The 144,179-nt window shown below is 40.9% G+C and overlaps 1 protein-coding gene across 2 annotated transcripts; it reads left to right on the top strand.

Annotated features, from left to right (window-relative positions):
- The first annotated feature begins 69,650 nt into the window (after positions 1-69,650).
- ITPRID2 (ITPR interacting domain containing 2) lies at positions 69,651-143,668 on the top strand. 2 transcript variants are annotated; one of them, XM_063318106.1, is made up of 18 exons: positions 69,651-70,945; positions 71,718-71,763; positions 90,177-90,226; positions 91,175-91,231; positions 94,151-94,190; positions 95,428-95,526; positions 97,907-98,115; positions 99,381-100,075; positions 113,728-113,800; positions 121,741-121,832; positions 125,663-126,841; positions 128,557-128,634; positions 129,307-129,434; positions 131,452-131,602; positions 132,812-132,877; positions 134,875-135,273; positions 140,883-141,006; positions 142,532-143,668. In XM_063318106.1, the coding sequence occupies exons 1-17, from the start codon at positions 70,753-70,755 to the stop codon at positions 140,991-140,993; spliced, it is 3,666 nt and encodes a 1,221-aa protein (XP_063174176.1). In that variant the 5' UTR covers positions 69,651-70,752; the 3' UTR covers positions 140,994-141,006; positions 142,532-143,668. The 2 variants fall into 2 exon arrangements, with proteins under 2 accessions (XP_063174176.1, XP_063174177.1); XM_063318107.1 differs by having other exon boundaries at positions 69,652-70,945; positions 95,434-95,526.
- Positions 143,669-144,179: the final 511 nt, after the last annotated feature.

Below are 144,179 nucleotides of genomic sequence, written 5' to 3'. Positions count from 1 at the left end.
GTGGTGGCGGCAGCAGCCAGCTGAGACTGCTGAAGGCCCCAGGCCTCTACTTCAGCCCTAGCACCGCTGGCTCTGCCACTGCCAAGGAATGCTGCTGTGCAGAGTGACCAAAAAAGCAGAGATTGTGGGGAGATAGGCAAGTGAGGAGAGTTGAAGAGGAGGCAGTCCCTTACCATACCAAGGCTCAGGGCTGGGAGGGACTAGGCTGGGAATGGCTTGGATTGGAGTAAGTCCTCGCCTAGCAGCTGGGTGGGATTCGGTTAATAGCGGCAACTGGTAGTGCTGGAATTGCCATCGCTAAGTGATGCAGTCATGTGACATCACGCTTTATGACCACATCGCTTGGTGACAGAAATTCCAATCCCAATTAACATAGTTAACCAAGGATTACCTGTAATCCGCTCTTATTTCTCCCCTTAGCAGTACTAAACTAGGGGAGTAGTTTAGTGATTAAGATTTTTCTTTAGCAGAGAGAAGTTTGCTGGTTTGAAATTTGCAGAAATATTCTTTGTTTTTAATTAGGACCTTTCTGGAATCAGTAGTGTTCCTCCTTTTTTTTTTTTTAAGTAAGTCCAGAATTTCACCTTTTTTTAAATTTTCAGGCAGAGGAGATAGGAAGCTTTTGGCTCCAGCTCCCAGATAGTGGATAGGTTTTTTGGGGTTATTTGGGAGCAGGAAATGAAAGCCTTCTAACGCAGGAAAAATGGTGCTTAGAAAAACAATGAAGTGGTAAAACTCTGGGTGAATTTAAAAAAAAAAGGGGGGGGGAGGGAATTACTGTACCTGCTCAGAAAGATCCTCTTTAAAAAAAACCAAACAAAATAGTGCCTGCCAGATTTCAAACCAACAATCTTTTCTCTGCTAAGAGAAGATATTGATTGTTACATGATTTTCTTAATTAACTGCTGGTGTGAGGAGGTTCAGCACCTATTTAGAGTCTATGCTGAAAAGTTTTTTTTTCTTAACTGCTGTATCTGCATTTTGATGCTTTAACTGTCTAAATATAATTGTGTATGTGGATCAAAGTATAAGTGTCCAGGAATACTTGCCCATTGGATGTAAAGCAATTGGCCAGTGCTTTCCTGGAATAGAGAAGTCGGCAGGCCCAGCTGCAGAGAACTTGTCCGATGAGAAAGACCTGGTAGCTTGGTGTCCAGACTACAGTTAAATACCTTGAAAGCTGTTGCCACGGATCTCAATCTGGACTGGATTTCTTTAGAACTTAGAGTTTAGAGTCAAGCCAGCGTGAGCACAGGACAGGAGTGCAGATGTGCTTTAATGGATAAAGAGACATTCTATTACCCCCACCCCCACCCCAGTTGTTTGAAATAACTTATACACACAGTGACAATGCTGAAATCAGAACTCTGGATGGATTGGGGGGGGCTTTTCTTCTTCTACATCCTTCTGTCCCTCTTTCATACACACATACACCCCTATGTGAAAGTTCAGGGGGAAAAAAACAGAGAAAAAGATATTCTGAGGCTTCTTCCCTCTGAAAATATTGGAAAAAAGGGAAGAAAAGATCATGAATGTTTTTTTTCAGATCAGACGTACTATGGTTAAAATGCAAAACAAATTGATTTATGATTTGAAACACACCAGATCAAGCTGGAGATTAACCAATGAAAGGGTAGAAAAGCTTGTTATAATATAGGAAAATCTATTTTCAGAAGTCCACAACAACAATCAAGTTAGGAATTAGAAGGAGAAACTGTTGATACTGGCAGTACTTCAAATTTAAAAATGAGGCTGATTAGGGATCATTTCTAATGACAATATGTATGTTCTGAGCTTTGATTTTTCCTGCCCCCTTTTCCTCAGCATTTCCCTTGAAAATTAGTGTTTTCTATTTCTGTTTAATACAATAGAGAATAAAATCTAGAATATATAGCTTTTAAAAATTTTACTAGTAAATGTCTTCTTTTTTGACGGTCTGCTTCTTTCAAACAGGCAAAAATGGAAAAAAAATGCATTCCTTACAGTTCAAGAAACTACAGCTCCATCAATCACTACATTTTTAATATTGCCTGTATAAATTATACTCTTAGTTTTATACATCAAATGTACTTTCATAAGCAAACTAAGTTATAAATAATACATTTAATGTAGCAACAGAGTGAATATCTATATAAAGACTGTTAGAAATTGAAGTGTTACATATTAGTTCGTCCCCCACCCACCCCCAAATTTTTAGTTTTTCTTCCACAAAAAAGGGAAAAAACACGCTCATGACTTCAAAATTTCCAGGCACTTTACATCTCTTACCCCCTCCTACATATTTCTGTACCGGTGTGTGACCAAAAAGGGGCAAAGAAACAGAGCGGCTGAGCTGACACCGTAGGCATCTGTCTAGAACCATAGGCTAGGAGGGCCAATATCAGATGAATCCTTTTTTCCAGGTTCATATTTTGTAAATTTGTGAAGTCTAGGTTAAGGGAAGATGCCCCAAAACTCATTGGGTACAAGAGAAGTAAAATAGCCTCTATCCTATGATTTCCCTAGGCTTCGAATGTAGGCACTGAACCCAAACACTAACAGCCAGGTTCTACCAGTGAGCAAATTACTAGATGCATAAGGGAATCCTACTCCCACCATCCTCCTCAGTTACAATGCATGGTAATCCATATGCCAAATTATTTTTTATTCACCTTATAACCATCTTTATGAATGGTCATGGTGCTATGATGAGATGGACAATCTCATCCAGTCCAGGAAACCTATTTCCGAACACTGGTCTAGAAGAAAGCTTGTGCCTTGAATCTGAATGAAGTCTCCCAATGCCCAGATGTTTCCATAGCTTCTTTTTACTTCTGCACTGTCAATGTACCAGGCTTGAAGCCCATATAAAAACTAGTAATGTCATCTGTTTTCTTTCAATTGAATAGCTAGCAGAGACCTCAAACAATCAAGAGATCCATTTATAATTCCCCTTTACCAGAGGATACTTGTAAAGTAATCCTACTGAGAGCAGAAAATGAGCCATATTTGGAGAGTATGATCAGTGGAGAAGTTCCCATGAGATAAAATAGGCACGTGCAATCTTTCCAACACCTGTTAGAAAAAAAGCTATTTATATTGCATTGAGGAAGTGAAAAGAACTTAATGGAAGAAATGTGGTGGTAGGCTTCTCTCTGTCTAGCTTTGAAATAGTAATTTGACATTTCACTTGTGAATAGTTTTGTAGCAAAAATATGGCTGGATTCCTCCTCCCCAACTTATATTTTGGTTCTACCCTCAGCTGTTCACCGTCTCAGCCTTTTAGCACATTTAAAATTCAAAATATGTTCTTTCTGATGATATCCCAGCCAATTAGGGATCACGTGGTCAGTATGAGGATACTATGGGACACACCTAGGGAATAACATTACTAAGGGAACATTAAAGCTCATTTTGCCATTATTGTTAATGATAGAAGGAACTTGTTGATATAACTTGTTGATACATACATTTACTAATGCAGAACATTCTGCATCTTTCTACATGATGCTTACAGAACCTAGACTATAAAACCTGTTTGTTTCTAGTGCCTGAATTTAACTATGCAGAGTTAAATATTCTACTACAGATGAAAAATGTTCTTGGTACTGTAGCTTTTGCATGCTGAAGGCATATGTAGTGTAATGGTTTAGGTGTTGCATCTAGATTGGGGAGAATGGGTTCAAGTCTATCCTCAGTCATGAAAACTCACTGGGTAACTTTGAGTTAGTCACCATTTCTCAGCTCAACCTTTGTCACAAAGTTATTCTACTGAGGGTAGTAAAATGAGCACAGTCCGCATGTATGTTTCCTTGCCCTTCAAGAGAAAACTTGGATAGAAATGCAATTAATCCCAAATAATACCTAAATAAATGTATTAGTTGCCATCAACCATTGAAATGGTAGCATTAATTAAATTAAATTGAATTTGTAAGGTGTTTATATGTAGGTCAACATTCCTTTCAAAGCTGGTAGCAAAACTAAAAAAGATGTATTTTTGTGTTTATGAGGAAACCCAGAATGCAACAATTTCCATTAATTATTTTTTATAAAATTTATATCCTGCTTTTCTTCATTAAAAGCAATCCCAGAGTGGGGTACAACTAAAATCTTTAGTTAATTAAGCATATAGATTTTAAAACTGATTAAATGGTTAGTTGTAAATTTAATTACCCAATTGTTAGAAATGTCTTTTGCAACACAGAGGTATGTGATAAATGAATAAAATTACAGTACAGTAAAATAATTTATCAGAACAATAACAATTTCCAAGAATTATACAGCTGTGGCCTCCAGCTTCCGCTCTACCAGTTAAATTGAATCTCACATATTAATCAACCAAAACTTCAATTGTTCAATCTAACTATGAAAGCTTGTCACCCTAGTTCAGCCTTTCCCAAACTGACCATGCTGATTGGGGGATTATGACAATTAAAATCCAACTCCTCTGAAGAGACCCTAGTTGGAAACATGTGCCCTTACTGTAATCCTTACATCCAACCTATCAAATTAGCCTAAAACTTTAGTTGATTAATATACCAATTAAACAAATTACAGCTTATCCCCCTAGTTCTTATACACTAGGATCATCAATCCTGACAATTTAATTGCCAAGTCTGATCATTACCCTATTAACTTGATAAACCCCATTTCCAACCCCAGGCAGAGCTGTTCTGGGAATATTACATGTCATATCCCCCTTGAGGCCCACCTTCTTCTATTGAAATAACCATAGCTGTGCTTCTTGGCAATTCTGCCTCATATTTTCCCTCAGGAAAATCTCCAGGCATCCCTGCATGAGCTATATAGAAAATGGCATCCCCCTCCCAACACCCCTGCTCTTTGAAATGGATCCCACTGAAAATCTGTGCATTTTTTTCTGAGAGTTTTTTTTACATACAAAAACAAAGAAAAAGAAAAAGAACACACAAAATTATAAAAGAAGGGGGAAAGGCTAAAAAAGAAACAAAAACTACAAAATGTGTGTTTACAGACAGACATATATCTGTAAATTCAAGCCATGATTCTTTACAATCATCCATAGCTGATCTATATTTTAAACAGATCTCTGCATTTTTTAAAGACATTTCTATGTAGTTTATTTTTACGTTCAAGGCCCATGCTGAATAATATTAATTAAAAAAAAAGATGCCAGTGGATAGCCGTTCAATCTCACAAATGAATGGGAGGAAAAGGTGGTGTGCAAAGAATATCCTGCTCCAAGATCTCTAGCAGTTTTGCCACACCAGACTGGTGAGATGTCAACAGCCATTATTACATAAGCAATGTCACAGAATGATCTCAGCTTGGTTCTCCTGCCAAACATGTTTGAATCTATAAACTGATCTTTGTTTTTTACCCACTGAAAGAGTATTGAAACAAAGCATAAGGGTGGGTGACGCCGTCTCTAATGTGGCAAACATATTTAGGGTTAGGCCTGCATCTTATTTCCTGTCCTGATTTTAAAGGCTTTTAATCTGTATTTTTATACTTCTGAGGCATGACCTTTGTCCAGCCTGGCACAGCTATAATTTCTTTTTCCCTCACAAGCTTGCCACAGTTCAGGTCTGTGCATTTCTGATCTCATCATGTTGTTTCTAGGATTGGTTTTCTGAACATGCAATCTGCAGTTTCTGAGGTGAAATGTAATATTTTCCCTGCTCCTACATTATAATTAGAATTATCATAGTTCAGAGGGAGATGGGTAAGCTAGCACCTTAGCGCTGTGATAGCAAACAGATAACAAAAGAACAATTTCTCCCTCAGAAAACCGAAGCCATTAGTGGACAGCTAGGACCACTGAAGACCATAGGGTTTTCATTGGCACATTTTGGGGAGTAGATTGCCAGGCCTTGCTCCCTAGTTTGCTCTTTGTCTGGCAGTTCTGCTGAAACCTGTCTGCCATAGGTAATTGTTTTGGTAGGAGAACTACTGGTGGCAGAGCTTCCAGCATCATAGCAACACGCAAACCACCACAGTATGGCAAACTGACAGACTGATGGTGCTGTCATGCCATGGTCTTCTCAATTGCCACATATGCCTGTGAAAGTTGGACGTTAAAAAAGGAAGATAGAAGAAGAATTGATGCATTCAAAATGTAGTGTTGGAGAAGATTATTGAAAATAATCTGTCCATGTTCTTCTGGCATGGACTGCCAGAAGAACAAACAAATCAGTTTTAGAAGAAATACAACCAGAATGTTCCCTAGAGGCGAAGATAACTAGGCTTAGACTCTCATACTTTGGGTGCATCGTCAGGAAAGATCAATCGCTTGAAAAGGACATCATGTTTGGTAAAGTCGAGGGCCAGCAGAAAAGAGGAAGACCTTCAATGCGCTGGATTGATACAATCACCACAACATTGGATGCAAACATTGGAACAGTCAGGCATATGGCGCAACATACCAAACAGCATTTCGTTCTGTTATACATAGGGTCAACCATGAGTCGTAAACGACTCAACAGCAACTCACAACAACAACAACAGGACCACTGAATGGAGCAGAGCTTAACACAGCGAAAGATGCACCCAGAAAAAAAATATTATCTTACATAGCATTAATGAGCACATTAGAGAAATATAGGTTATTGATCTTACACACTTAGCCCACCCAAGCATAAATATTTACACACTTAGACAAAGTAGATTCAAAAGTAAGTAAAAAGAAGTCTTACTGATTATTTGGTCCAGTTACATCCATCTCAGAAGAAAAGTTGATGATTCTCGTTCTTCTTTCTGTTCCCTAAACTAAATTAAACCTTCAGCCCTCATTGCTGCTGAAGGCTACATGGAGAAAGGGGCAAAAACCTGACTCTAGGCCCAAGCATGTGGCCCAGAGATGGAAAGCACACACAGCCGCATGGTGCTTCATTCCCAGATGGTGAAGAAGGGGGAAGAGGAAGTGAGGAATGTGGGAGGGGCAACAAACAGCTTCCTCCAGAAGCACATGGAGAATTTGCATCCTAAAACGAACTCATCCACATGCTAATGAGGCATGCTGATTTGCTGATACCTCCAACAAAAACTACCTAGCTCTTCTCCTCTTTCCGACTTGCAGCTGACACAGAGAGCACCCACCCATGATGCTTTACCCAGATTATCAGATACAGTTTAGGGCTTTAGAAGGTGGTAATAGTACAACACAATCCCTTAACAGAAAACCAGGAACCTCTTTTCCTGTTTTGGGCCATATTTCCACAATAACACCCATACTATGGTATAATGATAGTTGGGAATGACCTTGGGAGACAGGAGGAAGAGCTGCAGACTAGACAACCATCATGTAAGAGGATCTCAGCCCACAGAAGGAGAAGGGGCATGGGAAGCACCTCAGAAGGGACCCTCCATAGATTTATGGAAAGGCTATTGCAGTTTTGTTTTTAGAGCGATCCAGTGCTACTGCTACTTGTTCTGTGGAAGGCTTTACTCTTAGGGGTCATAGATACATAGACCCCCTCCCTTATTCCTCCTATTTTATATTTAAAATGCTCCCATTTCAGCTTCAAAACTCAGTATTTGCTATTTAATTGATTGTAAGTCAATTTAACATCACCTTAAGTCCAGCAAGGGCACCTTCACGCAGTACTTTGATACAATTCTTGGACTAGTGCCATACCTGTATGTTCCTGTACTGACATTGTTTCTGGGTAGATGAGCTGACTGAGCGATGGTACAGCACATGACAATTCCAGTTTGACTGTGTGGATGTACAGAAGAAGACCAGTGCCCACAGAATCTGTGTTTTATATGACATCTTCCCATAGGCATAAAACATCAGATTTTCAAATCTGAGAATTTGTATGGAAGGCTAAACATGAAATATCTCCAGTAGTACTTTCTGCCCTCAGCTCAATTTTTTAAGTGATTGACATTTAAACTAAACATAATTTCATAACTGAGTTGAGGTTGTCTCTCATAAAACTTGGAGGAAAAAATAAAACTCGAGGTAATACAAGCTTTAATTCACTTTGCTGGTTATTTACATGTTCTGCAAATATTGAGGGTTTCCGTCTTTCCCAGCATGATCAAGCTTTCAGCTCCCCATGCTGAGAAAAAGAACAGGTGAGAAGGATCATGCTAGGGAAGGGGATTGGCAATTATGCTAGTGAAAAGGGCAGCAAAATGGTGAAAATTCCAGCAGAAGGAAACAAAGGACATGCATGATGGAGATCCTTGATTAGATGGAGATCCTTGATTAGATGCTCTAAAATTACTGGGCTGTGAACTGACTATGTGAGCATTAGGTTATCACCAATTTTTAGGACCACCCATTCTTACAAACTCATCCGTTTGCTAACATCAAGCCTTCCTTTCTGCTCTTTCTCTTTCTTTCATTTCTCACTCTTTTCACTTTCCTTTTCCTTTCTCTCTCTTCTTTTCTTTTCCTCTATCTGCATCCCTCCCCACCTTTTGCTTCTCTCCAGCACCAAGGCCTTGCTTCCTTGACCGCTGCCAACACTGCACAACACTGATCCAGATGCACCACTTTAGAGGGGATTGAGGGCTGCAAAAATGGCTCGTGGAGTGACATATGGCTGAGGATCACTAACTGTCTTAGCTGGATATATACCTGAAAATGGCCAGAGCAGCAGATAAATGCTACACAATAATAGATTTCCACATACAAGGATACCACCCATCTCAAGTTGAGCCCAGTTTGCAGCAAATAGTTTAGAATCTTCTTTGTACTCTGCTTCTGTACCTTGGGAGGAAAGAAGAAAAGAGACACCAGGTCTTGTCTCAATCTGTTAATTAACTTTCACATATTCCACGTTTTTCTCAGTCAAGCACACATTGAATAGGAGTTCTTCATAAAAACGGGTTGGGCCAACTTGTTTAAGCCATTAATACAAGGCTCCAGATAAAACGGAGCTTGTCAAAACAATTTGTACAATAAAACACAAACAAGCAGGACAGTTTACCTCAGTTTTTACCAAGGCACGTACTAGAAACAGAAACGCAGGAAAGAATCTGGTCTCTGTTTTCCAAAATTGCTGTGCTTTTAAAACCATGTTAACAACTCCATAAATATCTCTTGAGAAGCATGAGTCAGGTAGAGAGGAAAGCATCCTGTGGTTTGGGAAGACATCTGGCTTAGTCAGGGGATGCCCCATGCAAGTGTCTACCTTAATTAGGAAGTAAGGGGAAACAGTCTGCCTCAGAAGACTGGAAAGAACACATGAATGAATCCCCACTAGTCTGCCCCACCTAGTGTGTGGGCTTATTTACTTGAGACAGAAATGAAGAGTTCAGGCAAGAGCAGGGCACATAGAAGGAGGTCCAAAATTAGGAAGTAGAGATCTGAAATGAATTGAAAAGAGGAAATCCGATGACATGCTTTAATAAGATGGTCAGATCCATGGAAGACTAGACTGAACACTAAAAGCAGGACCTTCAGCGTGTGCAGTGTTATGGATCGGTGCTAGAACTGGAACTCTAAAAAGCACTCACCATTTTCAAGGAATAAAACTGTTCCTTTAAGAAACTGCTAAGCTTTCAAGATGGGTGGTGTGGCCATAATGACAGCTGTTCTCTGATGGATATAATTTTCTTTTGCAGAATCTGATTTCTGACTGACTTTCTTAGAAGGACATCCCCAGAAGGTCCCAGCTGAATCATGAGGGACCTGCCAGATGCTAATGCCCAGGGAGAAGCAGCATGTTAGAGGAGCTACCTGTCAGCTATTAGCAAACGTTAATGCATTGTCCTGATTTAGGAGATCTGTTTGTTGATGTTTTTTTAAATTATCAAATCTGTAGTTCAGAAACCATTCTGAAATCTGTAAGGAGGGGAAAAATAAAACTGTTAAAAGGTCAGTTCCTTCTGTGCAAAATTAAAAGCTGGTTTCCATGTATTTCTTCTATCAAATGACATAAATAAATAAATACAGGGCGTTTCTGTAGTGCTTGACAGATATATACATTCTTCAAGGAAAGCTTGCCATTCACTGCTGTAGAAAATGAAGAATTAACTTTTATATACTTATTCTACAGTGATAAGTTGCAAGTTTTCCTGAAGGAATTTATAAGTTGCAAGTTTTCCGTGAAGGAATTTATGTGACAAACACTCAAGCACCACAGAAATGTTGTAATATCTGAGAGAATAGGATATGTAAAAGTTATCAAGTCCAGAGCCATTTCTGTACTGCTTGAGAGTTTGTCACATAACAAATATCAGGAAAATTTACAGCTCTTCTATAAGGTAGATAATTTTGCTGATGTTGGGGTGTAGAAGCAGAAATTAAGTGACACTAAAGTCAAGATTTGGCCCCAAGGGCCTACGATTATCCTGTCCATCTCCTATAGTCTGTGGGTCAGGTTAATCTGAAACGTGCTGATAAGATTAGAAAATATGTGTATACATAGTAAATATGATGATGGTCATAACCATGAATTCCGGTGGTTGGAAGAGAAATACAGTATAGTTCAATGGTAAAGCACATACATGAAAAGGAAAATGTCCCAGTTTCAACCTTGAACTTCTCAAATGAAAAATATCTTAATTAATCTCTACGGCAAGAGGGTGCAATGTTTCTGTGACCAAGAGCTACGCTTTACAGGGTTGGTGGTGCTCAGACAAAGAAGTGGGAAGGGCCAGGGCAAGCATTACATTTGGCTTAAGTTCAATTAAATTCAAATTAATTTTATTCCTTTATTTATTCCTCACATTTATATAGCCGCCCATCTCACAGACGTGACTCTGGGAGGCATACAATAAAAAACAAACCCATAAAAACCAAATATTAAAAATATTCCATAACAAGAACATCAGTATTATTAAAAAAGACTAGGAGAGAGCATCTTCAGTGTAACAGACAAAGTAGCCATCTCAACAGATCTCCATTTCTCTGAGATCCCCAAGCCTGTTGACATAACCACATTTTGAGGGACTTCTGGAAGGCTACCAAGGATGCGGCCAGTCTCACCTCAGGGGGAATGATGTTCCAGAGGGCAGGTGCCACTGCAGAAAAGGCTTGTCTCCTGGGTTCCACCAGATGTAACTCTTTTATTTATTTATTTATTTTATAAATTTATTCACCGCCCATCTCGCCCCTACGGGGGGACTCTGGGCAGCTTACAATAAAACAGAATTAAGATATAAAACCATTACATCACAAAATACAGTAAAAATACAAATATAATAAAATTTACATGGCGAAAAGATCTTAATCAGTCCTTGAGTGTAATAGGCCCCTCAGAATCACTTACGGCGCTAGCCATCCCCAGGTGTAATTATTCGCCCTCCCATTCCAAGCCTGCAGACAAAACCAGGTCTTTAATCTTTTGCGAAAGTCCAGGAGCGAGGGGGCTTGTCTCACCTCTGGGGGAAGGATGTTCCAAAGGGCAGGATCTATAGCAGAGAAGGCACACTTCCGAGACCTCGCTAGATGGAATTTTTTTATAGATGGGGTCCGTAACATGCCCTCCCTGCATGACTGGATGGGACGGGTCAACGTAATAGGGATGAGACAGTCCCTCAGATATCCTGGTCCCATGCCATCTGGGCTTTAAAAGTGATGACCAACACCTTGAATTGGACCCGGAAGCAAACTGGGACCCAGTGCAGCTCATGCAACAAAGGTGTTACGTGTGCAAATCTTGGGACACCCAAGATTGTCACCACGGCCGCATTCTGGACTAGCTGTAGCTTCCAGATATTCTTCAAGGGCATTACAGTAGTCTATATGGGAGATGACCAGGGCATGAGCGACTGTTCAGAGGGCCTCTCAGTCCAGGAAAGGGCGTAACTGGCGTACAACACGAAGTTGCACAAAGGCCCTCCTGGCCACAACTACCACCTGCTCTTCGAGCAGGAGTCATGAGTCCAAGAGGACCCCCAAGTTATGCACTGGGTCTGTCTGGGGCAGTGCAATCCCATGCAGCACTAAAGATGACAAGTACCTGGCATGCAAGGTGCCGTTAATCCACAGCCACTCCATTTTCCTAGGGTTCAGTCGAAGCCTGTTGTTCCCCATCCAGGCCCCCACAGCCCCCAGACACTCGGAAAGGGTGGTCACGGCCTCACTTACTTCACCTGGGATGGAGATATACAATTGAGTATCATCAGCATACTGATGATACCTCATCCCATGGTGATGGATGATCTCGCCCAGCAGTTTCATGTAGATGTTAAAAAGGAGAGGGGAGAGTACTGATCCCTGCCCCACAAAGAAGGGGCCGTGGGGCTGATCTCTCCTCTCCTATCAACACCGATTGGGACTGGCCCTGGAGGAAGGAGGTGAACCAGCACAAGACTACGCCACCCACCCACAACTCCCTGAGCCGACCCAAATGGATACCATGGTCAATGATATCGAAAGCCGCTGAGAAGTCAAGAAGAGCCAGGATAGATGCACTCCCTCCATCCCGCTCCTGCCAGAGATCATCCATAAGTGCGACCAATGCCGTTTCCATCCCATAACTGGGCCTTAAACCTGACTGAAAGGGTCTAGATAATCCGTTTCATCCAGGATCCACTGGAGCTGCAGCGCCACCACTTTCTCAACCACTTTCCCCAAAAAGGGGAGGTGGGAGACTGGGCGAAAATTGTCCAGTACGCTGGGATCCAGCAATGCTTTCTTGAGGAGGGGGCACACCAGCACCTCTTTGAAGGCTGCTGGAAATACCCCCTCTCTCAAGGATGCATTTACCATTGCCTAGACCCAACCACATGTCCCCTCCCGAGCTGCCTTCACCAGCCAGGAGGGGCATGGATCTAATTGGCAAGTGGTGGCATTTACAGTCTGGAGGATCCTGTCCACTTCCTCAGGCTCAACAGGATCAAACTGCTCCCAGATTACAGAGTAAGAACGTTCCCCGGGCATCTCCACAGATACTGCCTCATGCTCAGAGTCCAACTTGGAGTGAATCTGAGCGATTTTATCCTGCAGATGCCTAGAAAACTCCTCAGCTCAGCCCTGAAGATGGATCTCTAAGTCCCCTTTCCCCAAAAGGGATCAGGTAATCTTAACCAGGGCCGCCAGGCAGCATTCTGCGGATGCAATAAGAGCAGAGAAATACTGACATTTCACCACTCTTACCACCACAAGGTAGGCCTTAATAGCAGCTCTAGCTTGTGTTCGGTCAGATTCAGTCTTTGTCTTCCTCCAGCAGTGCTCTAGGCGTCTCTTAATCCTCTTCAGAACCCTCAGCTCCTCTGTAAACCACGGGGGGTGTCGGGTTCAATGGGATAAGAGAGGCCGCATAGGTGCGATCCTGTCCAAGGCCCCAGCCACTTCCCCATTCCAGGCAGCAGCCAGGGCCTCCGCTGGACCATGCAGCAGATCCCTGGGTATAACCCCCAGCTCCCTCTGAAACCCTGCTGGGTCCATTAGTTGCCGGGGGCAGACCAATCAAATAGGTCCTGCCTCCTTGCGAAGAGGGGTGGCATAGGAGAATCTCAGGCTCATCAGGGCGTGATCTGACCATGACAGTGGGGATAGCTGTAACTTTCCCCTCAGATCACGTTGCCATTGCTCCGACAAGAAAACTAAGTCCGGGGTGATGCCACTGTCCCGAGTTGGGTCTCGAATAATCTGAATCAGGTCCATGGCTGCCATGGTGGCCATGAACTCCCGAGCTGCCTCCAAGGCCCGCCCCAGGGATGGCAGGTTAAAGTCCCCCAGAACCATAAGCCTGGGGAACTTCACCGCCAACCCTGAGACGGCCTCCAGCAGCTCAGGCAGGGAGGTTGCTACACAGCAGGGAGGCTGGTACAGTAGCAACACTCCCAACTGTTCTCAGGAACCCAATTTTAAAAACAGGGTCTCTTGTGGAGCATGGCCCCTGAAGGCCACAAGAGATTCCCGGATGACAACAGCCCCCCCCCCCCATCCCCTGCCCTGAGATCTTGGCTGGTGCCATACTCGAAACCCGGCCAGGCACATCTCTGAAAGAGGAACACCTCCTTCTGGGCCCAGCCAGGTTTCAGTAATGCACGCCAGGTCAGCCCCCTCATCTGCGATCAAATCGCAAACGAGGGTGGCCTTGTTGTTAATAGACCTGGCATTACAAAGCAGCAGCTGCAGATCAGGGCCTCCATGGGTCTGCTGACCAGGGTCTGGGTTTGAGCACAGAGGGCCAGAACATGTCACTGGTAATAAACACCAGGGGCGTCTTCCCTGTAGATGGCCTGCCCTCCGGCTCCCGTCATAACATCCCTGGCCCGTCACCACCTTAATCATACTTACCATGATTACTTTCCATTTGTTGAATAATTCTTCCCTTTCTTACCATTCAGCATCACCAGTGGTAACCTAAAGCTTTGGGGACTGGCACAGAGTTCTTGGACAGCAGTCTATGAACTATTGGTAGATAGGAAGGCTGTTTGCCTCAGGCCCTGGGGAATTCAGACTCAGACATGATTGCCAGTCAGAGGACCCAATTCTAGGCTGGATGTCTGCCAGTAAAAGCAGCCTACCTCTCTCCATGTATGAGATTAATAATTACATTAACCATGCTGGGATAAAGATCTAGTTATGTGAAGTGTTTGTTGTGTTGTTTTGTTTCTACACATAACATATTGGGGAGCAAAAGTCCAACACATCTGGAAGGCATCCATCTAGGAAAGATAACTGCTTTTCAGCTGAGCTGTATGATTCAATCTTGTTCTTTCACATCATGCTATCATGCTTCGTTTATTTGTCCTTAACTTGGTGCAATGTGTGACCCCAACCACTGTGATTTGGGATGTTCGGGGCTTAATGTGTTCTATAAATTCAGCCAATTATGCCTTACTTAACAAAACATAGTTAAACAAACAAATTACATATATTATTAGGAAAGGTGAATGCTTTCCTTTACTTGGGAGTAAGCCCTATTGATTTATTTGTCAGACTTGCTTTGCAACAGATAAATATGGAATTATTGAATATAGCACCTATTTAGGCATCTGGAAAGCAAAATCATTCTTAATTTTATTGGCTGTGTTAACATATCTCACTAAGCCATGATTTACTTAAGCATTATTTATTGACTCCATCAAAGCTGTTTGGATTAAAGCTAAACACTAGGCTATAAACTATGATTTACAAAGGAAGGTATCTGGGCTGGCACAATATACTAAGCAAAAATAAAGTAAGCCGTATTAAGGTTCATTGATTCTTTACTTATGAAGATAGCATAGATTACATGCCAGATGATTCTTGGGTTTGCCTTCTTTTGAGTCACATCATTGGCCTGTCTACCTTGGTATACCAACCTGACATATCAATTTAAAGCCACTTTCCAGCAGCACAGATAAAAAGTCTTCCAAGATTTAAACCCATAGCACAAGTTATTGTGTATTATTTTGCAGCACAATCCATATATGTATAGTAAGAAGTAAATCCCACCAAATGCAGTGTACAAAAAGGTAATAAAATGTGGGGTCTGAGTGACCGTAAGGGAAATCGCTGAAGTTTTGTTATTGGAGGATAACGTGAATGTGAAAGGACAAGCTAAAACTGACTTTCTAGCCCAGAAGTTAGCACTGATTTGAACTGAGGTCTCATAAATATTATTTCTAAGGCAAAGATTTCTGATTCAGCATTGGATGAATTGTAAACGGGCAGCTAGGGTTAGGGTGAGGGTTAGGCTTAGGTTTCCTTGAAGTCAGGGCAAAAAACCAACATCACGGTCAGATTTGGAGGGCCTCTTATAGGAAGGGGAATCGCAATGTCTCCCTTTCTGACAAAATTTTGTCCCAGGGAAAGTGCATGGATAATTCATACTGCCATTTTGAATATGAGCTAGGGTTAGGGTTAGGGTTAGGGTTTGGCTTCCTTGAAGTCAGGGCAAAAAATCAATGTTACAGTGAGATTCACAGAGGCTCTTATAGGAAAGGGAGGCAATTGTCTTCCTTTCTGACTAAATTTTGGCCCTGGGTAAAATGTATGGGAAATTCCACATTGACATTTTAAATCTGAGCTACAGTTAGGGTGCGGTTATAGTTAGGCTTCCTTGAAATCCGGGCAAAAAACACTGGTTACAGTCAGATTCTCAAGGGCTTTCACAGGAAAGTGAGGTGGATTATTTTAAAATGACAAAGTGAATTTCCCATGCATTTTGCACAGGGCAAAATTAAAGTCAGAAAGGAAGACGGTCCTCTTCCCTTACCTATAAGAGCCCCTGCAAATCTGAGTGTAATGTTGTTTTTTGATCCTGAGTTCAAGGAATCCAAACCCTAGCCCTAACACTAACCCTAACCCTAGCTAAAATTTAAAATGGCAATGTGAATTTCTCATGCGTTTAACCCAGAGCCAAAATTAAGTCAGAAAGGAAGACAGTCTGCTTCCTTTACATATGAGAGCCCCTGAGAATCTGACTGTAAAGTCTTTTTGACCCCGAGTTCAAGGAAGCCAAACCCAACTATGGTCAGATTCGTAGGCACTCTTATCAGAACTGGAGGCAGATTGGGGGGGGGGAGGGGGAGGGGAGGAGGATTGTATATATAATAAAATATGTCAAAGATGCAGCAGATCCAAAATTTGAAATTGGTATCATCAAGATGCATTGCAATTAAATGAATTACTCCATGTGGATGGCAAGGTTATTTGACTGAAATGAGTTTTTTAGGTACCCAGATCAATTCATCCATGATAGCCAAAGCTATGCAATAAACTGATTGCATTCAGTAAACAAAGGCAAGGTGGTATCAGGTGGTTAATTTTGCTGTGTTAAACTCAGAGCAGATGGAACCATCCACTCCATTACCTAATCACTAGTTTTCCCATCATGAAATGAGATCTAGCCACCTTCTTGCTGAATTTGCAGACTGCATTTGCCAGAAATGAAATAACTTTAAAACTAAAGGAGGAGTTGAACCATTATGATATCGACACTGGCCACATGTTTGTTCGCTGGTGTTTGTAAGATCTCTGCTTTTCTTTTTCCAGAGGCAACGGAGCCAATCAGATTAACCACTAAGTAGAATCATTCTCTTTGTTAGACTTCAGTAGGAAAGACACCTGGTCCATGTCTGATTTCAAGGAGAGAGAGAGAGAATGCAAGCAGGACTCTTAAAGTCACCCATCTTCAGTGAGCATCTGAGCAACAGACTGAGCAGGCACACAAATTATGTATTCACTAGTCTTTCTCACTATGATGGTGAGGGGCATGTTTGTATTAAATCATTTTTTTTAGTGACTTGCATTTGCATGTGTCCATAGCAAACAGCATATGCCAATTTTATCCAAATTTCTGCCCTCTTGGGGAAAGAGATAAAGCAGCTGTGGATTTCCTCCCTGTTTCCCCCTCCTTTGCGCATCCCTAGAGTTCTGATCAAATGCAGCAATTTTGGAAATTATTGTTGGCAAGAGGCTGAACAGACTTGTCTCCTACTTGGCAAAATCTGAAGAACACGTATTTGGTTTAAATCTCATTCCTACGCCCCTGGTGATAACGGTTGGAAGTCCTGGCAAATCCAGCATGACTCATTAGCATGTGAATTAGCATGTAAATTAGTTGATCCCAAGATGCAATTCACCGTGCTTCTGAGGAAGCTGTTTGTTGCCACTCCCACTTCCTCCTTCTTCTACCCAGGGAGAAGCAAGCATGCTGCTCGGGCCTTGATGAAGGATTCTGCCCCTTTCTTTCACACAGCCCTTGGCAGCGAATAGGGCTGAGGGTTTAGGGCAAACTAAGTATTTAGAAAGAAAAGAAGAACAAAGGAACTTCATCTTTTCCACCAAGATGGATGTAACAGAACCAACAATAAAGTCAGTAAGATATTCTTTTACTTATCTTAACCTAATCTGTCTAAGTGTGTAATTCTTTATGCTTGGGAGGGCTGAATGTGTAAGATCAATAACCTGTGTTTCTCTGATGTGCTCATTAAAGTTATTTTAAGATAATATTCTTTTTCTGTGGACAGCTTCTAAGCTGTGTTAAGCTCTGCTCCATTTCAGTGGTTCTAGCAGGCCACTAAATTGGCTTCAATAACAATACAAAGATGTATGTAATGCTGTCTCATAGATCCATGTTAAGGTTCAGTTTTTAATGCATTTCTCGTTTCAGGATAGTAATGTTGAAAGTTAATAGTTCCAGAGAATGAAAGCTACAAAACCAGGTTGAATGATTGCCCAGTCCTTTTGAGGGAATATTGTGTGTGTGTGTGTGTGTGTGAGAGGGAGTATACTCATTCTCTGCCTTGACAGCTCATCATAAATCACTCAGAAAGAATGTTTTGGATTGCTAACTCAACCCTAACCTTCTGTGAAATTTAGACACACACTTGCATTTTAAAACAAACTCCTGGGCTTTGCAAGCCATTGTTACTATCAGTCTCAGTGATATGGGCTACTGTAGTTTCCTATCTGGGGTAAAGAATTACTTACTGAAAGAGTCAATTATAAGGTTATAATTATTGTTTCTTCCTCCACTTCCCTGCCCTCCCCCCAAAATAAAGATATTTTTATGCTAGGCCTTTGTTGTACTTAAGTGTTTTCCCTAAAAACCTATATATTGCTTAGAACAATACTAGGACATAACAAAATAGGAGTAGCACATTTCATTTTTATTATAATTGTTCTTGATTATGAATACACACACACACACATACAAACACAGTTTTTAAATAGTTAAAGGCTTTCCACTTCTTTGGTATTTATGGCATGACAAAACAAGAACAAAAATCTCCAGGGCCTTCTTTCAAACGTAACATTTACAAATGGATCTAGGTGTTGCAGTTAAAACATAAGCTTCCAACCACAAATGCAACTGACCTATTTCATTTTGTATCTCCTTCTGTGTGTGTTGCTCTGTGGTCTTCTGGCCCTGCTCCTGTGATTTTCACAGCCCAGGGGATACACCAAAATCAAGAAGGCAAAGCTTTTCCTGGCCTGGGAAAACTGGGGAACCTGCAGAATTTCACCTGTTAAGATTGAATGCAGTTGGCTGCTTTGAGAGGAAAGGGAACAGAGTCAGTTGTGAAAAAGTATTTCCTGTTATACTAGGGGTCATGCTTCATTTACTTAGCTGGCTGCCTCTGGGGGGGGGGGCAAGAGGATAGTAGCCATGTGTTGATGTCATCTATGTGGTTGCTAGGAGTCAAAAACAACTTGATGGCACATAATTGGTCCATCAGTTGATGTCCCATGGCAGGGAGATATAGACTACTATTTTGGCCTGCTTGGGATGGTGGGGTGGATTAGCATGCTTGTCTGTGTGGTGTGCAACAAAATAGATGAGCTCAGCCTACTAGAAGTTTAGTACTTATTTATTCATTATTTAAATGGGTTAAGAGAATTATAGCCAAAATGGCAATTTGCCCCTGAATGTCAACAACAGGATCTTGGCGGGGCTACGACAATGGAAGGCTAGTACAATCCTACATCCCATTGTCCTGGCTGCGTGCTCACACAGGGAGCTGCGCTTCATTAAAGTTTTCTTATTATGCTTTTCTTCTGTCCCAATTCTTCCCACTTTGGTTATGTCCATTTGTGGATTTTAGTCAAGTTTTATTATTTTAAGGGGATGCAATTTTACCATGGAAGCCATGAGTGGGGAAGGAGTTGCCCTAAAGGACGGCCTAGAATACCATCTTCTTTGGGGTTGGCTAAATGCACTGGAAATACAGAAAGTGACATTGCTCCTGTTCCCACTGTGGGGAGAAGTCATATGAAAGGCCTAAGGGGCCTTTATAATCATTACCAAGGAAAGCCAACTTAGGCCTCATCTGATCTGGGCTTCCCCTTAGGCCTCATCTGATCTGGGCTACACAAATCCATATATCACTAGATGGCAGCAAAAAGTTATGAGTTTCCTCTATCTTTTTGCTGCTATCTACTGGTTGTTCAGCTCTGGTAACTCTATTGTCATTATTGTGGACTTTTGACCCTGCTTGAAAAAGGTGCATGGTTCCAATTATGCAGGGGAAAAAAAAGTTTGCGTTGGCTGAGCTACTGTGGTTTCCAGGGATTTGAGAAAATTTAGCAGATTGCATGAGCCTGTGGTTGCTGATTAACCTTAGGGTGGTATGTTTGTTAGAGCTGACTCAGAAACAGCCCAAAAAGAACTTGTAACAACGCAGGTGACTCACGTTCAAAACCAAAATAGGTTTGTTGCTACAAATCCTCCTCTGCAGTTTTTTTTTCCCCTTTAAAAAACAAATATTTACTGGATCTTCCTTAACACTGAAATATTTACCAAATAACCAGCATCTGGTCACATTTGATTTCAATATTTTATATTTAATAGTTGGTATCTGACCATAATTCCATGTGATGCAGAATACTGTTTACAGTGTGGTATGTGATACACAATGGCATTACATTCTAACGAATATATTATCTGACTACTTACGAGCTTTCATATTTAATTCATTCATAGCAGAAACCAATGTGGTATAATGATCAGAATGTCAAATTAGAATTAGGAAAATCATCCTCTTATTCATAAAATATACAGTATTAGATGATCTTAGCCCAACTGGCTCCTGTGGACTAATGTATCCTGCAGGTTAATTTTTGTTATCTGGACAAAGTTTATTTAGTATATCAATTTGGATAGCCACCGATCTCACAAATGTGACTGGGTGGTGCACATAAAGTTAAAAGCACAATAAAACAAACACAAAATTGAAGCAACAACAACCAGACTGCCCAGAAATTCAGTGCTTCAACACTTTTTAAAACAAAACGCTAATTTTGCTAAGTTTCAAACACGCCACAACTAGGCTGGAAAAAAATCGACTCGGCAAAGTTAGCGTGGTGATCGAAGAGGTCCAGAACAGCTTCCAAAACGGTCCTCTTGTGCAAAGCCATTCCCTTCCCTTAATAAGTGTAGCACAGTAACAAAAGAAATTACGTTTCTCCCCCGTTCTCCCCCGTTCTCCCCCCACCCCCTTTTTCTCAAAGCCTCCCGCCTAAAGAAGAGAAGGAGCATACCTCTTGATCTGACTTTGGCCCCGCCCTCTTCCGGCTCTAGACGAGGAGGGGTGCACAGACCAATGGTCTCCAAGGAGATGCGTCTAAACCGCGGGGGGGGGCCGTTGTGTGGGTAGGAAATGCAACGTACACCCTAGTTTTGATTTGGTACAAGCTTTGGACACTCAGAGAAGTGCAGGGAAGGGAGAGAGGCAAGGCCAATCAAGAAGATGAGCGGAGCCACTGGGAACTGCGAAGAAAACCAACGCGCTCTGCATTGCACTCTATTTTCAAAGACCCACGCGGGGCTTCCAAGGCAAAGCGTCTCGCCCCTCTCGCCCCTTGGTTCGGCCTCTGACGTCTCTGGCTTTGGTTCGTGCCGTCGTTCTCGACGTAGCAGACTGCACACGACCAGAAACCACTGGAACACCCATGGAGATAGGCTTCCAGAGCCCGGCCGCCCTCTCACCCAGCCCATTCAGAGGCGTCGGCTTCTTCGAGGGAGTCTGAAAGCGGGCGTGGGAGCGATCCGCGATAACGGCTCCCATTGTTAGCGCGGTGCCGATCGCTGTAATGTTTGTTAGTTTCACGGGCGATTAGGAAAGGTGGTGCCCCAAACTGGTACGGAACGCTCCCTCGGGCGGGGGCGGAAACTTTGCAGACGCGAAAAGGCTTTGACTCAGGGCTGGCTTGCTTAGGCTTTTGAAACTTGCCAAGGAGGCAAGTATGACAACCACGTGGTGGGTCGAGGAGCTCTGCGATATCAGCTCTGGGTGGCTGGACTGCAGGAGGACTATATATGTTGCTTCCCAAGGGCCCGCCGTAGCTGCCGCTTCCTCTGCTTCATCTGTGGCAAATCTTCCCTTCCCCTCAGTTTCCCAGCTCTATCTCCTATTGCAGTGTTTCTCAACCTTGGCCACTTTAAGACGTATGGACTTCAACTCCTGGCTGGGGAATTCTGGGAGTTGAAGTTTACACGTCCTAAAATGGCCAACATTGAGAAGCATTGCCCTATAACATGGAGGCAGTTGATGGGGTGAATTTATGGGGACCTGGTTAATAAGTATCAGCACTATCTGGTACACACCATTTTAGATTTCCCAGAATGTCCTTTTACAAACAAACAAACCAAAAACGAACCTCACTTGAGTAGCCTCTTTTGGCAGCTGCCATATTTTTAAGGTAACCACCAATCTGGGGCATTTTTATTTTTATTTTATTTATTTATTTATACTTCAAATTTAGTCACTGCCCATCTTAATCAGGGAGTAATATTTTAGGAGATTTAAAACCTCCGTTAATTCAGGAGAATTTTCTCCGGCTTTTCTCTATCCTTTAAGAGCAAAGTGAGGGGAACAGAACTTACTCTCTCGGTTGTTATGGTTAATATTTATATTGCCACACCAGTGTTCATGGAATTGAACAGTGACAGAAAAAAAAGTACAGATCCTATCTGAACAAATAATTTCACCATGTACAAGGCAAACTGAGGTAAGTTCTTAATGCGGCATCTGGATTTATACCTTATGCTAAGCCATGATTTGTTTTACCAAAGTTTGTTAAGTAAGCTACGACTAGGCAGATTCACACATTGCTTTAAGCAAAAACCAGACAAGCACATTGTAGCCTAACATGATAATCTGGGAGTGAATTACTTCTGAAGATTGTGCTGCAATTCTGTGTCAAACATTGTTCATTTTGCAGGGAGGGTGGGATGAGAAGCAAGGAGGCGTATTCAAGGTATGGTTGTAGCGCAAAACTGGAAATGCAGGAGCAAGAGCATCATAAAAGAAATTCAACCAGTAGGAAACTTTTGACACAAGTTCTAAATCACCTGATTCAGAAGTAGTGGTGGGACTGATGTATTTACTGTATAAGTGGGTCTCTTGGGTGAATCTCCATCTGGAAGCATCCTGCCAGATTCATGCCCCCAGACTGCTGGTAGACAGGAAATAGAGCTATGTAAAAGCCTGTAGCTCAGTAGAAGAGCTTTTTTTTTTTTTTGCATTACAAGTGTGCTTTGCTCCACTGAGCCACTTTGTCTCACTACATGAAGGTGTTCCACCTTGCTGAAGCATCAAAGCAAGGTTGATCTGTTTCTGTCACTGCTCCATCTTACATTCAGTTGGTGTAAAGGGACATGGCCCCTCTGTTCCAATATTTGGAAGTAAGAAACCATTTACTTTGTTGAAATGCTTTCAAGGTATGCTTTGATTGAAGCTATGTTGAGATGAAACGTGCCTTTGAAGCTTCACACACCCCTCATTTGTGAGCATTTTGTTCTCACATTTTGCTAAAAAAACACAAAGAGCAGGTTAACCAAAAATCATTTCCCTGAGATGCTAGAAGGCCACTGACAGTTAGAAATAAACACAATTAGATGAGTTCAAACAACACAGTCTCATAAACAATGGTTTATAACTTGATTCTTGATTCTTGAACCACATTATATCTTAGCTGTGACATGTGAACCATGTCACTGACCTGGTATGTTAGGTTCCTGATAACGTATTTTATTTTGAGGTATTTCAATCAGATATATTTGGGTTGAGTCACTGGAAGGTCGCAGACCTCCTTTAAACCTGAACATGAGCAAAAATGAGACTAGATAGTAAGGACATAGGTAGGTCTATCACACCATCCTCAACTTCTCTTTCACCAACCTGGACTTGATCTTACAGTTCTACTGCGTGGCAGCTAACACAATGTGTTCCTCTGACCTTATACAAAATGCCAAGTCCCTTTCCTGTCAGAGCCAGTGAATAGATTGATTTGAGGTTGCATATGACCCCCTTCAGCATGCTGTTTCTCTCTCTGCCCTTCCCAATGACTTCACCATTCATTCCCACACCCACCGGAGATGTGACAACTGATATAGGGAGGCCTACAGCCTTGTTCTTTCCTTTTCATGAGTCATCTTAAGTATGAGTCAGTAAGCCTTTATGTTTTAGGGAACTTGGAAGCTTTTGAAAAGCACTGTTGGTTGGGGCCCAATGATTTTCTTCCTGCTGTGAAGGAAGGAAAGGAAGGGATGGTGCAGTTTTATTTGACATTTTTATTCTCAAGCATTCCTACCCCCCCCAACTAAATAAATAGAGGAAGTGACACTTCTTTCTTTTAATTCTCCATGCTTTTACTTCTACCTATATCAATCTTAAATCAATGGAACTGAAAGGTTGATGACTACTTTATTATTGGGAGTTAACTCATACAAAAGGATAGTGGACTTTCAGTAAACCGAGATGGAAGCCTCACACTTAGCACCATCTCTTATTTGCCCTTCTCTAGAAATACTTCATTGCCCTTGGAGAAGACATCTCCCTGACCTTGGATATAGTTCCATTTGGCTAATGAGCCCCATCTGTCTCCTCCTTCCCCACTGTGTGAGGAGATGTGTGTTCTCACCTCCTCAGGGTAGATTGTGTTAGAGGGTGTACAGCCAGCTTTGGTACAATAATGTAGGTGCCAGATGACCATTTGGACTACATCAGCTGTTTATGCATCACCAGAGAAGAGGAAAAGTGCCATTTGAAAACAGTACAAAAGAGGAGGCAGATAGAGGTAAAAGATTCTTGGGCAAAAGGGGGGAGAATATAATGGACATCAGCCTCCACTAAACGTGTTTCTGACCACCCTGCTCTATCACTGGCTTGCTGAAGTAAGAAGTGAGCCTTTCCATAGCAGTCCTGCATGAGAACATGCTGTCCTGAGAGGTATGCCCATCTCCTACACTTCTGGTTTTTTCTTGTTCAATGGGCCTTTAGTCTGGGATGAAGATTATGAGTGGCCATCTAGAGCTTTTTAATGTTTATGTTCTTGCTTTAATTGTTTCTTACTGTAATTGTACACCATACAAAGCCTGAAGACTGGGGTAGTATATAAATATTGTAAAATAAATAAAATGCTTATCTCACCATTGTGAGTTTTCATTTTCTTCTTATAATTATGTTTATTTAGGCACAACCTTTCACTGAGGCTTTAAAATTCTATCTTCTCCTTCAGTGGATAGTTAGATAAACACCTTTGCTTCATCCAACTTCATTAGCATTTTAATTATTTCCTCATCCCAGGATGTCCCCTTCTTGGCTTCTTTTTTGTCATCTGCAGAAAGAACATTCCTTCAGAATATCTTTCACATTGCTACTATTGTTGTTAGAATGAAATTATATAATGCAGCAAAAATGTCACAAAATATTACATTCTGGACATATTTATAGTAATACTAGATTTAAAATGTCAAAATGAACCAGGTACATTTGCAATATAATCTCTCCTATCTTTCAGACAAAGGCTTTAAGAAGATGAATCTGTTGGTCTTGGCCACAAAGTAACACTTTCTACCTATAGGCAGGACCTTGTAACCTCCCTTTTTCCCACAGGCATAGCCTGCCATAGTCAGAGGAGGAGAGATTTCTCAAATATTAAGCCATTTGAGATGAACACAGAGTCCATCATCAAAACTTTGAATCTCTTTCCCAAAGGCAGCAGTGCGTCTGATCTGCTTGTTCTCAGTTTCATTTCTGAAGATGTCCTAACAGTCAGGAAACGACGCTGAGACGAGGAGTAGGTCTCTAGTGTTTTATTACTGCTACATTAGACAGAAAATCCTAACGAACTGAAGAAGTGTGGGAAAACCCAGACAGATAAACCCCAAAAGTCAAGGTGGGTCTGATCTGTGTCTCTTTGAATGGCTGCTCAACTCCTCATTATTACGCATGCCTTTTCCCCCCTGGATAGGGGCCCCCTCCTGCTCACCATCAGTGCTCATGACATGAAAGTTTTTAACAGATTAATTAAAACATGTACACATACAGGTAGTCCTTGCTTACTGACCACTTATTCAGTGACCGTTCAAAGTTATGATAGCACAGAAAAAGGACATATTTACGATCGGTTCTCCAAGTTGCGGCTGTAGCAATGTCCCTATGGCCATGTGATTGCAATTCAGGCACTTGACAACCAGCTTGCATTTACAACAGTAGCAGTGTCCTGCGATCACGTGATCACCATTTGTGACCTTCACAGCCAGCTTCTGACAAGCAAAGTCAATGGGGAAATGAGCAGGAGTTTGCAAGTCATAGTCACATGATATCACGCTTCACAACTGTGGGTGATTCGCTTAACAACTGTAGCTGGAACTGAGGTCGTAAGTTGGCACGGTCACATGATGTCTCACTTTATGACCGCATCGCGTAGCCTTGTAGTTGCCAATCCCAATTGCAGTTGGCAAGTGAGGACTACCTGTATTCACTTAATCAGCATAAAAACAGCCCCCAGAAGCACCTTTTTCACATCCCCTAAGATCTCCTTTTGCAGATGGCTTTCTTTAAACATCTCACTGGTGGTGGATTATTCCAGGGCAGTCTTCCAACTCAAATGTGAGCATTCAGCTATTGCTGGTGTATACATTGACTTCCCCTTTTATTTTATTTTTTTTATTATTAATTTTTATTAAAGAGATTTTCTACATAGTAAAAACAATACAAATTTAAAGAAAAAAAGAAAAGTGAAGAAAAGTGATAAGTGAGTAAGAAATAAAAGACAGAAAAGAAGGAAAAAGAAAAGAGGAATATAAAGACATGGCTTCTGATCTTCTTTACAGCAGTTATAAATGCATTTATATTTTATCCTCTCTCTCTATAGTTATATTGTGGCTCCCTTCTTTCCATATTCTACCCTTTCTAATCATCAAACCCATAAATCACAAGTTCATTTTTTTCTGTTTTCAGCAAAAAGTCCATAAAGGGTTTCCACTTATTGACAAATGTAGTTGTTGTCTTTTCCCTAATCAAGCAAGTCAATTCTGCCATCTCTGCAAATTCTGTCATCTGCACCAACCATTCCTCCCTTGTGGATATTTAGAATCTTTCCATCTGTGTATAATAATCTTACTGCAGTTACCATATACAAAAACAATAATCCATAAGTCTTTTATAGTTGTCTGTCCATTAATCCCAGCAAGCAAAGTTCTAGTTTCAGTTAAATATTAATCTTAAAATTCTTTGTATCACTGTGTATATTTGTACCCAAAATTTTCTAGCTTTTTTACAAGTCCACCAAGCATGATAAAAAGACCCTTCATGCTTTGCACATTTCCAACATAGATTTGAAGTAACTTTATACATTCTAGAAAGTTTTTCTGGTGTCGTATACCAACAGTACATCATTTTATAAAAAATTCTCTTTTAAATTTTAACATAATGTGAATTTCAGCCACATATTTTCCTATTGATCCATCTGTAGGTTACAGGCAAAGTTTTTAGCTTGACTTCCCCTTTTATTTTTCACTCTATACCCAGTCTTTCTATATCAGTTTAGCTATAGTGATTAATGAAAAGTAATGCTTCCAATGCTATAAGTCACCAACAGATGGCAGTACTGATGCTAGCGTTTGATTTAGCCTTTGTTCTTTCATTTCAGTTGGCAGGAAGTTGCTATGAAAAAATTGTGTTGCTTTTGTTTGTGAAATGGAAGCCTGCACTGAGTACTTATCAGTGCTCTTTAAACAACATGCCATGATTGAATTTTGACTGTTCATCGAAATTCACTGTTGTATACAGGTTTTTTTATGGTGATGACTGTGTTGATATGAGTTCTGTGCATTGCTGGGCCAAAAAATGTAAAGATGCTATATTGGGAAGGGCTGATTTCTGTGATCAAGAATTAACTGGGCAACCTGTGACTGCAACCAGCATTTCATATGTGAAATGTTGATGAACTAGGGACAATCAGTGGAGTATTCAAAGGGAAATTGTTGTCAAGCTTGGCATTTCACAGGAATGTTGGGTCACATAATTAATGTCCCTCAGTATCAGAACCTTTGTGCAAAATTGGTTCCTCCTATGCAGACAGCAGAGATTAAAGCTTCAAGAGTTGAAATTTGCCAGCAATTGTTATCACACTATGAGAATAAGGGTGGGGAAATTCTTCACAGCTGTCAAAACATGAGCTGATCATTATGATCCAGAAATGAAGCATCAGTCCATAGAATATCATCACAAAGGTTCAGCTGTGAGGGGAGGGGGATTCATGATAACAGGTTTTTGAGAATACACATGGTGTTATTTACATGGATTTCATTTAACCTGGCACCTTTATCAAGTGAGAATGCTACATTGCAACATTCAAAACTTTGAAACAAGAATTAAGTAGAGTTCAGAAGCACAAGAAGGCAATTTTGCCACAGCATGCCAACTCTAGGCCTCATATCTCACCAGCCACCAGAGAGGCAATTGGGTAACTGGATCTGACCACTGTATGCCATCTACCATCCAGTCCAGACTTGGTGCCATGTGACTTCCACTTTTTCTCAAAATTGAAGGGATATTTTTGTGGGCCTCTGTTTGACTCAAATGAGGAGGTAGAAAGGACTATTAGGACCTGGTTGAAGAGCCAAAGTATGGAGTTCTTTCATGAAAGCTTTAAGAAGCTTGACCATCATTGGCTAAAGTGTGTAATGAGTGGTGATTATATCAAGAAGTAAAAACAGGTAATGAAAGAGCTCATCTCAAGGATTATTTTTCTGTTTCATTTATTAAATATCCCTATTTAAATTAAAGTTATGTAGGTGGAGGCATTACTTTTTGTTCAACCTTCATAATCTTCCAAAAATCCACAGTGGCTAGGATTATACAACATACCGCAAACCAACCAAACCACATTGTGACTTAGTGCAATGTATGTAAAACATCTATATACATTGGGTTAGAAGAAGGCTTTGTGTGTTTTGTTTTTCTTTTCCACATCTACAAGTAACTTCTGCTTCCTGGCAGGGAAGCAGAAAAAGAGGAATGAAAGATGATTAATTTAGTATCACTCCCAGGAGGAAAACCATTTTTCTTTATTAGTTTAACAGAATCACAGCTGTTGGCACAGTACTTCAAAGTTTTAACTTTGGGGTGGGGGAGAGCAGAAAGAATGTTGGCATCTGATCTGATTTACTTAATTATACTATCAGCCTTCATCAGCTATGTCTTTGTGCGCAGGTGCACATACGCATATGAAGTGATTGTTAGATGAATGTGCCCTTGCTTGGTTTTCTTTAAAGGAATATCCTGAAAGTTTTAAGTCAAAATGATGAAAAACAGATCCAATTTTATTTCCTGCATAAGAATAAAACCTGGATTTGAAGGGATCGTGTTTAAATATGGAACAACTTGAGAGCATCTATAAAGTAAATGATTCAGACAAGAACAAGCTTGCATGTAAGACAACTGGCTGGCTTATAGGGAAGGATTTGCCTCTTCTTTTTGACTGAATGAAGTAAATGTGGGCTGATTGCCCCAACTTGTTTGATCTTTTACTAGTTTTTTTCTCTGAAGGAAAACAAAAAGTTGAATGAGAATATATATGCTACATACACACACGCTCCTACAGGCACCACACATAAATAGATGCCAATTTCTATCCACGATGATGCCAAAATGAGGACGCAAGCATTGTGAAATCATGACAGAAACTCCATAATTTCATACTAGTATTATGATGTCACACCCAAGTACATAAGGGCAGAGTTTATGACCTGACACACGTCTCATCACATGCTCCTCCACAGATGCTTATGGACACTTACATTATATCGTAAAACAGCAGCGAATATTTTGTTTATTGAAAGATTCATGAGAATGTACCTGTTCCTTTTACTAGTGAAATTTTTACTGGGAGAAAATATGGGTTAGAATTGACCAAGAAACAAGAAACAGAACGGTTGTACTTGTCAGCCTTACCAGGTGGGCCAGACAGGAAACATGACCAGACGAGCTAATTGTACTTTATTATAAGGCCACATTAACAGAATCTTGCAAGTCTGAAAGTACAATTCTCCCCACCACCCCCTGTCTCTTTTAGAATTGTCCTGAGCCTCTTTCCGCACCCACTATCCAGCTGCTGCCGACTATGCTGTCTCTTATCTGACCATTCCCTAGGCAGCGTCCCTTCGCCCTGTCTCCCAAGGTCATTCCCACATACCATTACAGTATTTTAGGAACATTCTTAATCTAAATACACAAGTCACAGCTAATGCAGCACTTTAGGAAAACCAAGGGACTCTTTATGTATTACAAAATTCCAGATCATAGGTTTCCGCAGCAAACCAGGATTATGTCAAAATGATAATATGCATATGGTGAAAACATGTCACAACCTCTGCTCTTACATGGTTGCATCTCAACGTTTGCTGCAATACATAAGTTGTGTTTTGGCATCATCACATGACACATGCTTTGTCACTTGCGTTCAGACACCTCACAGATACCTATGTTCCAGACAAAGGGTGTTGGTAGGTGGACTGACCCTGATGCTATGGATCCAAAAGTATTGTGGATCTTTTCCATCCGCTCCTTAATAGATTTGTTTAATAGGAGGACACATTGAAGAAGTGGTAGGAAAACATGGAAAGATTCAGCATGAAAAATGATATTGTCTAGCTCCCACACATTCCTGCAGAATTGCACAACAGTGTCCTCATCTGGAAGGTTACTGTCACTACTAATGTCCCTTTCATTTAGGAATCAATATGTATCACATGTAATATGTGACTACTGTAATATTGTCTACATGAAGCTGTCCTTAAAAGTCACCTGGAAGTTTCAACTGGTCCACAATTTGGTGGTACAAGCAGTAATGGGCATGCCTCGGTATGGCCATGTAACACCTCTGCTTCACAAGCTGTACTGGTTGCCAATTTGCTTCCAGGTGCGATTCAAGATGCTGGTTGCTACCTATAAAGCCCTGCATGGCACAGGCCCTGGTTACTTGAGGGACCGCCTATCTCTCATAACGTAATGGAATGTGAGAATGACCTTGGAAGACCGGGGAAGAGTTGCTGCCTAGGGAACAATCAGATAAAAGGGGGAGGAGCCTGCAACTGAGTAATGGGAAGAGAAAGAAACTTAGAAAGGATTAGCCCTAACTCAGCAGGCAGTAAAAAGAGGCAGTGGGAGATTTGTATTTTCGGACTTGCAAGATTCTGTTAACATAGCCTTACAATAAAGTAGAATTAGTTCATCTTGCCATGTTTCCTGTCTGGTCTACTTGGGAGGCTGACATCAATCTTGCAAGGACCTCAGAAGCGTGTCTTCTCTGTAGTAGCATCCGAGATCTGGACTGTCCCACTCTGGTGTTGTTTAGAAGAGCCATGAAGACCTGGCTCTTCACCCAGGCCTTTGGGCGAGGGAGAGGGAGACCCCTCACTTTATCACACTTGCCATTTTTTATCTTTATTTTTTATGTGTTATTGATTTTATTGTAATTTCTTGTATTGTTGTGAGCTGCCCAGAGTCACTGAGAATCAGGCAGTGTACAAGTTGTTGTTGTTGTTGTTGTTGTTGTTGCTGTTGTTAGTTTCTTACATGCCTGCAGGTCACTGTGACCTGTCACCATTTTCATTTCACTGTATACACATGAATAGGAGGAGTTGCAAAGAGGAGAGAGCTCATGTGTCTTGACAAACATTAGATAAAATGCCCTCTTTGTGAATGCAGCTTCTCTTATTATTGTATTAGAAGTTTTAGCAGTTGTTGCCCAAGAAACAGCAACTGTGTTTTTTAGTTTAAAATCTTTGGCTAGGGGGAATATAGCAACTGGGTATAATCATATCCAGATCTGAGAGATAATTTAGCTCTGGAAGGTAAGAAAGTATGCCACATCCACCTTTTCCATAGTGTACTATTTCGAGTAGGACTTGGTTCACAAACTATCCACAGACCTCTGCACAAATGCTCTTTAAGTGGCTGAAGTAAAATGCATAGACATACAATAACTTCCTTGTCCTTTTTGTAATTGGAGTTCTAAACTGCAGTTCTTTTAAACAAAAAAATAAAGCAAAAGAATGTGAAGAATGTATTTCAAGGCCATTGAGCAAAGCCCAACTGCTGTATGATCATTAAGCTCTGGTACAATATTCTGAATGTGTAGCTCTGGATCTGACTAACAACAGACTGGAAAATGTCACACTGCTTTTTGAGCAGGGGTCTTTTCTACCAATGCAACAATTGTGTCTTGACCGAGTTTTGCAATAGTGTATAACCTATATGTCTTTTATTTTATATTTTATATATTTATTTATTTATTTATTTATTATTATATTTTATATTTATTTTATTTTTATAGAGTTATTTATATAGTAATTTATGTGTTTTAATTTTGATTGTAAACTGCCCAGAGTCCCCTTTTTGGGGGAGATGGGCGGTGATGGAAGTTTGATCTCCATTTTAATGATAATGCAAATCAAAACAAAACAAAACATGGAAAGATTTTGCAGGTTTGAAAATATGAATCACCATAAGAAAGAAAAGCTATGTTCTTTTCCCCCTTTGGCTACTGTGTCAGCCCTACCACACAGAAATATTTCCTACTTCTTTAGTGGAGAAACAAGGTGACAAAGGAGACAGAAAAAATTCGATGGTGCCCTCCAATCACATTTTCCTGCTGTGCTCAACAGCTTACATTTTTGGGAATCTCCCACTGCAAGGCAAAATGCCAGGTACAGTTTAGAAGAAGACAGGTGCAGGACCAGTGGCCTATCAAAGTAAATGGTCTTGACTTTGGAACAATATTGGCTCAGCTCCAGTGATGCCAATGTCTCACAAACCCCTGATTTATTGTTTCCTCCTCCCCCACTGACAAGCTGAAATTGTCTATCTAACTGCCTCATATGACCAGGGAGACATGACTCTACCTCATCGGTCTTTCACAACTGGTGCCCTCGTGTCGATGCTCTGACCTCTGTACTGACATTTCCCCACCCAGTGTAGCTCATGGAGAAATAACTTTCTTCCACTGCCCTTCCTAAATTAATTTTTGGGAGAGGACCTTTGAGGATCACAAGGGGCAGGACAGTGACATGACAACTTCCCGAAAGGGCAAGACAGAAATTCTATCCCCACTTTTTGGTTTTTTTTGTGGGGAGGAGGTTGGGGATTTCTTTTTGCTGAATGAAGACTATTGAAGACTAACCTATCTACTGAGTTCCATTGGCTTTTGAAACAAGAAGCTGAATTTGGGCAATTTGCTGACAAATTTCCATGGCATGACTTGATGGGGTTTGGGGGCTCCATGGAGCGTACAGCCATGAGTCACCTACCCAGCTCCTGGACTACTTCCTGAACCAGGGTTTCTCAACCTTGGCAACTTAAAGATGTGTGGACTTCAACTCCCAGAATTCCCCAGCTGAGGTTGAGAAACACTGCTCTGAACTGTTGCCATCTTACTTAGGGGACATATCTTTACCAGAAAGGTTGGTTGTATGGTCTTACACCAGAGAAGCCAGCTGTTCAGAAGGAATGGATGAGTATTAAATAATGCATTCCACCCAGCCTGCCGTGATCAAAGAATGGGAGAGGGAAAGCCTTGGGAGATGGTGGTTTGCCTGAGAAATTGGAAACTTCTTTTCATCTGTGAACTCTTGGAGGGCTGAATGTATTATTCCAGAGGAAACCTTGGACCACACCGCCTGCTTTTTTAAGGTGGGGGAAGTGAGATGTGATCATTGCTTCTTACCATGGACTTTCAGGCCACAAAAGCCTGTCTTTCTGTCTCTCGTACTATTGTAGTAGTATTAAGGAAGGAAATCCTCGGTACTTAACTGTTCAGGCAGACTTTGTTCTATATAGGACCCACCCAGCAAAAACTTTTGGAGGCTGGAGAAACCAAGTAGGCCTATTTTAAATTTCTCCACACTTGCTAACTTGTCAGTTGGCTTCAAAGGACCAGTAAAGCTTTTCCTTACTATCTATCCATCTACCTACCTACCTACCTACCTACCTAGCAGCCCACCCTCCTTGAACTAGCAGATACCTCAACGATCTACTGAAGTAAGTAGAAAACAGGGCTGAGAATCCTCGCTTATAAAGTAGGGAATCCCATGGCTTTTAAGGAGCTTATTTCTAAGTAGATGTTGTGCTGTAAATGTAATTTATTTCGGTTCGGTAAAATATTCTACTGAAAACAGCCTATTATTGTCAACTTCCCCATAACTTTGGCAACAATACACAATGTAATGAATGTTAAGGGTGTCATGTACAACTAAACATTTGTTCCAGGAAGTTTTCCATTTTCAACCTCTTTCTCAGCTGTCCTTTCTCTCCCCTTCTCCCTAAATTTGCAAGTAAAACAAAGTACAGCATCATTGGGCTTTGTCCTGAACAAAGTTTGTTTATGAGGCTTTAATTTCATAGTTACTATTTTGGTACTTGGAAATAGGTTCCAGTTGTAGTTTCTATTTATATTATTTAACCCATTTACTCCCATCCATCCATATGCACAGGAAGAGAGACCTGTCCTAGGCATATTTTTAACTGTAATCTACAATAATGTAGAAATTATAATCAAAATCATAAAAAAGGGTTGCCTGAAAGGAAGATGGCAAAATAACAAGGCATTGCCAGCTGCTCTAGACAGAATCACATGGAAATCATTTTGAGCCATGGCAAGGCGCACAGTTACTCCTAACTCTATGGCAGGTTGTAGCCTAAAGCAGTGCTTCTTAAAGTGTGGTCCTAGGATCCCTGGGGGCTCCCCAAGACCCTCTCAGGGGTCCTCAAAATCAAAATTATTTGCCAGCCTATATTGAAAAATAATACAATATTAAAATCCCATCAAACAATTGTGAGAAGAGGTAGCTGCAACTAATGCATCAACTTTATTTTTTAATATGGTAAATATTGATAAATATAACACATACAGACAAAAGCTCTTTGGGGGTCCTCCATAATTTTTAAAAGTGGGAAGGGGTCCTGAGAGGAAAAAAAATTAAGAAACACTGGTCTAGAGTAACTACACAAGAGTCTTAATGTAGCTATATCTTGTGTACTTGTGGAAGGCATTTTAGGAGACTATTTTTCCTTGCAGAGAATCATCACAAACTCATGTTTCTTTTTAGTTTATTAAAATTGAAGAATAACTAGCTGAAACCTCTTCAAGGCAAACCTTACTTGAAACTTGCAATTGGGATTTGGAGCAAAAGGATTAATCCATTTTTATTAAAACTTCTATGGGATTCTCTTTTAATGCCAACTTTTAGGTTTGCTTAAAATCTGACGTTTTGAAAAATAATATTCTACCCTATTCCCTTTGTGATTTGAATTCAGCAGGAGCCCTTGTTACTGGATGTGCTCAGCCTAAGCAGAGTGCTAAAACAATACTGAATTATTAAGTAATAGAGCTCACCAAAAGTCTGATACTCATTCTATAATTGTCTCATGCAAAGTTTGGGCTTAGCCCAGTTATTAATGAATGCTAACAGATACTCATTGTATCTGAAGTACAAGTGAGACATATTAGGAAATATGTGAATAGACAGAAGCCTCACTTCTCTCTAAACTGCATCTTGAAGAGAAGAAAGCACCCGAGAAAGTTCCCTTTGTCTTTTAAACACAGAGACTCATTTCAGGCCAGGTGAAAAACCAGACCCAAGAATAATGAAATCCCTTCCTTCATCTATCTCTTGCTGTTTTCCCTAGTGGTCACAGAAGTCTCCCAGGTGCAAAGAGGTGATGCAAGCTGCCATCATTCCCATATCATGATGTTGCAATTAAAATAGTGAATTACAAAGGTAATCATTAAACCGTATTGGTAGATAAGCCAATGGTTTATCGTAATGATAGGCAAGATTGAAACATTTACCTATAAGGTAAAGCTTCAGTCATAGCCACATTTTTCTCGCATTTGATAACAAGGGTATGTTTAATTTGCCAGATAAGGACCAGGTTCATTTTGGAGAAGTATGTGGAAACCTATCTAAGCAGAGGTGAAGTTAGCTGTGGGTTGGATGAAAGCTAAGAGGGAAACATGACCATCTTGTCCTTTCCTTCTCTTTCCCAGTAGCTGCTCTGAGTGACAGTGATTTCTTATGAACATATTGGCTGGAGAGGGCTTTAGAAATTAGGTGGAGATTCACAGAGGATTCAGACTACTGTAGGAATCAACCAACTTGGGCACTTCCTTGCTTGGACACACAATGCAAAGAGAGCTATTTGCTGATCATGAGGAGTATCAAGAGGAGAGGTATCCACAGAAGGGGTAAAAAAACTCAAGATGGGGGCCTCAACCACACAACTGAAGCCTTGTCTCTTTTTTACATGTGTCATGTGTATGATGCATGTAAAGAAGGCAGGGTTTCAAGCACAGTCACAGGCACTATCTTAACCCCCTCTAAATGACCTTGATTACAAGCATTAAAATTAACAATGAGACTGATCTTTCAAGGTGGTCCCCCCAGACTTCTTCTTGGTAGGTGTGAGGGCTACTTATTTGCATGCCCCTCATTCCCTTTTACAGTTCTTGACCAATGCCTTCTATCAAGGCCTGTCAAGAAAATGTGAGAAGTTCAATATTAAGTGGCTTTATTGAAATGTTGGGTGAACACTCAATCACCCATCTTTCCATCACTCATACTTTGATTCTCACCCATATGGTCCTCTTTTTTGTGTACATTTATTGCATGTAGTATATGTGCATTCAGGACTCTGAGTGAATTATTAAAATACAATAGGTCTATATATAAAGAACCTCCCAAAATCTTGTGGAATGAGACTCTGACATGATTTATAAACATTTAACATTGCAGTAATGTCTTTTTTAAAAATAAATTAACTATTTGGCATCCACCTCTGGTGGAAGTAATGTTCTTCATAGAGAAGTATGGAAAATATGCAGTCCAATTTCCTTCCTTCCTTCCTTCAGCCTAATGAGAACAACATTTTTTAAAAAATGAGAAAGCCTACATTGTTAAATACCAAACTGGAGTGTGTTTTCTCATTACTGCTGTTTCAGGCAAGCTAGACCATCTAGTGATGCTTTCCAGAGTCTTTTCTGTTTGGGTTACAGCATTTTCTTATCATAATTTCCATGGTTTGGCAAGCTTTTAAACAAACATAGTTTCTAAAAATCCTGCTCATTTCAGTGTTTCATTTCTTTAATACCCTTGTTTGTCATTAATAGATTTCAAATATATCACACTGATTGTTGTATCATAAACACAGTCCTGATCAAGAGAAAGGGGAGACAGGAAAAGGAAGTTTTTCAAGCCATTGAAGAAGTATCTGAGCTGCATATTTGTAGCACTCGTGCCAGTATTAGCATCCATGTTACTGAAGGAGAGAAGGCATCGGCATGTAAAACTGACACAGTCCAAAGTTTTCCATCTTTGCCTTTTGGTAAGTAAGCTCATGACGTCATCTTCTTCATCCAGATGTGTTACTCAGGTTAATAAATCTGAGGAACGGGTGGGTTTTTTAAAAAGAATTTCTATTATATATTTTGAAAAATGATGGATGCTAAAATGACCCTTTTTAATGTAAACACTCCCCAAACCTTAGCATGCATCTGGGAAACTGAGAGCTGAAAAGAGCACATGAATAAAAAGAATAATTTAATCCTTCAATTTGTTCATGGAGTAAACCACAATGTGAAGAACACTTTGTATGGAGCCTGTAGCACAAAAACAACGAGGGAGAATCCCACATCCTTCTCCTGCACCATGGACGATTTTATGTCTGCTGTTCCTTCAAGCTTCTTGGTCATATTTGGCAATGCTACCGTGCTCTTTCTCAGGTAACAGGGTGAACACCAAGTGGATATTGCACTGAGCCACCTGAAATTAGGAAACATTTGTGTACAGAAACTCTGGCCAAGAGGCCAGATACTGTTCCCTTCTTTGTCCACAGAGCCCCCTAAAACGAGTAGAGCAAAAGTGGGGGATCTTTTTTTGCATTTTAGGGAATTGGGGATCAAATGGGAGCAGTAAGTCTTTTGGATGCTTAAGGGGCTCATTTCACTCCTTGGAACATCTAAATCTCCCTCGTCAAATGGGCCTTGACCGTACTTTGGAGTATGACCTTCAATGTCACACAAAGCTTGCTGTGGTTCTTGTGCTGGTGGAAGTTATGGACTCCTAGTGTACAAGAAGGCAAAGTCTTGTGCCTGGTGTGAGAACCCTTCCTGGAAGGATTCCCCCCCACCCCGTTTTTTTTTTTGCCTAAACCTGAACTTATACCTGTGATATGATCTTATATCCATATTGCCTTCTGCATCATCCTTCAGGACATGTGGAGTTAACTGAGCATTCACACACACACACACACATATATGCAAGTTTCTGAACTGGGGGACAACACTGTCAGATTTCAGACAAATAAAAGTCATTCATTGCAATTTGCCTTGTCAACTTATAGGATCACAGCACAATGGCATTTTTAACCTACCCCCAGATGTAATAAGATCTCAGTGAGCTTAACCTGCCCCCAGACATTTTCCTATGTGAAAGCCTGTCCCTCCCTCCACCAGCAGGGCTCAACTATAGTCTATCCTCCACCAATTCTGGTTTCTAAATCCCAAGAAAATGGATAAGATGTTAAATTGTCCCTCTGGTGGGAGGAGATGGGCGTGACAAATTTGATAAATAAATAAATAAATTGAGAAATCTGTTTTTTAAGGAAAATAATTGGCCTATTGTTAATAGAGAAGGTATTTGTAATCTGTCTCACATGTTATCTGTATCTGCATAACCAAGCTATCTTGCCCTCCCTTCCACCTCCCACCACATCCTAATTTGAATCCTACGTAAGTTTAGTCATTCCATGGATCTGATGAAGTGAGCTATAGCTCACCCCCCCCAAAATCCTTTTCAAGAACATTTGTTAGTCTGAAAAGGTGCTACCAGACTCCTGCTTTTAGTCCTATGTGAGGAGTTCCTTTAAAAGTGTGAGAAGTCAGGGAGGCTAAAGAGTGCAGGAGAGATCAGAGTCTGGTGAAAAGCAGACCATCCTCACAGATTCCTTGGCCACTGCATAGTAGCTAAGGTGAACTTAAGAACCCCACATCAACTTAGAAGGATTTCACTGAAAGTCATCTTTCAAACTGAAAGAGATTTGGAAAGGATGGCATTTTAGGAGAAAGGTTTTGACACAGCACCAGTGTAAAATTCATACGATGTTCAGTAAATGTCCTAAGAAGTCACCACTTTTCTATTCTGCAACTAGGTTCAGAGGAAGTCCTGTTAGGATTTCTAAATCTGACATTTGGATTCATTACCACCTGTTCATCCTATCTGTCATGATATGGGGATGCCTGAAAAGAGCTACAGTTGGGGATTGGATGGTGAAGTAAATGGATATGCTCATGAAAACCAGTAAGGAAGGGCAGTGCAAGAGGTACTCATTAAGACCTGCACCATGCTTGTTCACAGTGGCCAAGAGACCCTTTTGGTCTGGGAAGAAAGGCCATTTCCCCGATAGGTACAATTCTATGAAAAAAATAGGGTGGGTAGAAGATAAAAATCAGCTTCAGGTTGAAAATACTTCTTTACTTTGTTGTTTATTCATTTAGTCGCTTCCAACTCTTTGTGACTTCATGGACCAGCCCACCCCAGAGCTTCCTGTCGGTTGTCAACACCCCCAGCTCCCCCAGGGACAAGTCCGTCACCTCTAGAATATCATCCATCCACCTTGCCCTTGGTCGGCCCCTCTTCCTTTTGCCCTCCACTCTCCCTAGCATCAGCATCTTCTCCAGGGTGTCCTGTCTTCTCATTATGAGGCCAAAGTATTTCAGTTTTGCCTTTAATATCATTCCCTCAAGTGAGCAGTCTGGCTTTATTTCATGGAGGATGGACTGGTTTGATCTTCTTGCAGTCCAAGGCACTCTCAGAATTTTCCTCCAACACCACAGTTCAAAAGCATCTATCTTCCTTCTCTCAGCCTTCCTTATGGTCCAGCTCTCGCAGCCATATGTTACTACAGGGAACACCATTGCTTTAACTATGCGGACCTTTGTTGTCAGTGTGATGTCTCTGCTCTTAACTATTTTATCAAGAGTTGTCATTGCTCTTCTCCCAAGGATTAAGCGTCTTCTGATTTCCTGACTGCAGTCAGCATCTGCAGTAATCTTCGCACCTAGAAATACAAAGTCTTTCACTGCTTCTACACTTTCCCCCTCTATTTGCCAGTTATCAAACAAGCTGGTTGCCATAATCTTGGTTTTTTTGAGGTTTAGCTGCAAGCCAGCGTTTGCACTTTCTTCTTTCACCTTCATCATAAGGCTCCTCAGTTCCTCTTCGCTTTCAGCCATCAAAGTGGTATCATCTGCATATCTGAGATTGTTAATGTTTCTTCCAGCGATTTTAACTCCAGCCTTGGATTCCTCAAGCCCAGCATGTCGCATGATGTGTTCTGCATACAAGTTGAATAGGTAGGGTGAGAGGATACAGCCCTGCCGTACTCCTTTCCCAATCTTAAACCAGTCAGTTGTTCCGTGGTCTGTTCTTACTGTTGCTACTTGGTCGTTATACAGATTCTTCAGGAGGCAGACAAGATGACTTGGTTTCCCCATACCACTAAGAACTTGCCACAATTTTTATGGTCCACACAGTCAAAGGCTTTGGAATAGTCAATAAAACAGAAATAGATATTTTTCTGAAACTCCCTGGCTTTTTCCATTATCCAGCGGATATTGGCAATTTGGTCCCTAGTTCCTCTGCCTTTCTAAACCCAGCTTGTACATCTGGCAATTCTCGCTCCATGAATTGCTGAAGTCTACCTTGCAGGATCTTGAGCATTACCTTACTGGCATGTGAAATGAGTGCCACTGTTCGATAGTTTGAACATTCTTTAGTGTTTCCCTTTTTTGGTATGGGGATATAAGTTGATTTTTTCCAGTCTGATGGCCATTCTTGTGTTTTCCAAATTTGCTGGCATATAGCATGCATTACCTTGACAGCATCATCTTGCAAGATATTGAACAGTTCAGCTGGGATGCCATCGTCTCCTGCTGCCTTGTTATTAGCAATGCTTCTCAAGGCCCATTCAACCTCACTCTTCAGGATGTCTGGCTCTAGCTCACTGACCACACCGTCAAAGCTATCCCCGATATTGTTATCCTTCCTATACAGGTCTTCTGTATATTCTTGCCACCTTTTCTTGATCTCTTCTTCTTCTGTTAGGTCCTTGCCATCTTTGTTTTTGATCATACCCATTTTTGCCTGGAATTTACCTCCGATGGTTCTAATTTTCTGGAAGAGGTCTCTTGTCCTTCCTATTCTATTGTCTTCTTCCACTTCCATGCATTGCTTGTTTAAAAATAATTCCTTATCTCTTCTGGCTAACCTCTGGAATTTTGCATTTAATTGGGCATATCTCCCCCTATCGCTGTTGCCTTTTGCTTTCCTTCTTTCTTGGGCTACTTCTAGTGTCTCAGCAGACAGCCATTTTGCCTTCTTGGTTTTCTCTTTCTTTGGGATGTATTTTGTTGCCACCTCTTGAACAATGTTGTGGACTTCTGTCCATAGTTCTTCCGGGACCCTATCTACTAAGTCCAGTCCCTTAAATCTATTCTTCACCTCCACTGCATATTCCTTAGGAATATTAGTGAGCTCATATCTAGCTGATCTGTGGGTCTTCCCTAATCTCTTTAGTCTGATCCTAAATTGTGCAAGAAGAAGTTCGTGATCGGAACTACAGTCAGCTCCAGGTCTTGTTTTTACCAACTGTATAGATGTCCGCCACCTTTGTCTGCAAAGGATGTAGTCAATCTGATTTCGGTGTTGTCCATCTGGTGAAGTCCACGTATAAAGCCGTCTCTTAGGTTGCTGGAAGAGAGTGTTTGTTATGCAGAGTGAGTTGTCTTGGCAAAATTCTATCAGCCTATGTCCTGCTCCGTTTTGTTCTCCCAGGCCATGCTTACCTGTAATTTGAGGTGTCATTTGACTGCCCACCTTAGCATTCCAGTCTCCCGTGATGAAAATAACATCTCTTTTAGGTGTGTTGTCCAGTAGGTGCTGCAGATCCTCATAGAACTGCTCTACTTCAGCTTCTTCAGCATCTGTGGTTGGGGCATATATTTGGATCACTGTGATGTTAGATGGCTTGCCCTGAATTCGAATTGAGATCATTCTATTGTTTTTTGGATTGTATCCAAGCACTGCTTTAGCCACTTTACGATTAATTATGAAGTCTACTCCATTTCTTCTGTGGTCCTCTTGTCCACAGTAGTAGATCTGGTGGTCATTTGATGTGAAGTGGCCCATTCCAGTCTATTTCAATTCACTGATGCCTAGAATGTCTATCTTTAATCTTGACATCTCACCAATAACCACATCCAATTTGCCCTGGCTCATAGACCTTACATTCCAGGTTCCAATGGATCCTTAGAACATCGGATTCGCCGTTCACCACCAGCACCGTTGGCTGCCAGCCGTCCTTTCGGCTTTGAGCTAGCTGCATCATCACGTCTGGGGCTAGTTGAGCTCATCCTCTGTTCCTCCCCAGTAGCATTTTGACCATCTTCCGACCTGGGGGTCTCATCTTCCGATGGTTTACCGACATATCTCTGGTTGTACTGATCCATTTAGTTTTCACGGCAAGAATACTGGGGTGGGTTGCCATTACCTTCCCCAGGGATCGCATTTAGTCTGACCTCTCTGTCATGACCTTCCCGTCTTGGGTGGCCCTTCACGGTTTAGCTCATGGCATCATTGAGGTGCTCAAGCTACAGCACCACGACAAGGTAACGATCCTTTGCTGAACACTTCTTTACTAATTACACGATATTTAGCAAAAAAAAAAAATGGAAACATGACTCCTCCATCAGTCTCCTCCGTATCTTTCCACATATTCAGTAACTGGGTTTTGTGTGTTGACATAAAGTTTTAAGTGAGAGGAGATGCCTTGACTGACTGGTTGGAGAATCAGTCAGATCTAAAGAAAAGTCAGTGTGGGCCTATGGCAGTCCAAGGGAGAAAACCCACACAAGACCAGGGAGGAACAGTGGTTTGTCCTACTGGACACTGGACTATCTACTGGTATATGGAGGGGGATAGGAGAGTGGAGAATACTATACAATCAATTGCACATGTATACATGGATATGATTTTTACACTGCTTTTATCTTACCACTGCCTTACTGTATGTTAATTCTTCTGTTGTAAACATCTTTCAGATTTATAGTAAGTGGTATACAAATATATTAAATCAGTAATAAATGGCATGTTTTGGCAGGTCAAGGGCAAAGATTAAAATTCTTTCCCTTCCCCCAGGCTGCTTCTACCATTGAGGAGCAGCCATTTGGTTGCTAGAGAATCTTTCCTTTTTTCTTATTTTTAAAACATTTCATAATCAGGATTGACCAGCTTGTGCATGTACAGTACATGGTCATACTATTAATTTGTGTCTGTGTGTGTGTGTCTGTGTGTGTACATACATATACATATACCCCCACACACATTCACACATACACACACACACCTTTCCTAGAACAAGATAGTGCTTATTCTTTGCAACATTCACAATTGATATAAGATACAATGTAATCCTCTTCCCTCCTGCTCCACAAGATCATTAGAAGCCATCTCCATCTAAACCTATCATATATGTTGTATTATAATTTGCATGATCCTCAACTGCCATGGGTCTTGTGTTTAAGAGAAGATGCTCAGATGCTTTCCCAGTTTCTATTTATCATTCATCTGCATTATGGCTTAAAAGAAAGAGCAACAAAGAAGCCTGAGGGGGAAGAAGCTTTTACAAATATACTTTCAGAGTTTGTCAATCTTTGCAAAGTATGGAGCAAGAAATGGGCAAAAATCTTTCCGTATCCAGGGCAGGTGCTGAAAGGCAGGTCTTGCTGCTTTGTATCTTTTGCAATCTGTCATAAAACAACATGGTAATAATTCCACAATCTTTATCAAGGGAATACATCAAATTCTGGCCACAACAATCCCTGCTGTGAAAGTGATTAGTGGTTCACAAGGGCATTGTAGGTTACGTTAAGCCTTTCCCAGATTGATCTCTCCCAACTCTCCATCTGCTGTTTCCCTGAGGGGTCAACACAAAGTTTCTGGTAACAATGAACTCACTGGCACTGTATGCTATAATCACGTTGTATTGTGTAGCTTCAGCAGTGCACATAGGGTTCACTCTCAGGCCCAAGGGATAGATTTCCTCAGCCCAGAGACTCACCCAATGACTGGAGAGCTATAGGAAGTAACAAGGGTGCCTGGACTGATGGAGGTATGATGGGGCTGATCCTGGTCATTTCAGCACCTTTTCTGTTGGTATAATTGGACTTGTCTAGCTTGTGCATGTCTGTGGTTTCTGACATTCATTTTATTCATTTATTCCCTCTGTATTATTTTTGTCCTACAACAAAACTGTGTTCATTTGTATTAGTTGTGCTTTTCATAGCTGACATAATACACAGGGCTGTCTAACAGTCCTGACTGACTTGGCCAGCTTTGCTTGACAGTAGATTATGACTGAGAGCTCACATCCTGCTAAGCCATGATTTCATTGTGGTTCAGTGAATAAAAATGGCTTGGAAAGACCTAAGAGTTAGCCATAAATCATGGTGAACAAGCCTGTGATGGTATGTGACAAAGCCAGAGTGGTGGGTTTCCACAACATGCTACACCAGACAAAGCAAATCACAGTACGGCTTTGAGGGATGTGTGGGCTCAGCCTGGGCATCACGTATCAGGCCAAGAGAGGTTTCCAAGGGCTGAGTCCCCATCCCTTATAGCTTAGCTGAAGGCTGCAAATACTTGAATGAATACTACCCATGCAAGCTGCCTAGATCGCCCTGGCAGTGCCCGTTTCTTCTTCGTTCCATTACTCACTGCTTAAACGTTGGCAGGGCAGGCCGGCTGTGCTTTGCTTAGAGAGGTTGCAGCAAGTTTTCTCTTCCAGCTTTTACGAGATGCATAAACCTGTTTTGGAATGGCTTTGCGTGCCGCAGGTGCATTTTTGCAGCTCCAGGGGAGAAGAAAGTCAAGGCCACTTAATGTTGATTCAGATGTAGCAATTCTTTTCTTGAAAGGCTATAAGCCATGACCAGAGGAAGGCATCATGGAACGTTTTTCCAGTCGGCTGTTTCTCAGCTACTTTACTGATTCCAGCAAGTTAATGATTAAAGGGCATTTGCATCATTTCAGGAAAGGAACGTATCAGAATATTGCTTCTATGGAACACCTCTTGCTCTTCTATGAAAATGAATTTTGATTTGCGTACCATTCTTATTTCCTTTCAGCATTAAGATAGAAATAAAAGCTCTCAATCTGAAATCATTGGTAGATGAATAGAAATATACAGTATGTGTATTTGTATTGCAGCCACTGTATGGATGCCATCACCAGAAATCATACCTGACTTGAGGGCTTCTTTACATGAGCTCCATTCCTGCTAAAAGCATGCAGTTTTCCTGGCATAATTACCCAGTCCTGGGTCACTTCTGCCTTCTGGAATTTTTTTTTCCTACTTCCCAATCTAGAATACAGCTCTGGAATTTTCAAGCAATTCTCCCATCCAAGTACTAACAGAGCTGACCCTGCTTAGCTTCCAAAATCAGCCAAGGTCAGCTAGATGCTGCCACCCACTGAAGTTCAACCCCCTTTTAATCCTATCACTGGGCCTTATTTTTGTACTAAATCAATAGAGGATTGCACTGCCCCTCAGCTGCAAATTCAGTTTCATAATTATGCTGTGTAATGGTTTGAAATACATCCTTTCAATAACCAGGAACATATTTCTAGGGATTGAAAGATCAAAAGCATTGGACAAGGATGTTAGTTTTATTATTCCTTTGTGTAAACACGGGGCACGGAAATAGGGATTTCCCACAGATGGTGAAAGTGCACCTTAATCTTCCTTAGAGAAAAGCATGCAATAGGACTTAAACCTGGTAAATCTTTAGACTGGAAGGTTTGCCCTTGAATGTGGCATTTGAAACCACTATACGCAGCTACTGTATTGAGATTCATTAGTCACTCTCTAAAAGATTACTTTTAGAGATTGATGCTGTAACAAGCAGAATCATTTTTGCCTAGAGGATAAATAGATGATGGGTTCCAGTCCTGCTCCTGACACAAACACTCCATGTGGCCTTGGGGAAAGCCACTGCGTCTCTCAGCCCTCGTCTTCTCCTTCTTCTGGAGAAAAGATACTGACTTTGCAGGAATGTGGACTTTGATGAAATCAGTAAAGCGGCATTGTGTTGTATTGCACACCAGCACCTAAGGCTTTCTAGAGTTAGGGTATGATGACACAGCCTAATGGAAGGATTGTGGGGTGGGGTGGGAAATATCAGACTGCGAATAATGAGATGATTTTTATTTGAGCTTAAAGCAGGTTTATTTACTGCTGTCTCCTGGTAGCTGCATTGTGTTTGTCCAGCACAACAGGGCTATATGTATGATCACCAGCTAGGAGGGGAAAGGCTTGGCTTGAAACATTGGGCTTTTTCTCTTCTATCTTTAATAACAGCAAAAAGCTTTTATAAACTCATGCCTGTTCTTGTGAAATGCTGCCTGTACAGATGAGCGTGTTCCATATAAGTAGGTTCTCCTTGGAGTACTGATGATGGTTTCCAAGAATCAATCTTTCTTTCTTTCTTTCTTTCTTTCTTTCTTTCTTTCTTTCTTTCTTTCTCTTTCTTTCTTTTTCTTTCTTTCTTTTCTTTCTTCTCTCTCTCTCTCTTAGATTAAAAACACATACAATGCCTAAAAATGAACAAAAAATAACCATAACAGTAAACATAATGAGGGAACAAACATACAGTAACCAAAACAGACTCTGCATACCAAATGGACATACCCCAACCTACTGCAGAGCTTTGGGAAACCAACAAGTTTTCAGCGACCGCAGGCTGGGGCACTCTGAACCTCCAAGGAGATGCTCATCCAAAAAGCAGGCACCGCACCGGAGAAGGGGTACTTCATGTGTCCCATCAGATGAAACTGCTTAATGGGTGAGACATGAAGTGCAACCGCTCTGTCAAACTGTATGGGGTGGGCAGAAATGATGGGTGAGAGACAATAATCCTCCTGGCTGGGCCTGATGCCATGAAGGGTTTTATAGGCAATAACCAGCTATGATCACCTTGTGGTGCTGTGCTGAGGAGATGGGGCAGCAGGAATGGGCTCAGGTAGGAGTGTGAGTGCTGGACCATCTTAAGCCCTGCAGCTGCCCAGGCCTAGGTCTCCTGTGCATGCAATATGTCTCCTGCCCATTGGCATCATTCTGGAGGACCATTTTTCATCAGTCATTTGCCTGCTGAATTGCCTTTGGGCCTGCTTACATGATGGTTCATTGAAGTGTGAAGGTCTTGGGCTTGCTTTGCATTGGGGGTATCAATCCATAATTTAGTCTTGTCCTAGCTGCTAACGCCATTGCGACTGGGGTCTAGCAAGGGGCGAGTTGTGGCTAGGCACAACCAGACTTTGTGACATGTAACATACTGCACAGTCTACATCCAAAGGAGGTCCATCCCACTTACAGCTCTTCAGACTAAATAAACCCTACTAAGACTAGATGAGTTCATAGATCGTGCTAAGCGAAAAGGCCATTTGTTTGCCTTTATTTCAGTTCAGCCAGAGACTTCAAACATTTTCACCCGAATATAATTTGTATTGTGTCAGAAGGGGGAAATTGCTAAATACATAACTAGAGAGTAACCCTATGGATAATATTTAATTGTAATCAAATACAAATGTAAATGTCCTGCCTCATCCACTACTTTTTGATATAAGCCCCCAGCAGATACAGTATTCAAAGGCCAAGTGTGGTCTTAGACCAGATAAAAGTTGTGCTTAGGAGGATATATGCAGAGACTCTCCAGTAAGGAGTATTTATTGTAAGGAGAATTTATTGCATGTAACACAAAATTGCTATCCCTGAAATATGAGGAAGCCTATCCCTTTCTACTGTCCCTTTTTTCTTAGAAATGTACCTTGCTGGATGCAGTGAGCTTGTTCAGAAATACGTGGGTAAGGCTTTCGAGCCTGAGAAATGTTGAGTGTGCATTCTTGTTTGGTAGATTTAGAATTTAGTCTGTGGAGCATGAGAATTGTAGGTTTGTTTTGTTTAAAATAGGAAGTATGACTAAATCAGTCTTCCTCTGTTCTGGGTAATTGCTGTGCATAGTTTTTTAAAGTAAATGTGCTTGGTGGAAATAGAAATACAATCCTAATAACTGGCTTCAGCGTTTGCTCTATTCAAGGGATGTGCTAAAAAAAAACACAACCTAATGGGTTTTGCTGAGAGGGTTTTGTATATTTGTCTAAGGCCCAGATATACAATGGGCAGCCTGTGAGTCACATATGACTTGCTGGAATTCTTGAGTTCAGATGTGGCTCCCAACATCCAGTTACCTTCTCCTAGTTCCAGCAACATCCACCCATTGGGCTACACCAGGACCTCTCATTCTCCATCACTTCTCTGTACTTTCCACCTGCCGCCGCCACCACTTCTTTGGGTCACCTCTCTTGCTACCTTCTGCCCAGGCTCTCGTCTCCATTCCTTCACAAGCTGCCATTGTCTCTCTCCATCTCTCTCCTTCCATCTCAAGTGGCATCGTAAGGTTAATAATTAATTATTTTGATTTAATGCTGGCCCTGCCCCTACTTTTTAATACTTTCAGGTGTGCTCCCTCCCCTTCTGAATATGGCTGCTGGTATGCCTTTCAAGGTTGGGGTGGCCCTTGGATGAACAAAAGCCGTACACCCCAGTCTGAAGGCATGAGAGCTCTTGTTCCCTTTCTGCACAGCGAGTACTACTGCACACAGAGGTGTTCTGGCGCAACATTTTCTCGTGGTTGCACGCTTCCTCAACCAGGCATAGAGAGCCAGAGAAGCAGTCTTGAAGCAAATATTCAGAAGCCATCATGCACTCCAAAAGGACAGTAGCGTTCCTTAAGTCCTGGGAAAGTTCATTTCAGGCTGCGGAAATAAGGGTGAGATGCTTTGTTTTAGGGAGCGGGTGTTTGCTTTTTATCTGAAGTCTTTTAAAAAGGTTTGCTCGTGTATTGTTTGTACTGTTTAATTTCCTAACCTGCCCTGAGGATGGTGGCCTAAAAGCCTTTAGCTAGTGAATGAGTTTAATCCAGTGCTTTCAGATTTCTGGCTCATTGTTTGTATAAGGCCATTTTAAAGCGGGTTTACCCGCTCCTTCCTTCACTTGTGTGTTCATCAGTGCAAGGGTTGGGGAAAGTGAGATGCTATCTGTAGACCTTCCCCTTGCCCTGCCATTTGACACAGGAAATGCATGACACATGTAAAATAAGCTCTAAAATTTTGGGGGGAAAAGTCAACATTCACAATCACCACTCCCACCACTATATGCAGACTATCAATGTGCAACCCCAGGCTCCTCATACTTGCATCTTCTCCACCATGGCTGTCACACCTCCATCCCACAAAATGTGCTGGGCCTCCATCCACCAAAAGATTGCCTCTTCCTGACATATTCCATCTAACACACCTCTCGACACTCAAGTCTCCCTTGAGCTCCTTAGAAACAGAGTTACGGTGAAGCATAATCCTTCTCTCTGTCTAGCCCTTTATTTGATAAGCCATCTTTTCTGGTTTCCTAGAAAATGAATGGGAAGGAACGCCTTTACACTTTAATGGCTTCCAAAAGCCCTTGTGAAAGCATTTAATTAAGTTTCCGAGCAGTTTCCAAATCATGGCTCTGCCAAGTCAGAAAGGAGGAGCTGTATATGGTACCATTATTAAACAGATTTTATAACTTCATTGGTGCAAGGAATTAGCCAAGACATGATGATTAAGCAGTCTTTCCTTTTGTGCTATGTGCTAAATACTAAAGCACAGCCACAAAACCCTAGATTAATCAGCTGCTGTTTAGTTTAGTGAATCCTTGGCAGAGTTGGGACTGCATGGTCTGGAGGAGTTGTTGCTTACTTGATTGTAACATCCCCCTGAATAGTGATACCTTGTTGATTTAATTCTTCATTAGGTACAATATTTGGGACTTAAATCTGGGGGAGTTAAATAAAGGATGAGAGAGGAATTGGACTGATGTCCAAAATCTCATGCATTGGGCAATCTTTTCTAGTTCAGTCACTCAATCCTACCAACTCTACTGCATTCTTCTGGAGAAGAGCTGATCAGTAACAGATGCATGTCCTCAAATGCATGGAGTGGGCTGACAATGGATATTAGAAACAAAGACCTAGATATGTCCAGCAGCTCATATCTTCCTTGGAAGGTCAGCAAAGGGGATTCCACCTCCTCTGAGTGCTAGGGCTTTCGTGGTGATGTCACTGTAGATGTATTTAAGTCATGCTGTGGATTCTGTGGATTTGTAGCTTTTGCGAAAGCTACAAATCCTACAAATAAATAAATTACAGAACTCAATTTTGAGTGAACCTGTCTTGATAACTTTTAGAGGGCAGGTAAAGCATAGTTGTTCATCCAAGATAAATGATAAGCTGCCTGATTTTGCTGTTAATTTAAAAACAATTGGGAGTCAATCAGGTTTTGTTATAGTTTAATCTTGCTTCACCAACTTCAGGGCCAATTTAAAGCATGTTCTAAGATGCCTGACAATATAATAAATAGATGTATCCATCTGGTTCATAAAAAAGCAAAAAAACTAAATACAATCTAGAACAAAGGGATTTTCTCTTAGAATTACTGTAATACTAGGAGCATCCTTTGCTTTGAGAAGGGGAACCTAAGTAAACCACTTGTCCTAGCTAAATAACTTGCAATTACAAAATATTGTAGGACCTTTAGCCCAACACCTTTTAACACACCGAGTGAAGCCCTAGTAGAAGGAAGATATCAACATTCTCTCCACTGAGAGGTTTTTTTGTTCTGCTATTTGGAAGCAGTTGAAACTGTGGACCATGTGCTAGTGTACTGCCAGTTTTATGATGGAATTCATCACCGGTATCTAATTCCATTTCTGAGTCAGTTCTTGATAGACCAGATTGATTATGTGCCATCAAGTCAGTGTTGACTCCTAGCAACCACACTGATAGATTTTCTCCAGGAAGGTAGACCAGATAAACCCTACACTTCATCTCTTCTCACAGACTATAACCTGCCACCTTTGAAGCTGCCCGTTTTTGTTTCAAAGCATATATTACTTGGAAACTTATAGTGAAACATGACAATTATTATTCGATCTGACTAGGAACAAATGTTTGGCAGTTTTATTTACCTTTTAATGTTATTTTGTAGGGTTATTTTATATTGCTCTATTTGGTAAGTGTAAAGGTGTAAGTATGTTTTACTTACATCTCTTGCAAAGTACTTCTATACTTTATCTTATGTATTTAACTTTTTAGCACTCTGGTACTTGTAGGGTCTTTTGCTACATTTTATTTTTTTCTAATTTGATTAGTTTTTCTGTTTTTTCCATCTGAGTTCTGTAAACCATATTATAACACAGTATATGGGCCTGGTCAGTGACTCTAATAAAGATGTTCTGCTCAAAAGTCTTAAAATCAGTTTAGCCATTCCATGCACCTGATGAAGTGAGCCGTAGTTCACAAAAGCTTGTGCCTTTTAATAAAATTGGTTAGTTTGAAAAGGTGCTACTAGACTCCTTCTGATTTTTACAAGCCAGTATAAATCATTAGTGAGGAAATCACATCAAGGGTTGGAGGTTCTCACAAATGCCACAATTTCCTCATGTGCTTGTAAACTGCCTCCTTGAACTTCTGAAGAGACTCAAGACAGCTTTTCTCAGAGTGCCCTTGAAATATCCCATGCTCTAAGTGGTTGGGAAATGTGGAAGGTATAATCCATTTCTGGATTATATCCCTCACATTTGGGGAAGACTTTTCTAGGAGCTGCTAGAAGAATGTGTAAGCGGGTGAAGATTGAAACTGAGATACTTTGTTAAATTCCTCAAAGGAAGGGAGTAGTTTCACACCCACAGCTATACATTTCCTGGTGTGCCATGTTTGAAGTCAAAGCAAGCTTGTTAACTTCAAACCGCTGACTCATAATGCAGACAATGAGTCAGAGCTGCTTCAAACCTTCTGGCATCAAGAGAGCTTTGTGCAAAAGCACAGGCCGTGATGTGGAAAGTGGTTGAAAGGGAGACGCTGGGGGGAAGTGGCGGCTCAGGACGCGGCCTGCTAGAAAATCAGCAGCAGGGACATTGGCCCTCTGTAATTGCTGCCCCTTGCCTGTGGTTTTAGGCAAACATGGCATGTGCTCTTTGTGTACAAAAGCATGTCATTTGCAAACAGTAACCAGGTGTTGGCTTCAGCTTTGGATTCCATAAAGATTGTGGCTAAAGTATGTTCTCTTTACTTAGAAGACCCCAGGACTACACACAGAAAGCTTTGGGGAACACCTCCAGAAAATAGAATCTAATGGAAAGGTTTGTGCTCTGGCCTGCCCACCACATTTACTTTTTATTTATTTGTTAGATTTATATTGGGTGACAGTGACTCATGCTCTCACCTCTAGGATGGGCTACAACAATGCACTCTACTTCGGGCCAGCTTTGAAGACTACCTGGAAACTTCTGTTGGTATAAAATGCGGCAGCCTTCCTGCCAGTGGGTGACAACTGCCAGAACCATATAATAATGGTGGTGTGGGCACTGCATTGGTTATCTGTAGGCTTCTGAGTGCAGTTCAAAGTGTTGGTCATTACTTATGAAGCTCTACATGGCTTGGGGTAATGCCCACCCCAAACACTCAGACTCACAAGAAGTGGCTTAAATGAAATCTGATTTATTGAGGGAATTATGGCAAGCTGAGAATGAGCAAAAGCGCGCGAAAATACAAACTAAATCCCCTTGCTTGAGGAGCAACCCCTCCCTCGCCCGGCCATAGCAACCGCCCCTTCCCAGGTGCTAGAAACCGTTAGCCTCAGCCTGGGAAAGCAACCTTGAATCCATGACCTAACCCAAACACATTCCAATACAGCAGCCAAGAGATAACACCTCAGTAAAGTGGAATTAGCCACCCGCTCTTGAGAGTAACCCCCTCCACGGAAATGGCATGCGAGGCGTTACGATGTACCAGGCACATTGAAATGGTGAACATGACACTTGGCATCTAGGTATTTCCAGAACCACCTGATCTGACAGGTGCACGCATCCTGTCTAGGGATTGAGGATCCCTTCCCATATAAGATTTGGGGAGAGGGGGCGAGGACACAATGTTCTTTGGCACTTGTTCCATCCCTATGGATCAACCTACCATTGGAGATTTGGAAGACACTCTCCTGGATGGTCTTTAGAGTATTTGATCTTTAATGTTGCTGGGAGAGAGGTAACATTTTATTTATTTTTATTTATTTACTCAGTTTATTAGCCACCCATCTCACTTTTCCAAGCAACTTGTCATGAGCACTGATGATGAGCAGGAGGGGGCCCCTATCCAGGGGGAAAACGCATGCGTAATACTGAGAAGTTAAGCAGCCATTCAAAGAGACACAGATCAGACCTGCCTTGACTTTTGGGGTTTATCTGTCTGGGTTTTTCCCACGCTTCTTCAGTTTGTTAGGATTTTCTGTCTAATGTAGCAGTAATAAAACACTAGAGACCTATTCCTTGTCTCAGCGTGGTTTCCTGACTGTTAGGACATCAATCCTAACAAACTGAAGAAGCATGGGAAAAACCCAGACAGATAAACCCCAAAAGTCAAGGTAGGTCTGATCTGTGTCTCTCTGAATGGCTGCTTAACTCCTCAGTACTACGCATGTGTTTTCCCCCCTGGATAGGGGCCCCCTCCTGCTCACCATCAGTGCTCATGACACAACTCTAGGCAGCATACAACAGGGTTTAAAAAAGTCAATAAATGCATAAAAAGTGTAAGAAATATATAAAACCCAACTAAAACAGAGAATAAGAGAAGAAGGGATGTTAAAAATAATGTAGCCACCTCACTAGATTACCTGTCTTCACTAGAACATCATTGTCGTAGTTTTAATTAGTTTTGGTTTTATTGTTTTATGGATACATATAAACTGTTAGGTTGAAAGCTACTGAGTTTTGAATAATAAAACAAACAAAAAACCTCCACAGTTCCTCCATAAGCTCAAGGCTGTACTGTATGGCACTTCTTCCTCCAATTTTCTTCAAAACAACTCTGTGAAATAGGTTGAGTCAAGGTAGGATGATTGGCCCAAGTTAATCTACTGAGCATTCACAACTGAGGTTAGGACTCCCTGGTTGTAACGCTATGCAACTATTTCACACTGTTATACTTCCTTGGAAAAGCACCTGACTGCAAAATGGTCCATATGCTGTGTTTTCACTTTCATTGCTCCCAGGAGCTGTTCATGCAATGGAAGAAAGATGAATGGATTTGCAGTTTTCCTCGTTAGCAGTCACTTACAGTTTCCTGGGAAATGGATGCATGCATCTATTTCACTTGCACTGAAAACATGGAAGTGGGGAGACTAGCGATTTATTTCCTTTTTGTGTGGAGTGGCACCAGAGTATTTTGCTACTTCAGCACCTGTAGCAGTTCAAAAAATGGGGTTAGATACTGTTGGTCAAAGGGAGAGAACATAACTGGTTCATGGTGACCTTTGGATATTGTCAGTGTTTCAGGGTCATTAAAAATTAAGACAGCTAAGGTGGCATCATGAAGGTGCTCATTATTCTGTTTTTAGTCTTTATCTAGCATACTTTCTTGCTGATTGATTGATTGATTAAGTCAAGTGTCAACTCCATCAAGTCAATGTCAACTCTTAGTGACCACATAGATACTGTATTAAGATACAGGATCATATACACTTTATTATGATATTAGCTGACAGCATGGTTATTACTTTTAGCAATCTGTTTTAATAAATCCATAAAGTAACATTGGACCCCCACTAGAAAGACCCCTGAGTTAAGATCCAATTACATTAAGGAACAACTCTTCCTGGATTTTAAAATTATCTACCAAAGCCCATTGCTGAATGTCTCTATCATCACAGATCACCGTTTTTTTTTATTAACACATATATTTATATATGCTGCCTTTTCTAAAGATTCTAAGTGGCTCACTGATCTTTTGTTATTAAAGACAATACTTCTTCAGATGGAATTCTACACATTTACCTACTTATAATGGTCAACTTTCCTGTAAATTTTATCCTATTCTGGCAAACTAAATGCTGTCTGCACCACTTTACTAAAAAAAATGGCATATTTTCACCTCCATCATAGTCTACCTTTCACTCCCTTCTGATAAAAATAAAAATTATCACAGGTATTTATTTTTTTCTCATGGTAGATAATGGGAAGATGGAGCGTCATGCTTTCCTGCTTCAAAGTTGGATTCAGAAATGAGTCATAACTGGATACCCTCTTCCCTGAAACAGGTCTGGTGGGTTTTTTTCAAAGTGATGATCTAGCCACCAAGTCAGGGAGGTAGTCTTTGCACAACCCTAATTTAAATGTGCATTTGTTTAATTGTATTTTATTACTGTTAATTTTTTCTAATAGGATAGGAAGATAGGTATGTTAGTACACAGAGAGGTAGATGGATCAGCAGATATTTCTGGGCAAGGGCTGCATTTCACCTTTGAGTGGCATGCCATTAAAAAAAAACCTGGGTGAGGTCAGGACAAAAACTACATTTAATTTAATGTGCATATATTAATTAAAATTAAGCATGGTTGAAACAATTAATTCCCAGTCACACATTTAATCATTTTCCCCTTTTGTCACATGAAAAATGACAATCTGTTAACAATCTTTTAAGGCAGGGCCGCAACTAGGGTCTGTATCACCAGGGGCAAACATGGATTCCACGCCCATTTTGATGCCTCCCCCAGCGCTTATTTTGGCACCCCCCCAGCGTGGCGCCCAGGGCACATGCCCCGCTCCCTGCCCCCCCCAGTTGCAGCCCTGTCTTAAGGTATCTAAAGTCTGCAGCCAAGGCTCTTATATATATACCTCCCTTTTAAACAGGTCAATAGTCAATGAGAAGGTGCAGACAAAATACCCTGGGTTTTCTTATTTCCTTGGCCAGGAAGACTCTTCTGCTTCTCAGTTGTTTTATCAAGCTCTGCCTTTGGATAATGTCCTCTTTATAAGAGGAAACCTGCACAGAGGGGTCCTTCATGGAAAACCTCAATGGGCTTCTTTCAAATGATGATGAGAGCAGTCTGAATAAAGCAGGAGCCTGTGAAAAGCTACAGGTGGATTAGATCCAACTTCAGCTAAAGCAAACAACAATAAAAGGGGATGCTTGCGTCATTTGTCTTTGCCACTTAATCTATAAACAATTACTGGCAAGTGAAAAATAAAAAGATTTCAGGACAGCAGTGTTTGGATTAATAATGCCAAGTTGATGATTGTTGGCACTATATTGTTGACAAGTATATTGCTGGCACCTGCCTTTTTTTTTAATGATAAGCAGATGTCAAAAGTAGGATCAGTTCGTACCACTATAATAAACAACAGCTGTCTAAAATGGGAAAGATTTGTAGCAGAAGTATGATCTGCATAGAGTATTTATATGTGTTAGTATGTGTACATGTGTGTATCTAATTAAAGATCATAGACTATTAGCATCTATAAAGAATGAGGAAGAGTGTTGATAGACAAAGAGAATTAATACCCAACAGATTAAAATCTAATATTTCAATCAAGAGTTACACTGAAACTCATTTTATCTCTCTGTTGTTATCCCCATCTGTCCCCAATACACTTTTTTCTCTCTCTCTCATACAGAAGTAATTATTTTTTCCTGAGCATAAATCATACACTGAGGACTGATATAAAACACAAGTTTGATTTACTGATCTGTTAACAATTGGTAGGTCAATATCAGGCCTTCCCTTCCTATTGAAACAGCCCCGTCCATGTAACCTTAACTAGAAACAGCATCCTTTTTACTATCAAGGACTACATGCTACTGGAGGTAGTCATCTGGGGCCACTTCAGGGCATGGTGAGCATGGGTGGGCCAGAGCTTTATTAACCTATTTACGCACACATCACCCCCTTCTATTCATCCATTCATCTCTTCTATCAATTTTCTCTCTCCCTCTCTCTTATACATGTATCACAAAAAGTTACTCCTTTGGAACCATTCTGAAGGGCAGAACTGCTGAGTCCATCCTTTCAGAGCACTCAGCCCAGGCAGGGATTACTCCTTAAAGTATAAACCTGTGGGTATCCAAATTTTCAAAAGGCTCTGCCCACTGAGGGATGGTGCCCACAAGAAGGATCTTGGCCCTGGCACACTTGTTGGCAACCTCTGCCTTAGGACATGTTTACCAGATTCTAAGAAACAGCTAGCTAAGGGGACAAATATAGGATTTATTTATTTACTGCAATTATATATGGGCTCTTTTAGAAGGAGGAAAATCAGTAAATAGATACAGAAAATAGCATCTCATCATTAGATTTCCCTGGGCAACTTACAGTGTTTTTACTCTGTAAACCATAATTATGAATGGAATTTGGAAAGACTGAATAAGATGTCTTGTTAAGAAAAGTGGTCCGGCTTCTACTGTGCTCATCCCGTTTTCTGTGCAGGCATGTATGGAGAAAGGATGAGAAAGGTTAATGAACTAGCAAGATGATGATGATGATGATTTCTACCACCATTTTTTCTCCTGCAAGAGGGAGTCAGACTGAGAGTATAGAGTTCTCTCAATTTTTCTACTATGGATTTTTCTCCTAGGATTCTTTACCCATTATTCTGCATGATATTACTAATAATATGCAAAGTCAAGCATAACTATTATCAGGAAAAGCTGCATGAACCCCAAGCATATTAAGTGTCAGTTCAGCAGAAGGAAATCAAGATCCGTGATTATGGAGAATTGATGATAGAAGGATTCAAAGGCATTTATTGCAATGCCATTAGAAGCAACAAAACCACTTCTTGCTCAGGGCTAATAGCAAAGTGCAGTGTTTAATCTCAGAAAAGCAGTTTGTCACCAAAGCTAGGATCTCTTAAATCTGGCTCATCCTGTTTTTGCAACTGCAGAATATAATTTTCTTGTTATGCGAGGGCAGTTCCTACAAGAACCTACGATTATCTCATGAAACAAAACCTACTTTCCCAACCTATGTTAGTCTGTGAGAAGACCAGCAAGCTGAAGGTGAAGGTGAAGGTGAAATCTCTGCCCGCCCGCATCTGCACAGAGTCAGCATTTGGATATGTTGAGGGCAAAAACCTTTCGAGGAAAAGCAGACATCAGACAAATGCAGATACACAAACTTAAGGCAAGAAGGGAGTGGGTGGATTTGCCTTTAAAGAGAACTATACTGAAACTATTTTTTTCAAGTAATGTGGGAGAATGACACGGAAATTTTATTCTTGCAGACAATATCAAGATTGCACTCGGTTTAAAAAAAATCTGAATATTGATGTTTGGTGAAACCTTGAGCATACATGCATACTCAAAACCAAGCTATTTAGAAAACCTCAAATATAGCAGAAGTGGCAATATAATGCACACATCAGATGAATGAATTTGTCCTGCTTCTTCTGTTCTTATTCCTCTTTGGTATATATAAAAAAGATCCAAACAACATATATGCTCTAATCATCTACTGCCAGGGTTTATTTTGCATATATTTTGTTATGATTTTGATAGTTTCTGAGGTTTGGTTTGACTATTTTTTTTTTCATTTAACTAAATATTGTGGCTTGGTCTCAGTGCTCTGCTTATGTCAACCTGGTTGCTTCCAGATTTAAACTACTTTCTTGCCTCTAACTATAGATCCATCACATATTTTAACTAAGAGGTGAAAGCTTCCTTTGGTACAGAAAGCTCCATACAGTCTTGGTAGTTTTAGTATTCATATGCAAAGCTTTATTAAATCTATCACCACCCCCAGATGTCTCAAGGTGTTTTCATTGCTGTAAAAATCCAGCACGTGGATAAACATACATCACATCTTTTGCCTATATGATTATATTGTATTATACTACATTATATTTACATATTGCAGCCCTAAGTTTATTTATTTATTCATTTATTTGTCGAATTTTATTACTGCCCATCTCCCCCCACCAAAGGAGGGACTTTGGGCAGTTTACAGAAACAAAATTTAAAATTCAATATCAATATCAATACAATAATAAATAGACAATAAAAATATAAAATATAATAAAATCCAGATGGCTAAAAGTTGGGTTTCAATCCATGAGTATAAACAATCATCCTAGGACGCTAGCCATCCCCACAGTTATGGTGATACAGTCTTACAGCAATTCCCCTATCTAATGAGGCCTAAATAACATTTAGAACTTTTATCAAACAAATAGTCTGTAGAGTTTTTGACAGCTGATTCTTTTTTCTTGCAAAATGCTTGCTTGTATGGCTATAATTTCCAGCTCATCGCGTTCTGCTCATATTAAATAAGTTTTAAAGATGTGTGCATGCTTCTTGGTTTGAGCATAGTTATGGCACCAAGTGACGTTGTGGTTTTGTTATTTTAAGTGCCTCTGAACTTGTAGAGGAGTATAGACATTACCTTGGAGAAAATAGGCAGTGACCATTAGTAAAATATGAACTTAGGCCAAGAAAAAAAGGAAGTGTGAAAACAAACTCAGGATTGCCCCGCATTCACTCTCTTTGGTATAAGAGGGAGGGAAGGGGAAACCCTGCCAGGCATTCAAGATTCTATTATTACAGCCTACCTCAACAGAGTTCCTGTATTTCTTCCGGTGTCCGTTTCCTGGCCTGGCCTACCCTGAAGGGCTGACAGAACTTTACATCACTTCACATGATCTTTCCCATATGATCACTTCTATACTGGAGAAGGGTTTACTTTTACCTACAGCCTTTAGTGGGAGAGAAGTACAACTCTTTAGATTGTGGGACTACATAAGTCATATTGTACCAATGAGCTCTGATGGGAGTTATTAGTCCGAAACTTTAGTATAGGATTTCCTCCTTCTCTTTCATCTGTCTCTTCTGTTTCCCTCTCATTATTCCATTCTTTTAAACAGCATAGATGCCAGTTATGTTCTGATGAGCTAGCCACTGCAACTGTTTTCCATTTGCATGGCTTCGTCCCAATTCTGATAACTCCTTTTCAAGGTAATGCTAAACTTCTAAAAGTGGAGTTGCTGGTCAAAATATAGAACTGCACACTGGGAAGCTGAAGGAGCCTTTGTAGCATTCTGCTGTGCCACTGTAACTCTGTAGATCACCCTGGGCCATTTTTGTAAAATACTGTTCACTAAATAAAGGACTATAACAGGAACAATCAGTTATTGAAAGCCTCCACCCTTTTCGCCTTCCTGAAGGCCTTAAAAAGCTGGCTCTTCCCCCAAGCCTTGGGATCGGGTGAAGCCAACTGACTGTTGCTGGGGGGTGTTGCTTTAGGGTGCCAGGTGCTGATTTTTTGGAGGGTTTTTAAAAAATCGTTTCTTGTATGTTTTTATTGTTGCTGTGAGCTGCCCAGAGTTATGATATATGAGTGGCCATATAAGTTTCCTAAATAAATAAATAAAAGCAGCAGAAAAAATGTCACGAAACAGGTTTTAGCTATATGTTTATACTACTACTGGAAAGGTCACTGTTTTAGTCTTTCATTTCAGCTGCAGATCTTTATTACATGATGAAATAAAACAATCTGGACCTGACTGAGGATGATGACCTCTGAATCCGCAAGATTTTCATCTATATTGTATTTCGCTGATGGCCACGAACTCTTGGATGGTAGTCAGGGCCACAACTAGGGTCTGTGTCACCAGGGGCAAACATGGATTCCACGCCCATTTTGGCACCCCCCCCAGCACTCATTTTGGCATCCCCCCAGCGAGGCGCCCAGGGCACGTGCCCCGCTTGCCCCTCCCCCCAGTTGCGGCCCTGATGGTAGTTAGTGGAACGGAACAGATTTAACTCCTTTGGAATAAGGTGGTGAGACTCCTGCATAACATTTATAGGCAAAATTCTCTGAGGGAGAAAAGTATTGATGGTTTGGCCCATATTAAATCTTACACAGTCTTTACAGTACAGGAGCTGCTTTGTGGAACTGTGGCAGGCTGAGAAGGGATGCAGAGCAGACCACACCACAGAGGGCACACATAAGAAACATGGCTAAAAGAACAGTAGGCAATAGAGTAGGTGAAGAAGAAAGAAAGAAATGGAGGGAGTGAAGAGGCTGGCTCCAGAGAAGCTCAGTGAGTGACTTTGGACCAGTCCCTCTCAGTCCAACCTTGCAGTATTGTTGTTGTAGGGAAAAATTGGAGGAAGTACTACCTATGCTGCCTTGAGCTCCTGGAGGTGGGATGCAAAATAAATAAACCAATAAAATAGCCTACAATGAGAGAGAAATTCAAGAGGGCCAAAGAATGTGTAGGCCTCAAAATGAATCCCTGTTGTAAGTTGTACTAATAATTTTTTTTGCATGTTTGGGTTTCTGCTTTCAGTGTAGCCCTGTAGTATGGCATAAGGGTCGGGTGACAGCTACTGGGGCTACATTTCATATGCTACTTCAAACTAACTAATCCCTTCTCTGGCTATAGTAGCCTTTCCCAGTCTACTGTCTTCCAGATATGATAAATTTCCTTCCTTCCTATCCAGCACACCTAGTGATGGAGATGATAGTACTATATTGTGGATTGGCTGGGGATTATGGGATTATGGATTATGGTGGCTCAACCTACTGTACCTGGAAGGGGCCAGCTTGGGAAAGATGAAGTTACAGGTTTTCAATGCAAACATAATATGGATATGTTCCATATCTCTGAGCAATTTGAACAGTCTTGCCCCTGTAGTCATGCCTATAGAAATGGCTCAGCCCAAAGGACAATAGGCCAAGGATGGGACCATGGACGGATCCAGGTTAGGGATTTTTAGCCATGCTGGCCTCTGCAGCTGCTTCTTAACCTGGAAAAAACTGCTAGAAAAATTGAGAAGCCTACCACATTGCCTTAGCCTTTCCCAGATGCAGATGGAATGGTAGACCTTTTGAAGACCCAGTGATGATGTTCCATTCTTTTTTTCTCAGGCAATTTGTGTTTCAGATTTCCAATAGAGAGAGGATTTATTTCTACAAAGGACAATAAATGCTTGATCTGATTTTTATAATGTCCCTTGTTCTTGATGGGCTTGTGCTATTCCCTAGCAATAGTCAGTTGGTGAATTTGATTCAACAACCTGAATCATTCACAAGAGCAGGACTAAGAACTTGACACACCATTGATGCACTATCCTCAGTGTTTCGGTTTGCCCAGTGTTAGGCTCAAACTGTTTGAACACATGCGCTGCTTTAATGATCTGACCAACTAGATTACAGCTTCTGGGGTTAAGCTGGTCAGCTGGGCTACTATGCAATATTGAAATTCCTGTGAGCTTCATTTAGACTTCAGTATTTGGGTTATGCAAATAATTGTTTCAAAGCCATTGCTTGGCCCAAGAGAGCTTATTGTTTCTTTTCAGAAGAATTATTATTTGTACTTCAATTAGTAAAACACACTGAATCCACTGAGCATGCTGGCCCCAGTCCAATGAAGTATACACCCACCAGATCCAGCATTGAGCTAAGATCTTTAGTTTCTGATTTCTTTGTAAGCCACAGTGATTCCCCATCTTCCACATATGCTATACTACGAGTGTCTTTGTTTATAAACCAGACAGTTTTAGTCAGCATATTGCATGACAAGAAATGCAAGAGCTAATACCAAGATCCTTTGGTTCTGCATGCAGCTGCTGTTTGAAGAGATTTTACAAAAATGGCTTAGTAGGATTCACATATAATATGCCAGAAAATGCTTTGTTTTTGAAGTAGTATGATGAGCAAATTAGGCCAGTGAATAAATCATGGTTTTGAAACCAGTGTGTTGCAATAGTTACTTATATGCAAACAGGAATGCATGGTTTGTGGTTTCTTGGCTTATTCCTGGTATGTTTTTATGTCCTGTCCAAGCTTCTGAAACGATCTACTAAGGGGTAAGGCAGAGCTTGCTAAAAAGCAGGGAAAAATGAAACCAGGGATTGGCTAAAGAAACCAATGTTCTTGGTCAAGTGTATTTGAGTTTCATACATACTGTACCTGTTGTTTTTATTGGTTTGTGAAAGATTTTGTGATGTGCAGCATACATGAAAGCAGATATTTCTTGCATGCTCATTCCTTGTGGCAGCCACTTTTTGATCCCTGCCAAGACACTTTTTCAAAATCCCCTCAGCTGAAAGACAGCAGCCCCCATCATACTATGCCATACTGATTTCGAGCTTGACTTTTCATTATTAAAGACTGACCAATAACTATACAGCACTGTAGAGTCAGTACAATATATTAAAACAGTTAAGGATCGGGACTTTGGGACAGTCAGTGTCTCTTGGCCCAAACTAACTCACAGGGCTGTTATTGTGAGGAACAATTGGAAGAAGTAGTACAGGATATTAATCTGAGAAATGATATTAATCTGACAAAGGCACCTAAGGAATATTGAATAAAAAATGAGTATCATCCAGTTTCTCCCCATCCTGCTTACACTTCATTGGTACAGTTGTAAGCAGGCTCCCTTTACTCCAATTTCAGGAAATATGGAGGAAGCAACAAATAACAGTATCTTTCCTGCTTTGAAAAGTATGATTATGCCTTAGAATCTTCTGATTCAGAGATATCAGTGACAGGCTAATTATATACCCCCGGAGACCTCTACTTTCCCATCCAGACCTAATCAGATCTAATCTGATTTTTAGCTGACAGTCCTATTGGACTTTCTCTATATTCTTCTTCTTGGACAGTTGAGAACTTTGGAAGGGTTTAGCTAAAAGCTACAAAAAACATTTTCCTGATGAAGTCAGTGGGAGGAAAAATCTCTCTTGGGGCTCAAGACGAAAGGAAGGAAGGAAGGAAGGAAGGAAGGAAGGAAGGAAGGAAGGAAGGGAAGGACGGACGGACGGACGGACGGACCAGAACACCACCCATAAGTTTTTTATAACAGCCATTTGCCTTAAACTTCATTTCTGCCCAGATTTGGATTTCCAGCAAGAACACAGAGTCTAATCCACTTAACTGGAAGTTTTAGGGATAATAAGGGGTTCAAATGGATTCAAATAAGTTAAAAGGTTCTGATTGCCCATAGGTTTACAAAGTGCTCACAGGAAAAAAAGAAAAATCAGAAGGGGATTATTAGATTTTAGCAATGAAGTTATTGTAAAGGTCAAACTGACTCAAACAGAAGTGCTACATTTGCTACATTTATCAGACTTAAAAATTATTAGCTCTCCTTGTAAAGTCATTACTCTATGTATTGTCCAGGATTAGCCCAATTTTGTTCCCAGAAGTCAGTCACCAAATGATGCTCTTCAACTCCCCCCATCACTGAATGTGTGGGTTGAGGATGACAGATATTGGAGTCTGATGCTTATCAGACTGGGGGATGCTAATTCAAACAATTTTATTGAACCACTCAGATCTCAGTTCCTACCTTCCTCCTTTCCACCAAGTGAAACAATCTGTTTCCCCTTATTGCCTGCAAAACCCAGCCCTGGTACTCTACAATATCCTTTTCCCCAAAAAAAATTTACCACAAAGTTTACTTTTCCATTGGAATTGTCAGCTAGATGCATTTATTTATTAAATTTATATGCCGCCAGACTCCCAGTGAATCTGGGCAGTTTACAAATTGGTAAAAACATTCTTTTTAAAAAGGGGAAAAAAACAAACAAGATGGCAGAAATAACCAAACTGAATGGGAGCAAAGAAAAAAGGGGCTTCAAACACCCTCCCCAAAGGCCTGAGCAAAGAGGGTCTTCAGGTTCCTTCAAAACACCAATAGGGTGGGGGCCATTTGAATCTTAGGTGGAACCTCATTTCAGAGGGCAGGTGTTGCTACAGAGAAGACATACTTCTAGGGTCCTGATAGATGACATTTTTTAATTGGAGAACCTGGAATGCACCAACCCTGCCAAATTGGATTGGCCAGGCAGATACAATGGGAGACGGGCAGTCCCTCAAGTAACCAGGCCCTATGCCATATATGGTTGAAAGATTGCGACCAGCACCTTGAATTGCTCCCGGAAGCAAACTGGCAGCCAGTGCAGCTTGTGAAGCAGAGGCGTTACATGGGCATACCGAGGCATGCCCATCATTGCCTGTGCCGCTGCATTCTGGACCAGTTGAGGCTTCCAGATGGTCTTCAAGGACAGCCCCATGTAGAGTCAAGTCATGAGATGATTAGTGCTTAAGTGACTGTCTGAAGGGCCCCCCCAATCTAGATCAGTTCCCCACCTCTTCTATTTGCAATGGAACGGAATTGCCATTTGCCTGAAGGGGAGTTTTCCATCCAGTTAGCAGAAAGGGAACAGGAAGGAGGGTGGTGGGGCAAATGTCTGATAAGGAATCTCCTGGCCTTCACATGCCTCTTGTTCATGTTTTTCTTTTTAAAAAAATAATTGAATGTATCGCACTCAATTTGGCCTTAGTCACTGTTGACTTTGGGGGTGGGATGGAAACAGTAACTCTGTGTGTTTTACTGCTGCTGCCATTTTAAAATCTGGTTTCTGTAAATCCCCACTGCTGATAGTAATGATTTTTTTTACAAAATGATAGTGACTGAATGTCCTTAAACTTAACTTGGAGCCTTCTTGTGAAAAATCAGGATCTAAATATTCAGAATAATACATTTTTTATAAAGTTAAGAGTTATGTGTTATAGTGGTTAAGATGTTTTGATTAGGCCTGGACCTTAGTTCAAGTCCATCCTCAGCCAGGGCAACTTACTGGGTGACTCTGGGCCACTTTTTCTCAGTCCCTGTCACTTTTGCTCATGTGACTGTTACACAAGGGTTTCTCACAAAGCCAGTTAAAACTCAAAAGGGCGTCAAACAGGGATGCATTCTGGCTCCTTTGCTTTTCAATTTTTACATCAATGGTACGGTGAGATATCAAATTTCAGCTTTCAAATTTCCATCCCCCCAAGCTATGGGATCCCAGCATTGCTCTGCTGCTTTATGCAGATGGTGCTGTACAGGTAGTCTTCACTTAACAACCCTACTTGGGACCAGCAATTCCATTGCTAAGCAGCGCAGTTGTTAAACAAAATGTCACGTGACTGCTTTGCTTAGCAATGGCAGTTCTGGCAATCCCAGTTGTGGCAAGCTGCCAAAAGGTGGTTGTAAATGCAGATAGGCCTGAATTTTGTTCATGTGACCTTGGGGGCACTGCAACTTAAAAGACTGGTTGTAAGTCCCTTTGTTCAGTGCTGTCCTAACTTTGGTTGCTGAACAAATGAATCTTGAGCGAGGACTACCTGTAGTTCTTTCCAGAACACCAATAGCCTTAAACCAGCTCTTAGAGCACTGGCCCAATACTGCAGCAATAAATTATAAAAAAAACCAAGATTACGGCATTTTGCCAAAAGGCTGAAGCTCTGGTTATGGAGCAGTAATGAACACAAGACGGAACAGGTGACCTGCTTCAATTAGTAGTTGAATACCTTGCCACATCTTCAGCAAAGGATCATTACCGTGTTGTGGTGCTGGAGCTTGAGCACCTCAGTGATGCCATGAGCTAAACCGTGAAGGGCCACTCAAGATGGGAAGGTCACGACAGAGAGGTCAGACTAAATGCAATCCCTGGGGAAGGTAATGGCAACCCACCCCAGTATTCTTGCCGTGAAAACTAAATGGATCAGTACAACCAGAGATATGTCGGTATACCATTGGAAGATGAGACCCCCAGGTCGGAAGATGGTCAAAATGCTACTGGGGAGGAACAGAGGATGAGTTCAGCTAGCCCCAGACGTGATGACGCAACTAGCTCAAAGCCGAAAGGACGGCTGGCAGCCGACGGTGCTGGTGGTGAACGGCGAATCCGATGTTCTAAGGATCCATTGGAACCTGGAATGTAAGATCAATGAGCCAGGGCAAATTGGATGTGGTTATTGGTGAGATGTCAAGATTAAAGATAGACATTCTGGGCATCAGTGAACTGAAATGGACTGGAATGGGCCACTTCACATCAAATGAGCACCAAATCTACTACTGTGGACAAGAGGACCACAGAAGAAATGGAGTAGCCTTCATACTTAATAGTAAAGTGGCTAAAGCAGTGCTCGGATACAATCCAAAAAACGATAGAATGATCTCAATTCGAATTCAGGGCAAGCCATCTAACATCACAGTGATCCAAATATACGCCCCAACCACAGATGCTGAAGAAGCTGAAGTAGAGCAGTTCTATGAGGATCTGCAGCACCTACTGGACAACACACCTAAAAGAGATGTTATTTTCATCACGGGAGACTGGAATGCTAAGGTGGGCAGTCAAATGACACCTGGAATTACAGTTAAGCATGGCCTGGGAGAACAAAACAAAACAGGACATAGGCTGATAGAATTTTGCCAAGACAACTCACTCTGCATAACAAACACTCTCTTCCAGCAACCTAAGAGACGGCTTTATACATGGACTTCCCCAGATGGACAACACCGAAATCAGATTGACTACATCCTTTGCAGCCAAAGGTGGCGGACATCTATACAGTCGGTAAAAACAAGACCTGGAGCTGACTGTAGTTCCGATCACAAACTTCTTCTTGCACAATTTAGGATCAGACTAAAGAGATTAGGGAAGACCCACAGATCAACTAGATATGAGCTCACTAATATTCCTAAGGAATATGCAGTGGAGATGAGGAATAGATTTAAGGGACTAGACTTAGTAGATAGGGTCCCGGAAGAACTATGGACAGAAGTCCGCAACGTTGTTCAAGAGGCGGCAACAAAGTACATCCCAAAGAAAGAGAAAACCAAGAAGGCAAAATGGCTGTCTGCTGAGACACTAGAAGTAGCCCAAGAAAGAAGGAAAGCAAAAGGCAACAACGATAGGGGGAGATATGCCCAATTAAATGCAAAATTCCAGAGGTTAGCCAGAAGAGATAAGGAATTATTTTTAAACAAGCAATGCGTGGAAGTGGAAGAAGACAATAGAGTAGGAAGGACAAGAGACCTCTTCCAGAAAATTAGAACCATCGGAGGTAAATTCCAGGCAAAAATGGGTATGATCAAAAACAAAGATGGCAAGGACCTAACAGAAGAAGAAGAGATCAAGAAAAGGTGGCAAGAATATACAGAAGACCTGCATAGGAAGGATAACAATATCGGGGATAGCTTTGACGGTGTGGTCAGTGAGCTAGAGCCAGACATCCTGAAGAGTGAGGTTGAATGGGCCTTAAGAAGCATTGCTAATAACAAGGCAGCAGGAGACGATGGCATCCCAGCTGAACTGTTCAAAATCTTGCAAGATGATGCTGTCAAGGTAATGCATGCTATATGCCAGCAAATTTGGAAAACACAAGAATGGCCATCAGACTGGAAAAAATCAACTTATATCCCCATACCAAAAAAGGGAAACACTAAAGAATGTTCAAACTATTGAACAGTGGCACTCATTTCACATGCCAGTAAGGTAATGCTCAAGATCCTGCAAGGTAGACTTCAGCAATTCATGGAGCGAGAATTGCCAGATGTACAAGCTGGGTTTAGAAAGGCAGAGGAACTAGGGACCAAATTGCCAATATCTGCTAGATAATGGAAAAAGCCAGGGAGTTTCAGAAAAACATTTATTTGTTTTATTGACTATTCTAAAGCCTTTGACTGTGTGGACCAGAACAAATTGTGGCAGGTTCTTAGTGGTATGGGGATACCAAGTCATCTTGTCTGCCTCCTGAAGAATCTGTATAACGACCAAGTAGCAACAGTAAGAACAGACCACGGAACAACAGACTGGTTTAAGATTGGGAAAGGAGTACGGCAGGGCTGTATCCTCTCACCCTACCTATTCAACTTGTATGCAGAACACATCATGCGACATGCTGGGCTTGAGGAATCCAAGGCTGGAGTTAAAATTGCTGGAAGAAACGTTAACATTCTCAGATATGCAGATGATACCACTTTGATGGCTGAAAGCGAAGAGGAACTGAGGAGCCTTATGACGAAGGTGAAAGAAGAAAGTGCAAAAGCTGGCTTGCAGCTAAACCTCAAAAAAACCAAGATTATGACAACCAGCTTGATTGATAACTGGCAAATAGAGGGAGAAAATGTAGAAGCAGTGAAAGACTTTGTATTTCTAGGTGCAAAGATTACTGCAGATGCTGACTGCAGTCAGGAAATCAGAAGACGCTTAATCCTCGGGAGAAGAGCAATGAGAAATCTCGATAAAATAGTTAAGAGCAGAGACATCACACTGACAACAAAGGCCCACATAGTTAAAGCAATGGTGTTCCCCGTAGTAACATATGGCTGCGAGAGCTGGACCATAAGGAAGGCTGAGCGAAGGAAGATCGATGCTTTGGAACTGTGGTGTTGGAGGAAAATTCTGAGAGTGCCTTGGACTGCAAGATGATCAAACCAGTCCATCCTCCATGAAATAAAGCCAGACTGCTCACTTGAGGGAATGATATTAAAGGCAAAACTGAAATACTTTGGCCACATAATGAGAAGACAGGACACCCTGGAGAAGATGCTGATGCTAGGGAGAGTGGAGGACAAAAGGAAGAGGGGCCGACCAAGGGCAAGATGGATGGATGATATTCTAGAGGTGACGGACTCGTCCCTGGGGGAGCTGGGGGTGTTGACGACCGACAGGAAGCTCTGGCGTGGGCTGGTCCATGAAGTCACGAAGAGTCGGAAGCGACTAAACGAATAAACAACAAACACCTTGCCACATAGGATCTCTCCCCTCTCCCCCACGCTTTAACACAGCACTGTTCTGGCAAACTTTTGGTGCATAAGATCAACCTGTGCTGCTTTGGTGGGTTGTCAAATTTGCTTTGATTCTCTATTTTTTTTCTGTCACTGTATTTTTCTGTGATTGTATTTTAAGTAAACGGAGTCTTTGGGAGTGGGCAGAATCAAGCGATGGAATAGATAGTAAGTTAAATTTGAAGATTTAACTTTAAATGGAGGGAGAGAAAAAGGCTGCACGAAACGAGACGAGGAAGAGCGATCTCGATTTCTCACCCCACCCGCCTCTCCGTTGTTTGCTCCCCCCTTTCCCGCCCTGCAGAGCACCGAACTGAACCTGAGGTGGCCGATCACATCCCTATTTCCTCGATTGCCAGCGAACCGGCCCCCTCAGCCATTCCTGCGGCACTACCAGGCGGGCAAGTCGCTAGTCGGGCTTGCTTCTGCTCCCATCACGTGAGCAGAAGCCGCCGTGGCCGTCGTCAACTTGCCTCCCACCAGACGCAGTATGAGGAAGTCGGCGAGAGGCGCCCTTGCCCCCGTTCCCGAGCGCGCTGCACAGGCGGAGGGAAGCGAGTACGTGAATGCAACGCTGTCCGGGGAAGCGCTCTACTTTCTTCCCCATTGGCTTGGCGGGAGGGGACCGGGCTGGCGCGGGTTGTCAGAGGCGAGCAGGGGCGGCGGGAGGGCGCATCACTCTTCCCCCGCAGTGGGCGCTGCTCGGTCGCCCAGGAGCCGTACCGAAGCTCGGTCGCTCAAGACGTGCAGGGATCCTGCTTCTGCCCCCCGACTCCTTTCGCGAGGAAAGGCGGGGAAGAGGAACACCCAGATTGACTGGAAACGCTTGGGTGTCCGCGCACCCTGCCTCGTATGACGCTCGGGCAGGCCTCTCGCTGCGTTTGGCCGGTAAGGTGCCTAATCCTGTCCGGGCGCTTGCTTTCTTTCGCTTCGCGGCGGCCGGAAAAGTTGCCGCTTCCGCGCGCGGGGAGCCAAGTCTTTCGCGTCGCCGCTGCTGCCGCCCGGGATAGAGGGTGGAAAGCAAAGGCCGGCCAGGCTTTCGACGCCCTCCAGTTCGTTTCGCCTCTTTTCCTGGGTCCCCCTCTTCCCCTCTCCCCGTTGCTGCTGGGCTGTAAGCAGGAAAAGTTTGTTTTGCGGCCCTAGAAGGCAAAAGGGATGTTGGGCATTCGGCATGCAAGCCGGGGAAGAGGCTGCGGCTACTGCTTGGCCGGAATGCCTTTTGCCAGCTGTGCTAGGCAGCTGTTGGGTAGCCCCTTCGGCTGCGGCCTCCGCCTGCTTCTGTTGTCACCTCGGCAACTTCGAAAGAATTGGCTTTTCGCGCGCGCACGCGCTGCGGAATTAATCGGAGCTGCTTCCTCGCAGCCCGGCTTGATTGCGCGCCCACGGGACCCGCCTCCGGATCTGCTTTTTTGTGCAGGTTAGAAGCGTTTGTCTGCAGCCGCCTCCGCCACCACCACCCAGCCAGCGAGCCAAGTCGCTGCGTGAGGAGGCGGCGAGGAGCCCTGCGGTGTCGGGAGTACAGCGAGCGGTAACAGAAGCGACCCGGGGCCCCCAATGGAGGAAGAGGAGGAGATGGTGGCTGCCGTTAGCGAGGAGTGGCAAGGTGTTGCGCAAAAGAGAAAGGCCTGGGCTAAAAGCAGGGACTCCTGGCAAGCGTCGGAGGCCGAGCGCCTGTCTCCAGAACCAGCGGAACTGGCCCCGGAGCAGGAGCTCCGCAGCAGCAAGTTGCCCTTGACTACGGAAGGAGGTCAGTCTCTTCAGCGAGCCTTCTCGCTTGCTCCTCTCCCCAGCTTATTACCACGGATAGCGACGCGCCCTTGGAAATGCAAAAAGCCTTGTGGCACCTGAAAGGCTAGCAGATTTATAGTGAGCACTTCCCGCATTCTCATGCACGAATTGAGGATTGCGCTTCTGGCGTTGGATGACGTCTGCCGAAGTTTATAGCTCAGGAAATCAGTTTGCCTTTCACATGCCAGAAGACTTTGCCTACTTCTGCCAGGACAGATCCGGGCCAGGGTGGGCGAGTTTCCAGGCACTTCAGTCGAAACTACAGTTGAAGGACTGGTCTACCCTTTTTCTTATGGGAAAGTAAGCTTTGCTGACCTTGGGTAGAGGGGTTGCTTCCCACAAACCTGCCTGGTTAGAATGGCTTATAAAATACATTTTCTAAGAAGAATACTCTAGGTACTTGCTGCACAGTATTGACCAAGTGTGCTCACTGCATTGAATTGAATTGAAGAGGTCCCGCTCCCTGAAGATATTTATATATTATTACACATCAGTATATTTGTTTAATGCTTAATTGTACATTTCTGCCGTTTTCTTGTGCCTGAAAAGTTATGAATTATTGCAGCTTATCTCTCCCCTTGCTCCCAAATGATGTGCATTGATTTGCATGCAAGCCATTAAGTTAATTAAGATTCTGTGTAGCCCTTTTAAAAAAAAAGAATTACCTTGCTCGTCAACTAACTCTTTCCCTTCTATTTCTTTTGCTCTGCTGCCCTCCCTCTGTCCTGCAGGCACTATTCCAAATGAAAAGATTGCAATATGGCTTAAAGATTGTAGGTAAGCATTTCTTACGGAGAGTTGTGCAATTAAATACACTTTTTCCACTTAAAGCAGAGAGTGTTGGTCTTGATTCTTGGCAAGTTACCTGGGTGGAACACAACACTTCATTGTGACTAGAACGTTGCAGAAGCAGCTTTGTTTTTTGTGATTCTCTGTGTGTGCAAAAGAGCAAGGAGGAGAAAATGAAAAACTGCTTGGCAGTGCCACTGGGACTATATGGTTCAGTAAATAGCAGCTGTTTTCCAGGGTTTAAAGGTTTTGTGTTCATAAGGTTTCTAGCTCATTGTAAATAGACAGAAGTGCTTTCTGGAAATAGAATATTAATAGGAACAGAGGAAATATTTTTGGTCACTTCTCTGCTTTTTCAGCTGGATTTTAAATTCACAGAACTGCAATCCTAAATACTTCTATCAGGAAGAAAGCTCCATTGCCACCAGTTGGATTTCCTTCTATGTTTGTGAGCAAGTTTTAAGTTAAGAGAACTTGTGTTTGTCCACTTCTAAGTCAGCATATCTTAGATAACGTAATCTGTTTTAGGTGTCAGAGGTGTTAAAAAGGTTTAATTAATATAACTAATGGAGTTTATTAGGATAACAACTGCAGTATCACAATGTTGGAACAAGCTTTTCTGTAAAGAACAATTTAGTGTAGTGATCGGTGCTGGATTTAAAATAGAAAGCTCCACATTCATCTCTCTGCAAAACTGGTTAATTTTGGTTCTTACCCTAGCTTACAGGGTGACCAAAAAGATAAAAGGGGAAGGGCAGATAGGTTTTTCTGGGGGTCATTGATGAAAAGATGGAATGAAAATGTAATAACTTTTTCTGCTGTATGCTGTTTAAATTACATACAGTATTTTAGAAGGCCATGCCTTTTTTTAAAGTAAACTCTTCATTTTTCTAATTAAAGTTTTAACTTTAAAAACAAAACCTGAGCAAATCAGGAAAAGATAGTAGAAATAAATCATTTATTTTAGGTGGAATCATGGTATTTTTGCAGGTTAGGGTTATTTTTATAGTGTCTAAACAAGCGTAATACTTCTGATAGTCCTTTTCCTTTCTCATTCTGCAATAACATTTAAGCACAGATGCAGAAAACATTTCTGTTTACAGTACAGAATGTATTTGTGGTTGAGAAACTAACATAGAAAAAGAGTACTTTTTTCCCTGATAAGTTAGGTATGTTTTTTGGTGGCCATACTTAATATTTCTTCAGGGGTGGGGGTGAAGACTGCCACACAGCAGCCATGCAGAATGGACAGCCAAGAGTAGAGCTAAATAACTGTTTTTCTCTGGGTTTGGGGGATGGTTTGGGAGGGGCTTTTTTAAAAAAAACCTGTTAAACTTATTTTTGTGCCTTCGTGATAGTTTTCTTACATGTTCTGACTCAAAATGGTATGCCATTGATTTTTAACAATTATAGAGAGGACTCTTGTTTACCCCTGTTTGTTATAAGTAGTAAATAAATTGAAGTAAATTGATAATAATTCTTATTATCAGCCAAGATCCAAAGAAGCGTACAGCTAATGCTGCATTCCCACTCAGACTGCAGTTTTCCATTCCAACTTTGAAACTGAAGGAACTTTAAAGTGTTGATGATAGTAACTCCTGGTGATTTCTTGCTCAGGGGGAATTATTCTAACATTCTATAGATTTTGGATGAGCCTTAAGTAGTTCTCTGGGTACTGGTTGTTATTACTACCATTATTTTTAATATTCCAATCTTATTCCACCCTCTGCTAGAAGGGGAGAAGTTTACCTGGTGGGCATAACAGTAGTGTAGGGAACAGCCAGCAAAGATAGACAGCATCAATTTGTAATTTTAGGCAGCCCACAATTCTGGAAAATTAATTCCAGTTTTTTTGGCTGAAATGTGAGTATGGCATCTGAGGGCATGTGTAGCAGCAGGATAGAGAGTGTCCTTCACAGGTTTTTTTGCAGATTGAAAACAAAACAACTTCTGTATTTCAAACAAACCTTGGTGTTTTATTTAATACAGGTTGTTGCAGCATTCTACCCAATAAAAGCACCCACACCTCTGTTGTTACCATATTTGGAATCTCTGTTGAATATAGCATGGATGTTACTGCTTCCCTTGCCCCAAAATGGTTTCTGTGGGAATAAAACCAATCTTATATTTTTGGTTAAAAGGGATATCATCTGCTATAGCCCCTGAAAAAAGACATCTCTGTTTTGTTTTATTTTTCTTTCTGGAGGAAACTATTTCTCTAACATTACCTGAGACAAGGGTGCTGTGTTATCAGGTTCAAGAAAAACAAAATGAAACTCCTTGAAGACTTTGCAGAGGAATAATCTAGAAACCTTGAAAAACTTGAAAATCAACTGCTTTTATTTCTTATTTTTCAAAATTCAGAACTGGGCAATCCTGTTTCTGCAGAATTTCTATACTGTACGTGATAACTGTTATGATCAATCTCTCAGTTTTGTCTTTATCTAGAGCTTTTATATATGTGTTGTAATCTTTATAGTATATTTTGTCCCTTTTGATGTCTTGCCATTTGTATTTATACAGTATGAATCTTTATTATAGAAGTCATTCATGAAAAACAGAAATTCATATACAATCTACAAAGACATTTAAGTTTAATGTTTGAAATTTAGCACTTCATCATTTAAATCCCAGTATGAAAAATTCTGATTTGTTTAGAAGCGAGGCTTCTGATTTAATTTCAGCAATGCTGTGAACAAACCCTTGAGATGAAAAATGTCCTGCCAAATTAGCAGAATTAGCTGCTATCTAAGCTGGGTCCTTGGCAGACCCAGGGAATGATCTGTGAGGAGATGATGCAGCCTTGATGAAGCTTCCAACAGTTTGGACTAGATTCAGTTTCTTGAATGTAAGGCCACTAGGAACCCCATTTAAGATCAGGCATTAACTGCCATGCATATGTTTTTAGAAGCCTTCTTAATAAATGGGAACTAAAACTACTTTTCTGATTCTAGTGTGGTGTAAGCCACCCTGGGAAAACTAGATCTTGACAGGTTACACACACATTTCTAAAATAATCAGATAATCAATAATCAGGAGTTGGTAAGAGTTGCTCTGATAAAGAACTTACGCTTTTGTTTTAGGATGCTATTTAATTGTCTGGTCTCAAACATGGCTGCATGATTCAGACAGGAATCTGGAATTAAAAAGGCTTAACATTTGCGACAGACTGACAGCTTGGAATTTAAATCTGGCATATCTCACCAATTGTAAACTAGTATCATCCAGAATGTGAATGAGAAAGGGAAGGAAGAAAATTGCATTTTAGTTTCTGATGACTTGCTGGCTCATTTGAAAGATCATTTGCTTTTTTTTCCCTCCAGAGTGAAAGACTTGGTAGATGAGTAGACTTGTCTTCTCTATATGGTCCTGTTATATAAATGACAAGTTCTTTCTAGAGATAACTTGTTCTTGCTCTCCAGGCACTTTGCTTATCCAGAGACTTTTTTGTACAAAATCTCCTTCGATTTTTAAGGATTTCCTGGAGCATCCTTAAATGAACAAGGTGAATAGGAAGAGTGGGCCTGTTCTCAAAAGTAGCACTTTTTGTGTGCTGAATCAAGTATTTGGTAGATAACTCCTGAATCTGGCAACCTTATTCAATGTAGAATAGCTTTTCTCTGTCAGTCTTCCCCAGCTTGGTGTCCTCCAGATACCTTGTGTGTCAGAATGGACATTAGTTTGGCTTAGTATGGACGAAGGGGTTGTAGTATCACATAGATGGAAAGTAATCAAGTGGGGAAGGCTCTTCCATGCTAGGTTATCAAAGACAGAAATTGCCTGTGTGATAGACAGTGGTGTTTTTAGTCCAACAGATGCCTCACATGAAGGAGATAAGGAAGCAAGAGTCTGCCACATGTGTTGTTTTATGGCAGAGCTAATTTTTATACTTCGTGCTAAATAAACTAACTTGGTTCAGCCATATATCCTGCTTTGAGGCTGTACCTAGCTCCTTGGTACTTGAAAAGTACAATGTATGGCATAGCCTCAGAATCCTTGTTGTTCCACCCTGGCTGATGAAGGAGGCCTGCTTGAGTTTTGTTTCTGAAATCATTTTAAAGTTCTAAATTATTCTAACGCTTAAGTCCTTTCATATTTTATCTGTCTGAGATTGGATGATACAACTTCAATTTGTTGTTACGCCTGTTCAGAAGTTGAGTTCGCTGAGACTTAGTCCCAAATCAAAATATGGACGCCCAGAGTCCCTCTTTTGGGGGAGATGGGCGGTAGCAAAATTTGAATAATAGATAAATAAATATGGGTTTACTATCTTGACGTATATAGACCAAGAAGATTTCAAGATGGAAATGATCTTAAAATTATCAGCATGCAGTTATATTTATTATTTGTATTAAGGTTACTGGATGCACTTTGAAACAAGGTGATTTTGAAGTGTCTTCTAGATGTGTTTCTAAAATAAGGCCATATTTACCAGAAATTTAGTATCTGAACACAGGATTTCATGTAATACTGTTGAAATCTTGCATGAGATCTGCAATCCTACAATGTTTCAATAATATTTAAAATTATAAGTTTTTAATTTAAATTTGGGTGGCTGCAGGTCTTTTTTGGGTGGGAACTTGCTCTCTCAGCCCTTTTCCTGAGCTTGATTAAGAAAAGACTAATTGGAATAATGCAAGACACATTTGAATGTTGGTATTGAAAGAGCTTTTTGTAGTTCCAGAAGATGGAAGTTTTGTCTTTATGTGCCTGGGTGACGATCAGGAAAGCTGAATTTTTTTGTCCCTGCCAGCCAAATGCACTGTACTCATGAGTTCTTGAGGGGGTGGGCTCTATAATAAATACTTCTGCACCTGGCATGTTTATTAAAATGGAATTGCAACAAAAATCCTCTCGATTTCTATATGTTTAGGCCTTGTTTCACTACTAACACATTCCATAGTGGTATACATGTTAGCGTCTTTACAGCAAGGGAACCCAGAGTTTTGTGGTACTCTAAAAATCTAATGGATTTACAGTACAATCCTGTACATTTTTGCTATTCTCAGTCTACCAGTGGGATAGCTATATATTTTTAGTACCATGGCTCTAAACAGTCCGTAGATCTGCATCAGTTAATGAGGCTTCAACTAAAGTGTGTGCTACAGTCCATGTTTTGTGATGCTTCAGATGGACAACAGCCATCACTGCTAATCAGCAAGCGCAATCAGCTACTCTGTTTTTCCTTCCTTAAGTTATTTTTGGGTGGAAAGAAAAAAAGTAGAAGACTTGGTCAGAGAACACAGGACAATTACAAATGCAAGTCTAGATGCTTTGTAAAATCCTGTGTTTGAGAGGAAAAAAAGCCTTGCGTGGAACCACCTTTTGTCTTTGAAGTGCAACTTTTTTTTCTTACGTTTCATTACTGTAGCCGCAATGCCATTTTTGCCATTGACTTACATTGAAACTTGTGTGCAGCACTCTTGTTGGCCTTGAATTCAATGAAGCGTATATAAGATTCCATCCTGATGTGTATTATTTCAGCCTAATAATAATTAAACTATAAAATGTCTTGCTACAAATATGTTTGAATTTTGGCTAATCCGTTACAGGATATACACGTATATACACATGCAGTCTTGTCTATGTATTGTATCTGTGTGTGTCTGTGTGTCAGAGAGAAAGGCTTACAGTTTTATATTAGAATGTCTTGGGTGTGTGTAGATGGCAAAAAATGTTGGTGTGGTCTGAGGCCGAAGCCACCAAAGACAGCAGCCAAACATTTGGCTGGTTAGTCATATTTTTTAAAATGCACTGTGGTTGTGTTCCACCCTTTCTCTAAGGAGCTTCAAGTGGCGTATATGAGAGGGCTGTCTCATCTTATTATATGTTATAAAATGTCCAATGTGGTCTATCATGTGTACATTTGTGTCCCCCCGCCCCAGTTCTCTGGTTTGCTTACCCTATTAGTTATCTAAACTCCCTAAACTCTGTTTAATTTTTATCATTTCCTGGGAGTAGCAAACCGTGTTGTCTCTCTATATGTCAGACTTCGATTTTATTATTATAGTAAATTTTATTAGGTTTCAAGAGAAGAATAAAAACTACAAAAAACTACAAAGGAAGAAAAAGCTAAAAATATGGAAACACAAAAGAAGATTTCAATTTTTTAACAGGTTGCTAAATTATAATGTTCTTTTCCTCTGAGAGCTAAAGATGGTACACAGGTAATACGTAATTAGTACTACCTCCTTCAGTTTTGTTCTCAAAGTAGCAACTCCATGATTTTCCTACACTCACCCAGTGAACTCCATGATCAGATGAGGATATAAAGTTGAGTCTTCTCTGTCTCAGTCCAACACTATAACCTCTTCATCACACTTGGTTCTGTTGTTTCCATGGTCCATCATTCCCTCTGGTTTTTGGTTCCTATATGGTCCCCAAGGTATTTCCTCCATTTATTCACTAGCATAGCATGACTTGTACCTACTTGGCCAGCCTGTGTCTAGGCCTCCCTTAGGCATGAAAGCCAGCTGCGTGACTTTGGGTCGGTCACTGTCTCAGCCCAACCTGCCTCACAAGATTGTTATGGGGAAGATAGGAATAGGAAGCAGGAGCATTAGGCATGTTCGCTGCCTTGAGTTGAATACATATACATATAGGAAGGATAAAAAATTAATAAAAATAATCTGGACTCTTGGTATTGAGAAGAAATATTTTAAGAGGAGATGCTCAAGGAGTGGAGAACCAGCTTCTCCTCGCTGTAGAAAGCCTCTCTTGGGATACATATACGTAAAAAAAAAATACAAATTGGTGATTTAGAAATGGGGTGGCCCATCTTACTGTCACTTTAAGGCTACAGCACAGCTTGGAAAATGGTGAGCAGCCATCTGGAGTACAGATGGGTTGATTCCAGGTATTCTCCTTGTTCCGGAGAATGTTTCTGGGCTTCAGGAAAACCTGTCTGAGCCCCCCCAAAATTACTGCATTGTCAGCTCCATCCACTGTACCAGCAATCACTGGAAGCAGGCATAACAGTGTTCTTAAAGAAGGCCTGCATGACTTTACCCTTGCCCAGTTCAGGCATTCAGCTGAATACATGGCAGGCTTAAACAGGTAGAGAACAGGGCACACAGCTGGAGGTCTGGAAGAAGGTGGGACTCATGTTTGTTTGGGTGCTGGTGAAGCTCTCCATATGATCTGGAGCTCTGCTGGATTATGTGAGAAGTTCAACCTTCAGATGAACGTATGGAAATTGGGGAGAATTGGGGCAGGGCTGTGTGCCCCATTTTCTGTCTCCTTTGAGGCTCCATGCATTTGAATCCCTGATCAGTGCTTATAAAGCCCATTCTAATAGCCATGCATGTTGGCCCACTAGATTGGATAAAGATGCTTTGTCAGACTGCAAGAAAAGGCAGTGAGGTTGCATGCTTTTTAAGCAGGCCACAATGCCCACTGCACAATACCCACAATTTCTGTTGGCTTCTTTCTTGACCAGCTGTATGGCAGACTGATATTCAACCTGTTTTGTTTTGCTCAGCATATATATACCAAGAGAGCATGAATATTGCAATTGTTAAAGGGATAATAGAAAGTTGGTACTCTTGTCCTAATCAGCTTGAAGTTTCCAAATGTTTATTTTAAGCCTCTTCAAGAATGACTTTGAAAAACCCTCAGTCTAAACATTTTCCTCTAGCGCACGTTATTGAAATTGACAAGGAAATTGTACGTGGGTAGGGCTGTATCAATCTGATCTTCTAAGGATCAACTACACCACCATGGAATTTCTGTAAGCCGCCATTAAGGGACAGGGATGTTGTAGGGGGAATTAAAATTTTGTCATCAAGTGTTAATTTTTAGGGGAGATGTGGGAGTTCTTTGCAGAATCAAAGCAACCCCAAATAGAGCTGAATAATTATACCATATAGTTAAGAGCTACAGAATGCTCAAAGGTTCTGAACAGACATTCTTCTCCCTTATCATAGAATAGAAGCCAATGGCACTAGAACTTTAAAGGAACCTGATTGATGTTAGTGGTTTAGTCAAATGTCACTCTGCACAGGACAGAATTGTTTCAGCTAGATTCTGTTGCATTTGTCTTGTGATTGCAGAGTGCAAGAGCAATCCACTGAAATTTAGCATGCTTCAGTCCTGTAAATTGGCATGTTTAAATAAAGATTCCCTTGGGTTGAACTGACTTCTTAGTTTTTCTGGTAATAATATAGGAGAAGTTTGCTACTGTGTTCTGAGATTTTTTTTTAAAACTTCCCAGTCTAGCCAATACCCTGCTATTTTATGGTGATCTCCCATCCAAGTGTTAACCATGTCTAGCTCTGCTTAGCTTTTAAAAATGAACCAGGATCAGATAGATGATGTCACCTGCTGTGACAAAGCATGTTTAAGGCTCCTTTCTGTATGTATGCTTATTTGGAAGTGAGTCTCTGTGGGACTCCCTTCTGAGTAAATATGCAAAGAGTTGGACTTTAAGCTATCCAGTCCCTTAAAATTAGGTTGTATCCATGCCAAAAGATGATGGATAATCACCTTGGTTTGATATGCTTCTTCATGTGTGCTGATATAAGAAAATACGCTGAGCTTCTGTAAACTAGTGTTTCTTGATAAAAGAAATGCTAACCTTACAGGGTTATAACATAAAGATGTCTTCAGCATTTACAGCGCTATTCTCATAGATCGTTTTTCAAAATACGTTTGGGTTTATATCTAACATGATTATGCTGTCTGGACACAAAAGAGCTCCTGCACCTTGAAAATTGTTGTTGTTGCTATTATTACTATACAATACCATACCATACCGTACCAGTTTGGTCTAGTGGTTAAGTTACCAGGCTAGAAACCGGGAGAGTTCTAGTCCTGCCTTAGGCGTGAAAGCCTGCTGGGTGACCTTGGGCCAGTCCCTCTCTCTCAGCCCAACTCACCTCACAGTGTTGTTGTGGTGAAAATAGGAGGAGGAAGGAGTATTAGGTATGTTCACCGCCTTGAGTTACTTATAAAAATAATAATGGCAGGATGGAGAATAAAATAACTACATACTGTACTGTACTGTACTGTACTATATTATACTGCTAAGTGATAAAACCTTTCTGGGCAATAGAACAGGAAGAATATAATATAAAAAAATATATGAGTGCCATAATCCATTGAAGACCATCCAGAAGCTACAGCTGGTACAAAATGCAGCAGTGCGAGAGTACTGGGCACTTCATAATACGCCCATGTATCACTGATGCTACGCGAGCTGCATTGGTTGCCATTTGGCTTCCAGGTACAATTCCAGGTGCTGGTTGCCACCTACAAAGCCATTCATGGCATAGGGCCTGGCGATCTGAGGGACCACCTATCTCCAATTGCATCTGCCTATCCTGTACATTTGGGCAGAGTGGGTGTGCTTCAGGTCCCTTCAATTTAATGCTGCCGTCTTGTGGGACTGAAGAAGCATGCCTTCCCTGTCACAGCCCCTGTCCTCTGGAACAGCATTCCCCTGGAGATATGTATGGTTCCCACTCTCCTGGGATTCTGGTTCTATCCCCAAGTCTGGGGTTAATGTGGTAGTTATCTATTGGTGGGGCCCCTCTCATTTTGTACTGTTTGTGCTAGTTGTCATTTTAGTTTTAGTCTGGGCTGCCTGTTTATGTGGGTTCTAACTGTTTTACTGTTTTTTGTGAATTTTGTAAGCTGCCCAGAGTCTTCTGGAGTGGGCCACTATATCAAATCAAATACTGTACATTACATTAAATTAAATAACCCCATTATAATATTGGCATAGATCGTAAAAATACGAGCTGTGCATCATAACATTTCTTCTATGCTGGCCCTAAAATGTTGTGCTCTTTAGCATTCAGCCACTCTAACCAAAGGGACCTTGTGAAAGCCAGCAGATGTGAACTGAGTAGCCAGTGGTGGTGCTGAACTATAACTCCCAACATCATTTTCTATTCACTGAACTGGGGCTGCTGGGATTTATGGTTCAACATTTGGAGAGCCACAGGTTCTCCACTCATCCAGTAAGCATTGAGGAAGGGTTTTGGTAAGAGCGGGCCCTTCCAATTCTCAACCCATCATCAATTTAGGAGGAGGAACTGCTATTTTGTCTGTGTAGATCTATGATTATTTTGGCCCCATATTGGTGCTTTTCATCTGAATTTATAATGCATTTCCTTGCAGTGATATCAAGGCTGGGCAGAATTTCCTCTCTTGTCCTTGTGTTCTAAATTTGTATGGCTGTTATAGAAAACAAGCAGTTTCACTGGAACTGAATGAGCTATTTCCTGATGATCACTTGAGGTGGGGGTAGAGGAAAGTTGTTTTTAAAAATAACCTTTTTACTGGAATATTGTGTGAAAAGTGATTGCTGAAGCCTTTGGAACCCAGCAGGACTTATTTCTGAGTAAATAAGTGAAACAACATTCAAATTCTTGCTTAAATTAATGTAGCAAATTCTGTATGTTTCTTATAAACCTTAATGAACTTCAAAAGTGCTTGGTGGCTAACTTTTTTTTTTTTCTCAACTGTATCCTTAGATTTTTTTTTTCACACTGAAATATAGACAAGGAAGTCCTCCACCTTAATGTAGGCTGATTTTTATTGTCTAAACTTGAAAACTTTTGGGGGGTGAGGTGGGAGAGCCATCATTGCCATGGCAGGGGAGAAAACAAAAAAGAAAAAGAAAAAAACATATTTTAATTGGAAAGTACATAGGAAATGTGTAAACCTTTCCAGAAATGGGCAGTTTGTAAAATGTCTGCAACAGAACAAGTCTGATGTCTTAATTATAGCCTGGGAGCAAAGTTACACTTTGGGGAATGTAGCATGTTGGTGCCTTTTAAAACCCTGGTGGGAAGGGTAGGGGAAAACTAATCTATTTGTTAACTCTCATTTATAGCCACTGTGACATAAACAAGCATAGGTTGGCATGTTATTTTCTAGAGTTTTCTAAAGGATGACAAATGTTTAAGTGAGGAATAGCTCAGTGGTAGAACACATACTTTGACGTAGATGGCCTCAGGTTCAGTCCCTCTCATCTCTGAAAACAGCTGGACTAGGGTTTCAGACCCTGGTGATTGCTGCCAGGCTGAGCATGATACTGTACCTCTTTTTTTACATATATAATTTTATTGATTTTTTTAAAGGAAGTTAAAAACTAATACAAACTAATATAAGTTAGAAAAAGAAAAGAGAAATCAAAGAGACAGCTAAAAGTGCAAGAAAGGAAAAAAAGTAAAAGAAAAAATACAAAAAAAAAATTACAAAAGATACAAAGAAGTGGCTTCCAATCTTCTTTACAGCAGTTATAAGCACAATTGTGGATTTACCTCTTTCTCTAAAGTTATACTGTGACTCTCTTCTTTCTATAATCTCTTCTTTCTAATCATCAAAACCATAAATCATAAGTTCATTTTTTTCTGTTTCGCACAAAAAGTCTATAAGGGGTTTCCAGTCAGCAATAAATGTAGATATTGTCTTTTCTCTGATCAAAAAAAGTCAATTTAGCCATCTCAGCAAGTTCCATCATCTTCACCAGCCATTCCTCCATTGTGGGTAATGCCAAATCTTTCCATATTTGTGCATACAGTAATCTCACTGCAGTTATCATATGTATTAGATAAACCTATAGGAAAATTTTAGAAGAAGCTTTGCTAAATTGAATGAAACGAGAATAAATGTTTTCTCTCTCTTTCCCTCTATTTTGATCATACTCCCAGATTATTGATACACTACAAATAATGAATACTGGTGTGCATTGGTTTGTGGATTAGAGTTTTCATACTTTTTTAGGCTGCAGAGCCTGTTAGTTAAAAAAAAAAAAAAACGAATTCTCAGAATCCCAGATCAGGAAGAAATGCTGTTGGGATAGAAAGTGGCTGCATTTGAAGGCTGTTTTTTTTTCCCTTTTGCTTTAGTGTCTCACAGAACCCCATGAGGTTCTTACAAAATCTCAGGGTTCCATGGAACACAGTTTGAAAAACCCAGGATCAATACATTTGTGGGTTGTCTTGGAACTGCTGTTGCTGATGTTGGAGACATGTGGAGTTAAGCGGTGCTATCTTGGCTCGGACAGGTATTTGGCTGCAAACTGGCCAAACGACTTTCCTTGCATCATAGCTTTGGTTGGTTTGGTTTGGTTTTCTTCACAGGTCAGTTAAAACAAAGCAGCTGTTGTGTAACTGTTCTAATGTGCAGCAAATTGGACAGGGGTTTTCTGTTTGTTTATTTTCAGTTAAGAGTGCCTTTGCTATAATCCAAAGTGGAACTTTGCGGCCATGCATGTTGGGATATTTAGAGATTGCTCCCCTGCCCCCAAAAGAGTGTCTGATAACATAGATACCCTAGAAGACAAATTTGAATACTCTGAAAAAAATTGGTCAAATATCCTATAGCAGCAGGACAGTTATTGGGTACGGTATCCTGTTAGCACTTCTTTATAAAACCACTGTGTCATGTAGCAGCTGTTTTCAGTGGTGAGTATAACAATTGTTGTGTTAGGGTGCTATCATCATAAAACAAGAAGTTGGTGCTGCAGAGATGTGAAGATAATTACAGTTTGCCAGTTAATCTGTGCTTCAGTTTTACAATAACCATCTTTCTTTCTCTGCATTCCCCTTCTATGGTGCCTGCTTAGCTAAGTGCAAAGGAAGGATCTCCCACCCTCCCCCATCTGTAGAACAAGTTATTTCAAACAAGTGCAAAATAACCAAGGCCTCCCCCCCCAACACCCCAAACCAGCCTTCCTTTTCAGCAGTATAATTCACTTCCAAAGGGGTTCAGCTGACTCAAGGCCTTGCTGCTGTAAAATAACTAATTTCTAAATATTCCACTTGTTCAGCTGGGCCCCCTGAGGGATTTCTGTGCACATAAATTGCCTGTGTTCAAACACAAATTCTCTCTCACTGCTTTCATTGTAGTGGGATAAATTACAGAGCCGCCTGAATGTAGGAAATACACAGGGAGGCTGTTTGACAGAGCGGTTTTGCTGGTAGCTATTAATTGGCTCTAGAGGTGAAAGGGATTGCTTCTGGCAGAGAATGCCAACTTCACTGTTCACTTACCATTTTGCTACCAGCCAGCACCATGTATCATTGGCAACTGCCTAGGAAGGATCTGGAGACACTCCGGAGTGGCCATTAAGGAAAGAGAAGGAGAAGAATGTTAAAAGAACCATTAAAAGCCAGTGTTGTAAACAGTAAGTGACTTTGTTTAAACTCTGGATTGGAGAGGCTGTTGCTTGAAAACCTTTAATAAAAATGCTTTTTTTCCCTCCTCTGAGCCTTCTCCCATTGACGTACAAGTAGTCCAGAGTTTCATCAGATAGCAATTTTCAGTGTTTGATTGACACCCCTTTCTCTAGCTAAACTGTCTTGGTGATTTGATACTGGCTGTCCATATTCAGAAGGAGGGATGGATTTAAAGCACTAGTTGCTTCAGTATTTGTGGACAGTGTTGCCTTAAAGAGAAGAGCGAGACCAGTCTGGCTATTTTGGAGATACACATAAGGGAAGTGACACCAAGTTTTGTAATGGCATTTGGCTTTGGAAATGGGATGAGCAAAGAGATCCAGGAGAGGCCACACATTACAGCTTAATTTATTGAAAAAACACAGCAGCGTAGCTATTTTCTGGGTTAGTGTTACTTCCAAATACCCAGTAGCTGAATTCATTGCATTCAAATCCCACTGATTTTCCTGGAGCCTAACTTCATGAATAACTTAATCCCAGCCAGCAAATTCTTCTTGTCCTGTTTCTCAGGTTTATCTAATTCAGAACTTGCACGTTTTCACGCCTCAGTGGAGCTTAGACCACTCGGTGGCCTTGTACCCACAATTCTCACATGCCAAATTATTGGCTGTGCTGGTTGAAGGTACTGGAACTGGCTCCCAGATATTGCAGAGGCACTAGATTGCCTTTCCCTGTGTGATAACAATGAATTAACAAGGGCAAAATATGCTTCTTCGTTACTAATTGAGGGAAGAAAGAGATCTTTGGTAATCAGCTTAATCTCCTTTTTATATTTCATGTCTTCCCCTTATGACCAGCAATGTAATATTGATTTGTGCTGCTTTGGTACTGTTCTGCTTCACTCAACCCAGTAATCAATATGGCATGACTGCATCTTTAAGGGCTTTGGGGGCGTGGCAGAGAGCTAGTTTGGTCTAGTGGTTAAGGTGCTGGGCTAGAAACCAGGAGGCTGTGAGTTCTAGTCCCACCTTAGGCATGAAAGCTGGCTGGGTGACCTTGGGCCAGTCCCTCTCTCTCAGCCCAGCTCACCTCATCTCACCTCGCAGGGTTGTTGTTGTGGGGAAAATAGGAGGAGGAAGGAGTGTTAGGTATGTTCCCCGCCTTGAGTTATTTATAAAAATAATGAAGGCGGGATGAACATCAAATAAAAAAAGAAAAAAGAAAGCCTTGCAGATGTTACTAGGATATGGTGAGAGATTCCTTTCTGTGTCTTATTTTTAAATATGAACTCTGGGTTTTCGAATTTATGCTAAAGTTAACAGGTAGTTTAATTTTCTCTTGCCTTAAGAGAACTTGTTTCTTGTAACTTAGATGCTGTTCATCAATACCTAGTGCCCCTGAACAGCAGATACGGGACCCACTGGCCTCTAGATGTTGCTGGATTCTCAGCTCAGTCTCTGTGAGACCCCTGGCTAGGGACGATAAGAATTGTAGGCTAAAGTTCTTTTGTTCTTTTAGAAGATATTAGACAAACTGGAAGTCAGATCAAAATTTCAGAATTATGGACATTTAGGAGCTGACACAGGCTTGTTCTGATCAGTTCCATAGAATGCTACTATTCTGAAATAATATTCTCCTAGATTGGAATGCTACTCTAGGTAGTGTTTCTCAACCTTAGCAACTTTAAGATGTGTAAACTTTAATCCCAAAATTCCCCAGTGAGCCATGGTGGCTGGGGATTTCTGGGAGCTGAAGTCCACACATCTTAAAGTTGCTAAGGCTGAGAAACACTGTTCTAGATTAATAAATAAAGCATTTAAACGGAGGACAGTAGAAGATTTGTGGTAAATTTCCATATGCAGAAAGGTTCTACCCTTGTAGAGATGGTAATACTGAAACACAAATTCATACTCTGTTATATTGTAATTTCTATTGAGACATATGCAAAGAGCTCTTAACTCCATTTCCGGGATAGACTGAAGAATGTTACATACAATTTTTATAGCAGATAAAGATCCCGAGGTTACTCTTGCCGTTGCAACGTTTGTTTCTGCAGCTTGTAAAACTTCTGTATTGCTGATAGCAAAACAGTGCAAGCATGTTTGTAATTTTTTTGTCTTGTATGCTCTATTTTATCTTGTACGTTCTGTTTTGTGGCTCTATACTCTCTGTAGGTTTTATTTAGTCCGGGTTGCTGACCTCTAATAAAGGATTTGATTTGATTTGATTTGATTTGTCAGTGATGGTTGTACTATTTACTTCAGCTACAGGTGAAGGCTATGAATCAGAAATAAGCTGAAAACAAAAGACTCAGTCTAAAAAAAGCAAAGTTGTCCATGCTGGTCCTAAGAAGATAACAAATCTTCAACAATTGATTGTGAAGTATTTTATACACAGAGTAGCAAGCAACTTTTGAATTCTCAAAACTCATCAAGCTGAATATTATGCAAAGCAGGGGATAAGAGAAAGGATGCGGACATTTTAAAAAGTGTTGGGTAGTGTAGCTAGGTACATTTAGGTACTGATTCAAGCTAGATGCCATTGGCCTTAGGTTAGACATAGAATTATGAGATAATCATTGGCTTACTCCCACTTAAAAGAAAGGTCAAAGTGACTTACGTTTCTCTCTTGCTTTAGAGAAACACATATAAAGAATAGAGAAAAAAACATGGCCATCTACATATTAGCAAAAATGCTGTTACTGTATGACCACTATTGCATCTATTTTATTCCAAACTTGGCAAAACTCAAGAGAAACGTAATTCAAAACTGGGGAACTGCTTCCGTGCCATTCCACTTTTATTGTGACAGTGCTACTAGAACATCAGGAGTTGGGAAGGTGATCTGTGGTTACTCCCCCATGCTTCCCCTGGGCTTACTAACTTTGGCTGGGAAAGTTATCTCATCAGCTGCCTGACCAGTTTGATTGTGTGACCTAAGAAATAACTGCATGGAATGGCTGTGATCTTTGGGGAAAATAGATAAACAGCTGTTAGTGTCTCTATGGCAGCCATTCTCAACCTATTGACCCTGGAAGAACCCTTGAGATATTTTTCAGGCCTCGGGGAACCCCTGCACATTCGGGCTCAAATATAGGCCAGAAGTTACAAAATTATTATATTTGTTTTATGTGTAGGCCTGTGTATATACATTAACAGTGGTCTTGCCCGAATTTGAAATAATTTTTTAAATAAGTCATGATCTCCCAGGAGAACCCCTAGTGACCTCTCACAGAACCTTGGGGTTCCATGGAACCCTGGCTGAGAATCCCTGCTCTATGGTGACAGTCTTATGTGTCTACTCAAGGGTTTCCTTCTAGGTAAGTGTATGTAGGATTGCAGCCTAAATAGTCTACCAAGTGGGGTAGTAAATTAATCTGTGATTTAATTATTCATAGTAATAATTAAATAACAATCCTTAGATAGAGACCTAAAAAATGTTTTGACTTGTATGATGTTCCACACTAAAGGATTTAGTGTGTATGTATGTAAAAACAAACCCAAGGTGATTTGGTGGGTCTTTTTCCACGAAGAGCTGAGTTGCCAACTGTTCCACTGGCTGCTGTATCTCTGTCCTTATAGGCAGCTTAGTGTGCAGATGGTGAGAGTTGGCCTCATTTGCCTGGGTGCTGTAAATACGTTCACCTGTTGATTTCTCCATACCAGCAGGTGAAACTTTTCACAACACAGAAGTAAACAGACCCATCTGCTAAATTCTGTGCAGCAAGTGTCTGTTGATGGGATTAGAGTAGGCTGGGCTGAGCTGGTTTTCTGTTTTCCTTAGTTAGCAGTGTTATTGAAGGACTAGAGTTATCAACTGTTGTGTGGAAATAAGACCTCTTCTTCAAAAGCTGCCAGAAGGCAACAGATGGGACATAGCTGTTGTACCTGTTCCTCCCAATATACATTGTGGCACAAAAGCCAACATATGGATAGAGTTGTTGGGGCACAAGACAGAATTTTCAGATGGGTCTCCCAGTGGTGAAAGAGCTCAGGCACTGGACCCCCATCCCACTCTTCAGCGCTGAGGGTAGACGGAAAGGAGGAAGAAGGATGGCTGCTTCTTTCCTTCTACAGTAGCGGGCCCAAGCGCTACAAGGGACTTCCATCACCTCTTTAGTCACTGGGAAATATGCATTCCCTGGCTGAGGAAAGGAGGAAGAGCAGGCTGGCCGCAGTGGTGCTGCTATGATTGATTTGGGAGTAGCACTGAAGGAAGAGGAGGTGATACAGCTCCATCTCCTTTCCTTCCTTCCTTCCTTCCTTCCTTCCTTCCTTCCTTCCTTCCTTCCTTCCTTCCTTCCTTCCTTCCTTCCTTCCTTCCTTCCTTCTTACAGCTCCTATTGGGGCTCCTTGTGACCCGGTTCAATGTTGTAAATATTGAAAGCATGGGGCAAAGAGTGGGACAAGGGGGAACTCATGGCTCCCTGGGCCAGTGGGTTCCAAAGTTTCCTCCCCTGCCTTCACTGTTTGGAAAAATAAAGTCTGCTGGCCATGGTTGTGGAGGGGTGAGTGGGTGAACAGATGAGCAGGCTATCTTATCTTCAGTGGTCACATCTGTCTTACTGCTTTAGTGACTTTTAGAAACTTCATGCACATTGATTTGGCTGCTGGCAAGCCTACGAAGTGTTCATAGTACAATACTGTGATCCTCTGTATATGTTTGCTCAGAAATAAACTCAGGAGATGCATGTTCTTCAATAAGGTGGTTTACAATTGCTGTCTAAATTGAACTTAAGAAGAATAAAATGGCAAAAAAAACTTTTTCTAATTGTAGCCACATAGGGCTGTGTGGGTGAGTGTGCCCATCCTTTAGCACCTGAAGTGTGCTCATTTTGTCCATTCTTTCTGAACTGGACATAGGAACATGGCAGAAAAGTGTTTTAAAATATGAAAGAATTTTCAATTACATGTATTTTGTCTGTGAAAAATTAAGGCATTTTTAAAAAATGACTAATTCTTCACCTTCACGTTGTCGTGCTAGCCCACACGTAAGGCAGCTTGTGCAATCTTGCTCATGCTTGTTTGGAAGTAAGGTCCAACAGAGTTCACTTCTTGTACCAGAGCAGGCATCGCTTAATTGGCTTTTGCAACTAGTATCTGTATGGACACTCTGTTTTCTCAGAGCAGACTTTGTAAGTTGTATGTGCGCGTGCATGCACACTTTCAGGAAGAGGAGGTGGCGGATGTGAAAAACTGCTTTTTAAGGAAGGATGTGAAGAAGCAAGTTTTAAAGGAGTCATGCACATTTTAATCTCTTTTGTGGTTTTAGAACGCCATTGGGAGCTTCCTTGGATGAGCAGAGCAACCCAACGTTAAAAGGTAAAAGTCTGGCACTTTCTGAGTTTCTCTGCCTTCTTGCTTGTTAGACAGAAAGTACAAGAATAATAACTCCCCAAAATGCAGTTTGAATTAAAGCTGTTTGGATGTTGCAGAAAGAGCGTTGTGTCTCCCCTCCCCCACCATTGTTTCTGAATAGGAGTGGGACGTTCGGGGTTAAGTACTTACGGTATTCATGTCTCCCTAGTGATAAAGCCAAGTGAGAACCATGTGTAGGTATGTCTGTTTGTCTGAGAGGGCGAGAGGGAGGCATGCTGAGAAGTAGGTCAACACTCTTGGCTGGCTCTGACTGAACTCGCCACACCTGAAAAGTTACCACCTGCACAAACCAGAACGCAAAAGTTCAAAGTACGACAAGAATGTGCAGGTAGTGACAGGGCAGGGAAGAAGCCCTTGCAGTAGCTGGAGTTCTTTCATTTCATTTTCCGGGGATGAAAGGGCATGTTTGTTCCTGGGTAATACTTAGGCTTGAAACTTTTGGTAAGCAGTTTCAAAATGTAAGCTTGGTGCCATGTTACATGTGACACAGAAGTACGAAGGTATGTGGCATTGGTGGATATGAAATGGCTCTTTTTTCCCTTTTAGCTTGACAGTATCTTTGGAAGTTTTCTTTTCTTTTTCTCTTTACGCCTTGTAAGGTTAGTCGTTTTTGTTCAGAACTGCCAGTACTAACAGTTCGAGGCGTATTAGACTGGTCCAAACTTCACTACAGCTTTGTACAATGTGCTAGTGTTATGTGGTGGTTGAAGTGTGGGATTGGAGCCAGGGCCAGTTTTAAGCCCATTTTCAGCTATGGAATGTTAACATAACTTTGGGTCAGTCAGCATTTCACAGGGCTGTTGTGATAGGGAAAGAAGTGGAGAAGTCCATGTTGCTGAAAAATAACCGTAACAATAGATTTTGATTTTGTCAAACTGATACCTTTTTTAGGCATGCTGGTGAGGAATGGAGGAAGTTTTGAAGATGATTTATCTCTGGGAGCAGAAGGTGGGTATGGCATTAAGCATATGCTTTTTTTAAAAAAAGTAAAACTGGTCTGTTTTTCTACAACAGAACAATATATTTTTATTCTGATTGAAGCATGTAAGCTACTGTAAAAAAAGTAGGAAGAGATCCTTGGAAAAAATGTGTCAGAAATCATCTTCTTTCAATAAAATGTAATAATGGTGCATCTGCAAATCTTCTTCAGTTTTCAAAATGAGACAAGTGTATGCATGAAAAATTGTGTTTCAGTGAGACATTACAACTTCCTTGAAATTTCACCCCTCTGTTTCTGTCACTTTTTAACCAAAATATTATGCATATTGTTCTTGGAGCCAGAGATACTGCTGTAAAAATAATAATTTTTTTTCAGATCAGTTACTTATTTTGTTAAAATATGTGGGCTTTCTCTTCATCTGCTGTGTGATTTGTTTGTTTTAAACAACAGACCTTTAAGGTTCTGGGTATTGAACCTAGAATCATTTATGCCCCATTTGTGTTGATATGATATGACCTATTTGAATTTTGTTTAATAGACAATCAGGATATAACCTAGCTAAACGTTTGGTCCAGCAACTGCATTATTGTTTCCTGTATAACAGCCCACTAGTGCAGACCAGGACAGATATTACATATTATAGAAGGATGAAATGATACTCAGGGAGACCAAGTTGCTCAGTGTTTCAAGCCTGAACAACAGGAGTCAACCACAGATTGTTGTTTCAAAGTCTAACAGCTCCTGACTCCATTCACCTATCCTAGCCTCACTCTGACTTCTTTGCCAGCACAGAGGGGAGAATGAGAAAGCATTTGCATGGTTGTGAGACAATAACAATTGTTCTTAGTTTCCTTTATAAGACAACTTCCATGGTTGTGTGAGCTGTTGAGTATTAATTGCTATTAACCAATAGTGTAGGTAAGCAGCAATGCAGTTAGCAAAGTGGGTGGTGTCTTGGCCTGGGATGGCAAGAGTAGACAGGAAGTATCTGGCTGACAGGCCTGGATTAGCAGTCAAATGTTGTGTGCTCCAGAACAACCTTCACTCTGCCTAGGACCTTCTGTGTGCATTGGGACTACAGAATTCCCCAGTCATGATATTCAGAGCTAGAAAAATGGGATGGGGAATTCTGGGAGTTGGAATCTCAGCACATCAAGGGGACATTAAGTTGGGAAAGGCTGCTTTGGAATATTAAACATTGAAGGGACTGTTCTCAGCCTGCCAGCTATTCTGAAATATTTAAGAATGGTTTTATATCAGGTATTTCTGTCTGGTATTAATTTGAACTTACGCCATCACAGTAATGGGATCAGATTATTCAGAAGAATTTTGAAGGTTTTGTTGTTAACATTTTCTAGAATGGTTAAAAAAAACCTCCCTTCCTTTTATGGGATTTATAAACTCCAAATCAAAGTATATTGGCATAAGATTTCTCACAATAAACTTGGATTAAAGTTTCTTTGTTTATTGTAAAACAGTTATTTTCATTTTATTAGTTAGGGTTTATTTGATTTCTGTTCATAATTAATTGTGTGGAGTGCACAGAAAGATTCCGAGAATTAGATGCCAGGATATGGTGAAATGTTCATGGTTCGTACTGAGCCATGCTGAAGCTTTATCTTCTGGCCTCTTCTTGCATTAAACCACTTCTGACTTGGAATCAGATATGTATTAAAACTAGCTTTTCAGATACTTGGAAAGTGGAATAATTGGTATTACCCGAGACTTTTCTGTTTCACTATTGTCACTGGCAAACACATTTTTTTGTGTGTTTGCAGTATTTTTTAACCAAATTACATCTGCTGTGGTAAGTCCTAAATGTTTATAAGTATGCCACCTTCCTTGCATTTCTTCTTGAGTTAAAATAAGTGTTTTCATTTATTGAGCCTTTGTTTATAAACATTTTTTTTTGGTATTGAGAGGATGCTCCTAGTTTTGATTGCAGAGTCCTGATGGAATTAAGGTGATACGTTTTAAATGTAGGCTAAGAACACCAAGCTTTGATTGTGTTGATCATATAACAGAAATCCTGTACCACTATTATCTTATTTTCAACCCAACAGAATGTTGGAAAGAAATTATGTAGCGGGGCTTGGGACTCTCTGTCAGCAGAATAACTCTGAAAACTGAACACAGTGGGACCAAACTTAGTCTTTGGAAAGAAGACAGCAAAAGAAAGGGAGTTGACAAACAGGCTGGATCAAGCTGGGGAATGTAGAGGAAAAAACCCCCAGTGCATCCCTTTGGGCAGCAGCCTAGAATGATGCTGAGTGCTCTATTCTAACACCCTCCTCCTTCCCACCCACCCACCCACCCACCCTGATTGTGTAATCCAGAGCTGAGTGTATCCATTCTGCCCTGTGCTTCCCAGTACATATATAAGCATAAACAAAGAGATGCGACATAGGGAGAGAGCAAAAACACAAATGTAGGGAGATACATTTTCTGCAGAGAAAAATACAAATGCCTCCTTTGGCCACTGGTGGTAAAGGAACAGAAAGAATTCCCTGTGTGCTTTCCCTGCCTTATGCAAAATAAATATTCATGCAAGGGACTTGCTAGAAATACTAATGTTGGATCATTTTCTCAGACCCAGCAGGAAAGAGGATCACCAGTTGCTCACACATTTCTTCTAGCCTCATTTGTATAGATAGTTCGTCCAGTGCACTAGGGTCTCAGTGCCATTTATTTGAGTTTGGCTGTGGATCTTGTGTAAACCCATCCTTTGTGATTTATCCAACAATCCATTGTAAAAAACAATTAGCAGGTACATGCTATGCAGCATGCATTCAAAATATCATTTATAAAATAAAAGCGATTGAATTGCTTGTTATTTCTGTTAATGCTTACAAATTATTTTTGTTTCTGTAATTTGTATGTATAGATGAATATTCATTCTCTCCTTCCTTTTTTTCTCCCTCCTTCAGCTAATCAACTGCATCAAAGCATTGAACAAATGGAAATCTGGTAAAAAATTAAACTTTTTGCTTTGGAGTAATGTCTGACATGAAGTTAATCTCGGTATATGAATATGGTTCTTTTCAATGGTTTGTCATCAAGCATATAAGCTGATGAGACACAGCTGTGAGGAGCTTTTCTTTTTCTTCCCAATAAGCTGCATTAAGTTAGTCTTGGTTTTTTCTTTAATTTTGAGTGAGATGGTCCACTTTCCACCCACCATAACCATGATGCAGATCCCCAACTGATGAATGGAGCTTCCACTGACCATTATGGTACCTTTGTAAAACCTCTCTCCAGGATCTGGTGAATAGTGATGGAGTCTAACAGCTGTATCACCATTGCATTAGTTACTGGAAGTACTAATAAAAATTCTGTGCAGTTCCAGCAATTGGGAGAAGGCAGAGTACAGCATATTGTGTTTCCATATTATATAGAAATATTTAAAAAAATCAATTAATTTCAATCAAGTACATTTACCTGTCATTTGATTATAATTCAGCTGCATAATTTGCTTACCAACCAGAGATGAGTAACTTACAGTCTCTGAAATCTTTGTGGGTGGCCCTCAAAGCTCCTCAAACTGCACTGCTAAATGTAATGTCACACGTTTTGAAAAGAAGCTGTAGTGTTAGTTTAAAATAAATTTGATGCAATTAAAGGGGGGGAAAATACTTCCTCTCCTGAATTCCCTCCCCCGTCCAGAAACAGAAAGTTCTGGCTCTACTTACATGTCTGAACCCCACAATACTCGTGTTGTTTTTTGTTTTGTTTATTGTTTGCCTTCTGCAACACTGCTCTTCATCAGGCTAATAACTGACTGATCTGGTCCACAGTCGTTTCTCACTTTAGTGCTTTAGCAAGTACAAGTCCAAAACATCTGGAAGGAAAAAGTTCTGTTCTTCAGCTGACAAAATAAGTGACACTGTTAAATTGCCATTCCTTTTTGTGCTTGTACATTTAATTTCTTTCAAACTAAAATTTTTTGTGAGATCAAAAAAAGCAGAAGTTCAGTGCAGCTCTCTGGATGTGGTAAATTGAACTAGGCGGGGTGCTTTTTTCAAAGGAAACAGTTTTGGGGTTTGGAAGGGATCATGAGGCTCTCAGTGGAAAGCTGCTGCTGTGCATTGTAACCAAAGTGATTTTAAGAAAAAGAGCAGTAGAATCTTGGATATTTGGCATTTATTCTTAAAGAAACAGGCAAGCTCTCCACCCTTGTAATGATGGATTCCCTTTGTGTTGTCAGTAACAGTATGTTGGCAAAGGACAAGAGACTTCAGTTTCATCAGAGGGGAAGGAGTATGAATTCCACTGGCTCAGGAAAAAGCAGTGCAACTGTTTCTAGGTAAGCAAAGGATGATTGTGTGGGATAAGGGGTCAGTGGCAGTTTTTATTCCACCTCTTCTTTTCTTCTGGGGAAAAAAACACATTTTGTGCATTTTTATCAGAGACCCACTTGTCTGCAGCTTGATGATATCTCTTTTGGCCATATGCTTAAAAATCGCCACCTTTGGAGTTTCATGATCTTTTGGCGTGTTTTGTGTTATGGCAGCTGTGTGTGTTCATTTATCTGTCTTATTTGTATATGTTTTGCATTTAAATTGAATGGGATTAGCCAGGGATGGAAGTTGAATCTCTTGAATTCTGGTGGTGGAAACTGTTCTGCCTTCCAGTTTCTGGAGTCTAGAATAAGTATACCATGAGATGTATCTGGACTAAGACCACTGTGAGAGAAATAGACTCCTTTCCCATAGACTTCTTGTTTCCTGAAATTTACACATACACTGCTATATCTGCAGGAGTTTTAAAATTCCTTTGCTGCCAATGGAATTTAAGGGGGAAAAAAACTCCACAGGAAGTAAAGGAAATCCACAGGAATAGTTCCATGCTGTGTTCTTCAAAAGTCTCCTTTGAGCTGAACTTGATTCCTGGTGATGTCATGGACATATCCATGTAGTTTTTTTGGCAACATTGTAAAGTGGTTTACCATTGCTGCCTTCTGGTGGTATTTCTTTAATTTCCCAGTCTAGTCTGCAGATCTTGTGTTCTCTGAACGGAGTTTAGTTCTCAGACTTTTTGGTATCCACTCATCTCCCTGTTGAATTCTATACTTAGTCTTCTACTCTCAGGCTCATGACAGAGCAGAGGGAGGAGAGAAATGCAGCTAAACATTTCCTCCCTGATTTCTCTCTTCCTTTCTTGCCAGGATGGCAGGCTGAGCTGGAAACACTGCTGGGAGTTGGAACTTCTAATGTTCTGCTCCTTAATCTATGAAGAATTTGATAGATCATTGGCATACTTTTGTACTATGACTAGAGTAGGTGAAATGTGCTTGGAAGCAGTTTCACTTGAAGGAATTCCTAATGCAGCTGATAGCACCTAGTTGTTCTTAGCTGACCTCAGAAAGCTAAGAAAGGTAAGATTCATATTTGGAAGAGAGACTAATAGGAAATTGAAAACATTTTGAAAGATGGCAGTGGAAACCACTCCTGCATTACAAAAGGAACTCTTCACAGATATGTTTGTGCAGTCATCAGTTGAGCTCAGCTCAAAGGAGACTACCTTCTGTAAGGGAGAGAGCGGGTCTGTGTGGTTCATTCTGCATTTCTGTTGCTGACCCATTGGCCTCCATGCATTGGAGGGCAAAGGTTTTTAGTAGGTTACCTACTATATCTGTAAAGTCTTCAAATACAGTTTGGGAGCAAATCAAGTGGCGTATAAAGTGCATGATATTACACGTCATTTCTCATATTGTTTTTATTGCAGCAGTGCTGGATTAAGGCCAATGCGTGCAGGATGTTTGGAGCCTAATCTCCCCTCCCTTTCCTTTTAAAAGAAAAAGCTCCTTATTCCGGCTGTGCAGGCTCTTTTTTACAGAATAAACCCACATGAGCTCAAGTCAGTCTGTATTAAGTATTTTGAAAAGGGAGGTGGCTGGGGAGATTGGTTGAGTGCCTCCAACCTGCACATGAGAGCCCTAGCTTGGTTCAGGCCATCAGTGCTTTGTATTCAAGAAATAACTGAAAAGGATGAGGTGCTACATATTCTTCAAAGCATTTTGGTTGCCCCTTGGAATCCAGATCTTACAGGATTCCAAATGATGCAGTGAGTTTACTGTCTGAGTATAGAACACTTCTTACTGCTTTCCAACACATGGAGAGCAACGCAGTTATGATAGAGAAGACTAGGTGAACAAGCAAAGTCTAGCTGTCTGCCTTCTCACAACTATGTAGTTGAACTAGAAGTTTATGAGTAGGGCTTTGCTTTCAAGGAAGTTTGAACAAGATTGGGATGTATGACAGCCTGCCCCTATATATAATTGTTGATTGAAATCATACAGATTTAAACATTCTTCTAGGTAAATTCTCTTGCTTATTACTCTCCAAACTGAATTAACAGCATGGCCTTTTCTAGGTGTACTAAGAAGTAAGTCCTGTTAAAATTAATAGAATTATGGGACAGTATACAATAAATATTTCAATTTAATTGCTTTATGAATTAGATTCAGGGGCATAGTCTTAAGTTGGCCAAACTCTTCATATATAAATATATTTTTAAGTAAGCTCACCAAATCAAAAAATGCTTTCATCTCCCTTAAATGCTTAAAATTACAGTCTAAATCTTTTAATCCAAGTATTCAATTTAACTGTCTTACAGATTTCACCTCTACTTAACCAGAAAGGGATAATATGTAGTGCAATTCTTGCGTTTTTGTTTTAATCTAGTGTGTCTGAACTACTGGAACTTTATGAGGAGGATCCTGAAGAGGTTCTCTATAATCTTGGATTTGGACGTGATGAACCAGATATTGCTTCTAAAATTCCATCAAGGTTTTTTAATTCATCATCTTTTGCAAGGGGAATTGATATCAAAGTGTTTCTGAATGCCCAACTGCAACGGATGGAAGTGGAAAATCCCAATTTTGCTTTGACAAGTATGTTTTTCTTTCCTTACTGGACAATATACAAATTCAGTAAACATAAATGCATAAAAATTCAGTATGTTCCTAAATAATTTCTCATGTTGGCTATGAAAAATGTGAAGATGCCTGATTAATCTCCTTGCTTTTATTTATTTATTTATCTAATTTGTCCTCGCCCATCTCCTCCCATCGGGGGACTCTGGGCAGTTTACAACAATCGATTAAAAACAACAACCATAAAATACACAGTATAAAAATACAATAATAAATAATATAAATAAAGGTAAAAATAAATTTAAAAATAAAAATTTCCATTTTTCATGATGGTAAACTAGAAATAAATAGAGCTAATGTTATTTGTTGCAAAGTCCTTCCAGTTTTAAACTTTCTGTACCTCGTCACTTGGGAAGAGAATGCTGTCAATGCAGCTAACTATCCCTCTACCATTTACCCTGCAATTTGGAAAGTCAGTTTCTCAAATTATAGTGAGTATATAACTAGGACTTGACCAGCTTTCCCCAGCCTGGGTTCCTTGGAATAGTTTAGCCCCCAAATCTCAGCATCTCACTTCCTCATGCTAGCTAAAGATGATGGAGTCAATAAGGAAGGGTACTCTAAAGTTTTGATGCCATCCTACTCAAAATTGACCATGGACAGCAGAATGAAGTGGGAGTAGTATATGTGGCATATGGAATTGGAATGTGAGAAAAGGTTCAGAGAAGAGTGAGTGGAACTCATTTCAAAGTTCAGTAAGGAGATAGGCACTTTTATTTGGTGGGAAAGTGATGGAAGGAATCTCAGTTTTTCCCCTCTTCTCCATCTGAATAGTTTCCCAATGGCATAACTTGGTATGTATTATTTTCTTGGGTTTATATGCCACTCTGGTTGATACAGACTCTGAGTGGCTTACGTACCTAATAAACATTAAAACAATAAAAATGAAACAAATGTTTTTTCCTTTGAGTGACTCAAAAGGCAGATGTGTTTTTAAGACTGATCCTGTGACAAAACAATTCAAGATTGTCTTTTTTTCCTCAGGGAATATTACAAGTAACATTCTGGTAAGGAACTAGTTCATGGAATTCTAGTTAATTCCATTAGATTTCAGAAGCCAAGGATAGTTGGAAGTCAGAAATCTGGCTTGGCTTTGACTCTGATGTGCTGGTGTTTCTGTTTTTCACTTCGCAAGTTTCAAGTTCATTTGTAGTTTCAATATTGCATTTTTTATAATGCTGCCCTTTGTTCTTTTTGTCATTTTGGTTTTGTCTTTTTGCCAGGTCGCTTTCGACAAATTGAAGTGCTTACTACTGTGGCCAATGCATTCTCTTCCTTGTATTCCCAAGTTTCTGGCACTCCCTTGCAGAAAATTGGGAGCATGAATTCAGCAACTTCCAGTAAAGAGGCATCCAGCCCTCCTCCTTTGTCACGAAGCAACACAGCGAATCGTTTGATGAAGACCCTCTCTAAACTCAACCTCTGTGGGAACCCTCAAGCAGGGGACAGTGGCAGTAGTACAGCCACTGAGAAGGGTAAATCTGAAAATGGGAGTGAAGAAACAGAAGTGAAAAATGAAGCCAAAACTCCAAAACACTTCAAAGCATCTTTGTTGGCAACAGTAAAAGAAGAAGTACCTTGCAACCAGTCCAGCTTACTAGGAGCTCTGGATCCTTCAGAACTTTCTTCTGGCCCTAACGTTCAACAGGAAGCTCAAGGTTATGCTATGTCTTATGAAGATCAGCAAAATAACAACTCTTTTGGACATTCAGGTGGACTCCGTGAAAAGATTGCTGCTATGAACTCTTCTAGTCTCATGGGTGATACTCTGGAATCAACCAATTCTGAACTTAAAGGTATTGAGGCAATACAGATGCCTCCAGCTTCAGTGGCCGATAAAGAGGCTTGTGTTCCGCTAACCATTCCATCTATTGCCAGCCTCATGCTGCAACAGAAGGACTCCTTTGAGATGGAAGAGGTATGTGGAAAGAGATAAGGATCGTTGTTGTTGTTGTTGCTGTTGTTGTTCCTCAAGTGCTGATTCTCCTTCATATTCAGCACCATCTTTCTCCAATCCGATACCTGGTAGACGTTGGTGGAACTATGTAGGAGACTTTGGAGAGTTGCTGTTCCTGCACATTTGTGTAGATTGCACAGATGTTGGATATAGAGTTTTGATAAGCTGCTAAAGTGTTCTTTGGTATGCAGTGCAGAAAGAGATCTTAAACTAGGATTTTAAACTAGATCCTTCATGGTTTCATGTACCATCCTGATCCATTTTTAGTGGGTACTCCAGTTACAGGGACTTTCATAAAGAGGGGACTGAGGTACTAATGGAAAGGAAGATTATACTCTTATCAGATATTCCTGATTAAACTGTGCTTAAAAGCCAGCCAAAGATACAACATGTTTGGTACTGTTAGTTTCTGTTAGGGATGGGCAGCCTGTGGCCTCTTAGTTTCACTTGTTTATGCTCTTTGGAGCGCTGTCTGACAACAATTGACGAAAACTGACAGCATGGTTTCTTCCCATTTTTAAGTGGAAATCACATAAGAAGTATATTTTAAACCCTAAAACAGGCCTGTCAACCTATTGCAATTTAGTGAGAAGCTCCTATTCCAGTGTGGGTAATACTGAATTAATAGACATGGATGAATTTAAAGCAGTTGGCTCTTATACATTTAGGTCAGGGATAAGCAACCTGGTATTCTCCAGATAATCTGGACTGCAGTTCACACCATTTCTTTCCATTAATTATGCCAGCAGTTGGAAGTTGGTCATAAAACTTTAGAGTTCCAAGTTGTATATCCTTATTCTAGGTGTATTTCAGGTTATTAGATTTCATCCCTAAAGCTCATAATGGTTGGATATCACTTGTATCCTGACATGATTAACATTAATAATTTTATCCATGTGACAAGACTGAGCAATTCTAATTTTGATAAAGGCATTAAAGCATCAGGCTCTCAGTTGTGCAACTTTCTATTTTTTATTGAAAACCTATCTATCTTCTGGAATTGCAAAATGTTTTCTTCCTATGATGTTCCCATATCCTGCTAACCATAAGAGGTTTTATTTGTTTTTGACATTGCAAGGGATAGGAATTTAGCCATTATGGTTTGTAAACCATGGTTTATGGCTTAGTGTTATTTATGTACCCAGGTGTTATGTATTCTTCAGCAGATATGGCAAAAACAAAACCAGGACTTAGCGCGCTATGTAAACCTGGTCTGTAATACTCATATGCTTTCCTATGCCATTTTTGATGGCCAGGATTAATCTTTAATTTTTACCTGGATTGAATTATTCTTTATTTAAAGAATAAAGTTACTTATTCAAATAACATCTATCTTGAACATGGGGAATAGGGTGGAAGGAGCCAAATATTTAAATAAGCAGGTGATAATAAGCTTTTAGAGTTAATTGTTGTGTGTGCCTGTATTTTTGGAAATGAATTTACATATATGTGAAATAACATTTAAATCCTGTTTCTCTTTTACATAAGTATGTTTCCCAACCTGGTGCCCTCCAGGTGAGCAGACTCCCTCATCCTTGGCAAACACACTGTGTTGGGTGGAGGAGATGGGAGTGTGCTTGAGCACTCTTCTGAAGTGTACCGATGTGGAGAGAAGAAACCAGGCGTACATGGCCTAACTCCTCTCTCCCCAGTCTTCCCAGTTCCTTCCTGGCAGCAGTCGTTATGCTTGAAAGTGCAGCACATTTGACTGACTTCCTGACTTTCCCGGTATTTTGCTTTCCTTTCTCTCTGCTTAGCTTATGCTACCCCTGATGGGTTTGCATTATCCCTGCTGTCTCCTGCCTGGAACACCCCTGCCCAGGACACATATGTACCATATCCATGTTCAAACCAAGCATGTGTTTTCTGGGTCCATGCCCAGACCAAACACCTATGTTTTGGTCCCAGCACAAGCCACTCAATATTGTCCTTTTTGGACATGCCAGCCTGTCCACAGCCAAATGTGCACATTCTTCCTCATTTGAGGCTGCTGCACCAACTTTGAAAAAGGTCACTGAGGGCCAGTGAATGAAATGCACCAGAAATAATATGTTACCAAGTTATGTTTATGGTTTTACGGGTAGTGCACAGAAGTGAGGAATCTAGCTGTTAATGGCAGAAATGAGGACAGTTCCTATTTCTTTTTTTCTGATTTGGTTTTTCTGATTGCCCTGTGCATAGAAAAACACTATGAGGCAGTGTGGGGAGTGCCCTAAAGGGCTGCTTTCCCTCTTTCCCAGTTTGACGTTGGAATGTTTTCTTTGCACGTAGCATGGCAAAGATGTTGAGGGCACGGTTTTCCATGCTGTCCCAGAGCCCTTGAGGCTGGGGCTTCTGTCGGAAGTCTGCTGCTGTCAAGATAGCCGGCGTGGGAGAGAGAGTCAAGGCACAGCTTTCCCAGGAGCTCTGGCCTCTGCCTTCTCAGCCAATCGGATGCATCTGTGCTGGCATCCTTGTTGATATTGGCAAAGGAGGGGTGGAGGGAACGGGGCAAGATTGTGAGTAGAAATGCAGGCAGGATGCTGACCCTGCGACCAGCAACAGAGGTGGGTGAGGGAAAGGGATTGGCCCCTTATCCCACCCCAGCCCCCTAATCACCCAGTGGGAGAGGGAGAACAAAAAACCGCGGTACAGTCCTAGGAGCAGATGAAGGCACGGAGTCGCCTTTGCAGACTGAGACCTAGCAAATGGCTTGTAAGGTGGATGTTTATCTGCATTAATAACAGTAATAATTTGCCTTGTGGAGACATCCGTGTGCTTTTGTCCTTGGGTGGCTTGGTTTTGTTTAAGGGGTATTAAAATAAAGGATCTGCTGTTGCTGCTTGGGTTGTGTGATGTATGTATTTTTAGAGATTGCAGTGCAGGTATAGCTGAAGTAACTTGTTAATGAATACAGTTCTGGCTTCCTGACATTTCAGAATTTGTCTGTCTTCCAACTGTCATATTTTTACAGAAATCTACTTTAGAAGTGGGAGGCGATATTTGCTAAGGATGCTACATTGAGGATATACATATATTCTATGTACAGTATATCTTTGCTGTTCTTTGCTTTGCTCTGCTATGGAATCCCTTCCCTTGCTCTGATTTACCCTGTGGCATTCCTATTCCAGCATTTTTTCTTTTCTTTTCTATGACAGCACTGATTCAAACACACAGGGGCCATTTCTGATACTTTATACATTTAAGTATCATCAACTTCAGTTCTGAAACAGATGGGGAGAGAAAATTAAACGGCATAATCTGAGTTTGCTTCTGAGCATTGCAGCGAAATGGCAGAATCTGAGTTCTGGTGATCCGGCATGCAAGAAGCTGGGTGTCTCTTTGTAGAGAAATGCTGATTAAAAAGAAACAATGGGAGAGCCATGAGGACTCATTTATGAAGCAGAATTCATTTCATGCTTTCTTTGGCTCCCTTATAGCTGTGCTGTAGTTTAGGGGCATGCAGACTTAGGTTTGCTGGTTCTAGTTTTGCTTTTCACTGTCCCTGACTTAACCTTGGGCTTAAGTGCAAAGGAGTGGCTTGAGATCAGAAAATAAACTTTACCTTACCGTTAAAGATTTAGGACGTCTCTGACTCAATGTCTCAATTCAGAAACTTGTTTTCTGTACTAGAAATGAGATCACAGTTGAGTTGCATAAAAACCATGCCCAAAAGTTTCTTTCATTTCTCCAGTCTAATTTAAACACTTGGAAAGCAGAAAGTTTTAGGCATCAAATGCAAATCAACCAGAAATCTGCTAGTAGATCCTGATCATACTTTCCTCCAATTCTGCTGTTGTCCAGGAATACCCCAGAACTAGTATGCTGTAAGAGAGCTGCTAGTGCACAGATAAAATAGCAGAAAGATTAATGTAGGTCCAAAACATCCTCTCCAGAGATGGCCTGTTGCTGCACCTTTGCGTTTACAGCCTTGCTTGCTTTCAGCAGAGACAGTAAATAACTACTGGCTTATTGCCAGTGTCTCTCCTGGTAGCAAGCAGTTCTACTGCCTCTGTGTATTCCATGTGATCAAATGTGCCATTTGTTCCTCATGCAAAGATTTAGTAAAATTACCTGTCCTCAGAAGAGGTTGGCTTAGAGTACCCCTTCATCAGCTTCTCTTCAACAAGTACGTATTCATCAGTTTCTCTTCCACAAATGGGTACTTGTTATGCATGTCTGCATGCTCAGATAAGTAAGAATGCTGTTTATTTTTTTTGGTATAGGGTTATTGACTTGGGCTTGGTAAAATCATCTGGAGGGTTGCAAACTTGGGATAAATGTAGTTTGTGGAAGCATCTGTTGAATCCAAACGTTTTGTCAGAATGATGAAATGTGCATCATGATGTCATGATACCAAATCAACAATTTATTTGCAGTCCAAGATACCATGATTCAAGTTCTGTCTTTTATGTATGTGTGCATGATGCCACAACACAGATACAAAAGGAGTAGAGTTTGGTTGTATTATTGCAGTGCACATTTCATCATTTGTCCTGTTGCCTCCTCCTCCAACAACAGACACACATGGTAGTGTTTGCATGCACATGCAGGACCAGATGTGCAGGATCAGATGATGGGGGAGGCTTTCAAAGCAGAAGTCCCAAGCCTTGAAGTTAGTGCAGGCCTTTGTATTGATGAGCAGGTTCAAATTATTTTGGCCAGCCCTTTTACTGACTTGTCTGTCAGAATAGCTTTAGACATAGGATTTCATTTATATTCAGGGTTAAACTAGATAGCTCCTCTTCAGGATGCTTCCTGAATCCCTTCAAATGTGATGTCTTAAAATAATTGGCTATTATCAACATGGCTGATGCAGAAATAGGCCCAGGAAAATTAAATGCATCCAGGTTATTTAAAGGCCCTAAAATGTGTGTGTTTGTGGAAGAGAGACCCAGAGGGGCTGGAAACAAATGCTTAGGGTCATGGCTCTACTGGCTTTTTGAGGGAGTATACTACCAGTGTTCAGTCTGTTTTGGGCTTCTGTGCTATTCTTGAAGCATATATTTTAATTCTTATGTCCAGTTAGGCATGCCATATGGCAGTATTGCTCATAGCACTTAAAATAACTAATAACTTGAGCCCTCCAACATGTCTCTCCCCCTCCTCCATCTTTACTTGGTTATAACAAATCACCAGTAGCAGCTGAATAGGAAGACTATTGTCTTACTGTTCATCTAAGACCCTGAAGAGATATTCCCCCAGTGCATCCTGGAACCTCAAAAGAGAAGTCTGCTTACCAATAAATGCTATAGATTAAAGTGAATTTGCTGCTGCCTTCCATCGGGAGAACCCATATTCTGGAAAGCCCATGAAGACTCATTACAGTTAGCATTTGGAAGGGGTGTCCCCACATCTTCATCCAGGGGCCTCCCCACATTTAAAGCCAGTTTTGCTCTGGGGTGTTTGTCTTGAACCAGAATATAATGTTCAGAGACAGGACCAAAAGGAGTTGAAGGTAATATTTGGCTCCCTGTTCACTCCTGTTCTGAAGACAGACGTTACTGCAAATTGTATACTGAAATATCCCCATTTTGTTTCCTTGGATAAAGCTCAAACAGTTTTCATTTCAATAGTATTTATTCTGTTCATTTTAAATATTGATAACAAGGACACAATGCTTTAGCTTGGTATTTTGAAAATATGCTTGTTTCCTAAAAGGAAGTCCTTTGATTTTGGATTTTCTATTTTAATAAACTAGTACTAAGTCAGAATGTATTGTGTGAGCAGAGTAACTGGGCAGTTTTATCACCAAAAACATCTTAGAACTAAGGAAGTGTCTGAAAATGGAGCAGTTGTGAAATTAGGAGGCCAGCTGCCTTAAAAAAGCAGTGTGGACCTTGGAGTCTGCTTAATCAGCCTGGCAACTCTTAATAGCAGAGTTTTAAAAACATGTCTTGGGGAGGGGGGTTATATCAGAAAAGTCATATTTTTCAATTATTTTTCTTGGCTTCATCTCTTGTGATTTTTCTTCTTATCTTTCTACACTGTCCTCTTGGAATGCTTCTAACACTGTTCAGACATTACTCATATTCAGCAGGTATATACAACTAAATGCTCTGCGGATTTTTTACTACAATTTGCATAGTCCAACCAGTATGGCCAATGGGCAAGAACAGTGGAGGTTGTACTACAAAATATTTGGGCAGGGACACCAAGATTCCTATCCTGCCTTACAACATTAAGCATGCTGACAGATTGTTGTGTATGGTAGAGGACTCTTGAATAGACAGGGTCTCCTGTCTCACATAGGAAGTGTGTGTGGATAGTTGCTTATGAGTAGGCATTCTGCATAGGGTTTCTTTCCATAAGTGGCCCCTTCTAGATGTGTTCCCTAACATGTCAGGGTGAGAGAATAAATATGGAAGTTTGACCTCCCAAGAATCTGGAGGGCACAGCTTGAATAAGCCTGACAGATAGTGTAGTAAGAGTATTCATGATCCAACACACATTCATTGAAAGAGACTGAGTAGTTATATGGTTGCCAGCAACAATCCCTTTTTACCGGTATTCAGAATTAAGTCCGAACCCATTCTCTAGGATATGGGACTGACAGCAGTACATTCTGTTGTTTTGGTATGTGTTTCATGCTATATTTTAATCATTCTGGCTTAATAGCAGAAGTATTGGGGTTCACCAGTCTACAGTATAGTCACAAATCAAACAAACTGGATGAAGCTTTCTGAGGATAGGACTCCAATATATCCCCATATATAGTATGGATATTTTCCCCAGAAGAAGCTTATAAATAAAATATCAGTGTTGCAAATGTGTATCAAGTGTATATTAACTCCTGTGTCCACATGAAGCTAAACTGAAGTAAAATTAATCCCTCAAGTCAGGCTGAACTGTCAAATAAACTTTTGCATTCCTTTGGAATGTACAGAAACTTATAGAAGTTTCTATAGAAAAGACAACAGAAATAAGTATTCCAATATTCTTGGTGAAATAACCATTAAAAATGGATTTTTTAACATAGTTGATCCACATTTTCCCTATCATATTTTAAGTATTACTAAGGATTCACTGGACCCCGTTATCTTTTTTGTTTTTGGTGCCTTCATGTAAGTGTGGACTCCTGGTGACTGCCTGGATAAGTCCCTGCAGTTTTCTTGGCAAGATTTTTCAGAAGTGGCTTGCCCTTGCCTCCATCTTAGGGCTGAGAGAGAGTGACTGGCCCAAGGTCACACAGCTGGCTTTGTGCCTCAGGTGGGACTAGAACTCACGATCATTTGGTTTCTAGCCTGGTGCCTTAGCCACTATACCAAACAGGCTCTCCTGTTATCTTAGATGGGTGATACTTCACTGTTTTCATTCATCTGATCCTAGATAGCATAGGAACCTAGAATATTTTCTTTAATGGAAATAGATACCAGATGAAGTATCATAGGCAAGTAACCATAACTTCTGGAGAAATATGTGGCTATAGTTTTATTAATATTTATGTAGCTGCTAGGGACCCATAGGAATCCTATTATCACAGGAAAAGGCTTAATGCATAGTTACTCCAATCCAGCAATATGGGAAGTCAATTGAAGCTGAGAAATTATGTGTAATAAAAACAGTGACTGCTGGATTTCTTCCCCAAAGCTATTCTTCTTTGTCATTGTGTTTGTACGTGTGACCTGATGTAAATATTATCTACTACTGTATAGGATACAGCTGAAAATAGATGGCCCTGTGGCAGGGTCAGATTGTTAAAGTCACAAGTGATATCAAAGAGAAACAAGTGGTAAATAATTAATAATTATTTTTGTAATTCTGTACCTGTATTAATAATTAATACAGGTACAGAAATCAAGCTATTCAAGTTATTCAGGACAAAAATGTGCAAAGAACAAAAATGTAGCTGTTGCTTCTCTTTGTCATCTGCTGAAAGCAGCCTAAGATACCATTCTAAAGAGCTGCCTGGATGTTAATTGTAATAAAGGAGTCAATCCTTATATAGTCACCTTGATAATCCAGAAACTGCAGCTGACCTGGAATGCAGCAGGGTGGCCCCCTCCATGCCCCTGTACTGAAATAGCTTCCCTATTTCAACACTTGCTTTCTAGACCCAGTTCAAGTTGTTTATAGTGGCTGTTAAAACCTTCAGTGTTCTAGGCCCAGACTATCAAGAGGAAGGCCTACTCTGTCTAGATCTCCCCATAGTCTCAGATCATCAAGGGGACCCATTTTACAGGTCCCACCATGAGTACTTCTGATGTCATTGACACGTTCAGTCAATGTTTAGCCATGCTGTCAAGAATAAAAGTCAAAACATCTTAAAATCATGGTCTTGTTATTGGGTTACATGCATTTATACAAATACCATGTTACTTGTTATACAGGAGATGGCAAGGCAGTTAAAACATTCACTTTTAGGACTTCTTTAATTCTACAAATCTAAAAAGAACTTTTGGTCTCCAAAAATATTGGCATGTTTATACTTTAAAAAAAAAACTTACTCTTGATAGCATGAGTATGTGCCAGCTTTTGAGATATCTGTCTTTATTTTTAGATTCAAGGAGATTGAATAAGCCATGTTTAGGTATACTTCAATGTGTCTATGATGTAGAGAGCCAGTTTGGTTTAGTGGTTAAGGCACTGGGCTAGAAACCAGGAGGCTGTGAGTTCTAGTCCTGCCTTAGGCATGAAAGCCGGCTGGGTGACCTTGGGCCAGTCCCTCTCTCTCAGCCCAACCCACCTGACAGGGTTGTTGCTGTGGGAAAAATAGGAAGAGGAAGGAGTATTTGGTATGTTTGCCACCTTGAGTTATTTATAAAAATAATGGGATAGAAAACAAACAAACAATTATGTAATAATACAATTTTTATATCTTTATAATTTAAAAAGCAAGTAAGTATTCTGACCTGTTAGTTATACAGTGTAACAAACACTGTAATGTTTAATGTATGTTTTCAGATTTCTCTTTCATGGTGCCCTTGAAAAAGGTCTCTAGCCAAAATATGTGAGGCTTGATTAATAAAGTCTTTTTTTACTGGCACTTGGAACACTCCTCTCTTTTTTGCTCCTTGAAATGTTTGAAAACCAGAGTAATAACCACTCATATTAAAATGTCTTGCAATTCCCCAGATTGAAATTGGTATTTTAGAATTAAAAACTCTAGAGTTTCAAGTTTATGTTAATGACTGCCTCTTAAATATAACTGTGGAAAGGTTTTGTCCTTGTAGTTTGTCTACACGTTTTGAGTGTAACCTTCTGTGTAATTAAAAGTGCTATTTATAGTTCTATGTGTTATTAGATTTCAGAGGGCTTTTAAAAAGTGAAGAAATGTGTCCTATGTCTATAATGCTGAGAGGGCAAATAACAAGTAAATGTACCTAAAAGCCAATGAAATCAAAGAAATTCTGTGCTTTATTTAAGGCCCTGCTTGAATTACTTTCATTTAGATCCCTTCTTTGTTGTTTATTTGTTTAGTCGCTTCCGACTCTTTGTGACTTCATGGACCAGCCCACGCCAGAGCTTCCTGTCAGTCGTCAACACCCCCAGCTCCCCCAGGGACGAGTCCGTCACCTCTAGAATATCATCCATCCACCTTGCCCTTGGTCGGCCCCTCTTCCTTTTGCCTTCCACCCTCCCTAGCATCAGCATCTTCTCCAGGGTGTCGTGTCTTCTCATTATGTGGCCAAAGTATTTCAGTTTTGCCTTTAATATCATTCCCTCAAGTGAGCAGTCTGCCTTTATTTCCTGGAGGATGGACTGGTTTGATCTTCTGGCAGTCCAAGGCTTTGGAATAGTCAATAAAACAGAAATAGATGTTTTTCTGAAACTCCCTGGCTTTTTCCATTATCCAGCGGATATTGGCAATTTGGTCCCTAGTTCCTCTGCCTTTTCTAAACCCAGCTTGTACATCTGGCAATTCTTGCTCCATGAATTGCTGAAGTCTACCTTGCAGGATCTTGAGCATTACCTTACTGGCATGTGAAATGAGTGCCACTGTTCGATAGTTTGAACATTCTTTAGTGTTTCCCTTTTTTGATATGGGGATATAAGTTGATTTTTTCCAGTCTGATGGCCATTCTTGTGTTTTCCAAATTTGCTGGCATATAGCATGCATTACCTTGACAGCATCATCTTGCAAGATTTTGAACAGTTCAGCTGGGATGCCGTCGTCTCCTGCTGCCTTGTTATTAGCAATGCTTCTTAAGGCCCATTCAACCTCACTCTTCAGGATGTCTGGCTCTAGCTCACTGACCACACCGTCAAAGCTATCCCCGATATTGTTATCCTTCCTATACAGGTCTTCTGTATATTCTTGCCACCTTTTCTTGATCTCTTCTTCTTCTGTTAGGTCCTTGCCATCTTTGTTTTTGATCATACCCATTTTTGCCTGGAATTTACCTCCGATGGTTCTAATTTTCTGGAAGAGGTCTCTTGTCCTTCCTATTCTATTGTCTTCTTCCACTTCCGCGCATTGCTTGTTTAAAAATAATTCCTTATCTCTTCTGGCTAACCTCTGGAATTTTGCATTTAATTGGGCATATCTCCCCCTATCACTGTTGCCTTTTGCTTTCCTTCTTTCTTGGGCTACTTCTAGTGTCTCAGCAGACAGCCATTTTGCCTTCTTGGTTTTCTCTTTCTTTGGGATGTATTTTGTTGCCGCCTCTTGAACAACGTTGCGGACTTCTGTCCATAGTTCTTCTGGGACCCTATCTACTAAGTCCAGTCCCTTAAATCTATTCTTCACCTCCACTGCATATTCCTTAGGAATATTAGTGAGCTCATATCTAGCTGATCTGTGGGTCTTCCCTAATCTCTTTAGTCTGATCCTAAATTGTGCAGTAAGAAGTTCGTGATCGGAACTACAATCAGCTCCAGGTCTTGTTTTTACCGACTGTATAGATGTCCGCCACCTTTGGCTGCAAAGGATGTAGTCAATCTGGTTTTGGTGTTGTCCATCTGGGGTAGTCCATGTATAAAGCCGTCTCTTAGGTTGCTGGAAGAGAGTGTTTGTTATGCAGAGTGAGTTGTCTTGGCAAAATTCTATCAGCCTATGTCCTGCTTCATTTTGTTCTCCCAGGCCATGCTTACCTGTAATTCCAGGTGTCATTTGACTGCCCACCTTAGCATTCCAGTCTCCCGTGATGAAAATAACATCTCTTTTAGGCGTGTTGTCCAGTAGGTGCTGCAGATCCTCATAGAACTGCTCTACTTCAGCTTCTTCAGCATCTGTGGTTGGGGCATATATTTGGATCACTGTGATGTTAGATGGCTTGCCCTGGATTTGAATTGAGATCATTCTGTTGTTTTTTGGATTGTATCCAAGCACTGCTTTAGCCACTTTACTATTAATTATGAAGGCTACTCCATTTCTTCTATGGTCCTCTTGTCCACAGTAATAGATCTGGTGGTCATTTGATGTGAAGTGGCCCATTCCAGTCCATTTCAGTTCACTGACGCCCAGAATGTCTATCTTTAATCTTGACATCTCACCAATAACCACATCCAATTTGCCCTGGCTCATAGACCTTACATTCCAGGTTCCAATGGATCCTTAGAACATCGGATTCGCTGTTCACCACCAGCACCGTCGGCCGCTAGCCGTCCTTTCGGCTTTGAGCTAGCTGCGTCATCACGTCTGGGGCTAGTTGAACTCATCCTCTGTTCCTCCCCAGTAGCATTTTGACCATCTTCCGACCTGGGGGTCTCATCTTCTGATGGTATACCGACATATTTCTGGTTGTACTGATCCATTTAGTTTTCACGGCAAGAATACTGGGGTAGGTTGCCATTACCTTCCCCAGGGATTGCATTTAGTCTGACCTCTCTGTCATGACCTTCCCGTCTTGGGTGGCCCTTCACGGTTTAGCTCATGGCATCATTGAGGTACTCAAGCTCCAGCACCATGACAAGGTAACGATCCTTTGCTGAAGAGATCCCTTCTACTTTATTTTAAACTTTCAGAGGTGAGCTAGTACGTTTCAGTGCCTGGGAAAGGGTTCTGAAGATAAAATTAAGAACAATAAAATATTTAAAAGAAAAATGGTAGCATCACAGTGATCAAGAAGAAGTACAGTTTTCAAAGCAGAAGAATCCAGAATCTTAGGGAAGAAGGTACTGAGGCAAATGGAACTTTAAAAGGAGAAAGAAAAAACAATAGAGGGAGATGAATGAATCAATATATGAATTTATATTTACTCTTAAAATGACCAAACTCCAGGCAAAGGGAAATATGAACAGAGCAATCATACATAAATGGGACCACAGGCAACATCTTATGTTCCTGGCAGCTTGTGCTAGCTGGGTGTATGTGCGCACACAATGTGCATTCATGGTATTTACTTGTTTGTTTGCTTATTGGAAGGAGGGGAAATATGACTTTTCAGCCTAGAAGTTCTGTGCATTTATAATTCCCCAGTTCTCCATTGCTGCCAAACTTACCTATACCTCCCTGGATTCAGGCTCATCTAAAGAATATGTTAGCTTTGGATCATCTGATCCAAAATATTTGTGTTTGAAACCTGCATTTTATAATTATTCTACTCAATTTTAAAGTTAATTGGATTTTTCCATATGGAATGAATTTCTTTTAATAGTCTAGATGGCTGTTATCAGTTGTCTTGTTCATACATCAAAAAAATGGACACCATTTGTTTTTTCTCTTTCCCCTGTCTAGTTTCCTTTTGTTGTTTGGGGGGAGTTGCTCAATAACTGCTTATTTAGTTATTAATTTAGAATAGCTTCCTTGTTGTTTAAACAAAGGAGCTGCTTTGTACTATGTTTCCCACCCCGTCCGCTTTGGCAAGGCAGCTGACATCTCTGCATGGTCTCCCGGAGTCTACCTAGACTTCTTCCTAGAGGGGCATGCAAACTGAAGCCTGCAGTTCTTCCCAGTGTAAGACGTTGTGTTTTCAGTTTGTAATTGTTGGATGAGGGATCTGCCATGTTCTGAAACAGTAAAAAGGTACATGGCATCCACTAAGAAGGACAGCAGTCTGCAGTAGCTTCTGGTTTTTCAGAAGTCTTACTTAGGTTTGATGGTGTAGAGCACTGAGAGAGAACGGTAGAGACAGTTTTTTTAGGAGGCAGAATAGAAACCTTATCTTCGCTATCTCATGGGACGGATGGTATTTTCTACAGTAATCTCTAAAGACAATATATTTTCTCCTTTCCCCTCTTCCTTCTTCCTTTTTTTAAACATAGCCCCTGAAAAAGAGATTTGTGAAATGCACAAGCTAGTTATCATGGTTTTCTGAGTTTCAGTCAGCCTTACAGCCTTTGTTCCCCCCCCCCTCTCCTACTGAGCTTAACAGCTCTCTGTTTGCCTAAAAGTTTCCCAAAAGAAAACCTCATGGGATAGTTGTGTTGATTATTTTTTTTCTTTTTTTGCTCTGCATCATTGTTCTAAAAAAAAATAATCCTTTTATCCTAAGTTACTGATGTCATAGCCTTTTCACATTTTATTGTTCCTCTGTTTTCCGACTTCAACATTATCACTCCAGGAAGTCTGAAAAAGATATACCAATGATAAACAGCAGTAACTGAATCCTTTGGCTTGCCAAGTTTATTGTATTTGGAGTTGTTAATCTGCTAAATAACCAGTTATGCAAGGTATAAATGTCATGCATATTCACTAGAAAGCTTATTGTCTATAAGCATAAGTTTAAAAATGCATTGATTTTCTTCTGCAGATTCAAAGCACAGAGGGAGAGATTCCACATGCTCCTAACACAAGCCAACTGGCTTTAACCAAAACAAAAAAAGGTGAGTAGATTTTTTTTTCCTTGTTCCTCTTGAAATATCCTGACCACTGGATGTCGAGCCAAGTACTTTAAGCTTTTTAAGTAGTGGCCCACCCGTAAGCTCCTAGTCTGCCCTTCAATTAGATTTCAGATCATAGTGTTTTCTTGTGAAATGGCATCCTGAATGATAGAGGATGGATCAAACTTGTAACCTTAATTAAGGGTTTGGCTTTTCTGACTCTTCCATCAGTTATAGGGTAGAGAAATGTAAGTAATATATTTATATGAGTCAATGATGCCCTGTCATTTAAAGTGACCATTTTGAATCTTAAAATGACATACTTGAAACCAAAATTCGTATGGCACATACAGCTTGTTACTGTTCTTCAAGTGCTGACAATACAAAAGTATTTTGTGTTCAGCCATTCAGATAATGTGACAGAACAGCCCTATATAACATAAGCATTAAGTCTCAAGTGTGTTCGGTGGGGCTACCTCCATAGTAAGACTGTTCTAGAAATGTACCTTCTATTTCCAAATTAGAACATGCGGTGACTGGTTGTGGTGATGCTCATGTAGTTTTTATCTTTGTTGGGTGTCCATGTTAGTTGCATCCCTCTGCTGTTCAGGACAGGAGAACAAAGCAGATTGTTGCCCTCTCCCTCTTTCTTTGCCAGTATATGGTTCGTTCTGTAATGGCATGGAAAGGAAGCATCCCAGGAGCACCACCATGGTCTAGAGCAGTGTTTCTCAACCTTGGCAATTTTAAGATGTGTGGACTGTATGCTGGCTGGGGTATTCTGGGAGTTGAAGTCCACATATCTTAAAGTTGCCAGGGTTGAGAAACACTGCTCTAGAGGACATTTACTTCATGAGTGAATACCTTTACTACAGTAGCAAAGAGAATACCTGTCCACTCTTTGATCAGGGAATTGACCAACAGAGATCATATTTTTCTTTGAACATAGAATGAAATGTAGCTCTAATTTCACTTCAGAATCTGACTGCCATTTAGTAGGTTGAAAAACAGCAGTAAGTATTTGTATGTCCTGGCTCAGGAGCTTAGATACGTGCATATCTAACTGTATATGCTTAGTTTAGTTACAAGTGTGTTTAATAAACAGTTAGCTTACTACCAGACTAAATCTGTGAGTTTGAAATCTTCAGGCTTGGTATAAATGCTGTGTGAAAGCCCTTGGCATTTCTCTGGATGGTTATCTCATTCAATCTGTTTCCACTGCTTATTTCGTAAGTCTGTTCACAACAGATGTATTATTTTTATCTGTTGGCTTATGACTTATACAAAGCTTATACAAAGCTACTACTTCGATTTTGTTTTCTTTTTGTTTCTTAAACTGGTAATGTATTTTTGATAGGTTTGTTCATTCAAGGATCAGACTGTAGCTGCTATCCGCAACTTATTTAATAGGGTTTCAGTAAAATGTACACGGTCTCAATGGTGTGCTTCCTTATTTAAAAAAGCCTTAGGCATAAAGATAAAAATGTTAGTATTTTTATGTTAAATTCACAGAATTTAATTCCATTTCCTTGTATTAATAGAAGGCTTTTAAATTTGCCTTGTCCATTTTATGAATTGTGTTTTCTGTTTTATTTTTGTTCTTAATGTAAGCTTTCATCATAATCAGCTTAACTTAGTAACACATTGTTCAGGGGGGAAAAGCTCAATTCTCCAATACATTTAATATGATGTTCTTTTTAGATAATGAATTATAATTAGTGGAAAACATACTTGCCTTTTGTGTGTTCAGCAGTGGTATTTGTTGTTACATAGTCCAAGTAGAGGTATGTTTTTCTCACAGGGTTTCCTTTTGTGAAGGGCAGGACTGGAACAAAAAGTCTCATTCACCATGTGCTATAACATGAAATGTTGCTGAAATATTCAGTATGGGCAATGTTCACTAGCTGAAGAAACCTTGATTCAGGAAATTACTGCTATTTTTTAATTCATGGATGGCCTGATGGGTATAACTTATGCAGGCCATGAAGTTTGGTCTGTTGGTATTTGCCAAAGTTCAGATACACATTTAAAAATCTCTAACTGTGCAAGGAAAAAAGTAACATCCAAATATCTTGAAAGTTTAGAACAGAAAAATGCCTGTGTGATTCTGCTTTATACTAAACAGGTTTGTCTGATCATTGGGGATTTAGCATCTTTTATTCTGGCTAGCGGCAATCCTTAAAGTTTTGGTTTCCTAAAATCCTTTAGTCTAGAAGAGCCCTGGACCAAAGCTGACTTTTTCCTGGATGCAGAGTATATCCTTACTAAGATGGAACAGTGGGTCTATACCCTGAAATTCAGGAATGATTAAAACTAGCATTTTGTTTGAGCTAACTTAGAAGCCATGACCTTGACCATTTTTTTTGTCACTTCCCTCTAAAAGCTCAGGTTTGAATATGTAGAATCTTCTTCTCTGCCTTTTATCTTTGCTTCCTATGTTTTACCCAGCATACTCCTGAGCCCTTCATTTTTTAACGGAACTTTAACTTGCATATTCCCAGCCTAACACCTTTTTTATTCCATTGTTGGTCCTGTTGAATAGTGGAGATACATGCAGTGATTTTTCACACATACAAGTCTTCAGCTTTTCCTATTTCTTGTAAGTTACAGGAACAAAAATAATGCACAGCATGTTGGTTGACATCCCATTTTTATTTCCAGGCTAGGGTTAGACAGAGCGGGGAGATAAAGTCCAGTACTAGGGAATAAGTCCTGTATATGAATAGACATTTGCCCAACAAGATACAATTCTAGAATGTCATGTTAGAAGTTCTAGCAAGGAGAATCTGGGCAGTTATGGTCCAGGTTTTTACTTAGGACTTAGTTTCTTTATGCAGACTAATTCTAATAAGGTAGCTAGGATTTAAAAAAAAAATGCTGGTAGGCTTGTTCTAAGTTAGCCTCCCTCTCCCCACCCCCTGTCTTCCCACTGTAGGGACAACAGACTGGTTTCTAAGCAAGTGTAGATAAGAGCAGCCTTGCCCAACCAGGTGTTGTCTACATATGTTGCATTATTTATTTATTTATCTAATTTATATAACCACCCATCTCACTTTCACAAGCAACTCTGGGCAGCTTACAACAAGTTAAAACAGCAATAAATACCTAAAAATATTATAATTATGAACAATTAAAAACATAAAAACTATAAAAAATGGAGCTAAAACAAAAAGGCAAAGGGATGTTAATAATAACAGAGCCATCTCACTAGCTCACCTGTCCCCTGGGGTCCCCAGACCTGCTGATACAGCCAAGTCTTGAGGGACCTTTGGAAGCTCGGAAGCAATGAAGCCAACCTCATCTCAGGGGGAAGAAGATTCCACATATTCCCTCCTTCATAGCAGTTTGACAGTTGGCTAAATTGACCAAAGAGAGATCTGGGAAACGGAAGGCTAGTCATCCTAATTGTTTGGAGCAAATTGGTGGAACAGAATTTTAAAATTCTGAAGCAAAATCAGCATCGATTCTGCAAAAACCACGTTCTAGTTATTGAGTGAGTCAACAGGCATGCAATTACAGGTGACCCCATTGACCCTGTACGTTGAATTTTCAGAAAGCCTTTGACAGAGTTCCTTAACAAAAGTTCTTGTGTAAACTTAACAGCAGTGCCCTTTTATAGGTTGCTATGGTCACAAAAGGTAAAGTACCTCGAGGATCTGTATTGGGACAGGTTCTTTTTAACTTTCTCATCTTAACATGGGTAAGCAGCGAACTGACCAAGTTTGCATATGATTCCAAACTACTCAGGGGGGTGAAAGCCAAAAGTGAAGAATTATAGAAGGATCTGTTTAAGCTAGGTGAATGGTCAACCAAGTAGCAAATACAGTTTCATTTAAATAAGGGTATCATGGTCCACGTTGAACAAAAAGGACAGGTGCAGAATAATCTTCTATAGCTAAACAAGAAAAAGTTATTTGGGACATAGTGGATAGCTCGGTAAAAATGTATAAACACTTAGTATGCAGAAGCTGTAAAAAAGGCAAATTTCATGCTACAAATAATTAGGAAAGGGACTGAAACTAAAACTGACAACGCTGTAATGCCCTGATAACATTTATAGTGTATCTACAGCTGGATTACTTTGTATAGTTCTGGTTGCCATGTTCGAAAAACAATATAGTAGAGTTGGAAAAGGTACAGAAGATGGAAGCCAAAATGATCAAGGGGCTCAATCTTGGTTAGAAAGTTTGGGACAGTTTAGCTTAGAATCATGGGGATTATTTTATTTATCTATTTATCTATCTATCTATCTATTTATTAATTAATTATTCAGATATATAAAATCATGTATGGTATGGAGAAGGAGACAAGAGTTTCTCCCTTTCTCAAAAGACTAGAACCAGGAACTATCTGGGGAAACTGATTGGAAGGAAATTTAAAACAGACAGAAGAAAATACTTCTCACAGCTCATAATTAACCTGTGGAATTCTTTATCATAGGATGTGATAATGGCCATTATTTTGGATGGCTTTAAAAGGGGATGGGATAAATTCATGGAATACTTAATGAAGGCTAATAGTCTTGAACATTCAGTGTTACCTAGGTATTCAGGACAGCCTGCCTCCAAGTACCAGTTGCAGAGGAGCAATGGATGGAGAAGGTTAAGTCCATATTCTACTTCTTGTGAAGCAGGTCTTGGAGAGAAACACAAAGATGGGTGTTGGCCTGATCTGGCAGAGCTGTTGTTTCGTTCTTAAAGCTGTGATGAGGAAGATTGCAGTCTGACACACCCAAAGAGCTGCTGTCATGCGCTGCCTACCTCTGAATAATGCTCAGACACTGGTTCGGCGGAACAGGCTCTGGTTTATTCACAGCGCAGGTACAGCATCGGAAAAAAGCTGAGAGTGACAGGAGCGCGCCGGTGCGGGGTTTAAATACCCCGCGCCGGTCAGCGCCCCCTCACTCGCGGTCACGTCACCCCCCTTTGTCCAATACGTTGACTTGCCGGTGGGTGAGAGGTTGCGAGGCCCCGCTGGCGTTCCGGGATCGCCCATCATCGGTTTCTCTATTCCTCCGGTGATTGCTGTCAGCTGGGCGATCTCCGTTGTATTAGCGCTAATGGCTTGGGTGTGCTCCGCGATCCGTTTAGCTATTGTTTCTTGACCTTCAGTCGTTGCGAGTTGATGGCTACTTATCTTGAGCCCCTTCCCCTGTTTCCTTACTATTGTCATGTGTGCCATTGCGCTGATGACTTCAGCTCAACGGCACTCATGACAGCTGCTTTCTTTCGGCAGAGCTGTATTACTGAGCAGGATGCGTTGAACATAGTGGGACATTTCAGAGAACTTTATAGGATGTTTTCTGGGGCAGACACCTTCAAACCATAACATATTCATTAGAATTACAAGGGTAGGCTTTAGCACAGAGTGGAATGAAATTGGTTATTGATTCCCTCCACTTGCATTTGCTTAGTTATTTCAGTTATTGAAAAGATATGCACATCTGCATAGCACATTCTATTTATATATAGCATGTTCTATTTATATATGTGTGTGTGCATGTGCATGCCTACACATACAAGTATACACAAACTGACATGGTTGCTTCATCTGTGGAATGGTGCTTATTCAACAGAGAGTGTCCACTAGTGGAATAGGGAAGGCAACTTTCATGAAATTCCCCCCACCCCACTTCCTAAGCCCTACGGATCTGCTGTTCTGGATAAAATCGCCTCTTCTGCTCTCCCTTTTTGCTGCCAGTAGTAAATTCCATTTGTGGGATGCTGCCAGTGGCAGAAAGAAAGGCTAGATTCAGCCCATTGTATCATGAGCTCTTCAAACCTTAAAGGCACAATTAGAACCCTCTAAGAGCTTATGTTATGTGAAGAATGGCTGCAGTTCTGACAGCTCTTTGGTGTAGATGATCCATGATCATGGTTTCTGGAGCAATATTTGGGGGTTGATATCTTGCCTGTGACAACGCAGTACTCTGTGTTGGGACATTCTCCTTCTGAGCACCCTTCTTGTTTTTAATGGAATTCCTAGCACATTATCTCTGCAACATGAAAATCCATTGGTAGCTCATTAATGAGAAAGAGAGAGAGACATACCATATATACACAGACACATATACGTGCAAGCTGAGGTTCAAAAGCAGCAAAGTGCCTTGCTGTGTTTTATTTATTTTGATTACAAGAGCGCCATCTGTGTTATATTTTAAAACCACACAAAATAAGCCCAACATTCTTCTAATAGGGAGGACAGATTTGGAAGTCTTCCCCCAAAACTAACTGCTGTTCATCTCTGAGCTATGTGTTTGTGTAAATAATCAGATTATTTACAGTTAGAAGCGACATATTAATAACTTCTGAGGATGTGTTTTCAGTACATAAAAACTGACTTTAATTTACTCTTATCTGTTCTTGAAGACTCTAGAGCACTTTGGATTCTCCTTCATTTGGTCTGATTTTTTTTAAAAAATATGTTTGGTCTCAAAGATGTAAAACTGTTAACTTTCTGAAAGTTCAGAAATGTCCACAGCCCGCTTATCACCCCATTCCTTATAAACTGTACAGTTTTTAAAAGCAATTTAGTCCAGGAGCGTGAAAAGCAGGGCAGCATTTGGGTCACCAAAAGTATTTACTCTAGCCGTACATTTTAAATGTGTCTATACTGTGAGTCCTTTGTTGAAAATCGCCACTCTGTGGCTTCTTTTGTATATGCTGGTCCTGTTGGAATGTTTTAAAGTCTGCCCCACACAGAACACAGGCTGTTTTCCCAAATGCTTTTGCTCCACCACCATCAGCTGGAGGGACTGTGGGTGAGGCTCCAGCATGCAGCATGCTGAGCAAAGCTTGGGTTGGCTTGAAGGGGATATAAGTTCTGCCCAGTTCTAAGCTTAGCCTGCTTCAGTCCCAGCTGAACAATTGCTTCTGTGTCTCTTCTTTGGTTGGGGCTCTGTACTCTATAAGAGGTGTGTCACTTTTGTTTACCCTCAAGAAAGTACGTGACTTGGAATCTCTTAAAAAAAAAAAAAGCTTAATTCAAAATAGGATTCTCCTACTTTTAAGTTAAAAAATACTCAGTATGCTTTTGAAAAATACTTAAAAAGAACATTAAGATACAATATCTTATTTATTAATTCAGATGCAGTAAGTATTTATACATATTCTGTATGTACATGGATACAGTATCCATTTAAGGATGCAATGTGCCACTGAAACTAAGATTAAAAATAATACTTAAAAATACACTCTGTGCAGTTAATATTTAATTATTTAGTAAATTTATGAGCCTCCCATCTCATATACATGACTGGGTGGCTCACAATTAAAACAGAATAAAAAACAATTAAAAACAACCAGAATTAAAAACAACAAAAATGACATAAAAACAGCAGCTGAGAACACTTAGAAACACTCAAACTAGCCATGAAACAGGCTTACCCATGCTATCAGGACCCAAGGCTCGATGGCAAAGCCAGGTTTTTAGTGTCTTGCAAAAGGTCAACAGGGTCAGGGCAAGTCTAATTTCTCGGAGGAAGATGTTCCATGAGTTAATATGTTGTGAGTTGAGAGACCCAGGTTCAAAGTCCAGTCTTAACCAGAGAACTTCATTAGCTCACTTTGGGTCACCTCCTAACACTCAGTCCAGTCTACCCCAGAACGTTGTCTTGAGAATAAAATCACGGGTGGCCCCAAGAATGCTGCTTTGAACACCTTGGGATAAGGTGGGATAAAAGTATCATCATACAATGTAAAGAAAAAAATTAACTGGCTAAAGGCCCAATTAAGGGCTAAACAGAGCCAGAGAAACGATCAGGCTTTGCCTGAAAGCTGAGAGTCAGAGCCAGCTTTGGGGTTGGTAGATCAGGGCTCTCAGCTGTATGAATAAATGCACATATCCTCTTGACAGCTAAACAGAGGATTGTGTATGTGTTGGAAGATCTGATGAGCATTTAACATTTTTATCTGTCTTCCTGTTTCTCCCATCCCCATCAATAGATCAGCTCTTGCGATCAGCAAGTCAGCATTCTGACAGCAGTGGCTTTGCAGAAGATTCTTCCACTGACTGCTTCTTGCTCAGTCAGCTGCAGGTAAATTTCTTGGATTGCTTCTTTTCTGCTTTCCCCATTCTTAGCAGTCTGTAGTGTGAGCAAGGAGACCCTTTGGCACACCTAGGGGAAATGTGGGGAAGGTCTTGCTTTCTAGGGTTCTAATTCAGTAACAGGGCGTTTCCTTTGTACCGGGATGATTGGAATGAACTGCAGTAGGGCCTTCTAGCTACAAGAGCTGGCATTTCCTATTTCTTTTTCACTGCGATTGCAAGATGTGTTCATCATTCTCCAGATGGCAAATACATCAGCAGCAGCATAAAAATGCAGTCCTCACAACTGCATCGCCCTATATAGAAAAAGAGCATCATAAATTATAGCACTGGAATAGGGAAGAGTTTTTAAAAGTTTAACTTAATCAGCCCAATATTTCTGGAAATGCCAGGTTATTCCCTTGATCCTAAAAGTATATGCCATGGCTTGGTAGACTTCAATAGAAGAGAATATCTGTAGCTCAGAGTTGAAATGTGGAGTCCTTGGTGCTCCCTGAGCTTGGTTGTTTGCTTGCAGACGTTTTGTTGCCCGACTAGGCAACATCTTCAGTGCTAGAAGGGAGTGGGGTTTGCTCTCTGTTTATGTACAGCAGCTTGTCTAGGTATATAAACAGGGAGCAAACCCCACTTCCTTCTAGCACTGAAGATGTTGCCTAGTCAGGCAACAAAACGTCTGCAAACAAACAACCAAGCTCAGGGAGCACCAAGGACTCCACAGTTGGTAAACTTCGTTGGGAAAGAGCATGCCATGACATTGATGCTGTTACCAAGAAGGCTGTGTTTCTGTTGAATACCTGCCATTAGTAGTGGCTGGTGAGTGGGAAATAAATCGGAGCCAAAAACATCTTGCTTTCTACCCATCTTCCATTCTCACATGTTTTGTTTAGTAGAACACTGAACAGAAGCACTCTGCCCTACAACTCTTTGGCACATGACTCACTTTATGGCCCATTAAGTTTGGAGATGGCTCCAGCAGAAACCCATTTTATACCAGTCAAACTGAAGCAAGCAGATATATCACTTTAGAGCAGTGATGGCAAGGGAGCATATGGATCTGCTTCCCACCCTATGCAAAACAACCCTTTGAGCCCAGATCTGTCTGCTGCACAGCAGGCCCCCATTGCTCAGGGTAGGGAAAGTGAACCAAGTTAGCTTCAGGGTAAAGTGCACAGATGGGTGAAGATTATGGTTAAGACTCACAGTTGCAAAATTTTCTGCACCAATATTTTTCTGCTTTAGAGAAGGAAGTCATTGGAGTAGACTGGAAAGTCAAAAGGAATTTTCTTAAGAGTCCAAAGTTTGCCCAAGGTGGGCTGGTAAAGACAGATTTGTAAATAGCCTATGCCCTTGGAAAACAGGTTTATAAAGGCGGAAAAAAGATCTAAATCGATCTTAAAAAAGGAAATATGTAGTGTAATCCTGAATGTATTTACTCAGAAATAAGATCTATTAAACTCACTACTTAGGAAGGATTTGATGTCACTATCAAGTCAGAAAAATAGGAAGCATACTTGCTTTTTAAATTGTGGATTTATTTCTCTTGCTCCTGGCTTATTCCCTTCACTGACTACTATCTGTATTAACAGGGAACTGGACTGTACAGTGAATCACGGAACTGACTCCACTGCAGTCATGCAATCTCTCTCTCTCTCTCTTTCTCTCTCTCTCTCTCTCTCTCTCCATCTCTCTCTCTCTGGCTTATGTTTCTCTTTGACTCCCTCCCATCCCAGAGTTGTATTTAGGACTGCAGGGTCTGGGTGTCCTACTTCCTGACTATTACTTCTTTGTCTTACTTGGTTTCCTGCTTCCATGGACTATATGGCATAAACGATTGCTCTGCCTGATGCCTAACAGAGAAGCCAAGAGGAAAACAGACAAAGCATGTGTGCAGACCCAGCGGTTTAGCCCGGAAGACTGTTGAACTTTGGGGACTCCATGTACCCAGTTCTTCTTTGGAATGGGAGATTGTATAACTCAGCTGCAGTGCTGAGGACACAAAGAAAAGGGGTGGAGGTTCTCCGTCTTTAGAGACAAATCACTCCTGACTGCCAGGCTTTATTTGAAAAAGCACAGAAAAGAAAGGCTCTGGAGGAGGGGGACGTAGGTTAGCACAAGGGCAAGAAGGCTGTCTTTCAGTTCCAGACTGCTTGGGACTTCAGGGGTCAAAAAAGGGGTAAACAAATGATGAGTCTGGAAACAGGAGATAAGCAGAGTTGGAAGAATAAGTCCATTATATGTCAAGTTTCTCTAGAATTTCCCATCTACCTTTAGATAATGTCAAGACCTTGTCAAGTTAAAAAAGTGGAACTATTTTTTTTTACCAGTCTTGATAACAGTTTTCAAAATTATGGCAATGATAATTTCCAGATTCTCATAGCTTATGGCCCCCAATATTTTTTACAATTAAAATTAAGAATGCTTTTTAAGTAATTAAAAAATGTTATCAGTGAAATTTAACAAACAAAAATAAACACAGTACAACATGATGCAATCAAAAAGAAAAATATATATACAGGTAGTCCTTGCTTACCGACCACCTCATTAAGCAACCATTCAAAGTTAATGATGGTGCTGAAAAAGTAACTTTACGGCCAATCCTTGCACTTAGAACTGTTGCAGTGCTCCCCGCTGTCACGTGTTTGACGTTCAGGCACTTCGGAACCAGCGGTTATTCACAACTGTCGCAGTGTCCAGCAGTCATGTGATTGCCATTTGTGTGCTTCACAGCTGGCTTGGGACAGAGTCAATGGAGAAGGCAGCAGGAAAAGTTGCAGTCACGTGATGTCTCACTTAATGACACTGGTGATTTGCTTAACGACTGCAGTGGAAGTGACATAAATCCATCACAGTCACATGATGCTCTGCTTAGCAACCGTGGTGCTTAGCGACAGAGTTGCTGGTCCCAATTGTGGTCACTAAGTGAGGACTGTACTGATAAAAATGAATTAAAACTTTAAAAAAAAGAGAAAAAGTCCATGAAGTATTAATAAACAACTAGCTCAGTCCTTTAACATATTATTGAAATGTCTTTATGTTGTAAGAAATGGCAACATGGAGCATATGTATCTATATTGTCCAGGTTTAATAATATTGATAATGCTAATATTGATAGCTTTCTTCTTACTTACATTAAGTAATGGAATAATTTAGTCTGTACTGACAATTAGCTTAATTTCTGATCTCGGTGTAGAATAGAGACGTACTTCTTTGTATGAGGAGTTTTACTGAGTATAAAACTTCACGACAATTCCGACATCTCCTCTTGCAGCAAGGAACTGGGTCAGTTCCGTGATTCACTAAAGTTTGCCTGTTACGATTTAGTTCTGCTTCTAAACTGTGTCTTAGGCTTCGCTTGCCTTGTCATAGAGAACCACGGTGCTAAACAGGCAGCGTTCGACTCCAAAGGCATATCTCTTACTTTCTGTCTGTTGGCTTTGAAGCAGGTGAAACAGCAACTTGTCAAGGAGGAAATGGATCGTATTCTGCCTGTCTGAAAAAAATGCCCCGAGATCCAGAAAAACTTGTCTTGAGCAAAGAAAGCTTTGCGTGGTCCATGGAGGTTTAAAGAACTGCCTTCGTGGGTCTCTGTGAATTTGTCAGAGCCAGCCAAATGGTGTAAGCAGCTGCCTGGAGAAAGTGAAAATGAATCCCAGTGAAAAGTTACCTGAAATTTTATCTCCAGATAAAATTACGTCATTTAGCAATGTATGCTGTGGATATAAGAACTGTGCTGGATACTAGAATCATCTTTTTCATGATTTCTTTTCTGTTTCTCATTCTGGCCTCTTCCCTCGCCTTCTGTCCATGCGTTCTCCGTAGGGGCACGACTCGTTGCAGGCCATGGGAAGCAGCGCGGATAGCTGTGACAGCGAGACCACCGTGACATCCTGTAGTGAAGAGCTCAAGACGCCAGTTGCCGAACCAGAGTTCTGTTTCAGCGAGCTTGACGAGGAGAAATTCCTCCTCCTGGAAGTGGAGCGACAGGGGAAGGAAGCAGTATCTGAGGTGGATGCAGGAGGCCAGGACGTGTCGGAACATCAGGGTGGACTTTCTTCAAGTGGCAAAGGGGAAGAGTTTGGCAGGGGCGGCTTAGAGAGAAGAAACGAAGCAGAATCTGAGGCTTTGGATGGAAGCAGCGAAGAGAGTGATGTAGATAAGAGCAGTGAATACGAGTTCCCTCCGTATAAAACTCACCATATTCTCAAATCAGTGTCATCTCTAGAAAGTAGCAGTTCCTCTCCTTCTTCTGTGGAGCGGGTGAATATTGCTTTGCAGAGAGCCCAGAGGAAGGACGGTGGGTCTTCCAATCCCAGAACTGGTCGTCCCCTGCTCAAATCCAGGGACCTTCTTTTTAAAAGCAGGCGTCAGGATCCTGAACTGGGTTATCCTCTTAGACGTTCCCAGTCCCTCCCAACCACTCTTCTCAGCCCGGTGCGAGTGGTTTCCTCTGTCAATCTCCAGCTAACGCCAGGCAAGCAGATGTTATGTGGCCCTCCCTCTTTTATGTTCAAGTATGACACCGAGGAGGATCCTGGGAAGGAAAATACCCCAGAAGAAACATGCTTCAGAGACGTTAACAGGAGCTCTCCTCCTCTGTGTAAATCCACCCTCCACATTGCTCCTTCACCCAAGAGGAGGGAACTTTCCCAGCCTGCTGGAAACAAGGGGCCAGATGAGTTCTCTCACAGCAGAATACAGAGCTGCCCTTTGCACCTCCCGCCATGCATGTCTCAGTCATCGTGTTCGCTGCATTCTCTCCGTTCTGATGGTCCAGACCGGCACTTCCAGGGCCACACAAGGACATTTAGTGCACACAGCATCCCGAGCACCCCTGGCTCTTCCTGTGGGGGGTTGCCCTCTCCTTTTGGCTGCCCTCATATGCTGAGGCATGTTGGACATCCCCACCGGTTTCATTCCATAAACCCTCCCTCCACTGTTGAAATGCAGTTGAGGCGAGTCTTGCATGAAATCAGAAACTCTTTGCAAAACCTTTCACAGGTAAGAGAAAGTGGAATTGGTTGCTCAAATCCAGCCCTTCTCTGACTTAGAACCATCCAGATATGCTGGACTGCAATACCCATCTTTCCCACCTAAATGGTGTGGATCATTGTGAGTGATGGGAAAGGTTGCCCGACATAAAAGAAGAGTTGGTTGCTGTAGCTTAGTAGGTGGGATGGGGTGAAGTGTATCAATGGCTTAAGGCTGCCAGGAGTAAGGGGTAGGGAGTGACACATACAACCATTATTTCCTTACTTAGATGCATAATCCTGGAACTCAGAGGGATATTAAGCAGAGCTTTCACAGGTCAATGATTGTGATGCTAAGGGGAAAGGCATTTGGCCCAAGAACATCCATTGAACTGCTAGGTTAAGATTTGAATTCCCAGATCTGGATAAGATGCCTTTTCCAATGGCTTACACTGCCTTTTGCATATACAAATTAAAGTTGAAATGTAAAAGATCTAACTCTGAGAAGCATGAATCTGATCTTTTCATTTTTTTCTCCTTGGAGAAAAAAATGCATAAAGTACATTAAAGAGGATGATGCACAGTATGAGACATTTATGCCATGCAAATTGCTAGACCGCATTCATGAACTAAAAGGTGAATCTGGGAATGCTGGGATTGTGGCTCCATGTTTTGTAATGAAAAAAACTAACCTGAACATTTTGTATATTTTCCTGCTCTGTCTAATACATTTTCATTTAGTATGACAGGCTTCCTTTAGCACCCTCCTTCCACAGTCCAGGCCAAAATTTTTCTCCATTTGTACTTAATATGTCATATTGTAGGATGGTTGCCACAGTCTTGTGTTTGTGGGTGGAGTGGAGAGATTTAACCTTTTTGAAGATACTTTCAAATATAAAATCTCTCATTGATCATATAAAAGAATTGAACTGGCATAGTTTTTTCCCAGGGATTATCAAGCAGAAAGTGAGTAGGCTTAACCAGCTATTGTGAAATCCATTGACTGTGAATGTGAAATTGCTTTTTCTTCTGTTTATGGAATGTAATTTTTTTTCCTTGGCACCTTTAGTTCAGCAAGCTCCAGGGTATACTGGCCTTGCCATGTTAAACAAGCCCAAGGGTGTGTCTATGTGTGTAACCTATTTCACAGATAAATAACTCCATGGGTGGCGTTCATTGCTATTTAGAGAAGGGTGGAAAGGATGGGAAAGGGTTTTCAATCTGGAACTTTTCCTTTGTTTTGTTGAAGAAAACGCTATCTGCAAGCATACATCCTGCAGCTGTCTGTGTGATTGCATCAACTCATGCGAGGGATTGCTGTTTGGGAATATGCCCCTTCCCAGTGCTAGAGCTTCCCCATGCGTGTCAGTCTTCAGAGGTGTGGGGAAGCTTTAGGATTCTACAACAGAGGCAGAGCAGACTTGAAGGGTAACTCCCACATCTACAAATGGAGAAGGAACTGAGGGAACTCTGTGCATGATGCAATGGGCATGCTGTCATTTTGAGTGAGGGGGCCAGTTTGGAGTGTGAGGATCAAAAAACTGTTCTCACTTCACCAGATATGCCAGTAGAATTCACCCATCATGCTGGGTTCTATAAAAGCAGAATGAGCAAGACCCAGCACGCCTGTAAGTCTGTGACTCATTCTCACATTGTCTGCTGTGTCAGGGCTTGACTGTTAGTCTCTCATTGCCTCCGGTGGTTAAAATTATCTGACAGGTGTATGTTTGTTTTTCTTCCCACTAGAACACTATGATGAGAAGCCATGACTTCACTGCAGCCTCTTACAGTACTCAGAGATCATCAGTTCTACCTCTTTATGAAGTAAATGATCCTTTTCCTTCCCTTCATCCATGATAGACCGGTGGGATACAGGCTTAGGAAACAGATACAAAGATGCCATTTCCAGGGTGTGGATGTTACGTGCATGTATGTAGTGTGAATGTATATGAATGAAGTTTTTTTGGTGACGTTTTTTTGGCTGGCTGTTGCCTGCCTTCCCAAAAAGGAAAAAATGGACTGATGTATGCGTTGACTGTGCCTTTAATTACAGGTAGTCCTTGGTTACTGACTACTCATTCAGCGACCATTCAGAGTTGTGATGGTGCTGAACGAGTGGTACTTAGGACCTTATGGTTCTAGCCGTTGCAGCACCCCTGCGGTAACATGATTGTAATTTGGGCTCCTGGCAACCAGCTCACACTTAACAATGGTTGCAACATCCCGCAGTCTTGTGATCGCCCTTTGCAACCTTCCCTGCCAGCTTCCTGCAAGTAAAGTCAGTGAGCTCAATATTTCTGAGCTTTTTCTGAAATGAAGAATTCTTTAGCTGGTGCTGGGGGAAAAAAAGTCAGCCTATAAGGCAGGATTTGCAGGTTTTCTGACCCCCAGTCTAGAGCCTTGATTATATCCAGGAAAATACATTGACATTGGATATTGTCTTTCAAACTGGAGTTCAAGTGTACAAAGGCTTAATGTTTGGGTCTGTTTCTCTAGAATACTTTCCAAGATCTTCAAGTGGTAAGAAGGAATCTAAACCTCTTTAGAACCCAAATGATGGACTTAGAATTAGCCATGTTGCGCCAGCAGACTGCTGTTTATCAACACATGACGGAAGAAGAGAGGTAACAGTTGCACTTGTGCCAATATTGAGTTCTTTCTACTCTCCTTTACTAAAATCCTCCCGTCCGTTACGTTCTCAGAGCACTTTTTTTCTTCTTCTAGGTATGCAACCTTGAATTAATCTTAAACATGCTTCTCCTTCTTGCTGTCCATCCACATAAATTAGCAAGTCCTGCTGTTCCTCTTCTGCACATACAATATTCTGCCTCTGCTGCTAAAACAATTTTTTCTGATCACCACTGATGTTAAACTGCTACAATTCTTCTCATGCTGAATTATCTTTTCCTGCCATCTTTCTCCTGCTCATTCTGCTCCAAATACTTCTGGCTGGATCAGCTTTTTGTCCTTTGCTATGATTTCTTCTCTTGGTAAGTTTCTTTCTCTTTGGTTATTCATTCATCAGTTCAAGTTCCTAGTCCTTTGGATTTTGGACATCCCCAACAAGAAGGATCCCAATCTTGTGGGAAACTTCTTTATATTCTTACTGTTTTAAGATTTTGTACAGCTGTTTTTCTCAAGATGCTTACAACCAATCTGGACTGGAAAAACTAAGCAGACCTTGTTATGGGAGGTCACATACATCCCTGGCTGTAGGCTAGTAGGCTAGTCAAGAGATTTTTTTTATTTAAAAAGGCTTGTAGAAAAAAAGCAGTGGCCAATCGCTTTCATTTTGTTACCAAGAAAACTGCCTGGACATGTTCAGGAGGTCATCAAGAGATATGCGTAGCTTGAGGGAGACTTAACCTTTTGTACACTTTTCAAAATTCCACCCTTCCACAATCTCTTGCATACTATTTTATTATATTACACCCATGAAGTACATTTAGCTGAGAAACCGTGACTGATCCCAAGGTGATCCACTTTTTGGGGGGCATTTATTAATTTAATTTGTATTGTTCCTTTTTATTTACAAAATGTTCCAGGAGGATAGCAATGTATTAAAAAATGTTTTGTGACTGATTGAACATCCCTCCTTAATTTAGGCCTTTTTAATTTAGCTTTTGCTTCCTGTCTGAGGTCTACCTCAAACACTTTCTGAAAATCATGCTCTTTCCTTAACTTTCTTTAGCTGTGCATTAATTTCAGTTCCTGTAGATTGCTTATCCTACCATGATAAATAACATGGCTGTGGAATGTGCAAGTCCCTGCACATAGTCCCTGAATTCTGTTCTACAGTCCCCAAATCCCTCTCTGACATTATGTCAACTGAAAATTGGCAACATACCTTCAATCCAGGTTTTCTTTTTTTTTTTAATCCATTCAATCGTGTCTGATTCTTGGAGACTGCCTGGACAAGTCCCTGCAGTTTTCTTGGCAAGGTTTTTCAGAAGTGGTTTGTCCTTGCCTCCTTCCTAGGGCTGAGAGACTGGCCCAAGGTCACCTCGCTGCCTTTGTGCCTAAGGTGGGACTAGAACTCCTGGTTTCCCGGTTTCTAACCTGGGGCCTTCACCACTACACCACACTGGCTCTCATACATAATGGCTTAACAAAAAAACAAACAAACAAAAACACCTTCTAAAAACCAATCCATGAAATAAAAGGAATCCTGGCCATATGTCCATGTGCTGGATGGGGCCCCATCCACTTCATACCATCATTTCCTCTTACCAGCATTTCCTCCTCCCTTTTTCAGCGCAGTCCCCAGGGTAGGGTGGAGTGCTGTTGATGTCCTGGGGGGATGTACTTCTAATTCAAGATCTTTGGAGGTAATACATGGTCATGATTATCAGTGTACCTTCACCTTGGACAGTATATTATGAAAATGACTCTGGATCTCTCTGTTCTGTTTAAAATGATGTGTTAAATATTTAGCTTGTTAAACAAATTAAAAAGCTCAAGACTATTATAATTAGGTAGGTTGGACCCATTTATTCCTGCTCTTTTCATTGATCTCTTCATGTGAATGTCTTGCATGTCCCTGGACTGATAGGGTTAGGTTCCTCAGCTGTTTCAGATGATTGTCCGTATTTCTATTTCTTATTTTCTCTTTTTTTTCCATTGAACTTGCTTCTGATTTAGATATGAAGCTGATCAGCTCCAGACTCTGAGAAAATCGGTTCGTATGGAGCTTCAGGAGTTAGAAATGCAGTTAGAAGAACGTCTGCTTGCTCTTGAGGAGCAGCTTAGGAGCATGCATGCATCATCACCTTACAGACAAGAAACCTTCATGGTGGGTATTGTGTTTTGACCTTTGTCTCAAGTGTCTGTGTATATCAGAAATGTACAGTTGCTCCGTACTAAACAAGGACATGATAATAGCCTGATCTTTTCTCCCCAAAGAGGTACATGTTACCTGCTGCCTGATGGGAAAAAGCCCTGTCCCAGTTTGATCAGATTAAAGATGCAATTTCTATTTAATTAAAGAATAATTTCAGGATAACTTCTGCATAAGGGACATAAAACTGCAGTCTAGGTGGGGAGTGAGGTTGATACTCCTGCCTCAATTTTTATTATGCCTCCAGCTTGTGCAGCTGATGAAGTGAGCAGTTTGTTTTGGGATACAGTGATTTTCAGGTGGAGCCATATTTCATAGCTTAACAATTTAGTATTAGGAACATTGGCATCTTGGGTGAGCAGCCCACACAGATGATGAAAACATGCAGATTCAGATATAAATCTTCAAGGGTCTGAAAGACTGGCACGCTAGCTCATTCTGAGGCTATCTTTCCTTTGGATGTAGGCTGAAGAGGCTGACAGCATGCTGGCCCAGTTCCTGCAGATATGTGGCTCTCAAATAAAATCCTGACAGACATAATCTCAACTTGTTAACAATCACTAACAATCCAATTTCATTATCAATTATGCATTACTATATTAGAATTGCCTCTTATTCTGTTATCCAATAACTGCCTTGTGGATGGCCTAGTTCTCTGATTCTCTGGGTTCTTCATATGGAAAATTGGGAGTGAAGAGAGTTTTATGCAAGGAACCATAAGGAACTAAATTATAGAAGATGTGACTTCTCTTCATTGTTCGCAATTCATAGAGTTTGAAGCTCAACCAATGGATGATTACAGCTATTATAGATAGAGTAGATCTATAGACTGCACATTTACCAAATGTTGCCTTTAACACAGTCAGATTTTTCTTTTTTCCCTGGAAGAGGAACAATCAAAACATGAGAGAGATGAAAGAACCTGGGGTAATGGGATGGGTGGGCAGGTGAGAATTTTAATTGTTTATGATGTATTAAATAGTTTTCTTTCTTACTACATTCATAGAATTACGACACCTTCTAAAGTTCTAAAATAGACTTTAGTTTTTTTCATTACAATGCCTTTTTGATTGCCCTTATCTCGAAATGCATGGGCAGGTAAACATGTTGGTAACTTTCAAGAATGATAATAATCCAAATTTCTCCTTTCCTCTTTCCTTCCAGGGAATGTATGGTAGCAGAAGCATTGATAATTTGTCATGTCCTTCTCCACTGAATGTGATGGAGCCAGTAAGTAACCTTATACAGACAGAGCAGGAATGTGCAAAATCACTAGTTAGTGTTGGCTTGGGGGAAAATAATAAATAGCAACATGCCTGTCTTTCATTGCTATGAGCAGGACTATGCATAATGTCATGGGTGTGTACAAACAACTCAGAATATTTATTTATTTATTTATATTTAATTTATTTTCTATCACCCCTTTATTATTATTTTTTTATAAATAACGCAAAGCAGGGAACATACCTAATACTTCTTCCTCCTCCTATTTTCCCCACAACAACAACCTTGTGAGATGAGTTGGGCTGAGAGAAAGTGACTGGCCCAAGGTCCCCCAGCCGGCTTTCATGCCTAAGGTGGGACTAGAACTCCCAGTTTCCCAGTTTCTAGCCCATTGCCTTAACCACTAGACCAAACTGGCTCTTCTTAATATGGAATTAAGGTGCTCTATTTGATTTCAATTTTAATTTAAGCAGGAGTGAAGATAAGTACTGAGGAAGGTGGGCATCTGATAATTTAGAGCAGTGTCTCTCAACCTTGACAGCTTTAAGATGTGTGGACTTCAACTCCCAGTATTCCCTAGCCAGAATAGCTGGAATTCTGGGAGTCGAAATCCACACATCTTAAAGTTGTCAACGTTGAGAAACTCTAATTTAGAGGCTGGTATCCAGTGTAGAATTTCACTTGGAGGAATAGGGGCACCTGATCTTTGCTGATGGGACTTTATTCTCCTCCCCATCCCCCAACAAACACATGCTTACTCAAGCTGTTCCTGAAAGTTGGGGAATCCTCCATAACAGAATAGGATGTTCATTTATTCATTACTGATTAAATTAACTTTATCTTGAACGATCTTGCAAAAAATATAAAAATCTTTCTGAAATAAAGTAAAAAATCAAGATAAAAACAGAGTGTTCAAAAGTAATCAGAATTGAAATGCAGAGTTAGTGGTTGAGGATTGTCAATGTAAAAATATATGCTTTAGGCTTCTTTTTACCAGTTGTTATGGCTAACTTATGGGACCCCATTCTTGAGCCCAAGTGCTACCTTGGAGAAGACTAGCTTCCTGTCATTACAGAGTAGTTTCTGGAAATTTTTAGAGGGCAGGACTTTCTTAGATGTCTAGGTGCCTGAGAAGCTGATACAGTTGTGTATGTTCAAAGTCTTGGATACAGTGTAATTACTGGAGTAGTTCAGGATGCCCTATTTTTCACCCTTTCCTTTTAATCTGATTCTAAAACCTCTTACCTACATCAAATAAATTCTGAAAATAATAAAGGAATTGAAAGGCAAAATACAAGTTCTACTGTATGCAACTGTGTCCATAGCAAGTCACAGTGGCACAAAAGTGGCAATGTGGGTACAGTGATATCATAACACAAGTCCCTCCTTATGTACTTGGTTCTCAGCATCTGACCCAAGAACATAACTCATGGCATTTTTGTCATTTTATCACCACTACCACCACCACTGTTCTCCCCTCCCAGACACGCATGGATATATGCAGATGTAAGATAATCCAGAAACCTCTATTCCTAATTTTATTTTGCTAATATTTTAGCAAAATATTAAGTGATATTTCTTGTGGGTTTTGCTGTTGGATGAAGGGTAAAAAAGAGAACTTTCAAGGCCTTTTAATGACATTTTTGGGGAGTTCTCTCATTTACGATACAACATTTACTAATTCCTGTAATTCCATCCTATGGTGGGATGGAAAAATAATGCTTATGTCATTTATCAGAAAATTTTATTAATGCATTATTCTCTATCAACAACAGTATTGCATTTTCCTCTAGTAGAGTCCAAAGCTACACATTAGAGTCTGTGCATGCCCTCTATTGATGAGATTGGGGTGGGGGCTGTTATTACTGAATTCATGGTGGGCCTTTAAGTATTTAGGGGTACAGAGTTGTTACCGGGTAATTTAAAATAAGGCTTATGACCCAACTGTGTTTATGTTCTTGCTACAGTATCTGTCTGATCCTTTCCACTCCTTGAATCCACAGGTCTCTGAACTCATTCGAGAGCAGTCATCTCTGAAATCAGAGTTAGGGTTGGGACTGGATGAACTTGGCATGCACACTCCTCCGCCTGAAGGCTCGGAATCTGCCTTTGATCACTGTGCGCACTCTGATTCCTCTTCGGTGTGTTCCAGTCAAGCCAGCCGAAGAGCCCACAGGCAGTCATCTGAAAGGTGCAAACCGCCCAGCCAAAAGGTCTACCGGGCAAGTGTAGCTTTGATGCCCTCTCCACCTGCGAGAGCAGGAATCGGGCAGCTGCCTGAGGAACACTTGACATCCAATTCCACTGCGGGGCAGAGACCTGAAAAGCTTCCCCTTGGGCCTGCAGCTGAGGAAATGCCCAAGCGTGTGGAGAACGAGGAACTGCAGCAAGTCATCCGAGAGGTGAGGGCACAGTGAACTGGAGATTTCCTGCTGGGAGGATTTTGCGTGCTTGCATGTATATGCTTATGCCATCTCTCTCCCTTTGGGTCAGAGGTTTTGCCTAAGTCTGAATCGAGAAGTAGTAGCTGAAGATGGGCACAAAGGAATTAAACAGAACAAATTGATTTGGTGAAAATGGTCAGAACATCTTGGAGGGAAGGATGTTGACCAGCTAGTCAGTTATAATTGGCTAGTTGTTTATTTTTAAAATATAACAGTTAACAAGGCTATTGCTGTTCATCCACTAAGAGATGTTACATGGCTGCAAGTTTTTTCCTCTTCAGTAGCAGCCCAGAGTTTCAGCGGGGAAGACTGTGCAGGAACAGGAATATAACAGCAAAATGAATGAGAGAGGTCCTCTGGTGGAAACTTCCATGAGCCAAGAGCTGGAGGAGTGTAATCCCAATAAATGAATAAATAAATGCCTGAAAATGCTTTGTTTTCTATTCTACAACCTAATTGTATTGTAGTATCTGTACTGAGCACCTCACTAACTAAGCAGAGAGAGAATATTTGGTAATCATTCAACCAGCCCAATAAGGAGCCCCCCAGTTTTATCGTTTAGAGAAAAAAACTCCCAAAAAGCCTTTGAAGTGTAAGAATCAGCTTAAAGAAAATTAAAGGAAGTGTGATGGCTGGAACACTCGAGCATTCACTCAATTATGACTCATAAGCTTCTGCTTATAAATCTATTTAATGAAGCGAAGCGTTCAGTACAGAGAAAAAGTTGAGAATGGAATTTCCCGCACATTTCTGCATTTTAAAATCACAGTAACTTCAAATTCCCGCCCACTGCCTTCTTAGGTATGTGCCCCTCCTTCTCGTGCCAGCATCTGGCTGTAACGGTCCTTGCTAGATGACCTTGGTGCAAGGAGCAGCTAGCCCAAATGATTCCCACTCCAACCATGCTCCCCCTCCCTGCTGGTCGACTCGCAAGTTGACACGGGTTGCTGGAGTATGGATGCGGGTCCAATAAGATGTTCTGTGAACATTTAATTGGGGAACCTAACAGGGAGACTTTTTTTTATACACTTAGATAACTGAAATTCAGAATACATTCACATAACTGGAATCCAGCAGTGTTTAAAGCATGATATTCTCTGTTCTCCAATGGTTGTTTCTAGGAAGTTAGGCCATTTTTAGTCAGTTATGGTCATTAGATTTCCAGGGTTTTGCAGAAATGGAAAAGTAACAAATTCTCAGTTCTTTGGACCAAGTTATGCTGTGCCAGAATATTGGTCCATCAGGCATTGAGGTGTGTTTATGCCACCTGACACTGGAAGTACAGAGAATTCAGCTGCATGCAACCACATGCTTCACCATTAAAATATAGCCTTTCTCTGCCATTATAGAACTAATACTTAGTTGTATTTAAAAACGGATTGGTCACTACAAGGATCTGCAAGCTAAGGAATTTTGGTAACCAGCTGAATGCATTTCAGTCTAGCAGAGGAGGCCCTGCGTGGTATAAGCAATGGTTCAGGTTGTCGTGATTGAGTATAGCAAGAAAGGTGGGGGGTGCATTTCTCCTCTTCCTCCAGAGTACAGTTTCAGTCAATGCATAACGGACAGGATTGGCTGTCTATTCAGTGTGAGTGATGGGGATCTTTGTGTTGCACCCTGTAATTGTGTAAGATAAATGTCCGGAGCAGACTGTTGCATGTCTTACAGAGTTAGAAGACAGACTGTCCTAAAGACAAGAATTAAATGTGCATTCTGATTGGAATTATGGAGCTTAATTCCCACTGGCCAGGTTTAGAGATTTGGACATCCTAGCTACATTATACACATCTACAACCCTACCACTGATTAACAACTTTCTGACTGTTATGCCTTCAGTTACCCCTGCCAGGCCAGGCTTAAATAAAACCTGACACAGCCTGTCTCTTGTATAGTTTCTGCTCAGTGATGGCTAATACCTAGCCCTTCTATATAATCTGGGATGGAGTATAATTGTATAATTAAGTTGTACTGTATGAAACATGGCTGAAATCTTGAAAGCACTCACATGTTCAAGGAGTCCAGTTAGTGCTGTAAGACATCAAGTTGCATTCACGTAATGGGTGCCTACTAGTGAAGATTAAGTGGACTGTCTTTCTGAGCTTCTAACGATTTAACTGCACCCTCTTACCCATTTCTGTACAGAAGTCCTATTGAACTCTCTTGGTTACATGCCAGGTAAGTGGGTGGAAGGGTGCAGCCCCGTCTCTCAAATTCCAAAGTTGGTCAGTTTGCTCAATGTTGTATGTGTTGCAGGGAGAGGAGCTGTTGAGTGCCATGTGTGTCAGTGAATACTCAGATCCGAGTCTCATAAACAACCAAAGTTTTAGCCAGGCTTTGTTTGCTTTCAAAACAGAACAACTCTGTTGCCGGAAAACTTATTAATATGCATTCTTGATATTTCTTCACAGTGTTAAACTTCTGGCATACTGAATGATTTCTCTCCTTCTGTATGTTTGAATTATTTTGTTTGCAGTGGGGCAGGGTGAAGGCATTTAAAAAAACTGTTTCAGAGCATTCTTGAGTGGCCTATAAGGAGTTTGAGCTTTTGACCTCAGTTTACTAGAATGAAAAAGCGCCTTCTGCCCCTTCAAAATAAATGAGTACAGTCCTCCTACAGGTTGCAAATTGCAAAAGAAAGAAGTCAGGATATGTTCTCTCTTGGTTTGAAAAATGTACAATCTGGCCTTTGATTTATGGACTAGAACAAAACACAGCAAAAATGTGGTAAAGTCTTTTATAAGTGGATTGATACTGAGGAAAAACCAATTGTTCAAGGGAGACTATGGTTTTTAGAAGTTACTGTGAAGTTTTTTCAAGACTCTGGTACACTATTGCCAGTGATACGGATATTTTGGTAGAGAAAAGTAATGTGAATGTGCTGAAACCTCTTCATTTCCAATAAGCTTTTTCCAGAAGCAAAGAGTTTTTATTTCATGCAAACAGTTTATCCTTCATTATGCAGAGTATTGGTTTTCAGATAATGTGGGAATATGGTTCTCTTCTCCCCTGCCCCCCTCCCTTAAATGTCCTTTTAATATACTCAGCTATAGTTTCGGGTCGAAGGTTTGTTCTTTAGCATTACTTTCCAGAAGAAAAGTTGTATACATTATCTCACAGAGTGCAGAAGTATCCCTCAAGCAGCCAGCAAACTTCAATGCTGAGGGCTTATAGCTTCCTGCCAAGGTCACACAGGAAGTCTGGCTGTTGTTAAGCCAGGATTAGAACACAACTTGCCTCTTCTCACAAAGATTCATCTCTTGGTTTAGTCACCCACTGTGCTAATTCAGAAATCCTTTACAATGATAATTCCACAATGTACCATTGATATCCATTAAGTTTATTCATAGATTTGTTCCCCTGCTACTCTTGAGTACCCTCAGGAGTCAGTGAGGCTGGAACTAAGAGCCTTTGATTCTGAAGACGGATGCTCCAGCAGTTTTCTAAAGGTAGTTAAACACCCTTTTGAAGGCAGAAATACGCAGAGCTGTGCGTCAGATGGATTTTGCTTGGTGGGTAGAGTGATATGGAAAGGGCAGTCTTGGAGAGATCTCTTCCATCTTGGCTGTTTGGACAGGGATAAGCAAAACTGGTGCCATCCAGTTGCTTTTGATTGCAGTTCCCAGGAGTTGGGACTATGACTTTGATGCCCATAGCAACCGCCTTTTTCTTTCTAGCTCAAGGGAAGGATGGATCCCTGGACTAACTGGAAGAGAAAGGGAACCACTTGAAAATGGAATGTGCTTATTTAGTCATGGACATATAACTGGTTCACGCAGGATTTGCACACAACATACAAAATCCTTAACCATGATTTGGAGACCATAGTGGCTGGGATTATACAACACACTGAGGCAGTTAAACCACACAATGATTTATCCCATTATATAAACCTATTCAGTGTTGTAATTGAATTACCCTGTAGCTATTGTCAGGCAACATTTTTGTAGCAAAGATAGCATTGAACATTTTTGGGATGTAGAGGCTGTAGGTGCGAAGATTACTGCAGATGCTGACTGCAGTCAGGAAATCAGAAGACGCTTAATCCTTGGGAGAAGAGCAATGACCAAACTCGATAAAATAGTTAAGAGCAGAGACATCACACTGACAACAAAGGTCCGCATAGTTAAAGCAATGGTGTTTCCCGTAGTAACATATGGCTGCGAGAGCTGGACCATAAGGAAGGCTGAGAGAAGGAAGATCGATGCTTTTGAACTGTGGTGTTGGAGGAAAATTCTGCGAGTGCCTAGGACTGCAAGAAGATCAAACCAGTCCATCCTCCAGGAAATAAAGCCAAACTGCTCACTTGAGGGAACGATATTAAAGGCAAAACTGAAGTACTTTGGCCACATAATGAGAAGACAGGACACCCTGAAGAAGATGCCGATGCTAGGGAGAGTGGAAGGCAAAAGGAAGAGGGGCAGACCAAGGGCAAGATGGATAGATGATATTCTAGAGGTGATGGATTCATCCCTGGGGGAGCTGGGGGTGTTGACGACCGACAGGAAGCTCTGGCGTGGGCTGGTCCATGAAGTCACAAAGAGTCGGAAGCAACTAAACGAATCAACAACAGAGGCTGCAAAGTGGGGCCACATCACTTGAGGGGGGTCTTTGCTTTTTAACTATGATATGACTGTTTTAGGGCTTGTGTCATGTTCACTGTTCCAGTGTTACCGTTACATCGTAACGTTTCGCATGTCATTTGGCTGATGCGTGTTTTGTCTGGGAGGGGAGGAGGATTCCATCTCGTGGGATTGTTATATGTTAGCAGCTGGATTGGAATGTGTTTGGGTTATCTCATGTGTTCAAGGTTCCTTTCCCAGGACATCAGCAGAAACGGTTACCAGCACCTGGGGGCGGGGAGTTTGCAACGGCAGGGTGAGGGGAGGGATTACGTTTGAGCCGAGGGTTTTTAGTTTGTATTTGGCGCGCTTTTGCTCATTCTCAGCTTTCTCTGTATTTGCATACTATTCTTTAATAAATCAGATATCATTAAGTTCCTGCTTGTGAGTCTGAGTCTATCAGGGTAGGCAATCCTTACAGCTTGTAAACTACCCTGTACCTGAAAGTGGTAGGAAACTATTATTAGTTTTCAGTAGTCTTGGTGCAAGGGGCTCAGAAGGCTGGAGAAAAAAAGAGTCTTGAAGACTGCAGGTTGCCCACCCTGCCTTACAAGATAAAAAATATAGCAAAAGGATGTTCACTGGTTTGGCCCATGAAGCCTGCGATGCACCCAGTTCTAGCACATCAGAAGAAATGATGTAGTTGGTCCCACATGGAAATCCCAGCCATTTTGTTCACAATGGAAACTGCTATTTTTCGGGTGAGCATGAGGGCAATTGTGTTAACCCTTCCTCCAGATTTTCAAACTGCTGAGACAGGTGAAGAGTGAACGAGGAGGAATTTCATGATTTCCACCTCCTTCACTCTACTCCAAATTAGGGAATAAAGATTGGAGGAAAGGAGGATTTCCCAGTCAGAACCTACAAGGCTGGGTGAGCAATAGTTCTGTATAAATAAAGTGTCTGGTAGATTCTATAACTTAAAGTAAATTGTGATTTTATCTTTAGATCAAAGAGTCTATTGTTGGTGAAATCAGACGAGAAATTGTAAGTGGGCTGTTAGCAGCTGTTGCTTCCCCGGGCATATCAGCTAATGCTAAGCAAGAAACACAGCCATGAATCGGTACTACAGGTAAGATCTTCAGTTGGTTGCCCATCTGTTGAGCTGTTTGATAGAATGGTGAAGGTTTATACGTAATACATAGGTGATTTCTAACATTTCAACTGTTTATGTAATACATAAATATCCTAACTTTATGAATCCTGCCAAAGTCAGCATTACTTTTAAATGGCCAATTTCTAAGTCCCCTTTGGGTGGGAAGAACAGTACTATAAAACTAATAATGTACAGATTGAGACTATCAGAAATTGGATTTATCCTGTATGAAACAGACTAGCTTTAAAGATACAAACACAATTTCCTTTGTGATGTAGTTCTTCCTATGTATTTCTCTATACTTATATAGCTGGGAATGTTATAGGATGGAGACACAGTCCACCAGAAAACATGTTGTCTCCCACTGTTACATACACAAGCTCCCAGGTTCGGCTCATGGTCAGTCACTCACAGACTCACAGCCTGTTGGGGCACGCGGATCTTGTCAGCACCCCTCGCTTTCTACCTGGGTTTTCCAGATAGGTGTGGCTTGAGCAGATAAGACACACAGCCCTGGTCAACAGCCGGGAAGTAATTAGGGACACACACAAATAACTTTCAACTGAACACCGAGGCACAACAGGTTCTTTGAAATACACGGAGACCCGTGAACAGCAAAACTTTACTGGTTGCAAGATACATTGCTCTTTCTCACATGCACATACACACACACATATGCTCATCTACACTTACCCATGTCCAACTAAGCTGCCAGGCACTAGCTAGAGGGATGGAAGCCGCCAAGTCTGGGTCCAAAGATGACTCAAGGAGTGGACGGGCTTCAGGACCCCTTTTATCCCCAAAAGTCCTTGCTTTGTTTGTTCACAAGTTTGGTAGATGGGATTTGTGGCGGGGGGGGGCGGGTTCCATGTGCTCAGGGCCAGCTTCCTTTGTCTGGTTCAGGTGACATTTTTCCTTTGTCTCCTTAACAACTTGCTTCCTTCTTACCTACTTCCCTGAAGGGATCTTTTAGACAAGTTTCCTGGCTTTTGTCCTATCTGCCTACTGCCTGCTCCATCTTTAGATAATGGCAGTTTCAGCCTAGTCTGACACCACCTTTCCTTTGTATGTCAGTAGGGACTGTAGTTAACAGAGTACTTCTTAAAATATCCCCACAGAACATGCTTGTGTTGCTCTTTACAGAGAAAAACAATCTTATCTACCCTTCCAGAGAAACATACCCATCATTACTGATCTTGACTTTGGAGAAATCTACTTTTAACTTTCTATAAGAATGCCCCAGAACAAAGTTAGAAAATCACATTTAAGGAGAATACTAGAAATCTCTCCTTTAAAAATTAAACCATAAAGTGTCCACTTAGCAATATTGTCTGATTAAGTTTTGCAAAGCCACCTGTCTACAGCTACTCTTGAATCCAAGGATAGATTTGAAACCATGGTTTTTAGAATATTAATGTATATCCCATTAGTGCTTTAAATAACTAAGCATATCTCCTTCTGAATTCGAATAATTTGTTTGTTTGTTTGTTTGTTTTCCAAGGGTTAGTATATGATCCAGAGGACCCCGTGGATGTCTCCATTTGGGATATGTAGATGGATGCATCTGCTTGTCCTCCTGATGCCAGGAGAGACTGTTGTTGTACGCAACAGTGACTTGTGTGCTGCGTGTCTTCCCATTTCAGGTCTATGTACTAAGATCAAGGCACTTTTCATCTTACTGATGTGCATCAATGATCAAGAGAATTGTGATTATCTTGCAAGCCTTAATATTTATTTGTATGTTCCTCCTAAGACTTGAAGATTTCTGGACCTTCCCTGGTTATATTGCCTAGGATTGTTAGAGTTTCAAACAACAACAACAAAATCCCTGCTGACCTCTGTGAGGTATTTAACTGTGCAATAACTGTTTCACTTTGAGAGCTTGGAGTAATCATTTCCACTGCTGTTATTAAGTGCCACTTAAAAAGAAGAGAAGAAGCTGTCATACAAATGAACGCTTGGGAGAAGCTGTCATCTGCAGAGAGTTTAGAAAATTACATGAATTTGCTTAAAACTACTACAGATGCTTACACTGAAAGCCTTAACTTTGTATAGTAGATGACCTTTTTTTAAAAAAAAGATTTATATAATTTTCTGCTTTCTTTATCCTTCCCTTTTTTCTTGGGATGTCTTCTCTTGTCTTTTTTTTTAATAACTTAATGTATGAACTACTCTGCAATTATATTAAGAGATGGTTTTAGCCGTTTCCTCTGCCTATTAAAGCAAGTCTGGAAAACACTAGATTAAAAGGCAAAACAAGTGGCATATAACAACATACGCTTAGCATTAGACTGCTGTTACGGGGAAATTCACTTGTTTTTCTACAGCCTAAGGAAAATGGCATTCATCACAGCCAATAAAAATGGAAGCAGGTGTGATTCTTAATACATAGTTTATACATTAATGCTCAAAGAGTTGAAGTATAGCCATGTCTTAAATGCTAATCAACTACCTTACATGTTTTTAAAATGTTTTCAGCTAATAAAATTAAGATTCTTTTAAATAATGAGTGACTCATAAAAATGTAACAATATTGGGAGAAGTATGTCAAAAAACTGCGTGTTGGGAATATACACCCAAGGGCTGAATCCTTTTTAAAAAGGCTACTATGCCAATAAAAATATTTATTTTGCCTACAGATGTAGTAGTGTGTCTTCTTACATTTTGATACTGGACCAAGACAATACACTTAAAAGAATTTGGGAGTCCCCATGCCATCCATAACTTTGATGCCACTACTTTTTCTGGTTACTCACGTCTTCCTTATTGAAGTAATTTTAAACGGGGCTTCCCACAAATTTACTTGACCTTTCATAGACTCCCTGTCACCGTGAGTGTGACTACATGGACACATAACAAAGCCTAAGCCAAAGTGATGACGTCCCTCAGATAGAGCAGCCCAGCTTCATGATGCAGGTAAAGATAACTGAAAGCCCTTTCCATATATTTTGGGTGGAGGAAGCTACATTCAACCATTTTTACACAAGACGCTAGGTAAAGGTAAAGGTTTCCCTTGACATTAAGTCCAGTCATGTCCAACTCTAGGGGGCAGTGCTCATCTCCGTTTCAAAGCCGAAGGGCCGGCGTTTGTCCGTAGACACTTCCATGGTCATGTGGCTGGCATGACTACACGGAACGCCGTTACCTGC

The sequence above is a fragment of the Candoia aspera genome, chromosome 1 (genome assembly GCF_035149785.1).
Source record: "Candoia aspera isolate rCanAsp1 chromosome 1, rCanAsp1.hap2, whole genome shotgun sequence".
NCBI lineage: Eukaryota > Metazoa > Chordata > Lepidosauria > Squamata > Boidae > Candoia > Candoia aspera.
This window is presented reverse-complemented; position numbering and strand designations above follow the sequence as displayed.

Excerpts from the sequence above, each read along its gene's own strand:
- ITPRID2 (XM_063318106.1), top strand. The coding sequence starts at position 70,753 with ATGGAGGAAGAGGAGGAGATGGTGGCTGCCGTTAGCGAGGAGTGGCAA. Across the intron at positions 113,801-121,740 it reads TTTAACCAAAACAAAAAAAG|ATCAGCTCTTGCGATCAGCA; the intron begins GTGAGTAGATTT and ends CCCCATCAATAG. Across the intron at positions 131,603-132,811 it reads ACAGACAAGAAACCTTCATG|GGAATGTATGGTAGCAGAAG; the intron begins GTGGGTATTGTG and ends CTTTCCTTCCAG.